General features: G+C 67.9%; 3 protein-coding genes across 3 annotated transcripts; all 3 read left to right on the top strand.

Annotated features, from left to right (window-relative positions):
- The first annotated feature begins 11335 nt into the window (after positions 1–11335).
- On the top strand, positions 11336–90364 carry FLNC (filamin C). Its single transcript, XM_039519975.1, is given in 48 exon segments — positions 11336–11775; positions 26195–26443; positions 29434–29531; positions 32923–33073; positions 33353–33471; positions 34190–34267; positions 35727–35889; positions 35973–36173; positions 37803–37940; positions 38287–38413; positions 38706–38842; positions 40726–40919; positions 41695–41808; positions 51599–51742; positions 52047–52170; positions 52931–53091; positions 55273–55363; positions 56129–56298; positions 56968–57085; positions 58479–58741; positions 59243–59840; positions 61032–61205; positions 61882–62044; positions 62674–62834; positions 65244–65411; positions 66434–66557; positions 68276–68432; positions 68912–69101; positions 69564–69587; positions 70391–70638; positions 71523–71621; positions 72094–72193; positions 73931–74071; positions 75196–75322; positions 76484–76659; positions 77708–77869; positions 78341–78544; positions 81178–81330; positions 82112–82234; positions 83015–83257; positions 84138–84407; positions 85312–85449; positions 85921–86036; positions 86500–86632; positions 86944–87120; positions 87603–87821; positions 88214–88423; positions 88672–90364. Coding segments are annotated over 48 exon segments (8172 nt in total). The 5' UTR covers positions 11336–11429; the 3' UTR covers positions 88860–90364.
- Positions 90365–94561: 4197 nt separating this feature from the next.
- Positions 94562–95826, top strand: ATP6V1F (ATPase H+ transporting V1 subunit F). The gene is made up of 2 exons (XM_039496158.1): positions 94562–94777; positions 95314–95826. Exons 1-2 carry the CDS (start codon positions 94620–94622, stop codon positions 95513–95515), a joined length of 360 nt encoding a protein of 119 aa, XP_039352092.1. The 5' UTR covers positions 94562–94619; the 3' UTR covers positions 95516–95826.
- Positions 95827–106198: 10372 nt separating this feature from the next.
- Positions 106199–108017, top strand: ATP6V1FNB (ATP6V1F neighbor). The gene is made up of 2 exons (XM_039497565.1): positions 106199–106811; positions 107789–108017. Exons 1-2 carry the CDS (start codon positions 106391–106393, stop codon positions 107896–107898), a joined length of 531 nt encoding a protein of 176 aa, XP_039353499.1. The 5' UTR covers positions 106199–106390; the 3' UTR covers positions 107899–108017.
- Positions 108018–130488: the final 22471 nt, after the last annotated feature.

Below are 130488 nucleotides of genomic sequence, written 5' to 3'. Positions count from 1 at the left end.
CCCTCTCCAGAGCACATCGGCTCCTCTCCTGGTCGGCCAGAGGGGCGCTGGAGACCAATACCCAGCGCTCCCCACTCCCCACCCCACCCACCAGAACCCGGCGCGCCCGCCTTGGCGCTCGGCGTGATCCGCTGCAATAACTGAAACCCAAGGCGACCACGTGGTGCTTGAAGCAGTGGGAAGCCTGGGCCGGCGGGTTTAGCTGGCAATATTTAACATCCGTGCCTGGGACGCTTTGACTCTCTCGGTGCCGTTCGGCAGGGACGGCCCAGGGGCCGGACAGTCCCTGGAGAGGAAGATTTAGTTGATTTTAAAGGGGGATTCCCCGTGATTTCCCTGGCTCCACCCGGGCGTTGCCTCTCGCTGTCACCCCTTCGCCCGAGGGCCCCAGCTGCAAACCTTCCCCCGTCACGTCAGCTCAGCGTTAGCCCCCCGCTTCCTTCTGCCCTCGGTGTGCAAGCCGTGGGGGCTGGCCCCAGGCCTGGGGGGGTGGCGTCTGCACACTCACTGGTGTCACGACAGCTTGTGACCGGTCAGCGCGGATGGGCAGGGCAGGGCCCTTGAAGAGAAAGGGGCTTTCGTGGGGACCCGGGCCGTGGCACCGTTCCCTGGCCAACGGCCCCGAGGCTCGGGCCGGTGGGACCCGGGCCGTGACACCGTTCCCTGGCCAACGGCCCCGAGGCTCGGGCCGGTGGGACCCGGGCCGTGACACCGTTCCCTGGCCATGTAGTCCTGAAGCGCCTGCCCGGGGGCTGCCCTGGCCCCGTGGCCCCTGGTCTGTCCCCACCCAGCCTGCATCCCTGCTCTCGGACTGGAGCCGCGGCTGCCCCCCGACTCGCGCGCTCGGGGGCTCCCCCTCTTTGTGGTTGTTGAATGTTGTAACTTGGTAAAAGAACTTTCTAAAGCCACGGAGCCTGGGTGTGTCCTAGGCGTCGCCTCGTGCAGGGCGGGGGCTGAGCCAGCCTCAGGCTGCGCCCGGGGTACAGCGAGAACCCGGCCCGGGGACCCCGAAGGGGGCTGGCCCAGCCGGTGCTGGGAGACAAGCCCCCAGGGGAGCTGAAGCCCTGGGCCGGGATCCTGCTCTGGGGAACCGTCCCCCCGCCTGCAAGCGTGGGCCCCGGCTAGACCGGCCCAGACGCCGTGGGGATGGGCACCGCCAAGGCAGTAAAGCCAAGGCCACGAAGGAGCTCCTGGCTGCGGGGGATGCCCAGGGGCACTCTCCTCGGGGGCTAGCCGGTGGCGGTGGCGAGAACGCCAGCCTGGAGTAATGGGGCTCCGGCTCCTCCCCGGAGCCAGGCGCCAGAGCGCCCCCCAGCTGCTCTCCTCAGCGCCAGGTTTCTCGCCCAGCCTGTCCTTGGTCAGGCCCCCCACGCACCGTCAGAGCCTTGAGCACAGCCCCCCTTGCCCCGGGCCCTGCAGGGAGCACCCGGCCGCAGCCCATGGGGGCTCAGGGAGGCGAGCCAGGCAGGGGGCCGGGGATCTGGGTCTGGGCCAGGTCGCTGGGCTGTGAAGTGCTGGCGCGAGTCTAGGGTCTCTACTCCCCCCCGCCCCCACGGCTGGAGGCTGCTCGGTGGGACCCCGCTGGGGCTGCAGACGCAGGGGGTGGCTGGCTGGTGAAATGCCCCTTGCGAGCCCGAACCCCCCTCCCCTGAGCTCTGACCGCGCCGCCCCTCTCTGGCCTGGCACCCGTGCCGAGCACACGGTGTTCTCCGCCGGCTGGCAGGGAGCGGCTCACTCCCCCCGGGCCGCACCAGCCAGGTGCTTCGGGCCAGTGCTCAGCTGCTATATTGAGCAGCGAGGGTCAGGCACAGTGTGTGCCTGTCTGATGGTGCCAGGCTCCTGGGGGCAGGGACCCCCCCGACTCAGCGGCCAGGGGGCTGAGTGTGTTTGAGGGCGGGGCCTCGCGTGGCAGATCGGCCCCAGCGGAGCTGTCTGCTCCAGGGGCCCCCCGGCCGCGCTGCCTTCCCTGGCCAGCCCCAGCGCTCGGCAGGCAGCCCCGGCTGGAGGTGCCCAGTGAGGCTCTGGGGTCTCAGCCGGCCCCTAAATCACATTGGCAGAGCCCCTGCCCCGCTGCTGGAACCCACCCAGTGCCCCCTCTGGCCCAGGGCTCCCCTCCCAGCCTCCTGCCGCCCCGTGCTGTGGGAATCCCATCACGCCAGGGACTCCCGTGTGCCGGCTTGACCAAGCGCGGGTGTGCGGAGGCTGGATCCCATCTGCAGGCCCCTGTGGGGGGATTTTGGAGAGCAGGGGGGCTCTGTGACCCAGCTGATGGAGGCCAAGCGAGAGCCGGTGGCTGGGTGCCAAGGCAAGGTGGATGCTGGCCCCACGGTGCTACCTGTGGCCAGGGTGGTGACCGACGCCAGGACCAGCTCATGTTGAGCAGAAGGTCCCACCTGAGCCTCTCTGGCTAGGACCCAGCAGGGACCCTCCCCACAGGACAGGGGGGAGCAGCCGGGAGCCCGTCCGGGCTGGTGGGACGAAGGGATGGGCCCTGGGAGGGGGCTGCATGGAGGGAGAGGGGTGACGCCAGAGGCCCCCCAGTGAGCCGAGGGCTGGAGCAGGCCAAGTCCGGGAAGCACCTGGGCAACTGGTGGAGCAGTACCCCACGTGCCCCCCGCAGGAGCGAGCCCAGCGGCAGCATGAGCCACGTCCTGAGTGGGGCGGGGGGGGGGTCAGTCCTGGGGGGTGGAGCCGGGGGAAGGCTGAGGGCACATGCACACACACAGCATACACCCAGAGCACGCACACACACACACACGACAGGCACGCACCCAGCACATACCCCCCACCAGTCTCTCTCCACTTTCAAACAACTGCCCCTCCCCCCCACACACACCATCCTATACAACCGCCCTGGCACCTGCAGCCTTCTTCCCACTTCCCACACCTCAGCCTCAGTGCCGTGGGGCCGAGAGCTGCTGGTCAAGGTTGGGCCCCTGGCCCTTGAAGGGCCTGCGTGTCGCCAGCAGTGGGGCTGGCAGGGAGGTGACATGGGGAAGGCTGGAGCTGGAGGCCAAGTATTATCTAGCTCATCCCTGGCAGGTGTTCGTCCAACCTGCTCGTAAAAATCTCCAGTGACGGAGATTCCACAACCTCCCTGGGCAATTTATTCCCGTGCGTAACCACCCTGCCAGTGAGGAAGTTGTTCCTCATGTCCAGCCTAAACCTCCCTTGCTGCAATTTAAGCCCATTGCTTCTTGTCCTGCCCTCGGAGGCTGAGAACAATTTTTCTCCCTCCTCCTCGAACAAACTTTTATGTACTTGAAAAACTGTTCTCATGTCCCCGCTCAGTCTGCTCTTCTCCAAACTAAACAAACCCAGTTTGTTCTCTCTTCCCCCATAGCTCATGTTTCCTCGGCCTTTAATCATTTTTGTTGCTCTTCTCTGGACTCTCTCCAATTTGTCCACATCCTTCCTGAAATGTGGCTCCCAGACCTGGACACAAGCTCCAGCTGAGGCCGTATCAGCGCGGGGCAGAGCGGAAGAATCACTTCTCGTGTCTTGCTCACAACACCGCTGCTGATCCAGCCCCGAAGGAGGTTTGCTTGTTTTGCAAGGGTTCCACTGACTCCTGTTTCACTCTGATCCCCTCTGCCCCCCAGCTCCCTTTCCGCAGGGCTCCCCCCTAGGCTGTCATTGCCCGGGCTGTGTGTGCAGCTGATTGTTCCTTCCCATGGGGAGCACTTGGCATTTGTCCTTATGGAATTTCAGCCTCTTTACTTCAGACCAGTTCTCCAGTTTGCCCAGCTCATTCTGAATTTTAATCTTCTCCTCCAAAGCATCTGCAACCCCTCCCGGCTTGGTATCAGCTGTCAGTGGCTCTGTCTGCTATTATCTAACCATCCATGAAGATCTTAACCCGAACCGGCCCCAGAACAGATCCCTGCGGGACCCCACTCGATACGTCCTTCCTGTGAACCGCTGAGAACCACTCGCTGGGGACGGTTTTCCAACAGCTCTGCCCCCACTTGAGAGAAGCGCCAGCGCGCTAGGGGTTCCCGTTTGTTTGGGAGTCCCAGAGCCAGCAGCAGAAGCCCGTCTGAAGTCAAGCTAGACCCCAGCTCTCTCCCCATACGCCCCCCTCGGTACCCCCCCCCCACTGCAGGCAGTGCATTAACGCTGCCGTTTGCACTGCCTGCGTTGTGACTGTCCCCAGCGCCTGGCGTGAGTGTGCAAAGGGCGCGGAGTATTTCTGGCTGCTGAGGCCGGGTCCGCTCTGACTCGGCCCTTTATTAATAGCGGGCCCGGCTCGGGTTCCCGCCGCTCCGGTCAGTCAGGCATCCCAGGCGGGCGGCTGCAGAGACGCTCACACCTCCCCCCCTCCCCGCGAGCATGGAGCTCCCCTCCCCCGGGGCCCTGCACTGGACTCTCCCTGATGAGCCCAATGCTGGGACTGCAGCCTGGAGATAATGGTTGCCGGGTTTGGGGGGGGGAGTTAGCTGGGGCTTGGATCTGCTGGTCCCATTCCAGCCTCCTGGTACCTCCCTGCCCAGGCCCCTCCCCAACACAGTTCCCCTTTCCCCCCCCGCCCCAATAGCTAGCCCTGGAGGGGGGAGTCAGGCCAAGCCCACCACTGTACAGAGGGGGAAACTGAGGCACAGTGCAGGGGAGGTGATCAGCCAGAGGTCACCCAGCAAACCAGGAATGGGACCCAGGAGTCCTGGCCACTGATCCCCTGCTTAGTCCACTAGCCCGTGCGGCTTCTCTCACTAGCCGCCACACTGCGCCCCGTTCTGGGGGCAGGTGGTGAAAGGAGGTGGGACGATTGCAGAGGGCGCAGAGCAGAGTCACAGAAGTGAGTCAAGGCTGGAGAAAATCGGTGTCAGTAAGCGGCTGAAGGGACCTCGTGGGTCCGGCTCACCCAAAGGAGAGCGGGTGGTGATTGGATTACCGGGCCGGAGGCCATCCATGGGGAGAAACTCCCGGGCACCCCTGGGCTCTCTGAGCTGGTGGGGAAAGGTGGCACGAGAGCCCCAGCCGGATGCTAAAGCTGGACCAATTCAAATCAGAAACCGGGCACTGGGGGATTCACCATCTCAGGGGAGTTCCCTGGGCTTTGGGGCTCTGGGTCCTCACCTGACGCCGCACTCGGGGATACTGCCAGGCAGCCCCCCTCTCTCTGGTCTGGCTCCTATTGGGCCCTGGCTCCTCATCCCCGCCCCATGGAGAGGACATGGCCAGGGCAGCGGGCGCAGAGCAAGCACAAGGCGCCATCTCTTGCGTGGAGCTGATCTGGGGAACTCCTTGCTGCAGGGGATGCTGCTGCTGGAGAGCGTTCAGAGCTGGGCAGCCTATGATAAGGTCAAAGCTCAGGCTGATCGCTGCAAGGGTCTCCTCACTCTGTGCCATGCTGGCCAGGGCTAGGCCCCTCCACAAGCACCCGTCAGTGCCCTGTGCCAGGGCAGGATACAGGCTCCGTGGGCTGATGGCTGCTTCAGTGCCACAGGGTGGGAGCCGTGGGTCTGGTGTGGCCTGGAGACCCAGCCCCGGGCCTACCCGGGAGGCAGCGTGTCTCTCACATGGGGCAGGGGGGTGTTTGCCCCATGGCCGTGGGCAGACGGTGTCCAGGTTCTCCAGCACCTGCTTGGCCACTGGGTCTGATCCTTGCCCGCCCAGGGGGGCTTATCTCCCAGCCCCTGGTGGCCACCCAGCCCGCTCGGACCTGGGGCTGGCTGATGTGACACATGCCCTGCGAGCTGGGGGTGCCCCACTATCTGGGGGAGCTCTGGCCTCATGGCAAGGGGATCGGCTGGGCTGTCAGGCACTCAGCTGGCTGCTCATTTGTTCCGGTTCTTTGCTCGGCTGGGTCGATGGAGCACCAGCCGGGGGGTCACCTTGGCTCTGAAATACCGACAGGCCATCCCTGGCTCCAGCATCTGCCACCGAGGCGCTCAGTGCCCTTGGCAAGCGATCCATTCCCCCAGCAAGGGTGGCCAGCGGGATGGGACCCTGTATCGCGGCTGGGAAAACCAAGGCAGAGTGTGCGGGGGACTCACCCAGAGGTGAGGGGCAGAGCGGGGAATAGAACCCAGGTGTCCTGACCCCCACCACCCCCCTGCTCTAACCACCAGACCCCACTCCCCTCCACAAGCCAGGGATAGAACCCAGGCGTCCTGATCCCCACCACCCCCCACTCTAACCACCAGACCCCACTCCCCTCCAAAAGCCAGGGATAGAACCCAGATGTCCTGACCCCCACCACCACCCCTTCTCTAACCACCAGACCCCACTCCCCTCCACAAGCCAGGGATAGAACCCAGGCGTCCTGATCCCCACCACCCCCCTGCTCTAACCACCAGACCCCCGCCCTCCCCTCCAAAAGCCAGGGATAGAATCCAGGCGTCCTGACCCCCACCCCCCCCTGCTCTAACCTCCAGACCCCACTCCCCTCCACAAGCCAGGGATAGAACCCAGATGTCCTGACCCCCACCCCCCCCTGCTCTAACCACCAGACCCCACTCCTCCACAAGCCAGGATAGAACCCAGGCGTCCTGATCCCCACCCCCCTGCTCTAACCACCAGACCCCTGCACTCCCCTCCACAAGCCGGGATAGAACCCCAGAGTCCTGACCCCCACCACCAGACCCCCGCCCTCCCCTCCACAAGCCAGGGATAGAACCCAGGAGTCCTGACTCCCAGCAAACCGCTGCTCTAACCACTACACTTCACTGCTTCCTGCCCCCAAGCACTGTACAGCACCTGGATAGTTTCCTAATTCTATCCTACCCCATTCCTCCTAGCCACCCCCTGGGGGTGCCTGTAACCAGCCCCCGGCCAGCTCTGGGGCAGGGGTGGCAGAGCAGCCCCAGGCCCCTGCCATCATGGCACTGGGGGGCCCGCTGCCCTTTGCTGTAGCTGGGCGCCCGCTGGCTCTCCATGGGCTGGAAGGTTCCAGGGGCTGGCGGGGAGCTGGGAGATCGGAGGGGCTGGGTAATGAGACAGGGCCAGGGGATGATTCACAGCCTGGTCACAGGAGCCGCTTTAAACCCGAGCCGCTGTCTGAGTGAGAAACCGGAACCAACGGGGACACCTGACCCCCGCTGGCTGTCCTGCCCACAAGGCAGCGCAGGAGCCGATGCCCCACGCCTGGGCCCCCCACCCTTGCCCAGGGGATGTTTGTTATCCCTGCTAATGGCCAGGCCTGTCCAGACCCCTGCTCAGCTCTTGGCCTGCGCTCCATCTTGTGGCAATGAGTTCCACAGGCCAACTCTGTCATTTGCCCCCTCCACTTCACTTCCTCTCCAAACTACGGCCTGGGTGTTTCCCTCTCCGGACCCCTGTCCCTGGACCCCCGTCTCTTTGCAGCCCAGGGCGTGGGTGGGGTGACGTGCTCATGGGCACGCACTGGCGGCCGGGAGCTGGGCCGGGGAAGGAAGGGAACACAGGACCCTGGGTCACGGGAGACTCCTGGGTCACTCCAGCCCCGTTGCGTGATCCCCTTCCCACATCTCCCCCCCTCCAGCTGCAGGCCAGTTCGTTCGTTGGGTTGGCCCCACGGGAGGCTGATCCACGGGGGTGAGAACCCACCCTCCTGTTGCCAGTTTCAGCTCCCTCCTGGCCCGGTATTTGGTCCTGTGCCGCCTCTGTCCTTTAGCTTCACCGGCTCTCCCCATCCCTGGTGTTTCCCCCTGGCCCCGGCAGGTCCCCTCCCACTCTCCTGTCATGAGCCAGGCCCCCTCAGAGCCCCCGTGCGCCCCCACGCAGCCGGCGCTCCCGAACGCGGCTGAGCGGCACTGCACGCAGGATCCCCGGCGACGGCTGGCGGGTGCCTTGTGCGACGGCATGAACCCGGCCCCAGCTCGGCTGGAAATGCCTCCCCGGCGCCCCCGAGGGGCTGCCCCTCAGCCTGTGACCCACCCGCACCAGGTCTCTCTCCTCCTCGGCCACTTTCACCTAAGGAGCCCCCAGCCCAGAGCAGAAACCCTTGTAATTCCTGGGTGTCCCGTGCATGCCCTGCCCGTGAGTTTCATCCTCCAGGGGTTAGGCCAGTCGGCAGCCACCAACGCTGGCCACGTGCCGGCACTGGCCACCCCACGGGAGGAGCCGCTCCGGCCCCCCACCGGCAGGGCCCCGGGGATGCGCAGTGGGGAGGCTCTGGGTCTGTGCGGCAGAGCTGTGGGGTCTCTCTCACACACCCCCACTGCCAGCCCATCACCGCAGTGTCCAGCTTTACGCAGTCTCTAGGGCGCAGCCGTGGTAAGGAAGCAGCCAGAGCAGGAACGAACGGTCCCCAGGGCACCCCTGCCCCTAGGAGCTCGGCCCTAGGGAGGGGCTGGGATGACATGGGGGGGGGGGGATTCAGACACTCCGTGTCCTTTGTCCCTTGAGGAAACACGGCCTGATATTCTATCCGCTCTGACTCAGGCCTGGCTGACCAGCGGGTTATTTCTAGCCCGGAGAACTGGGTCGAATGCAATCTGCTGCCTCGGGAGCTGTGCTGCCAGCCAAGCCGGGGCGGGCCGAGCCGAGCGCCCGCCACACACACACCCGTGTCCCGTGCGCCAGGGACGGACCCCACCGCGGCACGTGGGGGGTGGGTCCCACTGGGCTCAAACCGGGGCACGGGAAGAGAGGGGGAAGGGCAGGGCTGAAACGGGAGAAACCTGGCCCCAGCTCAGCGGTGGAGCTGGGGGAACCGGGCAGCGCGGTGCTATCACCACCCGGCGGCACTTCGGGGGAGTTCGCGGCCCCTGAGCACCCGAGCGGCTGGGATCCAACCCTCAGCGGCTGGCGGGGAGCAGACACGGGGGCACCCGGGGGCGTGGGGAGCGGGTTTAGAGGACGCGCTGGAATGCCGGGTGGGGGTGGGGAGTGGATGTGCCAGTGACATCCCGCCAGCATTCACCTGGGAACCTGAGTTCAGGGCTACGCCCATTGGGGGTGGGGGGAGCCCCACCATGTGACATTGGAACCCCATGGCCAGCCCCAGAGCAAAGGGACCAGGCAGACACATTGGGGTGAGGCCTGGCGGGTGGGCCGCGGCCATTCCCCCCTGGCAAAGTGGCTGGTTAACGACTCTTGCTTTTCCCGGGCAGCCGGACTTCCGGCCCCATGACCCCGCAAGGCCCGTTAGCAGGCGGGAGTGACCCTGACACCCCACGCGGGGCCCTGAGAGAGGGGCCGGGCACCTGTGCCCATCAAGAACCCCAAAGCCTCGGGTTCCCCATGTCCCTGGTGTTATTGCCAGGGGTCTAGGAGATGCTCAGATGCCCCCTGCAACCCTAGGGGTTGGCCACCACTCCCGTGCCTCCCCCCTCCCCAGGAAACAGAGTAGCCGCACGGCGTCCGGTCCCCTGTGCTGGGCTGCCCACCCTGTGCCAGTGGCGTGAGAGCTCTTTACCAGGCGTGGGAGCCGCTCACCAGGGGCGGGAGCTGTTTACCAGGAGGGAGTGTGGAAGCTGTTTACCCGGCGCGGGAGCTGTTTACCCCCAGGCGGGAGCCGTTTACCAGGCCCCATAGCTGTTTACCAGGTGTGGGAGCTGTTTACCTCCACATGGAATCCATTTACAAGGGGCAGGAGTGGAAGCTGTTTACCCCACTCGGGAGCCGTTTACCGGGCATGGGAGCCATTTACCCCACTCGGGAGCCGTTTACCAGGGGCAGGCGTGGGAGCTGTTTACCGGGTGTGGGAGCTGTTTACCCCACTCGGGAGCCGTTTACCAGGGGCAGGCGTGGGAGCTGTTTACCGGGTGTGGGAGCTGTTTACCCCACTCGGGAGCTGTTTACCAGGGGCAGGAGCCGTTTACCAGGGGCAGGAGTGGGAGCTGTTTAACAGGCATGGGAGCTGTTTACCGGGTGTGGGAGCCGTTTACTGGGCATGGGAGCTGTTTACCCCACTCGGGAGCTGTTTACCGGGCGTGGGAGCTGTTTACCCCGCTCGGGAGTTTTTACCAGGCATGGTAGCTGTTTACCTGCTCAGGAGCTGTTTACCAGGGGCAGGAGTGGGAGCTGTTTACCGGGCATGGGAGCTGTTTACCCCGCTCGGGAACTGTTTACCCCACTCGGGAACTGTTTACCAGGCGTGGTAGCTGTTTACCTGCTCAGGAGCCATTTACCAGGGGCAGGAGTGGGAGCTGTTTAACAGGGGTGGGAGCTGTTTACCGGGTGTGGGAGCCATTTACCCCGCTCAGGAACTGTTTACCAGGCGTGGGAGCTGTTTACCGGGTGTGGGAGCTGTTTAACAGGTGTGGGAGCTGTTTACCCCGCTCGGGAGCTGTTTACCGGGCGTGGGAGCTGTTTACCGGGCGTGGGAGCCGTTTACCAGGGGCAGGAGAGGGAGCTGTTTAACAGGTGTGGGAGCTGTTTACCCTGCTCGGGAGCTGTTTACCGGGCTCGGGAGCCGTTTACCGGGCTCGGGAGCCGTTTACCAGGGGCAGGAGAGGGAGCTGTTTAACAGGTGTGGGAGCTGTTTACCCCACTCGGGAGCCGTTTACCGGGCGTGGGAGCCGTTTACCGGGTGAGGGCCCGGCCACGCTGTCGGGCCTGAGCCGTCCCATAGCTCAGCCAGCCGGCCAGGACTCCGTGTCACGTCACGCACCGAGCTGCGGGCTCACTGCGACCACACAGCTCATGGGCTATTCTGAGCGGCGCATCATGAGAGAAATATGAAGCTCCGGGCTCCCAGCCCCCTCCCGCGCTCCGGGCCCGTCCCCTCCCCCGCGGCTCGCCAGGGCTTTCCATGAGAGGGCTTTTTCTGAGCGCTGATCACACACGGCCGTGCTCTAGCACCTTCCACCGGGACCCCCAAGCGCCGGGCGCTCCCCCGAATGAATGAAGTCCGGCCGCCCACCCACGTGGGGCTGGGATACCCCCTCCGAGTGACAGATGGGGAAACTGAGGCACAGCGCCACACAGAGCAAAGCCTTGGGGTGTGCAGCCAGCCGGGGGCCAGAACTCCAGGTGCTCATCTTCGGCCCCCCCTCCAGCCCCCCCATGCCCGGCCCCCCAGCGACCGGGGTCCTGCGGCGGTGGGGGGGGGGGGCTGCAGGGACCCTCCCCCTTGCTCCCCCCTCCCATTGTCTACAAGCAGAGAGGATCCTCCCCTCCCCTCCCCCTGGTTTGGGGCAGGTTAAAAATAGCAGCCAGATGTCCCCGGCGTCAGTCCGGGGGGGCGGGGGCCGAGCCAATCCCAGCCCCCCGCTATCCTTAGCGCCCAATCGCCGGCCCGGGCGTTATCTCCGCGGCCAGGAAGAGAAAGTTCCTGCTCGGCTCTTACTTGTATATGGTCAGAGCCCGGCATTCCTGGGAGTCCTGCGTCCTGACGCGGGGCCCGGGGGGCGGGAGGCGGCCCCTTAAAACCCCCCGGCGCGGGGCCGCCGCTTCACTGGGGCGCACCCGGGAGCCGCCGGCACAGCCCCCCCCCACCCGCCACCCGCGATCGCAGCGCACGGGGCGAGCCCACGCGCGGGGCAGGGCAGGGCGCGGCGGAGATGAACAGCCACAGCGGCCCCGAGGCGCCGGCGGCCGGCGGGGAGGCGGAGGAGATGCCGGCCACGGAGAAGGACCTGGCGGAGGACGCGCCCTGGAAGAAGATCCAGCAGAACACGTTCACCCGCTGGTGCAACGAGCACCTCAAGTGCGTGCACAAGCGCCTGGGCGACCTGCAGCGCGACCTGGGCGACGGGCTGCGGCTCATCGCGCTGCTGGAGGTGCTGAGCCAGAAGCGCATGTACCGCAAGTTCCACGCGCGCCCCAACTTCCGCCAGATGAAGCTGGAGAACGTGTCCGTGGCGCTGGAGTTCCTGGAGCGGGAGCACATCAAGCTGGTGTCCATCGGTGAGCGGGGCGGGGGGGGGAGACAGGCCCGCTGCCGAGTGTGCCCCTGACACGCCCGCTGCCGAGTGTGCCCCTGACACGCCCGCTCGCGGCCACTGTGCCGAGTGTGCCCCCGACACGCCCACTCGTGCTCACTGTGCCGAGTGTCCCCCCGACATGCCCACTCGTGCTCACTGTGCCGAGTGTGCCCCTGACACGCCCGCTCACCCTGACACGCCCGCTCACACCGACTGTGCCGAGTGTGTCCCTGACACGTCCGCTGCCGAGTGTGCCCCTGACACGCCCGCTCGTGCCCACTGTGCCGAGTGTGCCCCTGACACGCCCACTCACCCTGACACGCCCGCTCACACCGACTGTGCCGAGTGTGTCCCTGACACGCCGGCTCACGCCCACAGCACGGAGTGTGCCCCTGACACGCCCACTCACCCTGACACGCCCGCTCACACCGAGTGTGCCCCTGACACGCCCGCTCACACCAACTGTGCCGAGTGTGCCCCTGACACACCCACTCACCCTGACATGCCTGCTCACACCCACTGTGTGGAGTGTGCCCCTGACACGCCCATAGCGTGGAGTGTGCCCCTGACACGCCTGCTCACACCCACAGCACAGAATGTGCCCCGACATGCCCACTGTGCCGAGTGTGCCCCTGACACACCCACTCACCCTGACACACCCACTGATCTGTGTGTGCCACTGACACATTCACAGCATGTGCCACTGACACACCCCTCACACACACTGATCTGCATGTGCCACTGACCCCTCCCCCACACGCTCTGATCTGTGTGTCAGACACACTCAACCCACTCACCCACACACTGATTTCTTACACACTGTTCTGTCTCTAACACACACCCTCACACCCACTGATCTGAATGTGACACTGACACACCTGCTCATGCACAGTGATCTGTGTGCCCCTGACACATTCACTTACACCAGGGGGTCTCAAACTGGGGGTCAGGACCCCTCAGGGGGTCGTAAGGTTATTATATGGGGGGTCGTGAGCCGTCAGCCTCCACCCCAAACCCCGCTTTGCCGCCAGCATTTAGAATGGTGTTAAATATATAAACAAGTGTTTTTAATTTATGGCGGGGGGGGGGGGGTCGCACTCAGAGGCCTGCTGTGTGAAAGGGGTCACCAGTGCAAAAGTGTGAGAACCACTGACTTACACTGATATGTGTGTGTGTGTCTTGCATCCGACCAAGTGGGGATTCGCCCACGGAAGCTCATGCTGCAAAACGTCTGTTAGTCTATAAGGTGCCACAGGACTCTCTGCTGCTTTTACTGATATGTATGTGACACTGCCACACCTACTCACACTCACTAATTTCTCTCACAATGTGTTGTCCCTCACATCCACTGATGTGTGTGCCCCTGACACACCTGCTCACGCACAGTGATCTGTGTGCCCCTGACACACTCACTCATACTGATCTGTGTGTGCCCCGACACACCTGCTCACGCACAGTGATCTGTGTGCCCCTGACACACTCACTCATACTGATCTGCGTGTGCCCCGACACACCTGCTCACACACAGTGATCTGTGCGCCCCTGACACACTCACTCATACTGATCTGTGTGTGCCCCGACACACCTGCTCACGCACAGTGATCTGTGTGCCCCTGACACACTCACTCATACTGATCTGCGTGTGCCCCGACACACCTGCTCACGCACAGTGATCTGTGTGCCCCCGACACACTCACTCATACTGATCTGTGTGTGACACTGATACATTCATACCCCACACCCTCTGGTCTCTGCATGTCACTAACACACACACTGATCTCTGTGTGTCACGAATGCCCTTGTTCCCCTTACACACACACACAGAGATCTCTCTCGCACGCTGAGCTCTGTCACTGACGCACCCACCGATCTCTGTGGCCCTGACACATACCGATCTCCCCCACATCCCTTCACATGGCGCTGAGCTGATTGGACGCAGACACACTGAAGCCAATGGCCCCCTTAGACACTCGCTTTCTCTCCCCATGACACACACTGCTCCCTGACCCCCAGCTCTCGCCCCCCACGCCGATATCGCACGTGCACCCCGCACTCTCACACTCACACACACAGAGCTGCTGCCTCTCCCTGTTGTGCAGTTCACTCCCAGGCCAGCCAAGTGCCCTGGCTTGGAGAGGTCAGTACCCCCCCAGGCGGCTGATTCTCCTGGGCTGATTTTGCTTGTGTGTGTTTTGGTGGGACAGTGAAACTCTTGGGGCCCCTCCCCATACCCGCCTGGCCCTGCCCCCGAGTTTGCCCCAGCAGGCCGGGTAGCGAGGCAGGTGCAGGCAGCCGGAGGCCAGTGTGGGGGCCCTGGCGCTTGCTGCCAGTTGCTGGGTGGGAGCTGGCCCAGGGAATGAAGGGGATTAGCCGGCGGGGGGGGGGGGGACAGCTGGAGCCACACGGGTAGCGATTCCGAGGCCCCCGGCTCTCGGCCCCCGCTGGGAACCAGGAGGGACTGGGCTGAAACCCACCGGGCCCCTGGGGGAAAGCTGCCCGGGGCGAGATCAGCAGCAGCCCCCCAACTCTGTGCAGGGGGCTCCTGTCCCCCCGGCTACCCCACCCGGCCTGTGAGGAGGACAGGGGCACCCGGCACCTGTGCCTGCCCCATGCATTGGGAGCTGCTGCTGTTGGGCAGGGGACATGGGGGCAGCAAAGGGAGCTTTCTGGGCGATCTGGGGCATTGATTTGTTCAGCCTTCACAGGAGGGGAGGGAGGGAGGGTTTGGAGCAGCCTGTTTCTCTCTCCCTCCCCCCACCCCCGCACTTGTTCCCTGGCGTCTCTGGCTCACAGAGCGAGGGGAAGGGCAGGGCTCACAGATCTGACCCCCGGGGCTGTTCCGAGCTGCGCGTGGGGCTAGCCCCGGCCTCCCGAGCGGAGAGGGGACCTCTCAAAGCGTGGGGCGGATCCAGCCCCAGCTCTGGCCCTTGTCTGCCCCGTAGGGGGCTCAGCCCTCAAACATGTGGCGTTGCCCTGCGGCGGTTAAACAGCTGCCGCGTCCCACCCCAGAGGCAGCTGCATTCCGGTGCGGGGCGAGCGATTCCCCTGGCGATTCCCCAGAGCCGCTTGGGGCGGGGGGGGCAGCAGGCCACTGAGGGTCGGAGAGGCCGTTTGCGAAGCGCCACGGAGCCTCCCCAGACTCCCCCCCCCCGACTGTCCATTTGTGATTTCATCCCTGCCTGAGCCAGGACAGAGCTTTGGCCCCTCGCCCAGGCCGGACCCAGGCCGCCCCGCCCGGCTTCCCTCTCGCGCTGGAAAGTGGGAGGGGGTGGCTGCAGCCTGGCCCGGGCCCCCGCTCAGGTCCCAGCTGGGGCCTGGCCCATGGATTGTTCTCCCTCCAGAGTTAACCCTTTGGCGTCCAAAGCGGGTTCCCTCCCCCGTCCCCCCGCCGAGTGGGAGGCGAGCTCCTGGGCAGCTGGGATGGGAGCGAGTGAGAGCGGCCAGGACAGGGCCTGGGCCTGGGGGGCTGCCCGCAGGGTGGGGCCAAGAGCACCTGGGGCTGGGGCAGGGAGCAGCCGTGAGGGGGAGGTTGGGGCAGTGGGACACGGCAAAGGGGCGGTGGGGCCAGAGGAGAGGTGGGGGGTTCACAGCCAGCGGGGGGCAGGGGCTGACCCCGGCTTCCCACGCAGCCCCCGTGGGGCAGGGCAGGCGGAGAGGCCAATGGAAGCGGGGGCCTGGCTCCCCCGTTCCCTCCCCCGCTGCTCGGCTGGTGCCTTCTGAGCCCGGATCTGCCCCTGGCCAGGGTTGAGCTGGGGGCTCCCGGGGGCTCTTCTCCCCTCCCAGGCTAACTCCGTGCCCTGGGGCTGGCTCTGCTGGGTCTCTAGCCCCAGATCCCCTCGGCTCCCCAGGCCCTGGCCGGGTTTTCAGCGGCTCTGCTGGGGAGGGCCTGTCCTATTGCAAGGCAAGGGGGCTGGGGCAGCCCTTTGGCAGGGCTGAGCCCCCAGTCTCTGTCCACCTCCACCCCCCCCAGAAATCCAGCCTGCTGGGTCTGGTGCGTTCCCAGCGCAGGGCTGGGCTAGCAGGGGGCTGCGGGTCGGGAGTGAGGGGTGTCACGGGGTCCCCGGGCGCTGCTCTGGAGCTGCTCCCCCCCAAGCCAGGCAGGACTCTGGGAGCCTCCTCTCCCTCGGAGCAGACTGTCTTCAGGGCAAGAAGCTCACACGGCTTCACCTCCTGGGTCTCTCCTTGGAGCATTCAGCATCCTCTGCCCCTCCGTGCGCTTCCCCCAGCGAGTCCGGCCCGGCGGGGTCCTGGGGGGGCCACAGGGTCCTGCCCCCCCACTGCGCAGCCAGCCGGGACTCTCAGCCAGCCAGTAACACAGAGGTTTATTTGATGACAGGGACACGGGCTAACAGAGCTTGTAGGTACAGAGAACCGGACCCCTCGGCCGGGTCCATTCTGGGGGCAGCGAGCCAGACCCCCACGTCTGCACTTCACTCCCCGTCCGCAGGCAGCTCCAGACTGAAACCCGCCCAGCCCCTCCTCTGCTCAGCCCCTTTCCCGGGCCAGGAGGTCACCTGACCCCTTTGTCTCCAACACCTTCAGCCGGCACCTTTGCAGAGGAGGGGCCCAGGCCATCAGTTGCTAGGAGACAGAGTGTCAGGCATTTAGGTGCACTGGCCCCTTGCTCTGCAGCAACCACACCCCCCCATCCCACCCCCTAGGGTCTGGCTACACTTGCAGCCGTACAGCGCTCCCGCGGCACTGGGAGAGAGCTCTCCCAGCGCTGCACGTACTCCCCCGCCCCGAGGGGATTCGCTCCCAGCGCTGGGGCACTGTTTACACTGGTGCTTTGCAGCGCTGTAACGTGCTGCGCTCAGGGGGGTGTTTTTTCACACCCCTGAGCGAGAAAGTTGCAGCGCTGTAAAGCGCCAGTGTAGCCAAGGCCCTAGATATTAAGAACTGCAGAGGGGACACTGAGGCACCAACACAGTATTCAGGGGAAACATTAAGAACATTCCCAGTTTGTCACAAGGGGCACTGGCAGAGCAGTGTGTGGGGAGCCCGGGCCTGGGCTAGCAGGGGGCTGTGGGTCAGGAGTGAGGGGCACTGGCAGAGCGGGGGGAGGGGGAGCCCGGGGCTGCGGGTCGGGAGTGAGGGGCACTGGCAGAGCTGGGGAGGGGAGCCCGGGGCTGCGGGTCGGGAGTGAGGGGCACTGGCAGAGCTGGGGGAGGGGGAGCCCGGGGCTGCGGGTCGGGAGTGAGGGGCACTGGCAGAGCTGGGGGAGGGGGAGCCCGGGGCTGCGGGTCGGGAGTGAGGGGCACTGGCAGAGCTGGGGGAGGGGGAGCCCGGGGCTGCGGGTCGGGAGTGAGGGGCACTGGTAGAAGTTTGCTGTTGGTCTCGAGGCGGGAGCTGATCCCCGTGGGGCCCGATCCTGCTCCCAGTGGCCCCTGGCAGTGCCCCGTCTCCATGTGGCCGTGGGCCTGCAGGGAGCCCTCGGGGGCTGCTCCGTGGGGCCTGGCGGCACAGGCAGCCCCAGGCTGGAATTCCAGGAATCTCCCCAGCACCTGTCCCGGCTCCGCTCTCTGCCCCATGGCTGGCGAGGCCCCTTGGGCCCAGAGTGCTGCCCGAGGCGGCCCCCAGGCCAGGTGCTTTGAGTCAGACCCACGGGCCCCTCCCGGCTGGAGTCCCCTCCCCTCCCTGCCCCACAGCCCCATCTACCCTGCCCCCAGCCCTGAATCCTCCCCATCCCACGGCCCCATCTACCCCAGTGTCCCCCTGCCCCATCTACCTCCCTGCCCCACGGCCCCATCTACCCCAGTGTCCCCTGCCCCACGGCCCCATCTACCCCAGTGTCCCCTCCCTGCCCCACGGGCCCATCTACCCCGTGTCCTCCCCGCCCCACGGGCCCATCTACCCCGTGTCCCCTCCCTGCCCCACGGGCCCATCTACCCAGTGTCCCCTCCCGCCCCACAGGCCCATCTACCCCCGTGTCTGTCCCCCAGCCCCACTGGCCCATCTACCCCGTGTGTCCGTTTCTCCCCCGCTCCATGGGTGCATCCAGCACAGCATCCCCTCCCGGCTGTCCCAGGAGATGGGGCCCTTCTCCCACTCCCAGTCAGGGAGGTGCTGGAAGGGGCTGGGCGGGGGGGTGTCTGCAGGTGGCTGAGACTGGGGGTGACGGGGGGACTGAGAGATGGTGGGCTGGTGAGGGGGGGTGACTGGGTGTGGGGGGTGGGTTGTGCCCAGCGTACAGGCAGGGGTCGGGGGTGACTGGTTGGGGTCTGTACCCGGGTAGGCTGTGCCCGGGGGGGCAGGGGCCGGGGGGTGACTGGTTGGGGTCTGTACCCGGGGTGGGCTGTGCCCGGAGGGGCCGGGGGTGACTGGCTGTGGGGTCTGTACCTGGGGTGGGCTGTGCCCGGGGGCAGGGGCCGGGGTGACTGGTTGGGGTCTGTACCCGGGTGGGCTGTGCCCGGAGGGGCCGGGGGTGACTGGCGGTGGGGTCTGTACCGGGGGGGGGCTGTGCCCGGAGGCCGGGGGTGACTGGTTGGGGTCTGTACCCGGGGTGGGCTGTGCCCGGAGGGGCCGGGGTGACTGGCTGTGGGGTCTGTAGCCGGGTGGGCTGTGCCCTGGGGGCTGGGGGTGACTGGTTGTGGGGTCTGTACCCGGGTGGGCTGTGCCCGGGGGCAGGGGCCGGGGGTGACTGGTTGGGGTCTGTACCGGGGTGGGCTGTGCCTGGGGGCCGGGGGTGACTGGTTGTGGGTCTGTACCCGGGTGGGCTGGGACCGGTGGCTGCTGTGCCGGGGGGGGGGGCGGGGGTGACTGGTGGTGGGCTGTGCCCAGGGGCAGGGAGCTGGAGGGTGACTGGTTGTGGGTCTGCTGTGCCCGGGGACAGGGGGGTCTGTACCGGGGTGGGCTGTGCCCGGGGGTGACTGGCTGTGGGGTCTGTACCAGGGGCCGGGGTGACTGGTTGGGGTCTGTACCCGGGTGGGCTGTGCCCTGGGGCTGGGGGGTGACTGGTTGTGGGGTCTGTACCCGGGTGGGCTGTGCCTGGGGGCCGGGGGCCGGGGGTGACTGGTTGTGGGGTCTGTACCCGGGTGGGCTGTGCCCGGGGGCCGGGGGTGACAGGTTGTGGGGTCTGTACCCGGGTGGGCTGTGCCCGGGGGCCGGGGCCGGGGTGACTGGTTGGGGTCTGTACCTGGGGTGGGCTGTGCCCAGGGGGGCAGGGAGCTGGAGGGTGACTGGTTGTGGGGTCTGTACCCGGGGTGGGCTGTGCCCGGGGGGACAGGGGACCAGGGGGGGTGACTGGTTGGGGTCTGTACCCGGGTGGGCTGTGCCCAGGGGCAGGGAGCTGGGGGTGACTGGTTGTGGGGTCTGTACCTGGGTGGGCTGTGCCCGGGGGCAGGGAGCTGGGGGTGACTGGCTGTGGGGTCTGTGCCCGGGTGGGCTGTGCCCAGGGGCAGGGGCTGGGGTGACTGGTTGTGGGGTTTGTACCGGGGTGGGCTGTGCCCGGGGGCAGGGGCCGGGGGTGTGACTGGTTGGGGTCTGTACCCGGGGTGGGCTGTGCCCGGGGGGGCAGGGGCCGGGGGTGACTGGGTGTGGGGTCTGTACCCGGGGTGGGCTGTGCCTGGGGGGGCAGGGGGCAGGGGGGGGTGACTGGTTGGGGTCTGTACCCCCGGTGGGCTGTGCCCGGGGGCAGGGGCCGGAGGAGGTGACTGTTTGTGGGGTCTGTACCCGGGTGGGCTGTGCCCGGGGGCAGGGGCCGGGGGTGACTGGCTGTGGGGTCTGTGCCCGGGGTGGGCTGTGCGGGGGCAGGGAGCACGGCTGACTGGCTGCCCAGCCTGTGCCCGGCCTGGAGGGGGCTGCCCAGCCTGGCTGCCCAGCCTGGGCCCCGGGCGTGTCCCGGGAGGCTGGGCAGGAGCGGGGAGGTGGGGCGCTCAGGGCCTGGCCTCAGCACCGTGGCCCCTGGGGGTGGCTGGGGGTGGAGCCAACACCCTCCCCAGGGCAGCCGGTGCCTGGCCGGGGTGGGGGTCCAGGATGGGGCCGGGCGGCAGCTGGTGGGGGCGGGGGCTGGGGGGGCCGGGGGACATTCTCTGGTTAATCCCGCTGCTGCTCCCATGGCCGGGCCCAGCCCCGGCTCACTCGGGGCAGCTGCTGGGAGCAGCTGAGCTTGGTCCAGCCCCACGCCCAGTGCCCCCCCGCCCCCTTCCCCCGCCCCGATCCCTCCAGGCCAGGCAGCTCCCCCACCGCACAGCCCAGGAGGCTGGGAGCTGCGGGGGGGCTGTTTGGGGGGAAGCTGGGGTGTGGGGGGGGATGGGGCAATGGGCAGAGAGTGGGGGGCAATGGGGCTGGGGGGAACAACTGTGGAGGTGGGGTCCCTAGGTCAGGCAGGAACAGCAGGGGCGGGGTCACTGGGGAGGGGCGGGTCACTGGGGTGGGGCAGGGACAGACAGGAGGCGGGGTCACTGGGGTGGGGCAGGGACAGACAGCAGGGGCGGGGTCACTGGGGAGGGGCGGGGTCACTGGGGGCAGGGACAGACAGCAGGGGCGGGTTCACCGGGAAGGGGCGGGTCACGGGAAGGGGCGGGGTCACTGGGGTGGGGCAGGGACAGACAGGAGGGGCGGGGTCACTGGGGTGGGGCAGGGACAGACAGGAGGGGCGGGGTCACTGGGGTGGGGCAGGGACAAACAGGAGGGGCGGGGTCACTGGGGGAGGGGCGGGTCACTGGGGCAGGGACAGACAGCAGGGGCGGGGTCACCGGGAAGGGGCGGGTCACCGGGAAGGGGCGGGGTCACTGGGGTGGGGCAGGGACAGACAGGAGGGGCGGGGTCACTGGGAAGGGGGCAGAGTCACTGGGGTGGGGCAGGGACAAACAGGAGGGGCGGGTCACTGGGGAAGGGGCGGGGTCACTGGGGAGGGACAGGGTCACTGGGGTGGGGCAGGGACAGACAGGAGGCGGGTCACTGGGGTGGGGCAGGGGCTGGCTGCTGAGACGGGGTTATGTGTGGGGAGGCAGGTGGGGTTACAGCAGTGGGTCAAACAGAGGGACCATTTTGGGCACAGCCCATTGGTAAGAGCAATGGGGTGGGGCTGTGATGTCAGAGGAAGCGGCCAATCAGCACATTGCTACCTGGTAGCTCATTGACATACTGCACTCGGGTTGGCTCTCAAGCCGTGGGGGTGCGGTTGAGAGTTTGCGGGTTCTGGTGCCTGTGCGGGGCCTGGGGAAGGGGATGAATCATGCTGGGGGGTCAGAGGCCCCTCTCCTGGGTAAGGGGCCCGTCCCACACGCCAGGGCTGACGCCTCCCGACGTGGAAATACCCCCCCCCCGCTCTGTCCAGCCGCCCGCTTCCACCGCGGCGCCGTCCGTCCGTCTGTCCAGCCGCCTGCTCCCACCGTGGTGCTGTCCCTCCGTCTGTCCAGCCGCCTGCTCCCACCGCGGCGCCGTCTGTCTGTCCGTCCAACCACCCGCTCCCACCGCGGCACCGTCCGTCTGTCCATCCAACCGCGTGCTCCCACCGCGGCGCCGTCCATCCGTCTGTCCAGCCGCCCGCTCCGTCCATCCAGCCCCTTGCCCAGTGACCCCAGCCCTGCTGTTCGTGCCCCGGCCGTGCCAGCCAGCCGGCCGTGGTGCAATGCGAGGGCAGGGTGGCTGTGGCAGACCCCCGGGGCATCGCAGGCAGTGACTGCCGGCAGGGCGGTAAGGCCGGGCAGCTGCGTGTCCCCCAGCGAACCCCGTGGTCCGGGCCTGGGGCGGCCGGGGCCTGGTGCCGGGAGGGGAGCCCTGCGGGAGGCCCCCTCCGCCCCCGGCTGCGCTCCCAGCCGCCCGCTGGCTCCCTCCAGCGCCGTGGTGAGCTCATCTCTCCGGAGACGGCAGGCTGGGCTGGGCTGCTCCGCACTGACCTCAGGCCTCAGCAATGAGAGCGGGGGGGTGGCCGGAGCCACGGGGCCGGCAAGCCGAGCTTCCCGCTGGGGCTAGGGCTGTTTTCCCTGCCCGGAGCCCTGGGAAACCTCGCAGCCCCTCGAGCCGGGGACCCAGCGCCTCCTGCTGGCCCAGCGGTGCCGCAAAGCCCTCGGGGGAAGGATGGGGGGTCCGGCCGCGCCTTCCCCCCCAGCCACCTGCCTACTCCCCTGTCTGATCCCCCCCCGCCTCGTGTAACTGAGCCTTGTAAACTCGTTACACGCATGGAGCTGGCGTGTTCAGAACCTCGCGGGAGCTGGGGGGGATACGCCCCAGAGGGGGGCCCTGTGCAGCCTCGGGTCCCCCCCTTGCTCTGGGGGGCTGGGCAGGGGGCAGAGCGTGTGGTGCTGGTGTGAGCACCTGCCAAGCGGGTGACGTGCTGGGATGGGATCGAAAGGCAGCAGCAGGCTGGGCGGGGGGAGCCGGGCGGGCAGGGGGACCCCACAGCTGGATGCAGATGTTCGCGGCTCCAGCCACCGCCCTGTCCTGGGGCGCGTTTTGGGCCCCCCCGGACGTGTTGTCCTGCTCACCGGCCCCTCCGCTCCAGCTGCAGAGCTGACGGGCCGCCCCCCCCCCCATCCCCTGCAGGACCAGGGCGCTTCTGGGGGAGGTTGGGGGGATCCTCCCAGTGTGGGGATGGAAAAGGGGGCTCTGAGTGTTGCCTGCCCCTGGTCCCCAGGGCCTAGACATGGGGAGTGGGTGGGTCAGACTAAAGCAGATGTAGCTCAAGGGGGGCTGCCCCCCCCCAGGGATTTAAACCCGATGCCCCTAACGCTGGGCTGAGGCAGGGCACCCCCAGAGCAGCTGGGGGCGTACAGAGCCTCCCATCCCGGGGTGCAGCCACGTCTGGGGAAGGGGGTGGCCGGGTGAGAGCCGGGGGCGGGGCCAAGGTGAGCTCCGTGTAGCCCTGCGAGCCCCAGGGGCATTGTCTGCTGGGGGGGAGCGGGGGGGGCTCTGCAGTGCCAGCAGCGGCCACAAGGACTCCAGGACAGTAACGAGCCCCCCCCACTTCCCCCCAGCCCAGCACCCCCCGCCAAATCCACCCGCTCTCCCCCAGCCCAGCACCTCCGCCGAGCCCCCGCCCCGCTCCCGGCCCAGTGCCCCCGCCAAATCCACCCGCTTCCTGAGCATAGCGCCCCGCCCCGCCTCCCAGCCCAGCGCCCCACCGAGCCCCCTCCCACTCAGCTCAGCCCCCCCCGCCGAGCCCCTGCTTTGCCCATGGAGCATCTCCCTGGGTCACTGACACCCCCCACCCCGCTGGCCCTGCTGTGATCTCTGCAAGGCTCCCAGCAATAGCCCGGGCGGGGGGGTGCACAGGTCATTTCCAACCCCGGGTGCCTGGCGCCCCAGCCGTGGGGCGAATCCCCTGGGGCGGAGGCTCGGCGGGCTGGGGGCAGGATCGGGCCCTTGCCGCTCTGCTCAGACCCCTGGCAACATGGAACAAAGGAGCCAGTTTCTCCCCCCCCCCCCAGCTGCTGCCCGGCTGCTGCCCCTGCTGGAGCCAACAGCTGAGCGGCTCCTTTGGTGGACAAGGGGGGTGGGGGGGGGCTTGGGAACAGCAGCTGTTTCCCGGCTCCCAGCCCCGGTGCCAGGGCTCCAAGCCTGATTCGTTCTGGCTGCAGGGCGGCTGGGCCCTGGGGAGGGGGGGGGGAGGTTTGGGCCGCTCTGGGACGGTCCCTTGTCCCTCCTCCCCCCATCCTGGCCTGACCCCGCTGCCCCTCCCTGGCAGGGGAGCCCCGGGGGGGGGGAGCTCCCCGATCTCCCAGACCGCGGGGAGGGACCAGCCCCCCCAGGTTCCCTCAAGGTCAGAGGCTGGCTGGGCTGGACACCCGGCCTGGGCCAGGGACCCGGCCCCTCTGCGCCCGCTCTGCCCCCCCCCCCCCGGATCGATGGAGCCTGGCTGGGAACATCTGCAGCCCATTTCCTCCCTGGGCCAAATCCAATCGCTTTTTCCATGTCCGCCGCCCCTCCCCCACCCGCCGGGGGCCGCCGCGCAGGCCCCCCCGCCCCCCCCAAGCGGCCCGGCTCCCCGCCCCCACCCACCAGGGGCCGCAGAGCAGACCCCACCTAGCGCCCTGGCTCGCCTGCCCCACTCACCTCCCTCACCTAGCGTCCCGGCTCCTCCCCCCCGCCGGGGCCACAGCACAGACCCCGACCCCACCTAACGTCCTGGCTCCCTCCCCACCCGCCGGGGCCGCAGCGCAGGCCCCGCCCCACCTAGCGTCCTGGCTCCTCAAACCCACTCACCCCCTCACCTAGCGTCCCGGCTCCTCCCCACCCGTCAGGGCCGCAGCGCAGACCCCCTGCCCCCACCTAACGTCCTGGCTCCCTCCCCACTCACCCCTCACCTAGCGTCCTGGCTCCCCCACTCACCTCCCTCACCTAGCGTCCCGGCCCTCCCCACCCCGCCCCCACCTAGCGTCCCGGCTCCTCCCCACCCGCCAGGGGCCGCAGCGCAGACCCCACCTAGCGCCCTGGCTCGCCTGCCCCACTCCCCTCCCTCACCTAGCGTCCCGGCTCCCCTCCCCCACCCGCCGGGGGCCACAGCGCAGACCCCGACCCCACCTAACGTCCTGGCTCCTCCCCACCCGCCGGGGCCGCAGCGCAGGCCCCGCCCCACCCAGCGTCCTGGCTCCTCAAACCCACTCACCCCCCTCACCTAGCGTCCCGGCTCCTCCCCACTCCTCCTCACCTAGCGTCCCGGCTCCTCCCCACCCGCCAGGGGCTGCAGCGTAGAGCCCCCCACCCCGCATCCCGGCTCCCCTCCCCCCCTCACCTAGCATCCCAGCTCCCCTCCCCTACCTGCCGGGGGCCGCAATGCAGAGCTCCCCACCCCCCGCCTAGTGTCCCGGCTCCCCTCCCCCACCTGCCGGGGGCCGCAGCACAGAGCCCCCCGCCCCTGCCTAGCGTCCCGGCTCCCCTCCCGCACTGCCTGGGTTCCATTCCAAGTGGAGTTTAATGGTTGGGGAGGTGGGGAGGAGCCAGGACTCCTGGGTTCTGTTCTTGGCTTTTCCACTGAATCTCTGTTTTCTCTTGGGGGAGTCAGTCGCTCTGCCTCAGTTTCCCCCTCCCTGTGTGGTTGCACAGCACAGGCTGGTGCTGGCGGGGGGCCATTGTTAGTCTGGGCGAGGAGGGTTTGTGCAGTGACGCCCCTGGGAGCCCAGGCTCTGCTCCACTGGGAGGCCACTAATGATTTGCAGAGCCACCGAGCCCGGCAGCCCCCGGCCGGCGTCCCCGGCGTGCGGAGCTAGCGGCTCCATGGGGCCAGGCCTGGGACGCCCGTAGCGGAGCTGGCCCGTGGACGTCTCAGACCCACACGCGGGTTGGGCCTCCGCCTCTGAAATGCAGCCACCTCTGGGGTGAGGTGCAGCCGGTGTGTAACGCTCCCAGTGACGCTGGGTCCGAGACGGTCCCTCCCTGCCCCGTGGGAGGGCAGAACGTGGCTGGCAGAGCTGACAAGTGCCGGGATGGCAGGGATCACACCCCGCCGCATGGCGGCGGCACCGAGCGGGGGCACCCGCGTGGCTATGGCCTGGCCACCAGAGCACCCGCAGCGCAGCCCAGCTGGGGCCCGGGGCTGGCTCAGACCCAGCCTGCGCAGAGCCCAGGAATGGGCCCACCAAGAAATGCCGCTTCCTCCACCGTTGGCATCTCCCCCCGGGCCCAGCTGCCCCCTCAGCCGGGCAGAAGTGCAGGGCCTGCAGGGTGTGTGAAGCAAGCCGGGCCGGCGGTCCCATCCCCGCAGGCAGTGAGGCAATGCTGCCCGGAGGAGCGCTGCCCCCTGCTGGCTGGGAGCGGGGCTGGCCGGCTGTGTGTCAGAAGCTCCGTAGCGCTCTGCGCTGGCGGGGATTCTCCTGCCGTTTGGGCTTAGCAGGATGCCTGGCGTGTGGGGCGGTGGGGGGGCGGTGGAGTGACAGCATGGCGGGGGGAGGGACCCGGGGCGCCGGGGGAGGGGGGAGGAGCTGCAGTGGGGTGAGGGAGGGGATCAGGCTGGATTGGAGGCATTCAGTGCTCGGCCTGCCCCGGGGCACCCCCTGTCCCTGCTGAGTCTGAGGCCTGGGGGGGTCCATTGTTAGCCCCCCCAGCTCTGCTCTCGGCCTGGCCCCTGCGGCTCCGCCTGGCCAGTGTTTATGGAAAGAGTGAGGAGCAGGAAGGGGCGGGCGGGCGCATTGTTCCCTGGGCCCAGGCCTGGCGGGCTGCCGGAGCGCGGGGGAGGGGCACACAGCACCCCGTGCACCCCCTCTGGAGAGTCAGGGGTGGGGGTGGGGGGAGTACTGGCTATGGGGGTCTTTGCCCCCACCCCCACCCAGAGCAAGTTGCCTCTGGCTCTCCCCCAGGAGGGGGGCAGGATGGGACAGCAGGGGGCTGCGGGTCGGGACTGAGGGGCACCTGCCAGCCATGCTCCTGGCGATCCCAGCCCGGTGCCCACGGGGGGCTGCTGATGGCCGTGAGACCCCCCCAGGGGCAGCCGGTGCCCCCTGCCTGACCCCCCTGCCCCACAGACAGTAAAGCCATCGTGGACGGGAACCTGAAGCTGATCCTGGGGCTGATCTGGACGCTGATCCTGCACTACTCCATCTCCATGCCCATGTGGGAGGACGAGGACGAGGAGGACGCCAAGAAGCAGACGCCGAAGCAGCGGCTGCTGGGCTGGATCCAGAACAAGGTGCCCCAGCTGCCCATCACCAACTTCCACCGGGACTGGCAGGACGGCAAAGCCCTGGGCGCCCTGGTGGACAACTGCGCCCCGGGTGAGTGGGACCCTGGGCCTGCCCCGGACCCCCCCGGACCCCCAGACCCCCCTTATCCACCCATACCCCCCCCGGACCCCCCCGGACCTGCCCCGGACCCCCAGACCTGCCCCAGACCCCCTTATCCACCCATACCCCCAGATCCCCGGACCTGCCCCAGACCCCCTTATCCACCCATACACCCCTGGACCTGCCCCGACCCCTGACCTGCCCCGGACCCCAGACCCCTTATCCACCCATACCCCCAGATCCCCAGACCTGCCCCAGACCCCTTATCCACCCATACCCCCAGATCCCCCGGACCTGCCCGGACCCTTATCCACCCATACCCCCAGATCCCCAGACCCCTTATCCACCCATACACCCCAGACCTGCCCCGGACCCCAGACCTGCCCTGGACCCCACGTACCACCAATACCCACCTGGACCTGCCCTGGACCCCAGACCTGCCCCAGACCCCCAGACCCCCTTATCCACCCATACCCCTGCACCTGCCCCAGACCCCCAGATCTGCCCCGGACCCCCTTATCCACGCATACAGCCCCGGACCTGCCCCAGACCCCCAACCTGCCCTGGACCCCAGACCCCCTTATCCACCCATATACCCCGGACCTGCACCAGACCCCCCTTATCCACCCATACACCCCTGGACCTGCCCTGACCCCTGTGACCTGCCCCGGACCCCCTTATCCACCCATACACCCCTGGACCTGTCCCGGACCCCCACCTGCTCCAGACCCCCTTATCCACCCATACCCCCGGACCTGCCCCAGACCCCCTTATCCACCCATACCCCCAGATCCCCAGACCTGCCCCAGACCCCCTTATCCACCCATACCCCCAGACCTGCCCCAGACCCCCTTATCCACCCAGACCCCAGACCTGCCCCGGACCCCTTATTCACCCATACCCCCAGACCTGCCCCGACCCCTTATCCACCCATACCCCCAGATCCCCGGACCGGCCCCGGACCCCACGTATCCACCCATACACCCGCGGACCTGCCCCAGACCCCCCTTATCCACCCATACACCCCTGGACCTGCCCCAGACCCCCCCAGACCTGCCCCGGACCCCACGTACCACCAATACCCACCTGGACCTGCCCTGGACCTCCAGACCTGCCCCAGACCCCCTTATCCACCCATACACCCCCGGACCTGCCCCAGACCCCTTATCCACCCATACCCCGGACCTGCCCTGGACCCCCGACCTGCTCCAGACCCCCCTTATCCACCCATACCCCCCCCCCGGACCTGCCCCGGACCCCACGTATCCACCCATACACCCCGGACCTGCCCCATACCCCGGACCTGCCCGACCCCCTTATCCACCCATACCCCCGGACCTGCCCCAGACCCCCAGACCTGCCCCGACCCCTTATTCACCCATACCCCCAGACCTGCTCCAGACCCCCTTATCCACCCATACACCCCTGGACCTGCCCTTGACCCCTATATCACCCATATCCCCCAGACCTGCCCCTGACCCTCTGTATCCATCCATACACCCCTGGAACCCCTGGACATGTGCTGTACCCCCCATACCTGCCCTGTACCCTCGTACGCCCCCCATATGTCCCCTGGACCTTCCCTGTACCCCCCCTCTACATCCCGTATCCATCCATACCCCCCTGGACCCCGCTGGAACTGCCCTGTACCCCATACACCCCCCATACACCCCCTGTACCTGCCTCATACCTGCCCTGTACCCCCTGTACCTGCCCAGTACCCCCATACCCCTCTTCTACTCCCCACACACCCTCTGCACGCCTCCCGTACAGCCCTGTATCTGCCTTGTGTCACGGGGTCCCCGGGCGCTGCTCTGGCGCTGCTCCCCCCAAAGCCAGGCAGGACCCTGGGGAGCCTCCTCTCCCTCGGAGCAGCCTGGCTGCAGGGCAGGAGCTCACACGGAGCATTCAGCATGTGCCCCCCGTGCGCCTCCCCCCGCGAGTCCGCCCAGGCGGGGTCCTGGGGCAGCCACAGGGTCCTGCCCCCCCACCTCGCAGCCAGCCGGGACTCAGCCAGCCAGTGACACAGAGGTTTATTAGATGACAGGAACACGGGCTAACACAGGTCTTGCCAGTACAGACAGCAGGACCCCCTTAGTTAGGTCCATCTGGGGCCCCAGGGAGGCCACAGCCCCATCGGGCTCCCCTCCATTTCCCAGCCAGCTCCCAAAAACTCCCAACCCCCCTCCAGCCCCTCCGCTCCGGACTGTGTCTCCTTCCCGGGCCAGGAGGTCACCTTGTATGGCCCGTACCCCCCTGTACTCCGCACACCCCTTGTATGGCCCGTACCCCCCTGTACCCCCAAACACCCCCTGTACTCATCCTGTAGCCCTATACTCCTGCCTAGTACACCCCCATACACCCCGAGACACCCCCGTACACCCTCCCTCTGTACCCACACGCTGTGCTCTCCCCTACACACACCCCCCCTATGCAAAGCCCCCTACAGCCAGCCCCTGTTCATCCCCCGCCCCCGACAGACACCCAGCTCCAATATCCCACACCGCAAACACCTGCCCCCCACTCCCCATGCAGCCCCCGGCCCCCCAGCGCCTGGGCACCACATGGAGGGCGGCTCTGAGCCAGTTCTCTGCCCTTTGCTAGCCCTCGCTGCCCAGGAGCTCTGAGTGCCAATTACACCCACCCCCACCACTGCTGCATGGCTCAGATGGGGAAACTGAGGCACCCGGGGCCAGGCCTGGCTCTACCCACTAGGTGCTAGGCTGGACAGGAGGGAGGAAGGAGCTGTCCTGAGTCCAGTTGGGGGTGGGGGGGGCAAAGGAATCTGGCTCTGGTTTGTCTCCCACCCCAAGGGGGGGCACTCCCATGCCCATAGGGACCCCAGCCAGGATCCCCCAGACTGGAGCTGGCACCGTGCCAGGGTAGCCCACAATGCCCCATTGTCAGACGTCTCTCTCTGCCAAGGCCGTGCCCGCCCCGCCCGCCGGTCTGACTCGGTCTCCCCCGCTCCTTCCCCACAGGCCTGTGCCCAGACTGGGAGACCTGGGACCCCAAGCAGCCCGTGGAGAACGCCCGGGAAGCCATGCAGCAGGCGGACGACTGGCTGGGCGTACCCCAGGTACGGGACCCCCCTGCCGTGCGGGGGCCAGACGGGGCACCCCTGGGCGCTCCGGGGTCATTCTCTGGGCTGGGGCACGACCCCGTGCGGGGGCCAGACGGGGCACCCCTGGGCGCTCCGGGGTCATTCTCTGGGCTGGGGCACGACCCCGTGCGGGGGCCAGACAGGGGGGCACCCCTGGGCGCTCCGGGGTCATTCTCTGGGCTGGGGCACGACCCCGTGCGGGGCCATACGGGCACCCTGGGTGCTCCGGGGTCATGCTCGGGGCTGGGGCACACCGTGCGGGGGCCAGATGGGGGGCACCCCTGGGCGCTCCGGGGTCATTCTCTGGGCTGGGGCACGACCCGTGGGGCCAGACGGGCACCCTGGGTGCTCCGGGGTCATTCTCTGGGCTGGGGCACGACCCCGTGCGGGGGCCAGACGGGGCACCCCTGGGTGCTCCGGGGTCATTCTCTGGGCTGGGGCACGACCCTGTGCGGGGGCCAGACGGGGTCATTCTCTGGGCTGGGGTACGCCCCCCGTGCGGGGGCCAGACAGGGGGGCACCCCTGGGCGCTCCGGGGTCATTCTCTGGGCTGGGGCATGACCCCGTGTGGGGGCCAGACGGGGCACCCCTGGGTGCTCCGGGGTCATTCTCTGGGCTGGGGCATGACCCCGTGTGGGGGCCAGACGGGGCACCCCTGGGTGCTCCGGGGTCATTCTCTGGGCTGGGGCATGACCCCGTGCGGGGGCCAGACGGGGCACCCCTGGGTGCTCTGGGGTCATTCTCTGGGCTGGGGCACACCCCCTGTGCGGGGGCCAGAAGGGGCACCCCTGGGCGCTCCGGGGTCATTCTCTGGGCTGGGGCATGACCCCGTGTGGGGGCCAGATGGGGGCACCCCATGGCTGTTCTCTGGGCTGGGGGCAGGTGGGGAAGCCAGGCATGGGCACAGCCCCCCCCCAGCCAGCACCCCGGGAATCATTCTCAGGGTACACATGGCAGTGGCGTAGGCAGGTTTTCAGGGGAGGGGGAGCGAAATACATAAAAAAGGTGCCCCCCTTGGCTCCCCCCGGCCACGCCCCCAGACTGGACCCCCCCCCCCCCCGCGGCGGTGCAGCGGCTTCCCACCAGCTACGCTACTGACCCATGGGAGAGCTGCCCCTGGGGCTGGGCGGTTCTGGGTCACCCCAGCCTTGTTCGGGGCACAGACAGGCCCTGGCCCTGGCCCTGGCACTGGGCAATGCAGCTGGGGGGTGGGGGTTGCACTGGCACCTCGGGGTGAAGGGCTTGGCAGCTCCCAGCTCCCACTCAGCCCCTGCCCGCCGGTCAGCTGCTCGCCCAGTTCTGCCCTCGCCCCAGCCCCAGTCAGGCTGCTGGGGTCAGGGGCCCTGGGGCAGCATATTGGGGCTGGGGGCCCTGGGGTTGGATGTCAGGGGCTGGCACTCTCATGGGCTGGGGCCTTGGCTCGGGGCAGGAGTGCATTGGGGCAGGGGCTCTCAGTGGGGCTGGGGGCTCTGGGGTCAGCTGGGCAGGGTGCTGTCGGTGGGGCTGGGGGCTCTGGGGTTCAGATCTCAGGGCGGGGGCTCAGTGGGGCTGGGGGCTCTGGGGGCAGGGGCGTGTTGGGCAGGGGGCTCTCAGTGGGGCTGGGGCTCTGGGGGTTGGATCTCAGGGACTGGGGGCTCAGTGGGGCTGGGGCTCTGGGGTCGGCTCAGGGTGGGGCGCTCGGTGGGGCTGGGGGCTCTGGGGGTCGGCTCAGGGGCTGGGGCTCTCGTGGAGCTGGGGGCTCTTGGGGTCGGCTCAGGCGGGGGCTCTCAGTGGGGCTGGGGGCTCTGGGGTCGGATCTCAGGAGCGGGGCTCTCGGTGGGGCTGGGGCTCTGGGGGTCAGCTCTCAGGGGCTGGGGGCTCTCGGTGGGGCTGGGGGCTCTGGGGGTCGGATCTCAGGGGCGGGGCTCTCGGTGGGGCTGGGGGCTCTGGGGTCGGCTCAGGGTGGGGCGCTCGGTCGGTGGGGCTGGGGCTCTGGGGGTCGGCTCAGGGGCTGGGGCTCTGGAGCTGGGGGCTGGGGTCGGCTCTCAGGGCGGGGCTCTCAGTGGGGCTGGGGGCTCTGGGGTCGGATCTCAGGGGCGGGGCTCGGTGGGGCTGGGGGCTCTGGGGGTTGGCTCTCAGGGGCTGGGGGGCTCTCGGTGGGGCGGGGGGGCTCGGGGGGGTCGGATCTCAGGGGCGGGGGGCTCTCGGTGGGGCTGGGGGCTCTGGGGTCGGATCTCAGGGGCTGGGGCTCTGGGGTTGGATCTCAGGGCGGGGGCTCTGTGGGGCTGGGGGCTCTGGGGTTGGATCTCAGGGGCTGGGGCTCTCGGTGGGGCTGGGGCTCTGGGGGTCGGATCTCAGGGGCGGGCGCTCTCGGTGGGGCTGGGGGCTCTGGGGTCGGGGCTCAGGGTGGGGCTCTCGGTGGGGCTGGGGGCTCTGGGGTCGGATCTCAGGGGCGGGCGCTCGGTGGGGCTGGGGGCTCTGGGGGCACGGGGATCTCAGGGGCGGGGCGCTCGGTGGGGCTGGGGGCTCTGGGGGCAGGGTCTCATTGGGCGGGGTCTCGGTGGGGCTGGGGGCTCTGGGGGTCGGGCTCTCGGAGCAGGGGGCTCTCGGTGGGGCTGGGGGCTCTGGGGTTGGATCTCAGGGGCGGGCGCATTGGGGCGGGGTCTCGGTGGGGCTGGGGGCTCTGGGGCAGGGGTGCATTGGGGCGGGGTCTCGGTGGGGCTGGGGGCTCTGGGGGCGGGGCTCTCGGAGCAGGGGCTGTCGGTGGGGCTGGGGGCTCTGGGGTTGGATCTCAGGGGCGGGCGCTCTCGGTGGGGCTGGGGGCTCTGGGGGCAGGATCTCAGGGGCGGGGTCTCTTGGTGGGGCTGGGGTTGGCTCTTGGGGGCAGGATCTCAGGGGCGGGGGCTCTGGGTGGGGCTGGGGGCTCTGGGGCTCTGGGGCTCTCAGGGCAGGGCGCTCTCGGTGGGGCTGGGGCTCTTGGGGTCGGATCTCAGGGGCGGGGGCTCTCGGTGGGGCTGGGGGCTCTGGGGTCGGCTCTCAGGGGCGGGGCTCGGTGGGGCTGGGGGCTCTGGGGTCGGATCTCAGGGGCGGGGGCTCGGTGGGGCTGGGGCTCTGGGGTCGGATCTCAGGGTGGGGGGCTCGGTGGGGCTGGGGCTCTGGGGGTCGGATCTCAGGGGCGGGGGCTCGGTGGGGCTGGGGGCTCTGGGGTCGGATCTCAGGGTGGGGCTCTCGGTGGGGCTGGGGGCTCTGGGGGTCGGCTCTCAGGGTGGGGCGCTCTCGGTGGGGCTGGGGGCTCTGGGGGGTCGGATCTCAGGGGCGGGGGGCTCTCGGTGGGGCAGGGGGGCTCTCGGGGGATGCCCTTAGCACAGGCCCCGCTCCCTCCCCCCAGGTGATCGCCCCGGAGGAGATCGTGGACCCCGACGTGGACGAACACTCCGTCATGACCTACCTGTCCCAGTTCCCCAAGGCCAAGCTGAAGCCCGGGGCCCCCCTGCGCTCCAAGCAGCTGAACCCCAAGAAGGCCGTTGCCTACGGCCCCGGTAGGGCCCCCCCCCCAGCTGCAGGGACCAGCCTGGGGGGGCACCTGGGGCAGGGCTCTCTGCCTTAACACCTGCCCCATGTGGGAGGGGCTCCTGGGAGCCAGGGCTGCAGGGAGGGGGAGCAGGCACAGCGGGAGGGGAGGGGGCAGGAACGGGGGGGAGGGAGGGGGAGGGGCAGGAACGGGGGGAGGGGGAGGGGGTAGACGCGCTCAGGGCAGGGCTATGGGGGAGCAGCCCCGGCTGGTGCCCCCCCCTGAGCCCCGTGTCCCGGTGCCACAGGGATCGAGCCCCACGGGAACACGGTGCTGAAGCCGGCCCAGTTCACGGTGGAGACCCTGGAGGCGGGGCTGGGCGAGGTGCTGGTCTACATCGAGGACCCCGAGGGACACACCGAGGAGGTAGGGGCTCCTGGAGGTCAGCCTGCCGCTCTCGCCCCCCCCGCCCCCTCACGGGGCCAGGGCACAGAGAGCAGGAGCTCTGAGCAGCAGGGAGCCAGGACTCCTGGGTTCTATCCCCAGCTCTGGGGTGGGAGTGGGGTCTAGTGGGTAGAGCAGGGGGCCAGGACTCCTGGGTTCTATCCCCAGCTCTGGGGTGGGAGTGGGGCCTAGTGGGTAGAGCAGGGGGCTGGGAGCCAGCTCTCCTGGGTTCTATCCCCGGCTCTGGGAGCCAGGACTCCTGGGTTCTATCCCCGGCTCTGGGGTGGGAGTGGGTCCTAGTGGTTGGAGCCGGGGGCTGGGAGCCAGGACTCCTGGGTTCTATCTCCGGCTCTGGGAGGGGAGTGGGGTCTAGTGGGTAGAGCAGGGAGCCAGCTCTCCTGGGTTCTATCCCCAGCTCTGGGGTGGGAGTGGGTCCTAGTGGTTGGAGCAGGGGGCTGGGAGCCAGGACTCCTGGGTTCTATCCCTGGCTCTGACCCTGATTCCCCGTGTGACTCTCAACGACGCCCTGCACCTCGCTGCTTCATCTCCTCGTCTCTCTGGTGGGCACCATGTGAGTGAGTCGCCCTGGGGCGGAGCTGGGCACGGCCAGGGCCCCCCAGTGGTTGGGGTGCCGGGGAACAGTCCCCAGCTGCCCTTGCGGCCCCCGCCCCAGCCTCACCTCTGGGCCCTTCCTCCGCAGGCCAAGGTGGTTGCCAACAACGACAAGAAGCGGACGTACTCGGTGACCTACGTGCCCAAGGTGGCCGGGCTGCACAAGGTGAGCTGCCCGCCCGGCCGGAGCCCCAGCCCGCCCTGCGGGGGGGGCTGCGCCCAGTGGGCCCCTCCGCCCAGGGCCACACAGCTGCTGTGTGAGGGTTGGGGGCTCCCCATGTCCTGGCGGGGTAACGATGCTGCCTCTGGCAGGACACTACTGAGAGTGTCAGTTCAGGACAAATCGCTGAGAGCAGGGGAGTCACAGCCCCGGGCTGGGGTCCTTTGCAAACCAGCCCAGCCGGCCAGAGGGGACTTCGGTCTCACCCCACTGGCTGACCACAAGTCCCACCAGCAATTCCCTCAGACACTCCGGTTCCCCAGGATCACCACCAGGGCCGCTCGTGATGGGGGCGAATGGTTATGGAAACCAACACCCCAGTAAAAGAAAACGGTTCCCTCGATCCCCAAGGACCAAGCCCCAGACCCAGGTCAATATACACATCAGATCTTACCCACAAATCACGCTGGTGCCAAACCTTTAGAATCTAAAATCTAAAGCTTTATTCATAAAAGAAAGAAATAGAGACGAGAGCTAGAATTGGTTAAATGGAATCAATTCCATCCAGTAACGGCAAAGTTCTTGGCTCAGGCTTGTAGCAGTGATGGAATAAACTGCAGGTTCAGATCAAGTCTCTGGAACATCCCCCGCTGGGCTGGGTCAGTCAGTCCTTTGCTCAGAGCTTCAGCTTGTAGCAAAGTCCCTCCAGAGGCAAGAAGCAGGACTGAAGCCCAAGTGGAGATGAGGCATCAGCCTTATATAGGCTCTTCCTTACTGTGGAATTCACAGCAGCAAGATGGAGCTTGGAGTCACATGGGCAAGTCACGTGTCCATGCTTGACTCAGTTCTTCACAGGCTTGAATCTCAGGGCTGGAAGGGCCTCAGGGGGTCTCTAGTCCCACCCCCTGCTCCAAGCAGGACCAATTCCAACTCAATCATCCCAGCCAGGCTCTGTCAGGCCTGACCTTAGTTTGAACGTTCCCAGGAAAGCTCCGATGTGGATTGGAGTCTCCCAAGGTGCATTGTCAGTTAAGTGTTTCTTGACTGGGCGCTTAACTTGCAAATTCCTTTCTCAAGAAGCCGGCCAGATGCTTCACTAGGCTCCTTAGAATCAAATCGCATTGAGATCCAAGTCCCGGGCCAATATTCACCACTTCAGCCACAACAACGACACACACACACAGCGTAATCCCAGCCAGCAAATCAGAACCTTTCCCGAGACACCTCACACGACAACCTTTGCACAGTGTTTGCTGCAGACGTATAACTGTGGTTGCAGCAATGATCTGCCCGGTCACAGGGTATGTCAGTGCCGCCCCAGGGGGCTGTTCGGTTGCTCGATGGGGGGTTCTCCTGCCCTCGCTGCCGTCTGTGCCCCCACCCCAGTGCCGCCCTGGCCACGGCGGGCCCCTCGCCCGCTCCCCAGGGCCCAGGCGGGGATTGACCCAGCGCTCTCTCGGCCCAGGTCACGGTGCTGTTTGCCGGGCAGAACATCGACAAGAGCCCCTTTGACGTCCACGTGGGCATGGCGCTGGGTGATGCCAACAAGGTGACGGCGCGGGGGCCCGGCCTGGAGCCCGTGGGCAACGTGGCCAACAAGCCCACCTACTTCGACATCTACACCGCAGGTAGGGGCGCGGGGCGCAGGCCAGGGCCTGGGGGCTGGGGGAGCCCTGCCGGGGGCTGGTGCTCACGCTGCCGTCTGTGCCAGGCGCGGGCACGGGCGACGTGGGCGTGGTCATCGTGGACCCGCAGGGCCGGCGCGACACCGTGGAGGTGGTGCTGGAGGACAAAGGCGACAGCACCTTCCGCTGCACCTACCGGCCCGTGCTGGAGGGACCCCACACCATCTGCGTCACCTTCGCCGGCACCCAGATCCCCCGGAGCCCCTTCGCCGTCAACGTCTCCGAAGGTGAGAGCCCGCCCAGCCCTGTGCCCCCCAGCCGGTGCCCACCCACGGTGCCAGCCCTGTGCCCCGGCGGTGCCCGCCTCGGTGCCAGCCCCGCGCCCCCCGGCCGGTGCCCACCCACGGTGCCAGCCCCGCCCCCCCCGGCCGGTGCCCACCCACGGTGCCAGCCCCGCGCCCCCCGGCCGGTGCCCACCCTCGGTGCCAGCCCCACGCCCCCCTAGCCAGCCCCCACCCTCTGTGCCAGCCCCATGCCCCCGGCTGGTGCCCACCCTCTGTGCCAGCCCCATGCCCCCCAGCTGGTGCCCACCCACGGTGCCAGCCCCCCCCCCCCTGCGCCACAGCGTGCACCACGCCACCCCACCAGGCGCCCACCACCCTCTGTGCCAGCCCTGCAGCCCCCCACCCATGACTCCTGGCCAGTGCCTCCCCTCCATGCCAGCCTCCAGCCCGTCCCACACACCCCCGGCTGGTGCCCACCCTCTGTGCCAACTCCACAGCCTGCTGGGGGGCACTGGCTGACCCCCTCGACCAGCCGGTGGGGCTGGGGGCAGGGCACGGAGGGGACCCTGCTCAGAGAGCGGGGTGGCAGGGCAGCCTCTGCCCCCTCTGCTGCAGCCTGGGGGGAGGGGTTCTCCCCCGCCCCCCCGGCCGGCCAGGAGACACCTGTCCCTGGTACGCGGTGACCCGGAAACCCGGGCGACCTCCCCATCCCGCCAGCCCCGGCCTCACCACGCAAACAGGAATCCCTGACTCACCGCGGCTTCCCGCTGCCCGGCCGCCCTGAGACGGGGGCCTGGCTCCCCCCCCCGCCCCTTTCACACTCAGCCCCGCCCGGGGGGGAGCCAGGCCCCCTGATGGTGCCCCCACGTCCTGGGCAGCCCAGCTCCAGCCCCATGGGCCAGGAGGGTCCAGCAGCTCCTGGCTGGCCGGATGCCCGCGCAGCGGGGGTTGTGGGGCCCAGCAGCTCCCCAGGAGGAGGGCAGCGAGCCGTGGGGGGGGGGTGTCTCTGGGACACTGGCAGGGGCAGGGGAACGGAGCTCCCAGCCTGGGGTAAGTGGGGCGGGCCCCAGGCCCTGCACTGCGCCCCTCTGCCCCCAGTGCTCTACATATAGCAGCCCCAGATATTCCCTAGCCTGCCGGGGGTCGGGTGGGGGGCTTCATTCTTCAGATGGGTAAACTGAGGCACAGGGCAAGCTGGGGTTAGGACGCCCTTGCTGCCTGCTGAGAGCAGCCACCCCTCCCATTGCTCAGTGCCCCTCATTGCAGCTAGCCCTGCCCCCCATTCCTTCTCCCAGCTTGGTGCCCCCATCCCCCCCAGGCTGGGCCGGTCTGGGTCTGGCTGCCCCCCCCCTCGTGAGACAGCCCCTGCCCCTTTGCAGGCCGGAGGGAGGGTCCATTTAATCCTCCTCCAGCCCCTGCTCTGGGCCCACGGGCTGCCCGGCCTGGGCACAGACCCCCTGGTGCCCCGGCTGCGTGGGTCTAGGGTGTGAGATCTCCCAGGTGGCGCGGCCGGGGGCTGCCCACGGTGCAGTCCCAGGCCCAGGCCAGCCAGCCGGGTGGCCTGGGTGAGGGGCAGGAGGGTGGCAGCCAGGGGCACCTCCCCACTAAGCTCTCTCTCCTCTGTCCCCGCAGCCTGCAGCCCCAACGCCTGCCGGGCCACGGGCCGGGGCCTCCAGCCCAAGGGCGTGCGGGTCAAGGAGGTGGCCGAGTTCAAGGTCTACACCAAGGGCGCAGGCAGCGGGAAGCTGAAGGTCGTGGTCAAGGGGCCGAGTGAGTGCCGGGCAGGAGGGGGAGCGGTGTGGGGCCCAGGCGGGAGGCGGGAGGAGAGGGCCAGTGCCCGGGAAAGACCCATGTCTCTCTGTCAGCCTGTCCTCAGGCCAGAGCGCTGGGGAAACCGAGTCACGGGCCGAGTCGGGAGAGCGAGGTGGGTGTCACTGCTGCCCCCTGCTGGACAGAGCATGTCACACTGGCCGGCTCTCTCTAGCTCGGCGTCTCTAGAGCAGAAAGCGCCGGGTTCTGCCACGCAGGCGGCTGGCGACGGGCAGGAGTCTGGGGCTGGGGGCTGGGAGCTCTCTGGCCTGGCTCGGCTCTCACCACCTTGCCCCTCTCTCGGCAGAAGGCACGGAGGAGCCGGTGAAGGTGCGGGAGGCTGGCGAGGGGGTGTACGAATGTGACTACTACCCCGTGGTGCCTGGCAAATACGTGGTGGCCATCTCCTGGGGTGGCTACAGCATCCCCCGCAGGTAAGGGACCGGCCCGCGCCCCTCGCCAGCCTGTGGTGCTTGGGGCTGGGGCCAAGACCGGAGCCGTGTCTGGACTAGTGCCGGAGCCTCGCACGCGCGTGTGAAGCGGGAGGAGGCGCTCGGAGCGCCCTGGTGGCACCACCTGCAGATTCTTGCCAGGGCCGTTCTGTGCTCTCGAGCCGGGGAGCGGCCTGAGCCCTGGCACACTCGTTACACTAGTGGTGTCTCGGTCACAGAGCAGCAGCCTGGCTGCCCGGGGTCCCCTGGCCCTGACCCTCTGTCTCCTTCGCAGCCCCTTCGAGGTGCAGGTGGCGCCAGAGCCGGGCACCCAGAAAGTCAGGGCCTGGGGCCCAGGCCTGGAGACTGGCATGGTGGGCAAATCAGCCGACTTCGTGGTGGAGGCGATTGGCACTGAAGTGGGGACGCTGGGTAAGAGAGCGGGCAGTGTGGCCTGAGGGGGGCGAGGGGTCTGGGGGAGCAGGTGGCAGGACTAGGGAGGCAAGGGGTCCGGGGAGTGGGCAGTGGAGTCCAGGGGGTCGACGGGTCTGGGGAGCGGGTGGCAGGACCGGGGGCAAGGAGTCTGGGGAGCGGGTGGCAGGACTGAGGGGGCGAGGGTCTGGGGGAGCGGGTGGCAGGACCGAGGGGTCTGGGCGGGCGAGGGGGCGAGGTCTGGGGAGCGGGTGGCGGGGCCGAGGGGGCGAGGGGTCTGGGGAGCGGGTGGCAGGACCGAGGGGGCGAGGGGTCTGGGAGCGGGTGGCGGGGCCGAGGGGCGAGGTCTGGGGAGCGGGTGGCGGGACCGAGGCGAGGGGTCTGGGGAGCGGGTGGCGGGGCCGAGGGGCGAGGGGTCTGGGGAGCGGGTGGCAGGACCGAGGGGGCGAGGGGTCTGGGGAGCGGGTGGCGGGACCGAGGGGCGAGGGTCTGGGAGCGGGTGGCGGGCCGAGGGGCGAGGTCTGGGGAGCGGGTGGCGGGACCGAGGGGCGAGGGGTCTGGGGGAGCGGGGGGCGGGGCCGAGGGGGGGGCGAGGGGTCTGGGGGAGCGGGTGGCAGGGCCGAGGGGCGAGGTCTGGGGAGCGGGTGGCGGGGCCGAGGGGGCGAGGGGTCTGGGGAGCGGGTGGCGGGGCCGAGGGGGCGAGGGGTCTGGGGAGCGGGTGGCGGGGCCGAGGGGGCGAGGTCTGGGGAGCGGGTGGCCGAGGGGGCGAGGGGTCTGGGGAGCGGGTGGCGGGGCCGAGGGGGCGAGGGGTCTGGGGAGCGGGTGGCGGGGCCGAGGCGAGGGGTCTGGGGAAGCGGGTGGCGGGGCCGAGGTGGGGCGAGGGGTCTGGGGAGCGGGTGGCGGGGCCGAGGGAGGCGAGGGGTCTGGGGGAGCGGGTGGCGGGGCCGAGGGGGCGAGGCGAGGTCTGGGAAGCGGGTGGCGGGGCCGAGGGGCGAGGTCTGGGGAAGCGGGTGGCGGGGGTCTGGGGAAGCGGTGGCGGGGCCGAGGCGAGGTCTGGGGAAGCGGGTGGCGGGGCCGAGGGGCGAGGGGTCTGGGGAAGCGGGTGGCGGGGCCGAGGGGGCGAGGGGTCTGGGGAAGCGGGTGGCGGGGCCGAGGGGCGAGGGGTCTGGGGGAGCGGGTGGCAGGGCCGAGGGGGCGAGGGGTCTGGGGAGCGGGTGGCGGGGCCGAGGGGGCGAGGGTCTGGGGAGCGGGTGGCAGGACCGAGGGGGCGAGGGGTCTGGGGAGCGGGTGGCAGGGCCGGGGGTGAGGGGTCTGGGGCGGGTGGCAGGGCCGAGGGGGCGAGGGGTCTGGGAAGCGGGTGGCGGGGCCGAGGGGGCGAGGGGTCTGGGGAAGCGGGTGGCGGGGCCGAGGCGAGGGTCTGGGGAAGCGGGTGGCGGGGCCGAGGGGGCGAGGGGTCTGGGGAGCGGGTGGCGGGGCCGAGGGGCGAGGTCTGGGGGAGCGGGTGGCGGGGCCGAGGGGCGAGGGGTCTGGGGAGCGGTGGCGGGAGGGCCGAGGCGAGGTCTGGGGAAGCGGGTGGCGGGGGCCGAGGCGAGGTCTGGGGAGCGGGTGGCGGGGCCGAGGGGGCGAGGGGTCTGGGGAGCGGGTGGCGGGGCCGAGGGGCGAGGGGTCTGGGGAGCGGGTGGCGGGGCCGAGGGGGCGAGGTCTGGGGAGCGGGCGGGGCCGAGGGGGTGAGGGTCTGGGAGCGGGGCGCGTGGAAGGAATTTGCGAGCTTTCCCCCTCTGGTGGGCTGGGGCAGCGTTTGCCATTGTCCCGGTGCCTCCTTGGCCGCGGGCAGGGGGGAGCCCTGGCCCAGCCTCTGACGCTGGCCGGCGGCTCCCTCGCAGGCTTCTCCATCGAGGGCCCGTCGCAGGCGAAGATCGAGTGCGACGACAAGGGGGACGGGTCGTGCGACGTGCGCTACTGGCCCACGGAGCCCGGGGAATACGCCGTGCACGTCATCTGTGACGACGAGGACATCAAGGACAGCCCCTTCATCGCACACATCAAGCCGGCCACCAACGAGTACTTCCCAGAGAAGGTCCGGCCTCCCCGGCCCTGCCCGGCCTCCCCTGCCCTGCCCCCTACCCCTGCCCCTGCCCCTGCCACTTGAGCTGGAGGAGACTCTCCATGAGCTCTGTGCAGTACGGGGCCTATGACACGTCATCTGCAGCCAGACCTTTCTGCCGCCTGTCTGCTCCCCTACTCCAGCTCGTCCCCTCTCCCACTGCCTCCCCAGGCGTTGGGGTCCCCGTTCCCCAGGAGCCCGGCTCAGGGGCGGGTCTCAGGAGACAGGTACAGAAGGAATTTTAAAAAGCTTTGGCCAGATGAATGAGTCTGAAATTGACTAGGGAAACTGAGGACAGATCCTCTCGGGGGGCCCTGGCTGGCTGGCTCCGTGGGGTGGGGAATGGGGCATACGGCCTTTCTCCTCCAGGGGATGCTGGTTCCGATCCGGCTCCAGGGCAGGGGACTGGCTGGCCCATGGGGTACAGGGCTTTTCCCCTCTAGGAGGCGCTGTCTCAGCACAGAGTAAAGATCGTTGCCATCCAATAGCCGCATTAGGGTCTGGGTGAAATGAGTTTGGGGGGTCCCAGCCCAGTTCCCAGGGGTCCCAGCCCCCCATTCACCCCAGCAGGGATGGGCTCTCTCCCTGCAGCACTGGCGCTCAGTGATGGGAGGCTGGGGTTCCTCCCCTGGGGGGTCCCTTCGGGGCAGGGGGCTGCTACCCGGCCCACGCAGGGCATGGTGCACCCCTCCCGGTCGGGCATTCCTGGCGGCCTGCCCGGCTGAGTTCTCCCGCTCTCCCGTGGCAGGTGAAGGCCTTCGGGCCCGGCCTGGAGCCCACCGGCTGCATCGTGGACAAGCCGGCAGAGTTCACCATCGACGCGCGGGGAGCAGGGAAAGCCGAGCTCAAGATCTACGCCCAGGTAGGAGAGGCCCCGGCGGGGGTCTCAGTGCGGGGCACCTGGTTGGGACCAGCCCTGGCAGGGCATCCAGGACAGGTTCCTCCTTGTGGGCTGCGCTGCACCGTGGGGCACGCTGTGGGGATTTCATTGCCGGCATCGGCCGCTGCTGGAGACCAGGAGACTGGGCTAGATGGGCCCAGGGTCAGGTCTGGTGCAGCCAGGGGCCGGGAGACTGGGTTAGCTGAACGTAAGAACGGCCAGACTGGGTCTGACCAATGGTCCATCCAGCCCCGTATCGTGTCTGCCGACAGTGGCCAGTGCCAGGTGCCCCAGAGGGAGTGAACAGAACAGGGAATCATCAACTGATCCATCCCCTGTCGCCCATTCCCAGCTCCTGGCAAACAGAGGCCAGGGACACCATCCCTGCCCATCCTAACAGCCATCGATGGACCTGTCCTCCATGCACTTATCTAGTTCTTTTTTGAACCCTGTTATGGTCTTGGCCTTCACACCATCCTCTGGCAAAGAGTTCCACAGGTTGACTTGCGTTGTGTGAAGAAATTCTTCCTTTTGTTGGTTTTAAACCTGCTGCCCATTAATTTCATTTGGTGGCTCCCTGGTTCTTGTGTTATGAGGAGTAAATAACACTTCCCAGGCCGGCTCTACACACCAGCGTCCCAAGCATGTGCTGGGGGTGGCACTTCTAAAGGGGCAGCACCCCGGCTCTTGGGGGCAGCACTTTTCAAGGGATGGCACTCCGGGTTGGTTGGCTGGTTGGTTGGTTTTGCTTGGGGCAGCAAAAAACCTGGAGCCGGCCCTGACACGTCCTTATTCACCTTCTCCACACCAGTCATGGTTTTATAGACCTCTATCATATCCCCCATTAGGCGCCTCTTTTCCAGTCTTATTAACCTTGCCTCATACGGAAGCCGTTCCAGACCCCTGATCACTTTTGTGGCCATTTTCTGTAACTTTTTCATTTCTAATACATCTGTTTTGAGATGGGGCGACCACATCTGCAGGCAGTATTCAAGGTGTGGACGTACCATGGATTTATATAGGGGCCATATGATATTTTCTGTCTTATTATCTCTCCCTTTCTTGATTATTCCCAACATTCTGTTCGCTGTCTGGCTGCCGCTGCACAGTGAGTGGATGTTTTCAGAGAACTCTCCACAGTGACTCCAAGGTCTCTTTCTTGAGTGGCAACAGCTAATTTAGAGCCCACCATTTTGTCTGTATAGTCGGGATGATGTTTTCCAGTGTGCAGTACTCTGCATCTATCAACACTGAATTTCTTCTGCCATTTTGCTGCCCAAGTGATGGGATCTCTGGGGTGCAGCCTGGGACTGTGGAACCACTGTGCCCCCTTAACTCTCCAGCCTGGGCTGTCTCTCACTACGCCCTGCTAGTGAGCAGCAGCAAACCCCTGCAGGCGCTGAGATCACTCAGCACAACCGCATGTGGAGCCCCACACCCCCAGCTAGATTGCATGAACGCTCCCAGAGCCGCTCCGAATCACACAGGGAAAGGCACCAGCCAAACCCCCAGCTCCCAGCCTTGTACCTCAGGAATATACCGTCTTGCCTGCTCAAGGGGAGCTGTGCAAATCTAGGAATAGGTTCCCCATTTCATCAGTGGAAGGTGGCTATACAGCGGCCTTTGCAAAACCTGAGCAGATTTGCCACACGCTTCAGACAAACTCACTGGTAAAGAGAAACAGTTAATCACAGTTATTGACTATAAACGGTAGATTTTAAGTGATATTAAGTGATAGGCCAGAAGTCAGAGTTAGTTACCAAAAGAAAAGAAAATCTAAGCCCACAGTCTGAGCTCTCAGCCCTGTTAGACTGGGCAGCATCTAGATTAAGCAGCTACTCGCCCCACTGGATGAGTCCTTAATATGCAGGTTTGTCCCTTAAACCTGGGCCAGTCTCCCCTGCTGGACTCTTCAGCCTTGTGAGTGTCTCAGTGGCTTGCAGAGTAGGTGGGGGCAGGAGAAGGGCCCAGTATGTGCCCACTCTGTCTGTCTGATACCCTCAGTCCATGTGCTTGGGGAGCACAAGTCCAGGCCAGTCTGGGGGCATTGCTGAGTCTCCAGGCCAGGCTGAGCAATTCCCCTGGTGTGGCCTCGTACAGGTGAGCCGCTGAATTGTAGCTCCCTTGCTGGACAATGGCTGGTGGTGTCTGTCCAGCACCCGCCCGGGCGCCGGTTACTGTCCTTGTCATTGTCTCTGTGTAGCTAGTATCTGGGCGCCTCCCAAACCCACAGCATATTTTAGTGAAAACCCTAGAGCAGGCACTGATGACATACAGCGGGGGTAGGCAGCTTCAGGAGAAAGCCAGAGGGTTTTCCCAGCTTGGACTAATCTGAACTTCAATCCCAGCGTATCTTCTGGTTTTTCCAAGACATACAGGGGTTTTCTAGACTCTTGTTGAAAAAAGAGTCTAATGAAGACATTACATTTGTGGCTTTTTGAAGATTCTGCAGCTCGTACTAGGGCTAGTTGAGTAGAACCTAGAATCACAGACGTGTAGGACTGGAAGGGACCTCGTCTAGGACTAAGTATTATCTAGCCTGGGGTAGGCAACCTATGGCACAGGTGCCGAAGGCGGCACGCGAGCTGATTTTCAGTGGCACTCACACTGCCCGGGTCCAGGCCACTGGTTCAGGGGGCTCTGCATTTTAATTTAATTTTAAATGAAGCTTCTTAAACATTTTAAAAACCTTATTTACTTTACATACAACAGTAGTTTAGTTCTATATTATAGACTTCTAGAGAGAGACCTTCTAAAAACGTTCAAATGTCTGACTGGCACATGAAACCTTAAATGAGAGTGAATAAATGAAGACTCGGCACAGCACTTCTGAAAGGCTGCCAACCCCTGATCTACATAGTTAGATGGAACAATGGGTTTCAGCAGATCATAACCTTTCCCCTGATACCTCACATGGCATGTTTTATATGCAAGATCACGATTATAGCTAAACAATGACTATGGGGGTTCCAGGGCGCCCCGCGGGGTACAGAGCGTCACAGCCCAGTCACCCAGTTTGGGGAGATCCCGCTGTAACTCTTCACAGTTTCCTTTGGACTTAACTAGCTCGAGTAGTTTTGTATTGTCTGCACATTTTGCCATCTCCCCGTTTACCCCTTTTTCCAGATCGTTTATGAAGATGTTCAATAGCACTAGGCCCAGTACAGAGCCCTGGGGGACACCACTGGTTACCTCTCTCCATTCTGAAAACGGAGCATTTGTTCCTACCCTTTGTCTTCTGTCTTTTAACCACTTACTGAGCCATGAGAGAACCTCCCCTCTTAGCCCATGACAGCTGACTTTGCTCAAGAGCCTTTACTTTGTCAAAGACTTTCTGAAAATCCACGTACACTGTATCCACTGGATCCCCCTTGTCCACCTGCTTGTTGACCCCCTCAGAGAATTCTAGTAGATTGGTGAGGCATGACTTCCCCCTGCAAAAACCATGTTGACTCTTCCCCAACAAATCATGTTCATCTATAGTTCAACCAGTTTGCCCAGTACTGAAGTCAGGCTCACCGGCCTGTAATTGCCAGGGTCACCTCTGGAGCCCTTTGTAAAAATTGGTGTCACATTCGCTGTCCTCCAGTCATTGGGTACAGAGGCTGATTTCAATGACAGGTTACAAACCACAGTTAGTAGTTCTGCAGTTTCATATTTCAGAACTCTTGGGTGATACCATCTGGTGCTGGTGACTTATTACTGTTTAGTTTATCAATTTGTTCCAAAACCTCCTCTAATGACACCTCAGTGTGGGACAGCTCCTCAGATCTGTCACCTACAAAGCCTGGCTCAGGTGTGGGAATCTCCCTCACAGCCTCTGCAGTGAAGACTGATGCAAAGAATTCGTTTCGTTTCTCCGCAATGGCCTCGAGTGCTCTTAGCATCTCGATCGTCCAGGGCCCCACTGGTTCTTTAACAGGCTTCCTGCTTCTGATGTACTTAAAAAAGGTTTTGCTGTTTGTTTATGAGTCTTTGGCTAGTTGCTCCTCCAATCCTTTTTTGGCCTTCGTAATTCTACTCAGCCCCTTGACTTGCTCCTTTCTGTTTTCCTCGGTAGGATTTAACTGCCCATTTCTAAAGGCTGCTTTTTGCCTCTGCCGCGTTTACTCTGCTGGTTAGCCACAGTGGCACTTTTTAGGTTCCCTTCCTGTGTTTCTTTCAATCTGGGGTATCGTCACGGAGTGTGGGGGAGTGTCATGGGATCTCACCCCCACTTTGAGCTTGTGGTCAGGGAGGGGGGGACCATGTATTCCCCCCAAAAAAAATAGGGTAGATCTCCTTCGCTGCCACCAGTCAGGTTAAAGTGTCTGACACACTGCCTGTCCCCAAGCTTCCCTGGGAACCCAGATTCAAACTTGAATCTGAACACACACACACAGGAAGCACCCCCCTTCCCTCTCTCTAGCCACTGGAGAGATATATACACAGTCAAATCCTTGACTCAACACAAGGAGAGGGACACTTCCCCTTCCCCTTCCCTAGTCCTGGAAAGAGATACCTGATTCAAACTCCTTGAATCTCTACACACAGGAAGCAGCCCACTTCCCCCTCTCCTGCTCTCTCTCTGCTTGGAGACAACCCTTGTCTTCACAGAGTGGCGCCTTCCTTCCTGAATCCACACAGGTAAAACTAACCAAGTCCAAAGAAAAGAAAAGAATTTATTAAGAGAACAAAAGAAAATACAGAATCTCTATGAGCCCAAGCTGGACACTCATAGGATAAACTTATCAATCTGGAGAAAATCCCCCTCCCCTTTCTCAGTAAAAAGCAATATCAGCAAACAGGAATAAAGCATTTCCTTTAGCAAACACCCAATTGCAAATATAGAAATCAAATCATAAGACTAATTCGCCTTTCTAATTAATACTCACTATTAATTAGTAGAAACTACTCAGGAGAGCTTGGAGACATGACTGTCTCTCTTAGATTCAAAAAGAGTTCTCACTAAGACAAAGCTTCCCTCCACAGAGATTTGAAAAATCTTATCTCTGATTGGTCCTCTGGTCAGGTGGTCAGCCTACATGTTAACCCCCTTTACAGGTAAAGAACCCTTAACCCTTAACTATCTGTTTATGACACGCCCCAAATGCCAACAGTGGGAACTACTGGTGGTGATTTCCTCCTAGCACTGTAACATAAACAGATAAACAAAACACATGCACTATTACATATACTACTAAGTATGTAAACAACAAGATATTTGACACTGAAGAACACTTTGTATGCATTTGAGGCGATACTTTGGCATCGCCTTGCCCATCCCCTCCCAGTGGAAGGAATGTTTTTAACCTGTTTTGCTTTTGTTGACCCAGAATGCCCCTGGGATGTGGGGGCAAAAGCTAGAGCTTGTCCCAGTACTTAGTTGGAACTACCAACTGTCTTTGAGGATGCTGGCCTTCCTGGTGTCCACCAGAAAGAATGTCCTTATATAAAGTCCTTGTTTTACAACAAACTGGAATTGGGTGAGGCTGAGGAGAGGGAGGTGGGTTGCTGCCGCGCGCCCAGCTCTCTTAAGGCTGTCGGCTTCCTGCTCCGCTTGGAACTGTTCCGGCGGAGACACCAGTTTCTCTGGGAGTGATGTAGGTGATGAGGTTGTTTCCGTTGACTGTGAACCGCTCTCCGCTGGTGCACAAGGTGATATTTAGGCTCTGGCTGAGCCTCTTGGGTAGAGTTGTCTGCTGCTTCTGCCAGTTTAGGCGCTGGCGTCAGTGCTGGCGCTGGTTCTGCGCTGTTGCTTTTCCAGTTCGGTACTGGGACTGGATGTACTATGGCTGCTGTAGTTGTTGGCATGAGATCCGGTTCCACAACCTCTATCTGGGTCTGTGGTAACACAGACAGGGTCCTGGTGGATGGCTCAGGAACAGGGATGGGAGTGCCTGCTTGTTTGGCCTGGCCGGGTGACCACTCCCCCTCTTGGCCAGCTGCACATGGTTGCCAAGTCTTCCCCAGTAGCATGGGGATGGAATAATTGTCATAGACAGCAAAGTCCACTTTCCTGGCCAGTCCTGTACTGGTCTTTTCAGGGATGCTGTACCCATGGCAGGTCCTTTTAAAACTTTTCAAGAAGGCGTGAGTGTTCTCACCTGCCCTGTAGGTGGGAAATTTCTTGGGGGGGAACAGTGCCTTCTGGGTGCTGGCACACCCCTCTGCAGTCAGTGAATTTTATGTGTGGCTTGCTGGTGTTGCTTTTGTGCTGCCACACCCCTGTGGCCACACCCCTCTGCAGTCAGTGAACTGGTTTCCAATTCCCTAACCCTTTCTATTCCCGAAGAGACTGAATAGAAAAGAAACAAAACTTTGTATTTGCATTTGTGTAGCTGCTGTTTGCTGATATACTGAGAAGACCAAAAAAACTGGTTTGTCCTGTTTCTAGCACTTGCTAGTACCTCACAGTGGGGGTCCTTTCTAACAAGCCTCCTAGAAAATAGCTGTTTTAAGCGGACAGAAGAAAAAAAAAAGAAAAGAAAAAAAAAAATCCTAACACAGCCCCGTTAGAAACCTTATTTCCCCCAGCTAAACCAGCTGAAAAATCTGTTCCAAAAAACAATCTTCCTCTCCTTCTGAGCTGGTACTAATAAAGCCCAGCTGACGGCTGGTGCTACTTAGTACCGTCTAGTAAATCCTCTCAGGGATTTGTATTCCTGGCTCCAGAGGATTTCAAAAAAATCTGGCTGGAGGGTTTCTGTCTCCCAAACCTGTTCTTCCGGCTGGATGAAGGAATCCTGATCACACAATCTCCCAGCAAACTGTGAGGCACAACAAAGCCTGCTGGAAATCCTCTCTCCTCAGCCCCTGGCTGAAGATTTCTTCTAACAATGGGTTGAAACTCCGCTGCCCCCATGCATGGGGATCACCCCCCACTTTGAGCTTGTGGGTTCAAAGGGGGGACCTGCACCAGTCAGGTTAAAGTGTCTGACACACTGCCTGTCCCCTTCTTCCTGGGAACCCAGATTCAACCCCCTTGAATCTAGCCACTTTGGAGAAGTCAAATCCTTGACTCAACACAATTCCCTAGTCCTGGAAAGAGATACATTCAAACTCCTTGAATCTCTAGAAAGAAAAGAATTTATTAAGAGAATCAATCTCTGGATTTCTCAGTAAAAGCAATATCAGCAAACAGGAAAAACACCCAATTGCAAATATAGAAATCAAATCATAAGACTAAGAGCTTGGAGACATGACTGTCTCTCTTAGATTCAAATCTGGTCAGGTTAACTATCTGTTTATGACAGGGAGTCAGGGCCCTGCACCCCCACTTCCTGCGATTCCCCGGGACTCTCAGCCAGCCAGTAAAGCAGAAGGGTTGTTAGATGACAGGACACAGTCCCAAGCAGGGCTTGTAGGTGCAACCAGGACCCCTCAGCCGGGTCCCTCTGGGGGGCAAGGAGCTTAGACCCCAGACTTGGGGTTCCCTGCGTCTTCCCAGCCAGCCCAAACTGAAACCAAAAACCCCTCCAGCCGGCTCCCTCCCGCTCCTTCCCTCCCCCTCTCCCTTCGTCCAGCCCTGCCTGGCGCAGGTTCCAGGCCCAGGTCCCGTCCCTCACCTAAAGTCACCCCCTGCTCTCCCCTCCCCCATGCAGCCATCCCAGGTCGCTCCACCCGCTCCCTGCTGCCGCACAGGTAACGTTTCATGGGAGTGAATAGTAGGGTGGTTTTGAAAAGTTCTCATTTCCCTTTGGGGGCTGTTACCTCTTCATTTCCACTGAACTCGCTCCCTCACGTTTGCGTAGTTCCCCGGTCTGAGGTGAAGTGCTGGGTGGGCTGCTTTCGTGTTACCCCCCAGCTCCCCAGGGAGGTGGGATTTAATTACACTGTGGTAGCTACTACCACGAGGTCCAGCTCTAGTCACCTCTTGGGCCAGATCTTGTGCTGCACTCAGGACTAAATCAAGCGTTGCCTCTCCTCTGGGGGGTTCCAGGGCCAGCGGCTCCGTTTAAGGTGGCAAGAAGCTTTCTCCCCGAAGCCCGGCCTGAGGTGTCCTGTACCCAGGCAGTGTGGGGAGAGTTGAAATCCCCCATTATTACTGAGCTTTCTATTTTTATAGCCTCTCTAATCCCCCTGAGCATTTCACAGCCACTGTCGCCGCCCTGCTCCGGTGGTCGGTAGCACGTCCCCGCTGCGATACTCCTGTTATTCCAGCCTGAAATGTCCATCCAGATGGTCCATGGGACAGTTTGATTCCTTTGCAGTTTTTACTATGAAATGATAAAATCTTTACTGGAAAATCAGTTGGGCCTGTGGTGGGAAGCGGCGGGCGGGCGGGATGCCGGGCCGGACGGGCCCGTGGCGGGAAGCGGCGGGCGGGCGGGATGCCGGGCGGACGGGCCCGTGGCGAAGCAGCGGGCGGGCGGGATGCCGGGCGGACGGGCCCGTGGCGAAGCAGCGAAGCGGGCGAAGCGGGATGCGGGCGGGAAGCAGCGGGCGGCGGCAGGATGCTGGGCAGACGGGCCTGTGGTGGAAGCGCGGCGGGCGGGCGGGATGCCGGGCGGACGGGCCCGTGGCGGAAGCAGCGGCGGGCGGGCGGGATGCCGGGCGGACGGGCCCGTGGCGGGAAGCGGCGGCGGGCGGGATGCCGGGCGGACGGGCCCGTGGCGAAGCAGCGGGCGGGCGGGATGCGGGCCGACGGGCCCGTGGCGAAGCGGCGGGCGGGCGAGATGCCGGGCAGACGGGCCCATGGCGGGAAGCGCGGCGGGCGGGGCGGGATGCTGGGCGGATGGGCCCGTGGCGAAGCAGCGGGCGGGCGGCGGGTGGGATGCCGGGCGGACGGGCCCGTGGCGAGAAAGCGGCGGCGGGCGGGCGGGATGCCGGGCGGGGCCGGACGGGCCCGTGGCGGGAAGCGGCGGGCGGCGGGCGGGCGGGATGCCGGGCGGACGGGCCCGTGGCGGAAGCGCGGCGGCGGGCGAGATGCCGGGCGGGATGCCGTGGCGGAAGCAGCGGGGCGGGCGGGATGCCGGGCCGGACGGGCCCGTGGAGGGAAGCGGCGGGCGGGCGGGCGGGCGGACGGCCCGTGGCGGAAGCGGCGGCGGGCGGGATGCCGGGCCGGACGGGCCCATGGCGGGAAGCGCGGCGGGCGGGCGATGCTGGCCGGACGGGCCCGTGGCGGGAAGCGCGGGCGGGCGGGATGCCGGGCCGGACGGGCCCGTGGCGGGAAGCGGCGGCCGGGCGGGATGCCGGGCTGGACGGGCCCGTGGCGGGAAGCGGCGGGCGGGATGCCGGGCGGACGGGCCCGTGGCGGGAAGCGGCGGGCGGGCGGGTGGGATGCCGGGCCGGACGGGCCCGTGGCGGGAAGTGGCGGGCGGGCGGGCGGGATGCCGGGCCGGACGGGCCCGTGGCGAAGTAGCGGCGGGCGGGCGGGATGCGGGCCGGACGGGCCCGTGGCGGAAGCGCGGGCGGGCGGCGGGATGCAGGGCCGGACGGGCCCATGGCGGAAGCGCGGGCGGGCGGGATGCTGGGCCGGACGGGCCCGTGGCGGGAAGCGGCGGGCGGGCGGGCGGGATGCCGGGCCGGATGGGCCCATGATCTGGTCTGAGTTAGACTGGCCATAAATCCAATCCAACGGGAGGAATCCCCCAGAGCATGTGGCACTAGCAGGTTGCCAGCCAGAGCCCCGTCCTGTGCGGAGCAGGTTGCACGGGGGGAAGCAGAGGATCCTCCAGGAGCAGGAGGGGTGGCTGTCTCTGGCCCGCAGGGTGGGCACACAGCCTGGGGCGGGGGTGACCTTTGCCGTCCGGTGCCCCCCGTGCAGCTGAGCTCCCGTTTGTGCCCGCAGGACGCTGAGGGCTTCCCCATCGACATCAAGATCAAGGACAACGGTGACAACACCTTCCACTGCGTCTATGTGCCCACCAAGCCCATCAAACACACCATCATCATCTCCTGGGGCGGGGTGAACGTCCCCAAGAGCCCCTTCCGGGTGAGTGCCCCCGCCTCTCACTGGCCCCGCGGTGGGGACTGAGCCGGCGCCGGTGCCCACTGGCTGGGCGCCCGGCCCTGCTCCTCGAGGAGCGACGCGGCAATGGCAGAGCGCTGAGGGGGCTCCCGATTCAGGGGGATCCCAGCCCCTCACATGGATGGAGACACCCCATTCCCAGTGCTGTCCCAAAGGAGCTGGCCTGGGCGTCCTGCCCAGCCCGCCAAGGATGGAGCGGCCCCCTCTGGGTGTGGGGTGGGGCCCCCGGCTAGCCAGAGCCCATGGACACGCGCGTTGCTCCCGGCAGGTGACTGTGGGCGAGGGGAGCCACCCGGACAAGGTGAAGGTGTACGGCCCCGGCGTGGAGAAGACGGGGCTCAAGGCCAACGAACCCACCTACTTCACCGTGGACTGCAGCGAGGCCGGGCAAGGTAGGGCCGGCGAGGGGCCGCGGGGCGTCCCTGCCCCTCCCTGGGGGCACCACAGCCAGGGCTGCCGGCCGACAGCTTTCGGGGGCCCACGCGTGCAGCGAGCGGGACGGGCAAACCAGGAGCACAAACGCCACCGTGTCTGTGGGGCCTGGGCTGGGCACTTGGCTGAGGGGCCGCGGGCTCCATGGGGCACAGACAGAGCTGCCCCGTGCCCACTTAGCGTCTCTCGGGGCAGGGCTAGGGGGCGATGGGGGCTGCTTGTGTCCTCCAGCCAGGGCTAGAGAGCAAGGTCCCCACTGCGGGCCGGCCCCCCTGCCCCTGGGGTCAGCCGGCCCAGCCCCCCCTGCCCAGCGCCTCGCGGCCGGCCCCTGCGGCCCCTGCCCCGGGCTCAGCCAGCCCAGCCCCGACCAGCCCCCTGCTCCTGGGATCAGCCGGCCCAGCCCCTGCCCAGCGCCTCGTGGGCCGGCCCCTGCCCGGGCTCAGCCAGCCCAGCCCCTGACCGGCCCCCCTGCCCCTGGGGTCAGCCGGCCCAGCCCCCGACCAGCCCCTGCCCCTGGGGTCAGCCGGCCCAGCCCCCGACCGGCCCCTGCCCCTGGGGTCAGCCAGCCCAGCCCCCACCCCGACCAGCACCTTGTGTGCCAGCCCCCCTGCCCCTGGGCTCAGCCGGCCCAGCCCCCCGTGACCAGCGCCCTGCGGGCCGGCCCCCCCCCGCGGTGAGTCTGGCTCCCCTGTGACGGGGCCTGCCCCGGCTGTGTTGCAGGGGACGTGAGCATCGGGATCAAGTGCGCCCCAGGCGTGGTGGGGCCGGTGGAGGCCGACATCGAATTCGACATCATCAAGAACGACAATGACACATTCACAGTGAAGTACATGCCGCCAGGCGCCGGGCGGTACACCATCATGGTGCTCTTCGCCAACCAGGTACGGGCTGGCGCCGGGCGGTGCACCATCATGGTGCTCTTTGCCAACCACGTACGGGCTGGCGCCGGGCGGTGCACCATCCTGGTGCTCTTCGCCAACCAGGTACGGGCTGGCGCCGGGCGGTACACCATCATGGTGCTCTTCGCCAACCAGGTACGGGCTGGCACCGGGTGTTACGCCATCATGGTGCTCTTCGCCAACCAGGTACGGGCTGGCACCGGGTGGTACACCATCATGGTGCTCTTTGCCAACCAGGTACGGGCTGGCACCGGGTGGTACGCCATCATGGTGCTCTTCGCCAACCAGGTACGGGCTGGCGCCGGGCGGTGCACCATCATGGTGCTCTTCGCCAACCGGGTATGGACTGGCGCTGGGCCCAGGGCAGCAGAATGGCGCATGGGGCCATCTCAGAGGGGCTCAGACCAGCCTCCTAAAGCCACCGTTGTCCCCAGGTGCCCCCCAGGGGAGCAGCTCGAGGGGCTCTGTAGGGGGCTCCCTGTGACCTCTCACCCCGGCACTGGGGATCCTGGGAGGGACCTGCCATTGGCTGGGTGTGCTGCTCTCCCAGGCTAAGGAGGAGGCGGCCCGGGGGGAGAGGGATGGGAGCCCTGGGGCCAGCACAGAGCCCATGCCCGGTGGCGTCTGTGCGGCTGGAGGGGCCTGGCCAGGGCAGCTCTGGGACCCACAGCTGCGAATTCACGTCCCCACTGGCAGATCCAGCCCAGGTGCCGTGTCCCACCCCAGAGGGGGGCAGCATGGTGGAGCCGGCGGGCGATTGCTGGGCAGGCGGGGGGCTCCAGGAGGAGAGAATCATAGAATCATAGAATCTCAGGGTGGGAAGGGACCTCAGGAGGTATCTAGTCCAACCCCCTGCTCAAAGCAGGACCAATCCCAACTAAATCATCCCAGCCAGGGCTTTGTCAAGCCTGACCTTAAAAACCTCGAAGGAAGGAGATTCCACCACCTCCCTAGGTAACCCATTCCAGTGCTTCACCACCCTCCTAGTGAAATAGTGTTTCCTAATATCCAACCTAGACCTCCCCCACTGCAATTTGAGACCATTACTCCTTGTTCTGTCATCTGCCACCACTGAGAACAGTCTAGATCCATCCTCTTTGGAACCCCCTTTCAGGTAGCTGAAAGCAGCTATCAAATCCCCCTCATTCTTCTCTTCTGCAGACTAAACAATCCCAGTTCCCTCAGCCTTTCCTCACAAGTCATGTGCTCCAGCCCCCTAATCATTTTTGTTGCCCTCTGCTGGACTCTCTCCAATTTATCCACATCCTTCTTGTAGTGTGGGGCCCAAAACTGGACACAGTACTCCAGATGAGGCCTCACCAGTGCTGAGTAGAGGGGAATGATCACGTCCCTCGATCTGCTGGAAATGCCCCTACTTATACAGCCCAAAATGCCATTAGCCTTCTTGGCAACAAGGGCACACTGGCTCATATCCAGCTTCTCATCCACCGTAACCCCTAGGTCCTTTTCTGCAGAACTGCTGCCCAGCCATTCGGTACCTAGTCTGTAGCAGTGCAGGGGATTCTTCTGTCCTAAGTGCAGGACTCTGCACTTGTCCTTGGTGAACCTCATCAGGTTTCTTTTGGCCCAATCCTCTAATTTGTCTAGGTCCCTCTGTATCCTATCCCTACCCTCCAGTGTATCTACCACTCCTCCCAGTTTAGTGTCAGCTGCAAACTTGCTAAGGGTGCAGTCCACGCCATCCTCCAGATTGTTAATGAAGATAGTGAACAAAACCGGCCCCAGCACCGACCCTTGGGGCACTCCACTTGATACCGGCTGCCAGCTAGACATGGAGCCGTTGATCACCACCCGTTGAGCCCGACCATCTAGCCAGCTTTCTATCCACCTCATAGTCCATTCATCCAGCCCAGACTTCTTTAACTCGCTGGCAAGATACTGTGGGAGACCGTGTCAGAAGCTTTGCTAAAGTCCAGGAATAACACCCCCACTGCTTCCCCTCAGCCACAGAGCCGGTTCTCTCCTCATAGAAGGCAGTTAGGTGAGTCAGGCATGACTTGCCCTTGGTGAATCCATGCTGAGAGGCGGGAGGGTCTCCCACTGCCTGGCCCTCTGGGGGATCCTGGCCCCCCAGCTGTGGGTTCCAGCCGGTCCATGCCAGCAGGGCACCCCTCACCCCCCTCTCTCTCCTGTGCCCCCCAGGAAATCCCCACCAGCCCCTTCCGCATCAAAGTGGACCCGTCCCACGACGCCAGCAAGGTGAAGGCTGAGGGGCCCGGGCTAAGCAGGACAGGTGAGGGGGTGTCCGTGTGCTGGGAGGCTGCAGTGTGGCCCCAGCCAGGGGCTGTGTCCCCCTCAGGCTGGCAGCCCCCACTGAGCAGTGTGGGGCCTGCACAGCACCCAGATGGGAGACCTCTGAAGAGAACTCGGGGTGCTGGGAGGGGCAGGGGCTCGGTGGGGGTGCTGTGCTGGGGTGGGGGCTCGGTGGGGCGCCGTGCCAGGGGCAGTGGGTGGGAGCTTGGCGGCGGCGCCGTGCTGGGGCAGTGGGCGGGGCTCGGCGGGGCGCCGTGCTGGGGCAGTGGGCGGGGCTCGGCGGGGCAGGGTGCCGTGCTCGGGGGCGCCGTGCAGGGGGCAGTGGGCGGGAGCTCGGCGGGCGCCGTGCAGGGGCAGTGGGCGGGAGCTCGGCGGGCGCCGTGCAGGGGCAGTGGCGGGGGCTCAGCGGGGCAGGGGCGCCGTGCAGGGGCAGTGGGCGGGAGCTCAGCGGGGCAGGGGCGCCGTGCAGGGGCAGTGGGCGGGAGCTCGGCGGGCGCGTGCAGAAGCGCCGTGCCGGGGGCAGTGGGCGGGGGCTCGGCGGGGCGCCGTGCCGGGGCAGTGGGCGGGGCGCCGTGCTGGGGCTCGGTGGGGCGCCGTGCCGGGGGCAGTGGGCGGGGCTCGGCGGGGGGTGCCGTGCCGGGGGGGCAGTGGGCGGGGGGGGCACCGTGCTGGCGGGCGGGTCCAGGGCGCCGGGGGAAGCTGGGCTGGCAGGACGCTGACCGGCCCCTCGCTCCCTTCCTGCCAGGAGTGGAGGTCGGGAAACCCACCCACTTCACCGTCTTCACCAAGGGCGCCGGCAAGGCCAAGCTGGACGTGCAGTTCGCTGGGGCGGCCAAGGGCCCGGCCGTGCGGGACTTCGAGATCATCGATAACCACGACTACTCCTACACCGTCAAGTACACCGCCCTGCAGCAGGTGAGGGGCCGGGACGCGCGCCAGCCAGGCACCACCCCCTCCTGGGCTGGGCATCGCCCCCCTGCACACACGCCAGCTGAGCAGTGCCCCCTCCTGGGCTGGGCATCGCCCCCCCGCACACGCGCCAGCTGGGCAGTGCCCCCTCCTGGGCTGGGCATCGCCCCCCTGCACATGCACCAGCCGGGCACCACCCCCTGCTGGGCTGGGCATCGCCCCCCTGCACACGCGCCAGCCGGGCAGTGCCCCCTGCTGGGCTGGGCACCGCCCCCCTGCACACACGCCAGCTGGGCACCACCCCCTCCTGGGCTGGGCATCGCCCCCCTGCGCACGCACCAGCCGGGCAGTGCCCCCTGCCAGGGCTGGGCATCACCCCCCTGCTCACATGCCAGCCGGGCACCACCCCCCTCCTGGGCTGGGCATCGCCCCCCTGCACACGTGCCAGCCGGGCACCACCCCCTCCTGGGCTGGGCATCGCCCCCCCTGCTCACGCGCCAGCCGGGCAGTGCCCCCTGCCAGGGCTGGGCATCACCACCACACACATGCGCCAGCTGGGCAGTGCCCCCTCCTGGGCTGGGCATCGCCCCCTGCCCATTCACAGCTGGGGTTTGTGGCTCCCCGCCGGGCACTGCTCCCCACCTGTTCCCTGACTCGGTTGCTCTCTCCGCGCAGGGCAATCTGGCCGTGACGGTGACGTACGGGGGGGACCCCGTGCCCAAGAGCCCCTTTACTGTCAGCGTGGCCCCTCCCCTGGACCTCAGCAAGGTCAAAGTGCAGGGACTCAACAACAGTGAGTGGGGGCAGGGCCGTGGGGCGCGGGGGAGGGGCTGGAGGGGCTGGAAAAGGCCAGGGCGACAGTTGGTCGGGGTGCGGGAGGAGTGGGCCGAGATGGAGGTGGAGCAGCAATGTGCAGCAGGCGAGGGGCTGGCACCGTGGGGCGCAGTGGGCGAGGGGGTGACTCTGTGGGGCATCTTGGGCGAGTGGCGGGCACGGTGGGCGAGGAGGTGGCCCCATGGGGCACGGCAGGTGAGGGGCTGGCACCGCGGGGCGTGGCGGGCGAGGGGCTGCCATGGTGGGGCGAGGGGCTGGCACCGCGGGGCGTGACAGGTGAGGGGCTGCCATGGTGGGGCGAGATAGCAGCACGGTGGGGCGTGGCGGGCGAGGGGCTGCCATGGTGGGGCGAGGGGCTGCCATGGTGGGGCGAGGTAGCACCACGGTGGGGCATGGCGGGCGAGGGGCTGCCATGGTGGGGCGAGGGGCTGCCATGGTGGGGCGAGGGACTGGCACCGCGGGGCGTGACAGGTGAGGGGCTGCCATGGTGGGGTGAGGTAGCAGCAGGGTGGGGCGTGGCGGGCGAGGGGCTGCCATGGTGGGGCGAGGGGCTGGCACCACGGGGCGTGGCAGGCAAGGGGCTGGCACCGCAGGGCGTGGTGGGCGAGGGGCTGGCACCGCGGGGTGTGACAGGTGAGGGGCTGCCATGGTGGGGCGAGGTAGCAGCAGGGTGGGGCATGGTGGGCGAGGGGCTGGCACCGTGGGGTGTGGTGGGCAAGGGGCTGGCACCATGGGGCGTGGCGGGCGAGGGGCTGCCATGGTGGGGCGAGGGGCTGGCACCGCAGGGCGTGGTGGGCGAGGGGCTGGCACCGCGGGGCGTGACAGGTGAGGGGCTGCCATGGTGGGGCGAGGTAGCAGCACGGTGGGGCGTGGCGGGCGAGGGGCTGGCACCACGGGGTGTGGGGGGCACGGGGCGGGCACCCTGGGGCGTGGCGGGCGCGGGGCGGCCATGGTGGGTCGAGGGGCGGGCAGCGCGGGGCATGTCGGGCGAGGGGCTGGCGCCGTGGGGTGTGGCGGGCGAGGGGCTGCCATGGTGGGGCGAGGTAGCAGCACGGTGGGGCGTGGCGGGCGAGGGGCTGGCACCACGGGGCATGTGGGGCGAGGGACTGCCATGGTGGGGCGAGGCTGGCACCGCAGGGCATGTCGGGCGAGGGGCTGGCGCCGTGGGGCGTGGCGGGTGACGGGCTGGCGCCGGGGGGGGTGGCGGGCGAGGGGCTGGCGCCGTGGGGCGTGGCGGGCGAGGGGCTGGCACCGCAGGGCGTGGCGGGTGAGGGGCTGGCACCGTGGGGCGTGGCGGGCGAGGGGCTGGCACCGCGGGGCGGCTCCATTGCCCTGACGCTCTCACCCTGCAGAGGTGGACGTGGGCCGGGACCAGGAGTTCGCGGTGAACACCCGCGGCGCCGGGGGCCAGGGCCAGGTGGACGTGAAGATCACCTCGCCCTCCCGCCGGCCCATCCCCTGCAAGGTGGAGACCGGCACCACCAGCGACATCCACAGCGTCAAGTACATGCCCCCCGAGGAAGGGCCCTACAAGGTGGACGTGGCCTACGACGGGCACCCTGTGCCGGGCAGCCCCTTCTCCGTCGAGGGGGTGATGCCGCCAGACCCGTCCAAGGTGAGCGGTGGGGGCTGGCTGCAGGCCAGGCACCATCTCCTGTCGCCCTGTGACCCCTGGGGGTCACCCCGGCTGCCCCGCCAGCCAGGTCTGCTCTGGGGCTGGGACGTGTTCACGGTGCCCCCCTGCTCCCCGCTCCACTCCAGGGGGCTGCGCTCCCGGCTCTCCCAGACCGGAGCGATGACACGGTCCGGCGCACGGCGGTGAGGAATTGGTGCCAGGCAGAGAGCGGGCATTCAGGACACAGGAGGGCGCTGCCCGGCTATGGAGATGCCAGGCAGTGTCCCGGGCTCAGGGGCCGGGGTGGAGAGCTGGGCCTGGTGGGGTCCTGCTCCCTGGGGCAGGATCTGGGATCACGGTCTGCCCCCCGTGCCATGCAGGGAGGCAGAACCCCGACCGGGAGCGAGTCTCCTCCCGTGGCCAGAGGGGACAGGAGACGTCGCTGGCAGCTGCCCCCGGGGCCGTTCCTGCCCAGCTGACGTGCGGCCGCTCCCGTTTCAGGTGTGCGCCTACGGGCCGGGCCTGGAGGGCGGCTTCGTGGGCAAGCCGGCCCCCTTTGCCATCGACACCAAGGGCGCGGGCACGGGCGGGCTGGGGCTGACCGTGGAGGGCCCGTGTGAGGCCAAGATCGAGTGCCAGGACAACGGGGACGGGTCGTGCTCCGTGTCCTACCTGCCGACGGAGCCGGGCGAGTACTCCATCAACATCCTCTTCGCCGAGGCCCACATCCCTGGCTCGCCCTTCAAGGCCAACATCCAGCCGCTCTTCGACCCCAGCAAGGTGACGGCCAGCGGGCCGGGGCTGGAGCGCGGCACGGCGGGCGAGACCGCCACCTTCCTGGTGGACTGCTCCAAGGCGGGCGAGGCCGCGCTCACCATCGAGATCGTCTCCGAGGCGGGGGTCAAGGCCGAGGTGGTGATCCAGAACAATCGCGACGGCACCTACACCATCACCTACAGCCCTGCCTTCCCCGGCACCTACACCATCACCATCAAGTACGGCGGGCACCCCGTGCCCAAGTTCCCCGCCCGCGTCAACGTCCAGCCCGCCGTCGACACCAGCGGCGTCAAGGTCTTTGGGCCCGGCGTGGAGCCGCGAGGTGAGGGCCCCGGCTGGCTGTCCCCAGTCACCCCCGTCTACCAGTCTAGCTATCCCCAGACACACACCCCCATCCACCAGTCTGTCCCCAGACACCCCCTATCTACCAGTCTGTCTGTCCCCAGACACCCCCTGTCTACGGGTCTGTCTGTCCCCAGACACCCCCTGTCTGTCTGTCTGTCTGTCTGTCCGTCCCCAGACACCCCCTGTCTGTCTGTCTGTCTGTCCCCAGACACCTGCAGTCTATCCACCAGTCTGTCCCCAGACACCCCCTATCTACCAGTCTGTCTGTTCCCAGACACCCCCTGTCTACGGGTCTGTCTGTCCCCAGACACCCCCTGTCTACCGGTCTGTCTGTCCCCAGACACCCCCTATCCACCAGTCTGTCCGTCCCCAGACAGTCCCTGTCTGTCTGTCTGTCCCCAGACACCTGCAGTCTATCTACCAGTCTGTCCCCAGACACCCCCTGTCTACCTGTCTGTCCGTCCCCAGACACCCCCTGTCTGTCTGTCTGTCTGTCCCCAGACACCCAGTCTAGCTATCCCCAGACACACACACCCTATCCACCAGTCTGTCCCCAGACACCTGCAGTCTATCCCCAGACACCCCCTATCTACCAGTCCGTCCCCAGACACCCCCTATCTACCTGTCTGTCTGTCTGTCCCCAGACACCTGCAGTCTATCTACCAGTCCGTCCCCAGACACCCCCTATCTACCTGTCTGTCTGTCTGTCTGTCCCCAGACACCTGCAGTCTATCTACCAGTCTGTCCCCAGACACCCCCTGTCTACCGGTCTGTCTGTCTGTCCATCCCTGCACATCTCTCTCTCTCTGTCCCTCTCTCCAGCCCTGTATGCACCTGTCTCTATCTGCCCCACATGCCCCTCTAGCCGTCCCCACACACGCCCACCTCCCCCCTCTGGCCCCATAGCCCCCTCCCGTATGTCCCCGTACCTGCCCTCTGGGCGTGGCCAGGCCGACCTGCCCCAGTGCTGGTGCAGCTCTGCTGGGCTCCGGGGTGGGGTGGGGGCCCCCGGGGCCCATTGCCAGGGAAGCGGGTTCCACCGAATGCCCTGGCGGGTGACACCTCGGCCAAGGTGCTGGCACAGCCCGGGCTCCAGCGCTCCCCTAGGCCAGTGCCTGGGGGCAGCAGCGGCCCCAGGCTGGCGCTCACCGCCCGCTCGCTCTGCCAGGCGTCCTGCGCGAGGTCACCACCGAGTTCACCGTGGACGCCCGCTCGCTCACCAAGACGGGTGGCAGCCACCTCAAGGCACGCGTCATTAACCCCTCGGGTGCCAAGACAGAAACCTTCCTCACAGACAACGGTGACGGGACCTACCGCGTCCAGTACACGGCCTACGAGGAGGGTAAGGAGCCCCCCCTGCCGGCCCCTCCCAGCCAGGGCCACCCACAGCTCCAGCTCTGGGCTAGGCTGGCTGTCCCCGCCCCCATATAGGCCCAGGGTCAGGGTAATTATCCCCAGCGTAGAGGGGGAAACTGAGGCACACAGAGGGGTGTCACGCTATGAACTGGTCGGAGCTGGGAAGGCTGGGACGCCGTGGCCGAGCCCCGCGGGGGATGATTTATCGCTGGGACATAGGGAGCAGGTGCCCCGGGCTGGGCGGGCGGGCATGGGGGGGGGGGCGTTCTGGTGCCCTGCCCTGCCCTGAGGCTGTGACTGTTGTTAGAGCTGCCAGGCTGGGTCCACGGCCCGACCCTGACGGGGGGAGGCTGTGGTGGATTTGGGGGTTCCTGAAGGAGGATTTCACTGGGGTGGGGCAGGGGGTGTCCCAGGGGCCTTTACACCCCATGGGGATGCCTGGGTTGGAGGGGAAGGACCCCATGTCAAACCTGGCTGGGTTTCTCCAGCTCCAAAATCCCAGGGGGGTCTGGGGGAACCGCACCCGTTGGGAACAGGGGGCTGTCATGCCTCCCTGCCCCCCAGTTGGCATTGCAGGCATGGGGGGGCTTCCTGACCCCTGTGTGGGGCTGGGGGGGGCGGGGGCAGCTCCTGACCCCTCCCCGCCCCGTCTGGCGCCCCAGGCCTGCACCGGGTGGAGGTGACGTATGACGAGGTGCCGGTGCCCAAGAGCCCGTTCCGCGTGGCCGTCGCCGAGGGCTGCGAGCCCAGCCGTGTGCGCGCCTACGGCCCCGGCCTGGAGGGAGGGCTGGTGAACAAGTCCAACCGCTTCACCGTGGAGACCAGGTACCGTCCCGCCGGGATCCGCCGGGGAGAGGGGAGACCAGGGAGCCGCCATGGTCACGGCCCAGGCCAGGGGTGGGGGCCGGATGCTGGGGGGTGGCTCCCCGGGTCCCGTTCCCGTGAGGGGGGCGGCTCCTGTGGGGTGAAAGCCCCGAGGGGGGACGGGCACGGCTCTGCGGGAAGGAAGCCCCCGTCCTGGCACTGCTGGCCGGGACATGGCCAGGCCCCAGAGGGTCTGGCTGGGGACTCTGGGTAACAGCACAGGGCCAGGCCAGACACTTACTAAATGCTTCCGCCCCGATCAGCCTGTGGAACTCCCTGCCACAAGAAGCCAAGAGCTGAGCAGGATGCTAGCAAGGCTGTGCCATGCCTGGGGCTAATGGCCCCCTCCCTGCTCAGAGCAGCCGCACCAGAGCTAACTGAGGGCTGGCAGCAAGGAGGGGGCTCCCCAGGGCAGATCACCCCCTACGCTGCCTTTGGCATCAGCTGCTCCTGGCCAGAGCCCCCCTTCAGCCCCCTGACCTAGGAGCTCTGCACTGGGGGACCAGGCCCCATCCCCCCATGGCTGAGGCAGAGCTGGACTTTCCGGGTGGTTGGCGGGGGCTCTGACCGGCCCTGGGCTCTCCTGGCAGGGGTGCGGGCACTGGCGGGCTGGGCCTGGCCATTGAGGGGCCCTCGGAGGCCAAAATGTCCTGCAAGGACAACAAGGACGGCAGCTGCAGCGTGGAGTACGTCCCCTTCACGGCCGGCGACTACGACGTCAACATCACCTTCGGGGGGCGCCCCATCCCAGGTAGGGGGCACGGCCAGACTGGGCCGGGGGAGGGACGAGGCTCTGGAGCTGCTCCCCACCAAGCCAGGCAGGACTCTGGGGGAGTCTCCTCTCCCTCGGAGCAGCCTGGCTCCAGGGCAGGAAGCTCCCACAGCTTCGCCTCCTGGGTCTGGCCCCGGAGCATTCAGCATCCCCGGCCCCTCCATGCGCTTCCCCCCGCGAGTCCGTCCAGAGTGACTTTCAGCCAAGTCCATCTTGGGGGGAGGGGAGCCAGAGCCAGGGCTCTGCCTTCCCCCTGCGCCCCAAGCCAGCCGAGACTGACTCGCTTCCAGCCGCCTGGCCCCTGCCCTGCCTGCTGCTCCTCCTCCGGCCTTTGTCTCGCTTCCCAGGGCAAGAGTCACCTGGTCGCACCCCCCTCCTGGGTGTCAGCTTACGAAGAGGCAGCCATAGCATCCATGCAGGCAGCTGCAGCAACCCCCACAAAGCTCACCCGCGCTTATTCCCACCACCTAGACGTTGGTGCAATACACAGGGAAACTGAGGCACACACAGCATTCATGCAAAACAGTAAGACTCACATACGACACAACGAGGGAAAATCCCCACTTCATCACAGTCACAGGCAGGTCGGGCCGGGCGATGGGGATAGGGTCACTGGGTGGGGGAGCTGGGGTTGCAGCTGGGCTGAGGGGCTGGGGTCACATCCTCGTCCTGCCATGTGCACCTTGGGACGGAGTGCAGCAGGGTGGCTGGGCAGGAGCTGGCCAGGGGTGTGTCTGGGTGGGCTGGGTGCAGCGCGGGAGCTGGTGAGGGGCACTGGGCTGGCTGGGCCCGTGGCTCTGGTCCAGAGCGGGGGGCACCGGGCTGGCTGGGCCCGTGGCTCTGGTCCGGGGAAGAGGGGGTGACGGGTTCGATCACAGACACCCCCTTGGGAACTGCCACCTGATGTGCTGAGACCACCTCTGAGCCCATTTTCCCTGGCAGCTTGGGGCTGCAGGACCCTGCCTGGTTGAGCCAGACACGCCGGCCTGCTGCAGCCCAGACCCAGGTCTGAACCATGTCCCCACAAGCTGCAGACTTAACTGAAAACCGCTCAGCAAGTGCCCCTGTCTCCAGCACCCAGACACCCAGCTCCCAATGGGATCCCAACCCCAAATAAATCTGTTTTACTCTGTATAAAGCTCATAAACGGCCCGCCCTCTATAACACTGCATGGGAGACACACGGCTGTTTGCTCCCCCAGGAATTAATTACTCGCTGTGGGTTAATTAATAAGTAAAAAGTGATTTTATTAAGTATAAAAAGTAGGAATTAAGTGGTTCCAAGTAATAACAGACAGAGCAAAGTAAGTTACCAAGCAAAATAAAACAAAAACACGCAAGTCTAAGCCTAATACATGAAGAAACTGGTTCCAGGTAAATCCCACCCCAGAGATGTTCCAATGAGCTTCTTTCCCAGACTAGCCTCCTCCCTAGTCTGGGCCCAACCCTTCCCCGTCCAGCCCTTGTTCCAGCTCAGGTGGTAGCTCGGGGATTTCTCATGACCCTTTGCTCTGGTCCACCCCCTTATATACCTTTGGCGCAAGGCAGGAATCCTTTGTCTTTGGGTCCCCACCCCTCCTTCTGAATGGAAAAGCACCAGGTTTAAGCTGGATTCCAGCACCGGGTGACATGGTCACATGTCCTGCGAGACCCCAAGCCTCCAGTCTCCCTGCCTGACCCACAGGAAGGCTGCCTGCAAACAGAGCCATCCGCAGTCACTTGTCCTGGTTAATGGGAGCCATCAAGATTCCAAACCACCATTAATGGCCCCCACTTTGCATAGTCACAATAGGCCCTCAGAGTGATATTTCATATTCCTGGTCCCAGATACAAGCGTGGTGCATTTATACAAATAGGAGGAGCACACTCAGTAGATTATAAGCTTTGCAATGATACCTTACAAGAGACCTTTTGCATGAAGCATATTCCAGTGACATTATATTCACACTCATTAGCACATTTTCATAACGTCATATGGAGTGCAACGTCCCAGGGGGGCTGGCTGGGCCCCCGGCTCTGCTCCGGGGCGGGGGGCACCGGGCTGGCTGGGCCCCCGGCTCTGCTCCGGGGCGGGGGGCACCGGGCTGGCTGGGCCCCCGGCTCTGCTCCGGGGCGGGGGGCACCGGGCTGGCTGGGCCCCCGGCTCTGCTCCGGGGCGGGGGGCACCGGGCTGGCTGGGCCCCCGGCTCTGCTCCGGGGCGGGGGGCACCGGGCTGGCTGCTGTGGTGGTTCGTGGCCGGGCTGGCAGCCCCTGGGGTGTGGGGTTCGTTCCCGATCCGGGGGTGACATCCTCTGAAGTTAGTGCAGGCCAGGCTCCCTGCCCCACCCTGGGGGCTGGGGTCCGGCTGCCCCTGGTTGGTAACCGCCCCCCCCCCACACACACACACAGGGAGCCCCTTCCAGGTGCCCGTGAAGGACGTGGTGGATCCCAGCAAGGTGAAGTGCTCGGGCCCCGGGCTGGGGGCTGGCGTCCGTGCCCGCGTCCCCCAGACCTTCACCGTCGACTGCAGCAAGGCCGGGCTGGCGCCCCTGGAAGTGACGGTCCTCGGGCCCTCAGGTACCTGGAGCAGAGCCCTGGGCTGTGCCCCCCACGGCCGGGCAGTGCCAGGGTGGGAATGGGGCATCAAACCCTCTGGGGATGGCTCATAGGGGGATGGGATTCTCATGGGGTGGGGGATGGGAGGGCTCGTTTGGGGTGGGGGATGGGTCAGTTTGGGGGATGGGATGGCTAGTAGCGAGTTGGGATTCTCATGGGGTGGGGATGGGGTGGCTCAGGGGGATGGGATTCTCATGGGGTGGGGATGGGGTAGCTCGTAGGGGTGGGGATGGGGTGGCTCGTAGGGGGATGGGATTCTCATGGGGTGGGGGATGGGGTTACTCATAGGGGTGGGGGATGGGGTGGCTCGTAGGGAGTTGGGATTCTCATGGGGTGGGGGATGAGGTGGCTCGTAGGGGGTGGGGGATGGGATGGCTCGTAGGGGGATTGGATTCTCGTGGGGTGGGGGATGGGATGGCTCAGGGGTTGGGATTCTCATGGGGTGGGGATGGGATGGCTCGTAGGGGTTGGGATTCTCAAGGGGGCTCGTAGGGGTGGGGATGGGGTGGCTCGTAGGGGTTGGGATTCTCATGGGGTGGGGATGGGGTGGCTCGTAGGGGGTGGGGGATGGGTGGCTCGTAGAGGGGTGGGGTTCTCATGGGGTGGCTTGTAGGGGTGGGGGATGGGGTGGCTCGTAGGGGTTGGGATTCTCATGGGGTGGGGGATGGGGTGGCTCGTAGGGGTGGGGATGGGGTGGCTCGTAGGGGTGGGGATGGGATGGCAGGGGATTGGATTCTCGTGGGGTGGGGGATGGGATGGCTCGTAGGGGTTGGGATTCTCATGGGGTGGGGGATGGGGTGGCTCGTAGGGCTGGTGTCAGGGGATGGGATGGCTCATGGGGAGAGGGGGCTTGGGGCAGCCCCTCCTACCTAGAGGTCCCCTCCCCATGCCCCCGCAGCGGGGCTCTAAGAGGGTGGTACCTGGGGGGGGTGCACCCCTGTGGCCCACACTGAGCCCGCCGGGCTGTGCCCCCTCTGCCGCAGGCCTGGCCGAGCCGGTGGACGTGCGGGACAATGGGGATGGCACCCACAAGGTGAACTACACCCCAGGCAGCGACGGGCCCTACACCGTGGCCGTCAAGTACGCCGAGCAGGAGGTGCCGCGCAGGTGAGCCGGGCGGGGGGCTAGTGGGGGGGTTACTGGGGGGGGCCCAAGGCCCAAGTGCAATGGCCGCTGGAGCCTGGGGCCTGGCTGGCCGGTGCAGGGGGCTGGGGCAGGCTCTGGAGAAGGTCAGATTGAGTCCTAGCCCGCCCGGAGTCCCAGACTCGGGGCTCTGGCCCTGCTGGGAACGGAGCCAGCCAGCGTGGGGCACAGGAGTTTATATCTGTTGCCAGGACACAGAGTATCGGCCATTCTCTGTGCCCAGGCAGCCAGTTGGCATCACACCTGCCCTGTCTCTGCACCGATCACACACGCTTGTCCTACCACCTAGACACTTCAGTAACACATGGGGAAACTGAGGCACAGTCTTCAGCGAAAACATAAGAACAGTCTCGCTTTGTCACACAAACAGCCCTGCCATGCAGACCCCCAGCCCGGTTGCGCCAGGGCCACCCGGGGGAGGCAAAGGGGGGCAATTTGCCCCGGGCCCCGCAGGGGCCCCCACAAGAGTTTTTCAGGGGCCCTGGGGGTCTTTCACTCGCTCCGGGGGCCCCAGAAAACTCTCACGGGGCCCAGGCCCCCAGAGCTCCTTCTGCTCCGGGTCTTTGGCGGCAATTCGGCGGTGGGGGGGTCCTTCCACCCCGGGACCTGCCGCCGCAGTGCCCCGAAGACCCGCGGCAGGGGGTCCTTCCGCCCCGGGACCTGCCGCCGCAGTGCCCCAAAGACCCGCAGCAGGGGGTCCTTCCGCCCCGGGACCTGCCGCCGAGGTGCCCCAAAGACCCGCAGCAGGGGGTCCTTCCGCCCCGGGACCCGCCGCCGCAGTGCCCTGAAGACCCGCGGCAGGGGGTCCTTCCGCCCCGGGACCCGCCGCCGCAGTGCCCCGAAGACCCGCGGCAGGGGGTCCTTCCGCCCAGGACCTGCCGCGAGTGCCCCAAAGACCCGCCGCAGGGGGTCCTTCCGCCCCGGGACCTGCCGCCGAAGTGCCCCAAAGACCCGCGGCAGGGGGTCCTTCCGCCCCGGGACCTGCCGCCGAAGTGCCCCAAAGACCCGCGGCAGGGGGTCCTTCCACCCCGGGACCCGCCGCCGAAGTGCCCCAAAGACCCGCGGCAGAGGGTCCTTCCGCCCCGGGACCTGCTGACGCAGTGCCCCAAAGACCCGCGGCAGGGGGTCCTTCCGCCCCGGGACCTGCCGACGCAGTGCCCCGAAGACCCGCGGCAGGGGGTCCTTCCGCCCCGGGACCCGCCGCCGAAGACCCCAGGCCCCTGAATCCTCTGGGCAGCCCTGAGTTGCGCCCGTCCCTCAACCCGCCCCTCCTGCTGGGTGCTCCCTGGGGCAGACATAGGAGACAGCCGTGCCCCGGCCACCCGCTGAGGGCTCCGTGTCGACATGGCCGTCCCCTGCCCCGGTAGCAGCAGCCTCCGGCTCGGGCTGGGACGTTGCCCCGGCTCCGGGCTGCCAGCTGGGCTGCTAGGGCCTGGGGCCCTGGCACCTCCCTGGGCAGGCCAGCGTAGGGGGGTGAGGGGCCCCTCCAGACCCAGAGGCCCAGCCCGGTGGGCTCCTTGTACCAGCGCGGCAGCAGGGCCCGGATCCTGCCCGTGCCCCTGGGGCTCGGGACAGGGCCCCCAAGTGCCAGTGCATGGAGCGGGTCCGGGCTTGTGGGGCGGGTGCCCCCTCGGATCGGTGCTGGCCTGGCCCAGCTCTGACTCCGGCCTGTCCACTTCCAGCCCGTTTAAGATCAAGGCGCTGCCGGCTCACGATGCCAGCAAGGTGCGGGCCAGCGGGCCGGGCCTCAGTGCCGCGGGCATCCCTGCCAGCCTGCCCGTGGAGTTCACCATTGACGCGCGGGACGCCGGCGAGGGGCTGCTCACCGTGCAGATCCTGGTGAGCGCTGGCACGGCTCTGGGGTGATCTGCGAGTGGGGGCTGGGGGGCCCAGGGCTCTGATGAGGGGGATGCTGGGCTGGGGGGCCCAGGGCTCTGATGGGGGTACCGGGCTGGGTGATGGGGTACCGGGGGAGCCCATGGCTCTGATGGGGGTACCGGGCTGGGTGATGGGGGTACGGCTTGGGGAGCCCATGGCTCTGATGGGGGTACCGGGCTGGGTGATGGGGTACGCTTGGGGAGCCCATGGCTCTGATGGGGTACCAGGCTGGGTGATGGGGTACCGGGCTGGGGCCCAGGGCTCTGATGGGGGTACCGGGCTGGGTGATGGGGGTAGCGGGCTGGGAGCCCATGGCAGTGATGGGGGAACGTCCCTGGGCACTAGCCCCCTTGGGGGTGGCAGGGGGTGCCCAGGCCAGGCTCTGCCCGCTGCCCTGGGCTGGGGAGCTGAGTGGCTGTGACCCGTCTGTGCCCGGGCAGGATCCCGAGGGCAAGCCCAAGAAAGCCAACATCCGGGACAACGGGGACGGCACCTACACGGTGTCCTACGTGCCCGACCTGACGGGGCGCTACACCATCACCATCAAGTACGGGGGCGACGAGATCCCCTTCTCGCCCTTCCGCACCCTGGCGCAGCCCAGCGGCGACGCCAGCAAGTGCCTGGTCACAGGTGAGTCCTGCCCCCGCGCCCTCTGGCCTCTGCCCCCGCAGCCCCCGGACTCTGCCCCACGCGCCCTCTGGCCTCCGCCCCCGCAGCCCCCGGACTCTGCCCCACGCGCCCTCTGGCCTCCCGGGCCTCTCTGGCCTGCCCCCGCGCCCTCTGGCCTCCGCCCCCGCAGCCCACGGACTCCGCCTCAAGCAGCCTCCTGTCCACCCCCAGGCTCCCATGTGCCCTCTGACCCCTGCCCTACGTGGCCTCCAGCCCCCGCCCCACATGGCCTCCGCCCCATGCGGCCTCCCCGGCCTCTGGTGCCCCATGTGGCGTCCGGCCCCCCACTTGCCGCACACGACCTCCAGTCCCATCCCCCCGCCCCCGGCCTCTGCCCCTTACTCCCGCCCCTCAGCCCCCGCCCCTGCCCCCAGGCCTGTGGCCGGCCACATTCTCACAGGTTTTCCCTCCCTCTTTTTGCAGTGTCCATTGGGGGCCATGGATTGGGTGAGTCCTGCTCTGTGCTGCTGTGGGCGGCTCTGGCCATTGGGAGCTGTGGGGGGGACCCGGGACCGACCCCCCCCCCATTCCTGCACAGCCAGGTGTCACGGAGTGTGGGGGAGTCAGGGCCCTGCACCCCCTTCCTGCGATTCCCCGTCACTCTCAGCCCGCCAGTAATGCAGGGGGTTTCTTAGCCGGCAGGGCTTGTAGGTGCAACCAGGACCCCTCAGCCGGGTCCCTCTGGGGGGCGGGGAGCTTAGACCCCAGACTTGGGGTTCCCTGCGTCTTCCCAGCCAGCCCCAAACTGAACCCCCTCCCGCCCCTCCTCTCTGGCCTTTGTCTCTTTCCTGGGCCAGGAAGTCACCTGACCTCTTTGTTCACCTTTAGCCATCCCCTTGCGGGGGGCAGGGCCCCGGCCATTTGTTGCCAGGAGACAGAGTGTCGGCCGTTTATGCAGGCTGGAGACTTAAGAAAGGCATAGGGGAAACTGAGGCACCCACCCAGTATTCAGAGGAAACATTAAGAACAGTCCCACTTGGGCACAGCAGGCTAAGCAGGGCAATGCGGCCGGACGGCTGGGCCTCTGCGGGCTGGTCTGAGCCGACTCCTAGGGCGTTGGCTGCCTGGTCTGGGACTTGAATCCCTGGCTGAGGGCAGGGATCACGGCTCCCTCAACACCCCCAGCCAGGCTCAGCTCCCTCAGGCTGGGCGGGTGGGGCTGGTTCTGGCAGGGCTGGATGCCATCCCTGCCTGTGGGCACAGCCCTGGCACCTGCCCCCCCTCGCTGACCATACCCCTCCGCCCCACAGGTGCCTGCCTGGGCCCCACCATCCAGATCGGGGAGGAGACGGTGATCACGGTGGACGCCAAGGCAGCGGGCAAAGGGAAGGTGACGTGCAAGGTGTCCACGCCGGACGGGGCCGAGCTGGATGTGGACGTGGTGGAGAACCACGACGGCACCTTCGATATCTACTACACGGCGCCCGAGCCGGGCAAATACGTCATCACCATCCGCTTCGGGGGCGAGCTCATCCCCAACAGCCCCTTCCACGTGCTGGTGGGTCTGGCGGCGAGCAAGCTTGGTGGGGCCGGGCTGGGCTGGCTGCGGGCGGGGAGACCTACAGGGAAACCCGGGGGCTGGAGGTCCTGCTGGGACCGTCGGGGTCAGCGCTGGCCCCAGTGCGGCACTAGGGGGCGCTGTGCTGCAGGGAGAGAGGGCTCAGCAGGGGGTGTACGCCCCTTGTCAGTGCCGTTGGGTGGCACTAGGGGGCGCTGTGCTGCAGGGCGAGGGGGCTCAGCAGGGGGTGTACACCCCTTTCAGTGCCATAGGGTGGCACTAGGGGGCGCTGTGCTGCAGGGCGAGGGGGCTCAGCAGGGGGTGTACACCCCTTTCAGTGCCATAGGGTGGCACTAGGGGGCGCTGTGCTGCAGGAAGAGGAGATTGGGGGGGTGTACACCCCTTTCAGTGCCATAGGGTGGCACTAGGGGGCGCTGTGCTGCAGGAAGAGGAGATTGGGGGGGTGTACACCCCTTGTCAGTGCCGCAGGGTGGCACTAGGGGGCGCTGTGCTGCAGGGAGAGGGGGTTTGGGAGGGGCTGTTACGCCCCTTGTCAGTGCCGCAGGGTGGCACTAGGGGGCACTGTGCTGCCCGAGCTGCCATCGTTCAGCGTGGGGGGACCCTGGGTGTTCCAGGCCCCCCGGCCGGGGTGCTGCAGGAGAGCCCTGCCTTAGCTGCGGGGACCCTTCCTCACTGGACGCTGTTGCTGCAGGGCTGTTAGCCAGCTGCCGCGTCCCACCCCAGAGGTGGCTGCATTTCGGCGCCGGGCGAGCAACCCCTGCACCTGGGCTGTGGGATCCTGTGGGGCACCCCCCAGCAGCGTGGCTACGAGCTGTGGAGCCGACATGGCCACCCACATTAACCTGTTCCTTGCCTCCTGCCAGGCGTGCGAGACCATCCCCCACGTCGAGGAGCCGTGCGACTCGCTCCAGTTGCACCAGCCCTTCTCTCCGCACCCGGCTGGCGGCTCCCCGGCACGCTGGGTACCAGGAGCTCCTCTCGGCCCCGCTGCCTCTCTCTGCCCTATCCTGCTGCCTCTCCCCCATCTCTGCCCGGGACATTGCTCGGCCCCTCGCCCTCAGCAGGGCACACACCAGCCTCCGCCGGCCCCTCCCTCGTAGGTGCCCGTGCTTCTGCCCATGGGCGAATCCCCCGGGTGCCCAGTGCACCATGGCCATGCAGAGCCGGCGCCAATGCTTGTCTCACACATGGGGTTTAGGGGCCGCGGGATGAGGGCCCCCCCAAGCTCTGGGTGCAGTGATTCCCCCCCACAATGAGCTCCACCCAGCTGGGGTACCTGCGCCCTCACGCCCCCCTTCTCTTGCAGCTCTGTCTCCCATGGGCCCGTGCGGGGCCCTGGGCCTGTCGCTCTCTGCTCCTCTCCTGCTCCGCCTCGGGCACCCTGCCTCCCATGCCAATGCTCTCTCTCTCTGCCCCCTCCCTCCCCCCCGCCAGGCCACGGACCAGCCCGTCGCGCCCGCCGAGAGCCTGGACTCCATGCTGCGGCCCTTCAACCTCGTCATCCCCCTCACCGTGCAGAAAGGGGAGATCACCGGTACGGGCGGGGGGAGCCTGGCACCAGCCAGGGCTGGGCAGCGTGGGGCCTCCATCCCAGTTCCGCACTGTGCAGGGAGAGATCAGGGGGGTGGAGTGGGTGGGTGGGAGAAGAGTTTGGGGTTGGGGTGAGAGAGCTCAGGAGGGTTGAAGGGAGGGTGGGGGGGGTGTAGAAAGCTGGCGGGGGTTGGGGGGTGACGGTAGGAGTGGGAGAGTTCAGGGGGTAGGAGCAGGGGTGAAGCAGGTAGGGGTGGGAGAGCTTGGGGCGGAGCAGGTGTTGAGGTGGGAGAGCTGAGGGGGCTGGAGGGAGGGGTTGGGGTGGGAGGGTCTGCGGAGATAGTAGCAGGGGGAGAGCTCGGGGATGGAGTGGGCAGGGATGGAGCGGGCAGGGATGGGAGAGCTCAGTGGCGGAGCAGGTAGGGGTGGGAGAGCTCGGGGATGGAGCAGGTAGGGGTGGGAGAGCTCGGGGTGGAGTGGGCGGGGTGGGAGAGCTTGGGGGTGGAGCGGGTAGGGGCAGAGTGGATAGGGGTGGGAGAGCTCAGGGGCAGAGTGGGGAGGTGGGAGAGCTCGGGGTGGAGCGGGCGGGGTGGGAGAGCTCGGGTGGAGTGGGTAGAGGCGGAGCAGGTAGGGGTGGGAGAGCTCGGGGCGGAGCGGGCGGGGTAGGAGAGCTCGGGGTGGAGTGGATAGGGGCGGAGCGGGCGGGGTGGAGAGCTCGGGCGGGGCGGAGCGGGCCGGGTGGGAGAGCTCGGGGCGGAGCGGGCCGGGTGGAGAGCTCGGGGCGGAGCGGGTAGGGGCAGAGCGGGTAGGGGTGGAGAGCTCGGGGTGGAGTGGGTAGGGGCAGAGCGGGCGGGGTGGGAGAGCTCGGGGGGGGAGCGGGCGGGGGTAGGAGAGCTCGAGGGCAGAGCGGGTAGGGGCAGAGCGGGTAGGGGTGGGAGAGCTCGGGGGCGGAGCGGGTAGGGGCAGAGCGGGCGGGGTGGAGAGCTCGGGGCGGAGCGGTAGGGGCAGAGCGGGCCGGGTGGGGGAGCTCGGGGCGGAGCGGGGCGGGGTGGGAGAGCTCGGGGGCGGAGCGGGCCGGGGTGGGAGAGCTCGGGGGCGGAGCAGGGGGTGGGAGGGCTCGGGGACGGAGCGGGTAGGGGTGGGAGAGCTTGGGGTCGGAGCAGGGGCTGGGAGAGCTCGGGCGGAGCGGGCGGTGGAGAGCTCGGGGCGGAGCGGGTAGGCGGAGCGGGCCGTGGTGGGAGCTTCGGGCGAGCGGGTAGGGGTGGGGAGCTCGGAGCGGGCGGGGTAAGAGAGCTCGAGGCGGAGCGGGTAGGGGCAGAGCGGGTCGGGGTGGGAGAGCTCGGGGGGCGGAGTGGGTAGGGGGGGAGGGGGCGGGGTGGGAGAGCTCGGGGCGGAGCGGGTGGGGCAGAGCGGGCAGGTGGGAGAGCTCGGGGCGGAGCGGGCGGGGTGGGAGAGCTCGGGGCGGAGCAGGGGTGGGAGAGCTCGGGGCGGAGCGGGTAGGGGTGGGAGAGCTTGGGGTCGGAGCAGGGGCTGGGAGAGCTCGGGGCGGGCGGGTAGGGGTGGGAGAGCTTGGGGTCGGAGCAGGGGCTGGGAGAGCTCGGGGGCGGAGCGGGCGGGGGTGGGAGAGCTCGGGGCGGAGCGGGCAGGGGTGGGGGAGCTCGGGGGCGGAGCAGGGGGTGGGCGGCCTGGCAGTGCCCGGGCAGGCGGGAGGTGCCCGCTGACGGTGCGCCCCCCCCCCCAGGCGAGGTGCGCATGCCCTCGGGGAAGACGGCCCGGCCCAGCATCACGGATAACAAGGACGGGACGGTGACCGTGCGGTTCGCACCGGTGGAGAAGGGGCTGCACGAGATGGACATCAAATACGACGGCAACCACATCCCTGGTGAGTGCCGGCCCCCCCCCAGCTGGGGGCCCCGGGACCCGCCCGGCCACGGCTCCTGGGGGTGGGGGAACAGCTCCCAATGGGGGTGATGGGAGCGCCCTGCCCCCCAGCTGGGGGCCCCGGGACCCGCCCGGCCACGGCTCCTGGGGGTGGGGGCCCCGCTCCCAGTGGGGGTGATGGGAGCGCCCTGCCCCCCAGCGGGGGGCCCCGGGCCCCGCCCGGCCACGGCTCCTGGGGTGGGGTCCCGCTCCCAGTGGGGTGATGGGAGCGCCCTGCCCCCAGCTGGGGCCCGGGACCCGCCGGCCACGGCTCCTGGGGTGGGGACCAGCTCCCAGTGGTGGTGATGGGAGCACACTGCCCCCCAGCTGGGGGCCCTGGGACCCGCCCGGCCACGGCTCCTGGGGGTGGGGGTCCCGCTCCCAGTGGGGGTGATGGGAGCGCCCTGCCCCCACGGCTCCTGGGGGTGGGGGACCAGCTCCCAGTGGGGGTGATGGGAGCACCCTGCCCCCCAGCTGGGGGCCCCGGGACCCGCCCGGCCACGGCTCCTGGGGGTGGGGGACCAGCTCCCAGTGGGGGTGATGGAAGCGCCCTGGCCCTGCCCCTTGTGGCCGGGACGGGCTGCTCCCGCCAGGGCCTTGCCCTGTGTGCCAGGCCTCAGGGGCAGGGGGTCCCATGGGGAGAAGGGCCCAGAGAGCCCTGGGGCCCCCCTCAGCCCCCAGCTGATCCCCGCCCCCCCCCAGCCCCACGATGCTCCCCCCCGGTGCCATGGCCCCCTCCTCCCCTGCCTGATGTGGCCAGAGGGGGGCCCAGGCCCCACTCCCAGGCTCTGCTCCCCCCCCCGGAGCCAGCCCCCCCAGCACCAGCCCGGTTCAGAGGAGACGGCCCCCTATGGGGCTGGGAGCCCAGGCCTGGTGTGAGGCCAAGCGACCCCCGCACTCCTGGAGCCGCCAGCCTGGGGTCCCCAGGGCTCAGTGCCGGCCCCTCCTGCCGGGCCTGGCCCAGCCCCTGGGGCCACATCCCCAGGCCCCCCCTGCAAGCCCCCACCCCCAGTCCCCCTGCCTCCTCCCTGCCCCCCAGGACCTCCCCAGCCCCCAGCCCCAGTGCCCCTGCCTCCCCCGCCCCAGGGAGCCCCCTGCAGTTCTACGTGGACGCCATTCACACCCGCCACGTCAGCGCCTAGGGGCCCGGCCTGAGCCACGGCATGGTCAACCGGCCGGCCACCTTCACCATCGTCACCCAGGGCGCCGGCGAAGCTACGGGGGGGATCGGGGAGGGGGCAGGCAGGGGAAGGTTGGGGGCTGGGGAGATGGGCAGGGACGGGATGGGGGCAGGCAGGTGAAGGTTGGGGGCTGGGGAGACGGGCGGGGATGGGGGCAGGCAGGGGAAGGTTGGGGGCTGGGGAGACGGCGGGAAGGGGGCAGGCAGGGAAGGTTGATGGGGGCTGGGGGAGGCAGGCGGGGGGACGGGATGGGGCAGGCAGGGAAGGTTGGGGGCTGGGGAGACGGGTGGGGACGGGATGGGGGCAGGCAGGGGAAGGTTGGGGGCTGGGGAGACAGGCGGGGACAGGATGGGGCAGGCAGGGGAAGGTTGGGGCGGGGACGGGATGGGGGCAGGCAGGGAAGGTTGGGGGCTGGTGGAGACGGGCGGGGACGGGATGGGGGCAGGCAGGGGAAGGTTGGGGGCTGGGGGAGACGGCGGGACGGGATGGGGGCAGGCAGGGGAAGGTTGGGGCTGGTGGAGACGGCGGGGGACGGGATGGGGGCAGGCAGGGGAAGGTTGGGGGCTGGGGAGACGGCGGGACGGATGGGGGCAGGCAGGGGAAGGTTGGGGGCTGGGGGAGACGGGCGGGACGGGATGGGGCAGGCAGGGGAAGGTTGGGGGCGAGGGACGGGATGGGGCAGGCAAGGAAGGTTGGGGCTGGGGAGATGGGCGGGGACCGGAGGGGGGCAGGCAGGGAAGGTTGGGGGCTGGGGGAGACGGGCGGGGACCGGATGGGGGCCGGCAGGGGAAGGTTGGGGGCTGGGGAGACGGACGGACGGGATGGGGGCAGGCAGGGGAAGGTTGGGGGCTGGGGAGACGGGCGGGACGGGATGGGGGCAGGCAGGGGAAGGTTGGGGGCTGGGGAGACGGACGGGGACGGGATGGGGGCAGGCAGGGAAGGTTGGGGGCTGGGGAGGCAGGCGGGACGGGATGGGGGCAGGCAGGGGAAGGTTGGGGGGGCGGGGACGGGATGGGGGCAGGCAGGGGAAGGTTGGGGGGCGGGGACGGGATGGGGGCAGGCAGGGGAAGGTTGGGGCGGCTGGGGGAGATGGGCGGGGACAGGGGGGCCGGCAGGGGAAGGTTGGTGGCAGGGCAGGCTGGGGGGGAAGGCCGGGGGGCCGTGCTCACGTCGCCCCTGACGGCCGGCTCCCCAGGGGGGCTGTCGCTGGCCGTCGAGGGCCCGTCCAAGGCCGAGATCACCTGCAAAGACAACAAGGACGGGACCTGCACCGTGTCCTACCTGCCCACCGCGCCCGGCGACTACAGCGTCATCGTCCGCTTCGACGAGCAGCACGTCCCGGGGAGCCCCTTCACCGCCAAGATCACCGGTGAGCCCCCGCCGGGCCCCCAGGCAGCTCCCCAAACCCCCGCCACCCCGCCGGGCCCCCCGCCAGCTCCCCGGCCGCCCCCGCCGGACCCCCACCTTCCCTCAGGGCCCCCGCCACTCTGCCGGACCTCCCAGCTCGCCCCCCCCCGCCCCCAGGCAGCTCCCCAAACCCCCGCCACCCCGCCGGACCCCCACCTGCCCTCAGGCAGCCCCCGCCACCCTGCCGGACCTCCCAGCTCTCCCCGCTGGCCCCGGCCGCCCCAGGCAGCTCCCGGCCGCCCCTGCCACCCCGACGGACCCCCACCTGCCCTCAGGGCTCCCACCACCCTGCCGGACCTCCCAGCTCTCCCCCACCCCCAGGCAGCTCCCGCCACCCCGCCGGACCTCCCAGGTCTCCCCTGCCTGCCCCCAGGCAGCCCCCCGGACCCTCACCTGCCCCCAGCGAGCCCCCGGGGCCCCGGGCTGTCCCAGGGCCCCCGCCACCCTGCCAGACCTCCCAGCTCTCCCCCACCCCCAGGCAGCTCCCGCCACCCCGCTGGACCCCCGCCTGCCCCCAGCCAGCTCCCACCACCTTGCCGGACCTCCCAGCTCTCCCCCGCCTGCCCCCAGGGCCCCCGCCACCCCACTGGATCCCCATCTGCCCCCAGGCAGCCCCCGGGGCTCCTGCCTGTCCTTGGAGCCCCCGCCACCCCTACGGACCCTCAGCTGCCCCGAGCCAGCCCCCGGGGCCCCTGCCTGTCCCTGGAGCCCCCACCAGCCCCACGGACCCCACCTGCCCCTGGCCAGCCCCCAGAGCCCCTGCCAGCCCTACAGACTCCCACCTTCCCCTAACCAGCCTCAGGGCCCCTGCCACCCTGATGGACCCCCACCTGCCCCCAGCCAGCCCCCCGGGCCCCCACCACCCCGAGACCCCACACAGCCCCCAGGACCACCACCTGCCCCTGCCCGGCCTCTGCCCCTGCAATCGGCCCCTCCCCATGGCCAAGCTGCGCCCCCCCATCCCTTCCCCCGGCCGTGCCCCCCAGTAACAGCCCCCACCCCACCCACAGGGGACGACTCCATGCGGACGTCCCAGCTCAACGTGGGCACCTCCACCGACGTGTCGCTGAAGATCAGCGAGAGCGACCTGAGCCTGCTGACAGCCTCCATCCGGGCACCCTCCGGCCACGAGGAGCCCTGCCTGCTCAAGAGACTGCCTAACCGGCACATCGGTACCGCGCCTGGGCCCGCGCCTCTGGGGGGAGGGGGGGCACCGGGCCGGCCTGGGTGGGGGGAGGGGGCACTGGGCCGGCTGGGCCCGCGGCTCTGGGGAGGGGGGGCACCGGGCCGGCCTGGGTGGGGAGGGAGGGGCACCGGGCGGCCGGGCCTGCGGCTCTGGGTGGGGAGGGGGCACCAGGCCGGCTGGGCCCGCGGCTCTGGGGGCGAGGGAGGGGCACGGGCCGGCTGGGCCCGGCCTGGGGGCGAGGAGGGGCACTGGCCAGCTGGGCCTGCGGCTCTGGGGGGGGAGGGGGCACCGGGCCAGCTGGGCCCGCGCCTCGGGGGGGGGAGCACCGGGCCGGCCGGGCCCGCGGCTCTGGGTGGCGGGGAGGGAGCACCGGCCCGGCCCGCGGCTCTGGGTGGAGGGGGCACCGGGGCTGGCGGCTCCCACGCGCCAGCGGCACTGACCTACGCGTCTCCCCCAGGCATCTCGTTCACCCCCAAGGAGGTGGGGGAGCACGTGGTGAGCGTGCGGAAGAGCGGGAAGCACGTCTCCAACAGCCCCTTCAAGATCCTGGTGGGGCAGTCGGAGATCGGCGACGCCAGCAAGGTGAAGGTGTGGGGCCAGGGGCTGGTGGAGGGCCGCACCTTCGAGGTGTCCGAGTTCATCGTGGACACCCGCACCGCAGGTGAGGCTCATGCACGGGGCCGGGGGTGGCCGGGGGGCTCCTGGGCTCGGGGGGACGTCCTAACCCAGGGGGTCTCAAACTGGGGGTCGGGACCCCTCAGCGGGTCGCGAGGTTTTTATATGGGGGTCGTGAGCCGTCAGCCTCCACCCCAAACCCCGCTCTGCCTCCAGCATTTAGAATGGTGGTAAATCTATTGCAGAGTGTTTGTAATGGATAAGGGGGGTCACACTCAGAGGTTTGCTACGTGAAAGGGTCCCCAGTACAAACGTTTGAGGACCACTGTCCTAACCAGAGAGGGGTGTGGATCTGCCGCCGCGGGGTCCCAGGCGCTGTGCTGGGGGGCAGCGTGCCCACTGGGGGTCCGGCAGGCACTGGAGGGGTCCCAGGAGCCGTGCTGGGGGGCAGTGTGCCCACTGGGGGGGGCACCGGCGGGCACTGGGGGGGATTCCGGCCCCCTGCTGGGGGGCAGCGTGCCCAGTGGGGGGCTCCGGCTGGCGCTGGGGGTGTGTCCAGGCGCCGTGCTGGGGGGCAGCATGTCCTGTGGGGGGCTCCGGCTGGCGCTGGGGGTGTTTCCAGGCACCCTGCTGGTGGGCAGCATGTCCTGTGGGGGGCTCCGGCTGGCGCTGGGGGGGTCCCAGGCGCCGTGCTGGCGACCAGCGTGCCCGGTGGGAGGATCTGGCTGTCGCTGGGGGGGTTTCCAGGCACCCTGCTGGTGGGCAGCGTGCCCGGTGGGGGGCTCCGGCTGGTGCTGGGTCGGTCCCAAGCGCCGTGCTGGGGGGCAGCGTGCCCGGTGGGGGGCTCCGGCTGGTGCTGGGGTCCCACGCGCCGTGCTGGGGGGCAGCGTGCCCGATGGGGGGCTCCGGCTGGTGCTGGGTCGGTCCCAAGCGCCGTGCTGTTGGGCAGCGTGCCCGGTGGGGGGCTCCGGCTGGTGCTGGGTCGGTCCCAAGCGCCGTGCTGGGGGGCTGCGTGCCCGAGGGGGGGCTCCGGCTGGTGCTGCAGGGGGTCCCAGGCGCCGTGCTGGGGGGCAGCGTGCCCGGTGGGGGGGCCCGCATGGCGCTGGGGGGGACCCAGGAGCCGTGCTGGCGGGCAGCGTGCCCGGTGGGGGGGCCCGGCTGGCGCTGGGGGGGTCCCAGGTGCCATGCTGGGGCAGCGTGCTGGGGGCTCTGGCTGGCGCTGGGGTCCCAGGCGCGGTGCTGGGGGGCAGCGGGCCCGGGGGGGGGCTCCGGCTGGTGCTGGGGCGGTCCCAGGCGCCGTGCTGGGGCAGCGTGCCCGTGGGGCCCGGCTGGCGCTGGGGTCCCAGGTGCCATGCTGGGGGCAGCGTGCCGTGGGGCGGCTGGCGCTGGGGTGGTCCCAGGCGCCCGTGCTGGGGCAGTGTGCCGTGGGGCTGCGCTGGGGTCCCAGGTGCCATGCTGGGGCAGTGTGCCGCTGGGGGCTCCGGCTGCGCCGTGCTGGGGCAGTGTGCCCGGTGGGGCTCGGCTGCGCTGGGGTCCCAGGCGCCGTGCTGGTGGGCAGTGTGCCCGTGGGGGGCGGCTGGCGCTGGGGGTCCGAGGCGCTGTGCTGGCGGCAGTGTGCCCGGTGGGGGCTCGCTGGTGCTGGGGTCCCAGGCGCGTGCTGCTGGGGGCCCGGTGGGGCCCGGCTGGCGCTGGGGTCCCAGGTGCCATGCTGGGGCAGCGTGCCCGGTGGGGCCGGCTGCGCTGGGGGTCCCAGGCGCCATGCTGGGGGCAGTGTGCCCGTGGGGGAGCTCCGGCTGCTGGGGTCCCAGGCGCCGTGCTGGTGGGCAGTGTGCCCGTGGGGGCTCGGCTGGCGCTGGGGGTCCGGCTGTGCTGGCGGCAGCGTGCCCGGTGGGGCTCGCTGGTGCTGGGGTCCCAGGCGCCGTGCTGGGGCTCCGGCTGGTGCTGGGGTCCCAGGCGCCATGCTGGGGGCTCGGCTGGTGCTGGGGTCCCAGGCGCGTGCTGGGGGCATGCCCGGTGGGGCTCTGGCTGGCGCTGGGGTCCCAGGCGCGTGCTGGGGGCAGCGTGCCGGTGGCGGGGCTCTGGCTGGCGCTGGGGCTCCGGCTGGCGCTGGGGTCCGAGCTGTGCTGGCGGGCGCCCGGCTGGTGCTGGGGTCCCAGGCGCTGCTGGGGGCAGCATGCCCGGTGGGGGCTCTGGCTGGCGCTGGGGCTGCTGGCGCTGGGGCAGCGTGCCCGGCTCTGGCTGGCGCTGGGAGCTGGCTGGCGCTGGGGGCAGCGTGCCCGGCGGGGCTCGCTGGCGCTGGGGCAGCGTGCCCGGCGGGGCTCGGCTGGCGCTGGGGCAGCGTGCCCGGCGGGGGCTCTGGCTGGCGCTGGGGCTCTGGCTGGCGCTGGGGGCTCCGGCTGGGGCAGCGTGCCCGGCGGGGCCGGCTGGCGCTGGGGGCAGCCGGCTGGCGCTGGGGGCAGCGTGGCGGGGGCCGGCTGGCGCTGGGGGCTCTGGCTGGCGCTGGGGCTCGGCTGGCGCTGGGGGCAGCGTGCCCGGTGGGGGCTCTGGCTGGCGCTGGGGGCTCCGGCTGGTGCTGGGGCAGCGTGCCCGGGCGGGGGGGCTGGCGCTGGGGGGCAGCGTGCCCGGCGGGGGGGGCTCCGGCTGGCGCGGTGCCCACGATGCTCCCGCTCTCGCCCCCAGGCTACGGCGGGCTGGGCCTGTCCATCGAGGGGCCCAGCAAGGTGGACATTAACTGCGAGGACGTGGAGGACGGCACCTGCAAGGTGACCTACTGCCCCACCGAGCCCGGGAACTACGGCATCAGCATCAAGTTCGCCGACAAGCACGTGCCAGGTGCGGGGGCCTGGCCAGGGCCCAGCCGGGCCGGCAGAGACTGGCCCCTGGGGACGGCAGCGGAGCAGCTAGAGCGGGGGGCAGGGCTGGGAGCCAGGACTCCTGGGTTCTCTCCCCAGCTCTGGGAGGGCAGTGGGGCCTAGTGAGTAGAGTAAGGGGGCTGGGAGCCAGGACTCCTGGGTTCTCTCCCCAGCTCTGGGAGGGGAGTGGGGCCTAGTGGTTAGATCTGGGGGCTGGGAGCCAGGACTCCTGGGTTCTCTCCCCAGCTCTGGGAGGGCAGTGGGGCCTAGTGGTTAGATCTGGGGGCTGGGAGCCAGGACTCCTGGGTTCTCTCCCCAGCTCTGGGAGGGCAGTGGGGCCTAGTGGGTAGAGTAGGGGGGCTGGGAGCCAGGACTCCTGGGTTCTGTCCCCAGCTCTGGGAGGGGAGTGGGGCCTAGTGGTTAGATCTGGGGGCTGGGAGCCAGGACTCCTGGGTTCTGTCCCCAGCTCTGGGAGGGGAGTGGGGCCTAGTGGTTAGATCTGGGGGCTGGGAGCCAGGACTCCTGGGTCCTATCCCCAGCTCTGCTGCTGAAGGCAGAGAAGCAGCCCAGCTGGCTCCTGGGCATTAGGGGAGAAGCTTTGCTGCCTCGGTTTCCCCTTAGCCCAGGGGGTGCTGGCACCAAGCCCCAAGGTGAAGTTGTTTGGAAGTGCAGGGAGCTGTGCTGTCTGCGGGCGGGGCAGGGGGCGGGGCGGGAGGCGCGGGTGGGGCAGGGGCGCAGCTGACTGGCGTGTCCATGTGCAGGGAGCCCCTTCACGGTGAAGGTGACGGGCGAGGGGCGCATGAAGGAGAGCATCACGCGCCGGCGCCAGGCGCCCTCCATCGCCAGCATCGGCAGCACCTGCGACCTCAACCTCAAGATCCCAGGTACAGCCGGGGGGCTCCGCCCCCAGCCTGGCGGACACGCCCAGCCCCATGCCGCTGGGCAGGACTGAACTCATGGGGGGGAGGAAGGCTGAGCCCTGTGGATGGGGGGCCAGGACTGGGAGCCATTTGCAGCCCTCGGAGGGCTCAGGGCTGGGGGGTGGAAAGGACGGGGAGGGCCCTTCCCCGGCAGTGGGACGCTGCCGGCTCTGGGGAGGAGCAGGCACCGCGGGGGCGGGGAGGGCCCTTCCTTGGCAGTGGGACGCTGCCGGCTCTGGGGAGGAGCAGGCACCGCGGGGGCGGGGAGGGCCCTTCCTTGGCAGTGGGACGCTGCCGGCTCTGGGGAGGAGCAGGCACCGCGGGGGCGGGGAGGGCCCTTCCTTGGCAGTGGGACGCTGCTGGCTCTGGGGAGGAGCAGGCACCGCGGGGGCAGGGAGGGCCCTTCCTTGGCAGTGGGACGCTGCTGGCTCTGGGGAGGAGCAGGCACCGCGGGGGCGGGGAGGGCCCTTCCCCGGCAGTGGGACGCTGCCGGCTCTGGGGAGGAGCAGGCACCGCGGGGGCGGGGAGGGCCCTTCCTTGGCAGTGGGACGCTGCTGGCTCTGGGGAGGAGCAGGCACCGCGGGGGCGGGGAGGGCCCTTCCCCGGCAGTGGGACGCTGCCGGCTCTGGGGAGGAGCAGGCACTGGGGGGCAGGTGGTGGGTCCGGGCCCATGGGGAGCTGAGGGGCTGGGGGCAGGGGCCCAGCGCCCCCTCCCTGATTTCCCCCCCTCCCTGTGCTGTGCAGGAAACTGGTTCCAGATGGTGTCGGCGCAGGAGCGGCTCACGCGCACCTTCACGCGCAGCAGCCACACGTACACACGCACCGAGCGCACCGAGATCAGCAAGACGCGGGGCGGCGAGACCACGCGGGAGGTGCGGGTGGAGGAGTCCACGCAGGTCGGCGGGGCCCCCTTCCACAACGTCTTCGGCGACTTCCTGGGCCGCGAGAGCCTCGGCTCCTTCGGCAGCATCGCCCGCGCCCCGGAGGGTGTGTGCCTGGCACGGGGGGGACGTGTCAAACTGTGGAGCACAGTGGGGAGGGGGGACGGACACGTGTGTGCTTTGTCCATGGCTGGGGGGGGGGCCTGCCCTTGGGGGCACCGGGGGAGGAGCCTGCGCCCCGCCATGCACAGGGCAGCCGTCCCTCGCTCTGGCGTGGCAGGTGGCGCGAATGGGGCAGCGTGCGGGGTCTCACGGGCACATTGGGTTTGCACACGTGTCTCACACAAACGTGCCCGGGTGTGCGACCCTCGAGGGGAAGCCCTCCCCTCACAATCAGTGCTGGCCCCGATGCCCCAGGGTGGCACCAGGGGATGCTGTGCTGCAGGGGATGCCCTCCCCTCACAATCAGTGCTGGCCCCAGTGCCCCAGGGTGGCACCAGGGGATGCTGTGCTGCAGGGGATGCCCTCCCCTCACAATCAGTGCTGGCCCCAGTGCCCCAGGGTGGCACCAGGGGGCGCTGTGCTGCAGGGGATGCCCTCCCCTCACAATCAGTGCTGGCCCCGATGCCCCAGGGTGGCACCAGGGGACGCTGTGCTGCTGGCCCCATCTCTGGCCATTGGCACCCACGGCTCTTTGACTCATGGGGGCGTTAGCCCCGTACGCTGCCTAGATCCCAGGGCAGGTGACTCCATGCCCACTCCATGCCCGTTAAGCACAGGACCCTCCTTCCCTTCCTGTCTCAAACTGCCTGGGGGTGGGGGGCACCCCCCCAAGCGTGGCGGGGAGAGTGGTCGGGGCTGCGGCTCCATCCCGTGGCGTAGTGTGGGGGTGTCACCCCAGAGGTGGCTGCATGGCAGTGCTGGCGGCAGGGGGAGCGCCGCAGGGCTGTGACTGGCTGACGGCCCCCCTGTCTCTCGTTGCCCAGGCGAGGCGGGCGCCCCGACCATGACGGCCCAGGTGACCAGCCCGTCGGGGCAGACGGCCGACGCGGAGATCATCGAGGGCGAGGACAGCGCCTACAGCGTGCGCTTCGTGCCCCAGGAGATGGGCGCCCACACCGTCCACGTGAAGTACCGCGGGCAGCACGTGCCGGGCAGCCCCTTCCAGTTCACCGTGGGGCCCATGGGCGAGGGGGGCGCCCACAAGGTGCGGGCTGGGGGCACCGGCCTGGAGAGGGGCGTCGCTGGAGTGCCAGGTAGGGGGGCCTGCGCCGGGTGGGCACCAGAGCCCACATGGCTGGAGGGGAGCATGGGGCACTGGGGGGCAGGGGGAGAGATTGGGGGGCTTGGGCATTTGGATGGGGGGCTCAGGGATGGGGGGCTCGGGCATTTGGGGGTGACTGGGGCGTTGTGGGGTGGCTCAGGGATGAGGGGTGGCTGGGGCATTTGGGGTGACTGGGGCATTGTGGGGGCTCAGGATGGGGGTGGGCATTTGGGGTGACTGGGGCGTTGTGGGGGCTCAGGGATGGGGGCAGCTGGGGCATTTGGGAGTCACTGGGGCATTGTGGGGTGGCTCAGGGATGAGAGGCAGCTGGGGCATTTGGGGGTGACTGGGGCATTGTGGGGTGGCTCAGGGATGGGGCGGCTGGGGCATTTGGGGTGACTGGGGCGTTGTGGGGTGGCTCAGGGATGGGGCGGCTGGGGCATTTGGGGTGACTGGGGCATTGTGGGGGGGGTGGCTCAGGGATGGGGGCCTCGGGCATTTGGGAGTCACTGGGGCGTTGTGGGGGTGGCTCAGGGATGGGGGGCGGCTGGGGCATTTGGGGGTGACGGGCGTTGTGGGGGTGGCTCAGGGATGGGGGGCGGCTGGGGCATTTGGGGGTGACTGGGGCATTGTGGGGGTGGCTCAGGGAGGGGGGGCGGCTGGGGCAGTTGGGGTGACTGGGGCGTTGTGGGGGTGGCTCAGGGATGGGGCGGCTGGGGCATTTGGGGTGACTGGGGCATTGTGGGGTGGCTCCGGGCTGGGGGGCGGCTGGGGCATTTGGGGGTGGCTCGGGTGGGGCATTGGGGACGGCTGGGGCACCGGGGGGTGGCTGGGGTGCCGGAGTGTGGGGCGCTCTGGGCCCAGGGCCCGCCCCTGACAGCACGTTCTGCCCCCAGCCGAGTTCAGCATCTGGACGCGGGAGGCAGGCGCCGGGGGCCTCTCCATCGCCATCGAGGGGCCCAGCAAGGCCGAGATCGCCTTCGAGGACCGCAAGGACGGCTCCTGCGGCGTCTCCTACATCGTGCAGGAGCCAGGTGGGTGCGCGAGGCCGGGCCCTGGCTCCTCGCTGTGCTCCGCAGCCTGGGCCGGTGCCGCCCGGGGTCGGGCCCCTCGTGTCCCGTTGTGGGGCGGCTGGGGGGGCAGGTGCGAAGGCAGCCAGTCGCTGGGCTCCGTCCCCCCCCACGGCCAGGGAGGGCCCCGCACGTCCCCACAGCCTGCCCACGCCCCCAGCCTGCTGCTCCCAATCTCCTGGCAGCTTTGCGGGGCAAAGGAGCCTCCCTCCGACAGATCCGGCTGCCCCTTTCTACCCCCAGCCCCCCTCTGCCTGCGGGGCCCCTTGAACCTGGCCTGGCCAGCTCTGCGGAGCTGCAGGGACTCGGGGCCCCTGGTGCCAGCCCTGGGCCCATGGCACCCAGCACCGCTCGGCAGCCTGGCCTGTGGAGCTGCGCCGGTGCCCCGGGCTGCCGGGCCGGAGCCTGACCTGTGCCGCTGGCTCTGCTCCCCAGGGGACTACGAGGTGTCCATCAAGTTCAACGAGGAGCACGTCCCCGACAGCCCCTTCGTGGTGCCGGTGGCCTCGCTCTCCGACGACGCCCGCAGGCTGACGGTCACCAGCCTCCAGGTACCACGCGGCCGGCCTGGCGGGAGGAGGGTGTTCGGTGCCGGGGCCAGCGCACGCGGTGCTGGCACCAGAGGGACGCAAACCACAATCCCACCAGCGTCCCGCAACCCTGAGCCGCAGACCCCTGCTAGCCCAGCCCTGGAGTCCCCCTCCCAGCTCTGCCGGTGCCCCTCAATCCTGACCCACAGCTGGGGCGATTGCAGTGGGGCTGCGGTCCCTGCAGCCTGGGAAGACCCCAGAAGCGCGACCATGTGCCCGTCTGGTCTGGGGGGGGGCGGATCTAGCAGGGTGCAGGGCTTTGATGTGCCTACTGCTGCGGGTCTCCCCCTGCCCCCCTCCATGCTGGGGGGTGATGGTCCCAACCTGGGTTAACCCAAGGCTCCACCGACCTCCCCCCGGGAACCGGCCCCTGCTGCTCCCAGCGCCGCCCGGGCCTCGGCTTCACCCCCCTTTGCCATCGCAGGAGACGGGGTTAAAGGTCAACCAGCCGGCGTCCTTCGCGGTGCAGCTCAACGGGGCGCGGGGCGTGATCGACGGCAAGGTGCACACGCCCTCGGGCATGGTGGAGGAGTGCTACATCTCGGAGCTGGACAGCGGTGAGGGCGCCCGAGCTCAGAGCAGGCGCGCGGGTCAGGCCATGGGCAGGAGGAGGTGCCCGGGGCTGCCCACGTGGGTGATTGCACCCAGGCTCCGGGCGGGGAGTGATTTTGCCACACGGGAGCCTGGAGACTCAGAAGACGCAGAGCCGGTAACTGGCCTGAGGGTGGCGCCGTCAGGGTCAGAGCGAGCAGCCTTGGCAGCCTGTGCCAGGCCGGGCGGGTTCCTCAGGGCCCCTGAGCCTCGCGTGGGCTGGGCGGGCGCCGGGGAGGGGCCAGGCCGAGCTCTCTAAGCCCTGCTCTCCCCACAGATAAATCCACCATCCGGTTCATCCCACGCGAGAACGGCGTGCACTCCATCGACGTCAAGTTCAACGGGCGCCATATCCCGGGCAGCCCCTTCAAGATCCGCGTGGGGGAGCAGAGCCAGGCCGGGGACCCAGGCCTCGTCTCGGCGTATGGCCCGGGCCTGGAGGGCGGCATCACAGGTAGGGGCGCCCGGCCCCCTCCCAAGCCCACGCCCGGCTGCTGCCCTTGTGCCCAGCCTGGCGCCGCTCGAGAGGAGCTGCCATGCCATGTCCTGGGACGTGGGAGGGGATCCAGGCGCCGGAGCTGGTGCCCGAGCCGGGCAGCGCCAGCACTTGGATGGGAGCCCACCAAGGAAATCCAGTGGGCTGTGGGTTGGGTCGGGGAAGGGGACGCTCTGCTCTGGGCTGCCCACCCAATGCGGGGGCACTTGGCAGGCTGTGCCCGTCTCTCTCCCGACACCCAGAGGTGTAACCCTCAGAGGTTGGCACCTCCCTCTTGTGGGCACCCATGGTCCCATGGCCCTCGCTGTCCCCAGCTCTGCTTAGCCTCTGGCGCTGCAGCCCCCTGCCCCCCCGGTGCGGAGGGTCCCTGCTCCTGGCGCCCGGGGGCTGGGTCCGGCAGGCCCTGCCCCCGCTGCCCCCTAACCCCCGTCCCGTCCCAGGCGTGTCCTCGGAGTTCTTCGTCAACACGGTGAACGCCGGCTCGGGCGCTCTGGCTGTCACCATCGACGGCCCCTCCAAGGTGAAGCTGGACTGCCAGGAGTGCCCCGAGGGCCACAGGGTCACCTACACCCCCATGGCACCTGGCAGCTACCTGATCTCCATCAAGTACGGCGGCCCCCAGCACATCGTGGGCAGCCCCTTCAAAGCCAAGGTCACAGGTACGGCCACGTGGGGGGGCGGAGCCTGGCCAGGCACGGGGGGGTGGAGCCTGGCTGTGCATGGGGGAGGGGGCGGAGCCTGGCCATGAACAGGGCGGCCACGTGGGGGGAGCAGAGCCTGGCCAGGCACGGGGAGGGGGCGGAGCCTGGCTATGCACGGGGAGGGGGGCGGAGCCTGGCCAAGCATGGGTGGGGGGAAGGGTCCCAGCCATGCCAGTGGCTGGGGGGCAGAGGAGGATCCTGGTCAGGCTGGAGGCAGCCCCCCCAGGCCTCTCCTGAGAGGCGGGTGTGGGGCTCAGGCAGCAGGGGCTGGCTGGCTGGAGGCTGTGGGCCAGAAGGGGGTCACCGTGTGTGTGGGGGGGGTTGGTTACGTGTCCCCCGCCCCTCTCCAGGGCCACGGCTCTCCGGCGGCCACAGCCTCCACGAGACCTCCACCGTCCTGGTGGAGACCGTCACCAAGTCCTCGTCCTCCGTGGGCAGCAGCTTCAGCTCCATGCCCAAGTTCTCCTCCGACGCCAGCAAGGTGGTGGCCCGGGGGCCCGGGCTCACCAAGGCCTTCGTGGGCCAGAAGAACACCTTCACCGTGGACTGCAGCAAGGCGGGTACGGGAGGGGCGGGACCTGGGGGAGGGGAGGGGCTTAATGGGGAGGGGGCGGGATTGGTGGGTCACGTGGCTGGGGGAGGGGCGCTAAGAGGGGGCGCAGGAGGTCACTTTGGCACTGCTGGGGGTCAGCGTGAGCCCCCAAGAGCTGGGGGGTGGGCGTGTGGGGGGAGCACCGGCTGCCCAGTTTCCATGGGGGGTCGGGTGCTGTCTCCTCCTCACCCCCGCCGCGCTGTCCGCCCCCCGCAGGCACCAACATGCTGATGGTGGGCGTGCACGGCCCCAAGACGCCCTGCGAGGAGGTGTACGTCAAGCACGTGGGGAACCGCGTCTACAACGTCACCTACACCGTCAAGGAGAAGGGGGACTACGTCCTCATCCTCAAATGGGGCGACGAGGGCGTGCCGGGCAGCCCCTACCAGGTCACCGTGCCCTAGCCAGGAGCCAGCGCCCAGAGCCGCGGCGAGGCGCCCGCCCCCTCCCCCTCCTCACACACACGCGCTTCCGCCCCCCAGGCTGGTGCCCCCCCAACTCCGTCCCGCCCGCAGGTGAAGAGCCATCAGCCACGGACTCCGCTGTCCTGCCCTGCACCAAGGACTGTTCTCGCCAAATGGCGCCCGCCTGCTACCCACAATGCTCCTCGGCGGGGGCGCCCGCCTGCTACCCACAATGCTCCTCGGCGGGGGCGCCCGCCTGCTACCCACAATGCTCTTCTGTGGGACCGTGATGGGGGCACAGGGCTGGGCGAAAGGAAGAGAGGAACTTTTTATAGTAGTTTTTCATCACTTCCTCTCTTGCTTTCCTCCAGTACTAGCCTAGCTGGAGGGGCAGAGGGCACGGCCAGGGTGCAGACTGGGCACCTATGGGGCAGAGGGCACGGCCAGGGTGCAGACTGGGCACCTATGGGGCAGAGGGCACAGCCAGGGTGCAGACTGGGTACAGGTGGGCAGGAGGGCTTGGCTAGGGTGCAAAAGGGGTGGAGGTCATGGCAGGGGTGCAGACCGGGCCCATATGGGGCAGAGGGCATGGCTGGGGATGTAGATGGGTGGAGGGGTGGCTGGGCACAGACTGGCAGAGGGCATGGCTGGGGATGTAGATGGGTGGAGGGGTGGCTGGGCACAGACTGGCAGAGGGCATGGCTGGGGATGTAGATGGGTGGAGGGGTGGCTGGGCACAGACTGGCAGAGGGCATGGCCCAGGGCGAAGGGATGACAGAGGGCAAATGAGGTTGGAGACGGGCTAGGTTTGAGCAGGAAAGGAGCCCCTGGGTGTCGCCCCCCAGGGGACGTGGCAGGGGCAGGAAGCCAATTTCCCGGGTTGGGGCCCCGGTTATATGCTGGCGAGGGGCGAGCTGCTGCCGTTGGGGGTGGAGGGGCTGGACGGGGGGGTGCTCCCCCAGGACAGACCAGCCCAGGCCCGGGGCCCCGGGGGGAGATTGAGGGGCCCCCACCCCACAGGTGCTGAGATGAGCTAGGCCGCAGGACGGGGCTGGGGGCCGCTTGGTGAGCCCAGGGCAGCAGGCTGTGGAGCCGGCGCCAGGGAGGGGAAAACCAAGTGGGCGGTGATGCCCGCCACCCCCCGGGCCGGAGCCCACTGGCCCCACACACCCAGCCCAGAGCGCCAAGCCCTGGGGAAGGGGGGAGCTCCCCAGGGTGCTGGGGGCCTGGTAGGTGTCTGCTCATCCCCTGCCCTTGGCCAATGCCCGCTGTGCCCTTTGCCCCTCCTTGGCCTCCGGCGCTGCCCGCTGCCTCCCTGAGCTGCTCAGTGCCCGACTCCTGATGCTTTTTGGAACCCCCCCCCCAGGTGCCCGGCCCAGATGTGCGGTCTGAGGGTGCCTCCGGGTCTGGACGTGCGAGGGGAGCCCCTGGCACTCCCGGCTCGTTCTCTGCCGAGCACCAGGGCCGCCCACCCTGCCAGGGAAATAAAGTGACTTGCTACGGTGCCCCGTGCTGCTGTGTGTGTCCTGCGCCGCGGGCGACGGGAAAGGCCCCCACCCCACCCGCTCTCCAGCACCAGGGCTGCCGCTGTGGGCTGGGGCCGTTGCTCCCCAGTGCCAGGTATTCCCGACCCTGTGCCAAGTCTTACCCACCCAGCAGGGCCCCCCAGTGCTCTGGCACCTACTGAGCTCCGGGAGCTGAGGGGCAGGCCCCCTCCTGTGTAACATTAGCCTCTGGCTGGTGCATCCCCTCCCCTCCCCTCCCTGCCGTCCCCGTCCCCCCTCGATTCTCCATGAGTGGGGCTGGCCTGGCCGCCCACTGCCCCCGCTGCCAGCTGCACTGCGCCCCCCAAGGGTGGGGCAGCCAGCCGGGCCTTGCCAGGGGATCCCGGGTGGAGCTGGAAGGCCGAGAGCCTCTGGCACAAACAGTGGGTGCAGCGGGCGCAGGCCAGGGCCAAAAAGTGGTGCCCTGCTTGTGGGGCTGGATCCCCCTAGAGGGGCCAGCAGCCAACCCCCATGGTGCCCCCTAATGTGGGGCCTGGCTGTGGGCCCTAGACACAGGACCAGGCTACCCAGAGCCCAGATAACGGGCTGGGCTACACTGCCCTATGGAGCCAGAGCTGGGGAGCCGCCAGGCTGGTGGCCCCGTGGCTGGCACCGTTCGGTACAGTGTGGCCCAGCTGGTGAGGGGAGGGAGGTGGCTCTGTAGCGTGATGGCAACACTGCGTCTCTCCTCGTCTGCCAGGGTTGGGCCCAGCGTTTCCGCCTCCCGCTCCACGTGCTGCCAGGTGTCGCTGCCACCCTGGGCAGAGCGGGTGCGCCAGGCTCCCGGGCAGCGCTCTCCCCGGGGGTTTGCCAGCCAGGGCGCCCAGAACAGAATGACGCCGCGGGGCCCAGAACCAGGCCCTGGCTCGGCACTGAACAAAGGAGGCTCTGCAAACGTCCCCCCGGGTGGCTGAGCCTCACGCACCATGGCACACGTGGGCCTGGCCCCATCTGAGCTCTGGGAGGGGAGGGGTTAGTGCGGGGGGCTGGGAGCCAGGACTCCTGGGTTCTAGCCCCAGCTCTGGGAGGGGAGTGGGGTCTAGTGGTTAGAGCAGGGGGGTTGGGAGCCAGGACTCCCAGGACGTTTGCCAGGATTGGCAGATATAGTGCCCATCTTTAAAACAGAGGAGGAGAACCCCGGGAAGTACAGGCCAGTCAGCCTCACCTCAGTCCCTGGCAAAATCATGGAGAAGGTCCTCAAGGAATCAATTCTGAAGCACTTGGAGGAGAGGAAGGTGATCAGGAACAGTCAGCATGGATTCACCAAGGGCAAGTCATGCCTGACCAACCTGATTGCCTTCTGTGATGGGTGACTGGCTCTGTGGAGGTGATAGATCTTAACTTTAGCAAAGCTTCTGACACGGTCTCCCACAGTATCTTGCCAGCAAGTTAAAGAAGTATGAGCTGGATGACTGGACTATAAGGTGGATGGAAACCTGGCTAGATTGTCAGGCTCAACGGGTGGTGATCAACGGCTCCATGTCTAGTTGGCAGCTGGTATCAGAGTGTCCCAAGGGTCGGTCCTGGGGCTGGTTTTATTCAACATCTTTATCAATGATCTGGCTGATGGGATGAATTGCACCCTCAGCAAGTTTGCAGATGACACTAAGCTGGGGGGAGAGGTAGATACGCTGGAGGGAAGGGACAGGGTCCAGAGTGACCTAGACAAATTAGAGGACTGGGCCAAAAGAAATCTGATGAGGTTCACCAAGGACAAGTGCAGAGTCCTGCAGTTAGGATGGAAGAATCCCCTGCACTGCTACAGACTAGGGACCGAATGGCTGGGCAGCAGTTCTGCAGAAAAGGACCTGGGGGTTACAGTGGACGAGAAGCTGGATATGAGTCAGCAATGGGCCCTTGTTGCCAAGAAGGCTAATGGCATTTTGGGCTACATTAATAGGAGCATTGCCAGCAGATCGAGGGACGTGATCATTCCCCTCTATTTGGCACTGGTGAGGCCTCATCTGGAGTACTGTGTCCAGTTTTGGTTGCCCCACTACAGGAGGGATGTGGACAAATTGGAAAGAGTCCAGCGGAGGGCAACAAAAATGATTAGGGGGCTGGAGCACATGACTTCTGAGGAGAGGCTGAGGGAACTGGGATTGTTTAGTCTGCAGAAGAAGAATGAGGGGGGATTTGATAGCTGCTTTCAACTACCTGAAAGGGGGTTCCAAAGAGGATGGATCTAGACTGTTCTCAGTGGTAGCTGGTGACAGAACAAGGAGCAATGGTCAAGTTGCAGTGGGGGAGGTGTAGGTTGGATATTAGGAAACACTATTTCACTAGTAGGGTGGTGAAGCACTGGAATGGGTTCCCTAGGGAGGTGGTGGAATCTCCTTCCTTAGAGGTTTTTAAGGCCCGGCTTGACAAAGCCCTGGCTGGGATGATTTAGTTGGGGTTGGTCCTTCTATGAGCAGGGGGTTGGACTAGATACCTCCTGAGGTCCCTTCCAACCCTGAGATTCTATGACTCCTGGGTTCTATCCCTGGCTCTGGAAGGAGAGTGGGGTCTGTCAGAGACCCACATGGTCAGTGCTCTGTCCCCAGCTTTGGCTCAGTCTCTGGGAGGAGCCCTTCAGTGGGGCAGACCCCCAAGGAGGCTCGTTCAGCATCCAGGCTAATCCCCGCGGTCTCATTGCACCCTGAGGCTGGGTCTGCTCAGTGAGTCCCACCACGCGGGAGCCGGGCGCCTCCGGGGACCACGCACCGTGCCCAGCAGCTGCAGTGCCACTACCCGGCTGGCAGCAGAGGCGGGTTTAGTTGGTAGCCCAGGAGCCCTCAGGGCAGCCCGGAGCCCAGCCAGGCCGCAGGGAGCCCCGGGCTCAGGCTCTGTCCGTCTGTCTGACCTCCATGGTCCAAATCCACCCACCCCTCCCTGCGGCCAGGCGGGGGGTTGAGCTCCGGGGGGCACTGGGGCCACGTCCAGGGCACAGCACCCAGCCAGCTGGGGCACCCTGGGGTGTCCTCCCGGCCCTTCCCCCGCCGGGAACAACGCAGCACCCAGCCAGCTGGGCCACCCCGGGGTGTCCTCCCGGCCCTTCCCCCGCCGGGAACAACGCAGCACCCAGCCAGCTGGGGCACCCCGGGGTGTCCTCCCGGCCCTTCCCCCGCCGGGAACAACGCAGCACCCAGCCAGCTGGGGCACCGCGGGGTGTCCTCCCGGCCCTTCCCCCGCCGGGAACAACGCAGCACCCAGCCAGCTGGGCCACCCCGGGGTGTCCTCACGGCCCTTCCCCCGCCGGGAACAACGCAGCACCCAGCCAGCTGGGGCCACCCCGGGGTGTCCGCCCGGCCCTTCCCCCGCCGGGAACAACGCAGCACCCAGCCAGCTGGGGCACCCCGGGGTGTCCTCCCGGCCCTTCCCCCGCCGGGAACAACGCCGCACCCCGCCCGCTGGGGCACCCTGGGTGTCCGCCCGCCCTTCCCCGGGAACAACGCAGCACCCAGCCGGCTGGGGCACCCCGGGGTGTCCTCCCGGCCCTTCCCCCGCCGGGAACAACGCAGCACCCAGCCGGCTGGGGCACCCGGGGGTGTCCTCCCGGCCCTTCCCCCGCCGGGAACAACGCAGCACCCAGCCGGCTGGGGCACCCCGGGGTGTCCTCCCGGCCCTTCCCCCGCCGGGAACAACGCAGCACCCAGCCGGCTGGGGCACCCCGGGGTGTCCTCCCGGCCCTTCCCCCGCCGGGAACAACGCAGCACCCAGCCAGCTGGGGCACCCCGGGGTGTCCTCCCGGCCCTTCCCCCGCCGGGAACAACGCAGCACCCAGCCAGCTGGGGCACCCCGGGGTGTCCTCCCGGCCCTTCCCCCGCCGGGAACAACGCAGCACCCAGCCAGCTGGGGCACCCCGGGGTGTCCTCCCGGCCCTTCCCCCGCCGGGAACAACGCAGCACCCAGGGAAACTGAGGCACGGGCAGGCTTCACGAGCAATACAAGCAAGCCCCACTTCGTCACGTGGTCTGGGGGTGGAAGGGGGGCCGGACTCCTGGGTTCTCTCGGGGCGGGGGAGGGGACACAGCGCACAGAGAGCCAGCAGCACCCCGACGCATGCGTAGAAGCGCTCCGCCGGGCTCCGAGCGGTCGGCGCGAGATGCGCATGCTCGGAATGACGGGGGGCGCGGGGAGCCCGCAGCGCACGCGCAGACGGGTGCTGCAGGGGCAGGCCGCGCATGCGCCGGGGGTATAAGCGGCGCCCGGCAGCCGTCGGCAGAGCAGCGCCATGGCCGGGCGGGGGAAGCTGATCGCGGTGCTGGGGGACGAGGACACGGTGACGGGCTTCCTGCTGGGCGGGGTGGGCGAGCTCAACAAGCACCGCAAGCCCAACTTCCTGGTGGTGGAGAAGGACACGAGCCTGACCGAGATCGAGGAGACCTTCCGGTGCGCGGGCGCGACCACCGGGCCGCGGGTGCGGGGGGGCAGCCGGGCGCGACCACCGGGCCGCGGGTGCGGGGGGGCAGGCGGGCGCGACCACCGGGGCGCGGGAGGGGCGCAGCCGGGCGCGACCACCGGGCCGCGGGTGCGGGGGCAGCCGGGCGCGACCACCGGGCCGCGAGGGGAGGGGGCAGCTGGGCGCGACCACCGGGGAGGGGGAAGAGCTGAGCCTGGAGGTGCGCGGGACCCAGGTGTCCGGCTCTGCCTGCCCAATGGAGGGGCAGTCGATGGCTCCGGGAGGATGAGGTGCAGGTGCTGTCTCGCGGGGAGGGAGCAGGTGCCGGCTGGGGCGGGGGCAGGTGCTGGCTCGCGGGGAGGGAGCAGGTGCCGGCTGGGGCGGGGGCAGGTGCTGGCTCGCGGGGAGGGAGCAGGTGCCGGCTGGGGCGGGGGCAGGTGCTGGCTCCAGGAGGCTTGGGGAAGGTGCTGGCTCGCGGGTGTCTGTTCCCCCAAGTGAACGCCCCGCCCATCGCTGCCTCCCGCAGGAGCTTCCTGGCCCGCGAGGACATCGGCATCATCCTGATCAACCAGTTCATCGCGGAGCTGATCCGGCACGTGCTGGACGGGCACACGCGCTCGCTGCCCGCCGTGCTGGAGATCCCCTCCAAGGAGCACCCCTACGACGCCGCCAAGGACTCCATCCTGCGCCGCGCCCGGGGCATGTTCACCGCCGAGGACCTGCGCTAGGGGCCGCCCCGCCCGGCCGCCTCCCTCCTCGGCCCGCCCACCCCAGGGGAGCGGCTGCTCCTGCAGTAGGTCTGGGCGATGAAAAGCATCTGCCTCTTCCCCCTCCCCGGGGTGAACTGCGGCCAGGCCCAGACTGGCTCCCCGGCGGGGCGTCAAGGAGGGTGCCAGAGCTGGCCCATGCCCCTTGCTCGGCCGCACCCCTCTTGTTTCCCAGGGCCTCGGCTCCCCGTGCCCTCTGTGTGCTGCCGGATCCGTCTCGTCTATGTTCCTGTGGCGGTTGAGCTGTTACATTAAAGCAGAGAAGCCCCCCCGGTTCCTGTGCTCTGTGCAGACGCCCCCCCCCCCCCCGAGGTGCTGCACCCTAAAGCCCCCATGGGGGCAGAGAGCCAGCAGGGAGGGGGCGTGGCTGGAGGACGAGGGGTTAAAACCGAGCCAGGCAGAGGAGCTGCCCTGTGCTGGGCTCCCTGCCTGTCCGGGACTGTTCCAGCCACCCCCAGCCAGCCAGGGCCGGTCCCAGCCCCGCTCCCTGGCTCTGCACTGGCGCTTTCCTGCTTCTGGGAGCTCACCGGTCCCTTGGAGATGGGTGTGTGTGCAGTACTAACCCCCCCCCCCACACACACACACAGACCTGCCCCCTCCTCTGTGGGCACCTGCCCTTGGCGGGGGCTGGGAGGAGGCTGCCAGCAAAGCTCCTCTCCAGGCAGGCGCTGGCTTGTCCCTGGCTGTGGGGGAGGGGGCTGCTTATGAGCCCGTCCCATGACGCCGAAAGGGGAAGTGCCTGCGACTCACCCGCATGTGGCTCTGAGGAGCCGGCAGCTGCCTCGTCCTCGGGACCAGCCCCAGGCCTGGTAGCCCTGCCCTAGGCCGGCAGAGGGACGTGCAGCATCCTGCCCCCCTGCTGACAGCAGCCGCACTCGGTGCCTGCTGTGCCTGGGGCTCCCCCACTGAGGCTGCCATGGCCCCAGAGCCCCAGGCTGGGGCGTGGCGGCTGGGCCGGTGGCTGACCGGCGTGTGGTGCCCTCTGCCCATCCAGGCTGCCAGCCCCGAGTCCATGGGGCAGGCGCTGGCTGGGGAGCTCAATGGCTGGTGAATCTGCTGCTCCTGAACTGGGGGAGGGGGACTGAAGATGGGTGCTACTGTCTCCTTCCTCGGATCTCTGTCCCTCCCCCTCCCCCTCCCCCTCGGGCCCAGGGAAGCTGCAGGCTGCTCCTCTCCCTGCGCTGGCTGCTTCCTGCCTCCCACGTTCAGTTTGGCAGTGTCCCGGCTGGCTGCATTGCTGGGCAGAGCCCCGAGTGGAGGAGTCGCCCTGTGCCAGCTCCCTGCACGCCTGGGACAGCTCCAGCCAGCCGGGGCCGGTCCCAGCCTGGGTGTGAACCTGCCCTCCTGCCTGCTGGCAGCTCTGTCTCTGCCCCTGCACAGAGCGTGACAGACCCTGTGGGACCCTGCTGCTGCCGGCAGGGCTGGGGGGGGGGGTGTGCTGAGCTGTGTGGGGCGGAGGGAGAGTCCTGGAGGTCCTGGGGCTTGTTAGGAATGAGCCCTAGGAATGAGCATGGGGCTGGGCTGGGCTCTGGCCTGGGAGCTGGGGGCAGGCGAGCTGATCACAACGGGTCTCTGGGGCTGCCCTCAGATGGGTGCTGCTAGGGGAGCCTGGCAGCCTCCCCCCTCCAGGGCCCCCTTGCTCCCTGGGCAGGCTGGCAGGAGCCCAGGTGCTCTCTAGGGGGCATTGGCCACCAGCCAGGCCTGGGCCGTTGGGCCCTTGCCGGTCCCACAGCCTCGGCCCAGAGTGTCGGCACAGAGCCTCCCCCAGCCCTAGGTGCCAGCCGGGGGCATCCGGCAGGTGCTGCTCTGCGGGACTTGATGTGAGCCAGAGACGGCCCCTCTGCTCCCTTCCCATGAGCCCTGGGGGGGCCTGTCTGCTCTGGCCCCCAGCTGCCCCCCGGTTCACTGCCCCGTGTGTGGGGCATGCAGGCTTGGGGCTTTGCCCAGTCTAGGAGCCTGGAGGGCAGCCCAGGTGGGTGACTGTGGGTTAGTTGCTCCCCTCCCTGGGGCTGTGGGGCCCCCCTCCCTGTGGGGCAAAAGCCCCTCCGGCCAGCTGCTGTCACCCTGATTTCTGGCTGCAGCCCCCTCCCCCCATGCTGCTCCCTCTGAGCCCTGGCCTAAGCTTCCTACATGTCACTAATCTGCCCCTGCCCGGCTGGAAGAGCCTTCGGGCGCCCCCCTGCCCTCCGCACAGCTTGCTTCCTGCCAGCCTCAGCCTGCCCCTAGGAGAGCCATGGGTCCTGCCCCAAATACCCGCAGCCAGGCACTGACCCACCCACTCTCCAGCCAGGCACTGACCCGCCCAAGGTAAGTCTGTGGCAGAGCTGGGAACCCAGGAGTCCTGGCTGCTAGTCTCCACCCCAGGCACAGAACCTGCCCCCTGGGGCTGGCATCTGCTGGCCGGTGCCATTTGCCCTGGGTCCCTCTGCAAGTCCTGGGGGTGGGGGAGGGGTTTGGCAGTATCTAGTGGCCACAAGTACAAGCCCAGGTTTACCATTGGGGCATGTAGCCCCCCCCCCCCCGCCGCCTTAGGAAGGGGCTGGGCTTTGCACCAGGCCATGCAGGTGGGGGAGGGGTGTAACGATGCTGTCTTTGGTGGGACACAACAGAGTGTGTCAATTCAGGTCAAATTGCTCAGAGCAGGGCAGTCACAGCCCCCGGCTGGGGTCCTTTGCACACCAGACCAGCCAGGCTGAGAGGACTTCGGTCTCACCCCACTGGCTAACCACAAGTCCCACCAGCAATTCCCTCAGACACTCCGGTTCCCCAGGATCACCACCAGGGCCGCTCGTTATGGGGGTGAACGGTTATGAAAACCAACACCCCAGTAAAAGAAAGAAGGTTCCCCCGATCCCCAAGGACCAAGCCCCAGACCCAGGTCAAATGGTAACTTAGATCTTACCCAAAATACACACGTTAGAGCCAATTCTTATTAATGAAACTAACATTTATTAACAAAGAGAGAGAGTTGGCTGAAGGATCAATACACAGACAGACCTGAGTTCAACTTCCTGAGGCCCAGTTACCTAGCAGAGATGGTGAGTTTGTAGTTGCCAAAAGTCCTTTTAGAAACAGTCCAGAGATTCCAATGTCCATATTCAGGGCGGCTCCAGTCAGTGACTGGGGATCTCAGTCCTTGTGGCTTAAGGTTTCCCCCTCTTCAAACCCAAAGCAGATCTGATGAAGCAGGGTTGTGTCCCAGGGTTTTTATATTTCCCAGCAGCCTTTTGGCCTGAGAAAACAATAGGCTTAACTCTCCTTCCAAACATCCTGGCAATTAGCACAGGGTAATTTATCCATTGAACAGTTCAGATGCAGGTCACCACAACCTTCAAAGAGACACAGAGACAATAATACTAGTTCCCTCAAGTGTCTTCCTAAATGTTAATGCTCCTTTTTTCGATCTTTGAATCAAAGCCATAGCAATAGACAAGACTTGTTTGTTACACCCCAAGCCCTGAGCACACCCCCACCCTTCTACCTCTAACACTGCAGGCTGCATTTCAAAGCTCTGCTCATTTACAGATCTGCCTAACCAGGCTCTAGAGCTGGGCCCTGGCTCAGGCCAGTCTGGGAGGTAATTAAGGTTTCAGAGCAGCAGCCGTGTTAGTCTGTATCCCAAAAAGACCAGGAGTCCTTGTGGCACCTTAGAGACTAACACATTTATTTAAGCATGAGCTTTCGTGGGCTCCAGCTCACTTCAGCGGATGCATAGACTGGAACACAGAGAGAGAACGTGGAAAGGTGGGAGTTCTTCTTCGAGTGATTGCTCCAATGCATTCCAGTTAGGTGTGCGCGCCGCGCGTGCACGGCATCTCGGAACTTTTTTCCCTAGCAACCCCGGCGGGCCGGCTGTCGCCCCCTGGAGTGGCGCCGCCATGGCGCTAAATATATACCCCAGCCGGCCCGTCCGCTCCTCAGTTCCTTCTTACCGCCGGTGACGGCCAGTTGGAACTGTGGAGTGCTCTCTGTCCTCCACAACCCTAGCTCTCGCTACTTTTCCTTGTACATAGTTCGTTTAGTGTTAGTATAGTTAGTTCAATAGTTAGTTAGTTAGTGATTTAGGTAAGGATAAGGGGGGTAGTTCCTCCTTTCCTTCCCGGTGCGCGGCTCATGCCCAAGGCACCGGGCTTTAAGCCCTGCGCAGCGTGCCAGAGGCCTATGCCGGTTGGTGATCCCCACGGCTCTTGCCTCCGTTGCCTGGGCGAAGGACACCGCACGGACAGGTGCGCTATCTGCTCGGCTTTCAAGCCGCGGACCCGTAAGGAGCGAGACATTCGCCTCAAACAGGTCCTTATGGAGGCGCCCTCCAACCCCGGCACCGCCCGCGCCGCACCGAGGGCTTCGCCGGTGCAGAGTGCACCTGCGGCACCGAGCCGCCCGCACCGCTGCCCCGGTGCCTAAGCCGGCGACCAAGAAGACCCGCGCCGCCGCCGCTTCAGACAGTCAGCAGCTCGCGAAAGCAGTGGCAAAGCCCGCACGGAGGATGCCGCGAGTGGCTGCGGCCGCGGCGAAAGGCGTGCCCTGGGCCTCGACCGCACCGCAAGCGCCGCCGAGTCCGCATCGCCGCGCCCCGCACCGACCGTGGTGGAGCCAAGGCTGCCGCCAACGCCGGAGACGTTCTCCTCGCGCGCGTGAGCTAATCCGCTCATAGAGGCACCGAGCCTCCAGCCTCGGCACCGCCGGTGCGGACTGTCACATCAGTGGGGAAACCGCCAGGATGACACGCCGCCTCCCTGGACGAACGGCACGGAAGGCGCCCCGTCCCGATCCCGGTCCCGCCGCAGGTCGCCGCCCTGCCGCCGATCTCGACGCCGCCTCATCTCGCACCGAGCACCATCCCGACGCCGTTCTCATCCCGCCACCGGCACCATCCTGCCGCCGTCTGAGTCCCGGTACCGTTTCAATCTCGGTACCGTCGTATTCCCGCACCGGTCCAGATCCAGGTCACCGACGCAGGTACCGCCGAGATCTCCATCCCGCACCGCCGCGCACCGCGACCGCTGAAGTCCTTCCCGCACCGCAGATCCCGGTCCCGCCGAGCTCCCGGCGCCGGTCGAGCTCCCGGCACCGTGGTGGCCGACGGTCGCGATCGCTGGCCCAGCCGCCGCCATTTTATCGACCTTCGCCCGCCGGGCGGAGGGTCTCCCGCCCTCTGCGGGTCATTCCTCGGCGCCGGCACCGCTGGCCATCCCGCCCAGCGCCGGTGGCCTCCGTGCAGACGATGCCGCCAGCAGTTGCCGACCCCGCAAGGACTCCATCACGAGCAGTGGGGCTACTGGGTCCCTGGGCGCACCATGAGGCACAGGGCACCCCTTTCCTTTGCGGGATGGGACCGCTGACCAGACTCCCGAGGCGACAGTTAGCCGACCGCCTCCTCTCCTCCGCACGAGGTCCCCGCCTCCTACGGACCGCCAACCCGCCACTCCGCACGAAAGCGGAGGTCCAGCCACCAGCCCCAGTGCCAGAACCTATCGGACAGGGCGTCTTCATCGCCCCGCCGGACGAGGCGGTGGCAGGGGCTGTGGCCAACGAGCCCCCGCCCATTGACCTTCGGGCCTTTCAGGAACTGCTTCGCCGCGTGGCGGCGGCCATGGGCCTTCCCGTGGCGGAGGTCCAGGAGGATGAGGACCCGATCACCAATGTGGTCGGCGCGGACACTCCCGTCCGAGTGGCATTGCCCTTTGTGCGGACAATTCAAAAAAATGCAACTACGCCTGGCAAACCCCGCTTCTTCAGCCTACAGCACGCGGGTCGAGCGTAAGTACTTAGCCCCGACTGGCTATGAGTACCTCTATTCCCACCCTACTCCGACTCCTGGTCGCTCAATCCGCCAACGACCGAGAGACACGCCAACCTGCCCCAGCGCCCAAATCCAAGGACGCCACGCATGGACCTGCTCGGCCGTAAGGTCTACTCCGCAGGGGGCTTACAAATGCGGATTGCCAACATTATGGTCCTTCTCGCCAGGTACGCCTTTGACATCCTGACGTCCCTGGCGAAATTCACGGAGCTCCTGCCATCAACATCTCGTCAGGAGTTCTCGGCCTTGTTGGAGGAGGGAAAGAGGTCCTCCAGATCCTCTATCACGGCTGCCCTCGACGCCGCGGACTCAGGGGCTCGGACCTTGGCATCGGGCGTGACGATGAGGCGCATCTCCTGGCTGCAATCTTCTACCCTGCCGCCGAGGTGCAGTATACTCCAGGATCTCCGTTGACACCCAGGGTCTGTTTTCCGAGAAGACGGATTCTCGGATCCAGACCCTGAAGGACGGTCGACGCCATCCGCACGCCGAATGCACACGCCGCGACACAGCGCAGACCCTTCCGCCGCAACCAGCCCGCTACCAACAGCGCTATCGCCGATTCTAGCCGGGCGATCGCCCAGAACCGCCGCCGCCCGCCGGGCAATCGGGCGGAACCAGGGGCAGGCCTCGCCCAAGGCTCCCAGGGGCCAAGTCCGCTTTGATGGGACGCCGAGGACGGCCCATCTCTCTCCTACCGGATCCTTCCCCGTTATTTTACAACCGCTTTCCCATTTCTTTTTCGGGCGTGGTCCCATTTGACATCGGACAGCTGGGTGTTGCAAACAGTCCAGTCAGGATACCGCCTTCAATTTGTTTCGCCCGCCTTCCCACCCACCCTCCCTGTCCTCTTCAGGGACCCCTCTCACGAGCAAGTCCTCTTGCAAGAGGTCCAGACTCTGTTGAGCGTGGGTGCCATAGAAGCAGTGCCTCAAGACAGGCGGGCAGGGATTCTACTCCCGCTATTTCCTTATCCCCAAGGCGAAAGGCGGGCTACGCCCTATCCTGGACCTTCGCGAGCTGAACAAGTTCCTGCTCAAGCCCAAGTTTCGCATGGTCACCTTGGGGACCATCATTCCTCCTGGATCCGGGAGATTGGTTTGCCGCCTCGACATGAACGACGCTTACTTCCATGTCGCCATCTATCCTCCTCATCGACGTTACTCCGATTTGTGCTCGCAACGCCCACTACCAGTTTGCGGTGTTGCCATTCGGTCTCTCCACCGCACCGAGGGTCTTTACCAAATGCATGGCGGTGGTCGCCGCAGCCTCCGCCGCCGCCAGATCCACGTGTATCCGCACCTGGACGACTGGCTGGTTCGCGGACAATCTCGACAACTAGTGCTGGGCCAGGTGGCAGAGATCCGTCCCTCTTCCGCGGCTCGCCTCCTCATCAACGCCGAAGTCCACTTTCATCCCTTCTCAGCGCGTGGAGTTCATCGGAGCGGTCCTCGACTCCACCATAGCCCGGCCTGTCTCCTCGCGCCGCCATCAAACGATGGTCACCTCATCACGGACCTAGTCACCTTCCCGACCACGACGGTGCGCTCCTGCCTCCGCCTCCTGGGCCACATGGCGGCTTGCACGTATGTGATCACAGACGCGCGCTCCACCTCCGCCTGCTCCAGTCCTGGCTGGCGCCGGTGTACCGCCACATCGGGACCCGCCGAGATGGTGGTGACGGTCTCCAGAGTGGCCTCGAGTCCCTCCGATGGTGGCTCGACCCGAGACCGTGTGTGCCGGGATCCTGCTCCACCTCCGCGCCCGTCCGCCACGCCACCACGGACGCCGGCACTCGGTTGGGGCCCACCTGGGCGATCTCCACACCCAAGGCCTCTGGTCGACCCAGGAGCTCGCCTGCATATCAATGTCCGCGAGCTGCGTGCGATCCGCCTAGCCTGCCAAACTTTCTGCCCCATCTGCAAGGCCGATGTGTGACAGTATGCACGGACAATACGACAGCAATGTTCTACGTGAACAAGCAGGGCGGAGCGCTCTTCCCCTCTGCAGGGAGGCGATGCTTCTGTGGGACTTCTGTGTGACCCACTCCATTCACCTTCAAGCCGCCCTTTCTTCCGGGAGTGCAGAACACGCTGGCCGACCGCTCAGCAGGTCGCTCCTCTCGCACGAGTGGTCCCTCCGTCCCAGACGTCGCCCACACAATCTTCCGGAGGTGGGGTTTCCAGATAGACCTATTCGCCTCCAGGAGAACAGGAAGTGCCACCGGTTTTGTTCATTCCAGGGTCGCCGCCAGGCTCCCTGTCCGACGCCTTTCTACCCTGGACGGATCGCCTCTATGCCTTCCTCCAGTTCCGCTCGTGCACCGAGTGCTCCTGAAGCTCGAGAGACAGAGCCCACGCCATTCTCATAGCGCCGCCTGGCCGAGGCAGCACTGGTACACCCTGCTGCTCGAGCTCCGCTCGGGAACCCATCCCCCTCCCGCTGTGGCCGGACCTCATCACCCAGGACTTCGGCAGACTCCGCCATCCGAACCTGCAGTCCCTCCATCTTACAGCTTGGTACCTGAGTGGCTGACCCACGCAGAGAGGGGCTGCTCCGCGGCAGTTCAGCAGGTCCTCCTGGAAAGCCGCAAGCCTTCCACGCGCTCCACTTACCTCGCGAAGTGGAAGAGGTTCGCGCTTTGGTGCGATCAGCGTTCTCTGAATCCATTCGCTGCCCGGTACCTACCATCCTCGACTACCTGTGGTACCTTAAGGAGCAAGGTCTTGCAGTCTCCTCATTGAAGGTTCACCTCGCGGCAGTGTCCGCCTTCGCCCATCGCTGGAAGGTCGGTCCATCTTCTCCAACCAGATGGTTTCCCGCTTCCTTAAAGGCTTGGACCGCTTATACCCGCCGGTGCGGCGTCCGACCCCGACCTGGGATTTGAACCTCGTCCTGGCCAAACTGATGGGTCCCCCCTTCGAGCCCTTGGCCACGTGTTCACTACTCTACCTCTCCTGGAAGACAGCTTTCCTCGCCGCCATCACATCCGCGACGAGTTTCGAGCTTCGAGCGCTAACGGTGGGCCCACCTTACACCGCCTTCCATGCAGACAAGGTACAGCCGCCACATCCGCCTTCCTCCCTAAGGTGGTATCGGCCTTCCACCTCAACCAGGAGATCTTCCTCCCGGTCTTCTTCCCGGCCGCATGCCTCGCCTCGGGAACAACAGCTTCACACCCTGGACGCCCGCAGGGCGCCGCTTTACATCGAGCGAACGGCCTTTCCGGCGCTCGACCCAGTTGTTTGTCGCCGCCCGACCGCATGAAGGGTGAGCCGGTCTCCTCCCAGACAATTTCGTCCTGGGTGACTGCATGCATTCGAACCTGTTACGAGCTTGCTCGCGTGCCGCCATGCCGCCACCGCCCACTCGACAAGGGCGCACGCCTCATCGGTTGCCTTCCTGGCCAACGTCCCGATCCAGGACATCTGTCGAGCGGCCACCTGGTCTTCAGTCCACACCTTCGCCTCTCACTACGCGTTGGTGCAGCAGTCTAGAGACGATGCAGCCTTCGGCTCTGCGGTATTACACTCCGCCACGTCTCACTCCGACCCCACCGCCTAAGGTAAGGCTTGGGAATCACCTAACTGGAATGCATTGGAGCAATCACTCGAAGAAGAAAAGACGGTTACACACCTGTAGTAACTGGTGTTCTTCGAGATGTGTTGCTCCAATCCATTCCAGACCCGCCCTCCTTCCCCACTGTCGGAGTAGCCGGCAAGAAGGAACTGAGGAGCGGACGGGCCGGCTGGGGTATATATTTAGCGCCATGGCGGCGCCACTCCAGGGGGCGACAGCCGGCCCGCCGGGGTTGCTAGGGAAAAAAGTTCCGAGATGCCGTGCACGCGCGGCGCGCACACCTAACTGGAATGGATAGGAGCAACACATCTCGAAGAACAACAGTTACTACAGGTGAGTAACCGTCTTTTGCCCTACCAACTGTAAGAGACTAATTAAGATGAGCTGTTATCTGCAGGAGAAAAAAAACCTTTTGTAGTGCTAATCAAGTTAATTAACTCTTCCTGGCCCTGGGTCACCTTTCAATGAGATATTATATTACTGTGATGAAGTAGCAGGGGGGCTCATGGCTGGCGAGGGGAAGCCGGCAGAGCCCACCTTGCTGCAGGGGGACTGGGATGTGCTGGGCTGAGGGAGGCCAGGCCCGAGGCCCTGAGAGTTTCCTGTGCTGGGTTCACCTCTCAATAACCCTCCTGTTACGCTGGCTGAGAGTCGCTCCCGGCTAGAGAACAGGGCGGCATCATTCCCTCTGGGAGTGGAGGCCCCGGGGATCCAGAACGAGGGGGCTCCCTGGGGGGGTCCACGGCAGAGACAGGGGTGCTAAGGCTCCGAGAGGTGTTTGAGGAAGTGGAGGGGCCTGATCCCGGGATAGAGCGGACCCCCGAGAAGGGCTGTTGCCCCCATGGACCGCACAGGGCTAAGAGTGGGCATGATCTGTGAGTCTGTGACAACTACATTCATAATGTTGGGGGGGGGAGTCCCAGAGCAGCCCCCCCTTTCCCATCAGCACCAGGTCAGCCCTCGCCCATCTGATCCTGGGGCAGCTGCCCCCCCCTCCCCCCGTCACCGAGGGGCAGAGGTGCCACAGGGACAGGCAGCATGGGAGCAGCGATGCCCAGCCTCAGTGCTCCCTGGGCTGGCCAGCAGGGGCCGCAGGCAGCCGTGGGGATGGAGGGCACCCTGGGGAGCTGCTCCGGGTGAGATTCCCTGGAGCCATGGCTGGCGCCCCGGACCAGGGCAGCCGGGTCAGCGCCAGGCAGCCCCTTGCCCCCTGGCCTCTGTGAGCTCAGGGGTGTGATGCAGCTGCCATGGCAACACAGCTGACAATGGTACCAGCTGCCCATGGGCTGGGGGGGGCAGCAGGGACGGGACCCGAGCCCCGGACTTGTGCCCACTGGGTGCCCTTGGGGCGCAGCTCGGCCTTGCCACAGGGAGGCCCCCGCAGCACTCCAGCCCGGGGCAGGAGCCGGGGTAGCTGAGCGCAGGGAGCCTGGGGGCGGCCGGCAGGTGCCACCATGGCGCGCCAGCTGAACATGGACACGCTGCAGCAGGACTTCTGGAAGGAGGAGTATCTCAAGGAGCTGATGCTCCGCTTCCGCTGGCACCAGCGCTACGGGGCAGCCGTCAAGGCCAGGCAGGAGCAGCTGCGCCAGCGCCGGCAGGCCACCAAGGAGCCGCTCAAGCTGCCCGCCCTCCCGTCTCCGGCGCCCGTGCCCCCGGCCGAGCAGCCGCCCGAGGAGCCGGCCGGGGCCACCGGGGGCATCCAGGAGGGGGAGATGAAGCCCGTGGCGCCGGAGGTGCGGCAGCTGCTGTACCAGGGCATCTCCCAGGACGGCGAGGGCCGGCGGCGCTACCTGACCCGCCGCACGGCCTGCGCGCCCGAGGAGAAGTACTACACCCCCGTCACCACCAACTTCCTCTACGGCTGGCAGATGGGTGAGCCGGGGCGGCGGGCGCTGGGGCCAGAGCCCTGCCCGTGGCTCAAGTCTGTGCCCACGGGGCCATCTCGCCCCATAGCCCGGGGCCGCACTGGCGGAGGGGGCGCAGCGGAGACAGCTGGGGGGTTCCACTAGGTGGCGCTCTCCCCGGGGGCAGTACCTCCGGAACGGCTCCATGACGCCGGCTGTGACCTCGCAGCAGGCTGGGCCAATCAGCACAGCCGGCCTGTGCTCATTTGCATACTGCAAATCTCTAGTGGCAGCAGCTGGCTGTTTGCCAGGGGGTCCCCCCCCCTCCCCGTGGGGACACCTGGCTGGCACAGGGTGGGTTTGTACTAATAGTGCAATCATGTGTGTGGGGAGGAAGCGCTGCCCTCTGCTGGATGGGATGAGATCTCTTCTGCTGTGTGCCATAGGCCCTACAGTGCTGGGCTGTGATGGAGATTCCCCACTGGCTCAAGAGGCAGGGCCGTAGTTCTTGGCCAGGAGGCTCTAGTGCTGAGGGGGCCTGGCATGCAGCCCAGCGCCAGCTGTGACAACCCCCGAGTGAACCCCTTCCCACCAGGCTCTCAGCGTTGGCTCTGGAAGGGCCGTGACCATCACCGTGTCCCCTCGGCCTTCACATTCGCTGCACCCCCCTCCCCCAGCTGGACTGGCCCAACAGCTTCCCCCAGCTGCCCCCCAGCCAGCTCCTCTGCCCATGGCGGCCTCATGCCACAGCCCTGCACCAGGGCGCCAGGACTCGGGTTTAAAGGCGGGGTCCCCTCCTGGCTCACTGGGCACGCAGTGGGGCGCTGAGCCCTGGGCAGGGCAGTGTCACCGCTCTGGGGTGTCAGGGGACCCCCTCCCCAGAGCGAGATATTGGGACCCCGGTGCTGCCGGGGAGGGAGGATGGCAATGAGTCAGCTCTGGGCCGGGGATCTGGGGTTCTAATAGGCCCCCCCACAGCTCACCCCCCCTTGTGTCTCTGCCCAGGGAAAGTCACCAAAGTCTACGTGCCCCCGTCACCCAAGTGCCGCATCGAGAGCTTCTTCCGCAAGAACGGGGCCTTCTCGCTGCTGGACCCGCGCGACGTGGCCATGTGAGAGCCGGGCCCCCCCACCACGGGGCTCTGGGCCTGAGGCCAGGCCAGGCCGCCCCAGCCCTGGACCACGCTGGCTGCTTGGGGCACTGGGCTCTCCTAACACGACTGCCTGGTGCTGCCCCCGCTGGCTCTGCGCATCCTTCAGCCACCCGGCCGGGCACTAACCAAACGTAGGGCCCAGGGCCTGCCCTTTAACCACCGCCAAGGCAGCTGGGCCCGGCCCCCGGCTCTGGCAGGGCCCAAGCCTGCCTGGCCATTGCCCAGCCTGCCTGGCCTCCTCGGAGCAGGGTCGGGGCTCTGGGAGTGGCACCTGGCGAGGGGCGGGCTGGCACCAGGGGGGGCAGAGGCGGCCAGCAGGGCCCGGCGCGTCCTTCATGGTGACAGCCCGGGGCCGGGGGCCGGGGGCCGGTGGGTGAGTTTATTGTAGGCTGTGCCAGGCTGGGCTGCATGTGGGCAGAGCCATTGCATCGCCCTGTGGGCTCCTCTCCAGTGCCAAGGGGCTCCCCTGCCCAGCCAGTGTCGCCATCCACTGGGGCTCGCCGGTGGCTGCCCACCGTCCTCACCTGCAGCCCCTCGCGCTCTTGGTGGGGACCCTCCCGAGAGCCAACATGGCGGGAAGGGGACCGTAGCCCCCCAGCACTCCTGAGCCTGCTCTCCAGCCCCTGGGAATGGCCCCTGCCCTGTGCCCTAGCGCCACCGTGCCGAGCCGGGGGGCGACTAGGGACGGACGGGGCCAGCCCTGCACACTCCCGGCTGTGCTGTCTGCCCCACCCCAGCCAACGCCCAGAGTGGCTGGGCAGCAGCTGTGGGGCTTGGCCCTGGGGCCTGCAGCGGGTGCTGGGGGGTGGCTCTGGCTCCCTGGACTCCCCAGGCGCTCGGGGCTCTGGCACTGCTCTCGGGGGGGACCTACAGGACCCTGGGGCAGTGTGGCGTCCCTCAGGGCGCGCTCTCACCGGGGCAAGCCCCCTTGGCTGCAGTGCCTGCTGGGTCTGACCTTGGAGCATTCAGCCAGCCTGGGGCAGCCTCACCCACCCCCAATGGGGCCACACACCCCCACTCCGCAGCCAGGCCTGACTCCCAGCCAGGGTGGGACACAGGAGGGTTATTAGTGGTCGGGAACAGCGTAGAACAGAGCTTTGTTTGCACAGAAAGCAGGAACCTGCAGCAAAGTCCATCTTGGGGGCGGGGGGGGGGGCAGCGCCCTGGGCTCTCCCCACGTCCCAAACCCGGAGAGTGTCCTGCGGCCAAGAGTCTGCCCCCAGCCCAGTCATGCCCAGTCGCCCCTCCTCCGTCCTTTGTTGTCTGTCCGGCAAAACCGGTCACCTGGACCCCTCGGGGCCAGCTGGCTTCTTGCCCCAGCTGCCAAGTCACAATGTCTGGCCAGTCACACCTGAGTCCCAGCACCGCACACCGGGGAAACTGAGGCACACCAATCCCCCACTTCATCCCAGGCTGTGCGCTGGCGGCCCCCTGCCAATGCCCGGCTGGGCGCGAGGGGAGGGGGCTGCCTGTCTCCGCGTGCCCACCCATGCTCACGTCTGCCCAGCCCGGCTCAGGGCGCTGCCCTCCTCACCCGGCGCCACCAGCGGCTCCAAGAGCTCCTGGAAACTCAGCGTGTTCCTGGGGAGAGACCAGCGTGGGTCAGCGTGGGGCCGGCCTGGGGGAGGGGCGGCCAGCCCTGGGGCAGCCTGGGGGAGGGGCGGCCAGCCCTGGGGCAGCATGGGGGAGGGGCGGCCAGCCCTGGGGCAGCCTGGGGGAGGGGCGGCCAGCCCTGAGGGGGGGGGCAGGGGTTGGACAGTCTGGGCCAGAGTTGGGGCAAGCAATGAGCCTGGGGCCAGAATGAGCCTGGGGGGAGGCGGGCAGGACAGCCAGCCCAGGGGTGGGATGGCCCAGGCCAGAGCTGGGGGGTCTCGACCCCCTGCCCCAAGCCGCACTCCCCTCCTGCCCATTGCCCCCAGGCCGAGGTGCCGGGACCCCAGCCTGCCTTGGAGCAGCCAGTGGGTGGAGCGAGAGCCAAGACGCCAGGGCACCCCCCGGCAGCCGGTTCCCCGGCCCCGCACTGCAGGCCTGCTCCTCGGCCTGCCCCCCGGCCTGCTCCTCGGCCTGCCCCCCAGCCCCCCCGCTCCCCACGGACACCTGCCTGTGGCGCCTGGCCTGCAGGCCCTGCGTCCGCTCCCGCTTCACCTGCTCCAGGTGCTGCTTCAGCGCCTCCCTCTGCTGTGCCCGGGCCTCCTGCCAGGGGAACGGGCCAGGCTGAGCCAACACTGCCCGGGCCCTGCCCCCCAGGCACTGCCAGCCGCCTGCGGGGGCTGCCGGGGCCACTCCCCCCCCCCCCCGGCCAAGGGCCTCGAGCGTGGGGGAGCAGAGCCCCAGAGAACGTGGGGCAGGGGGGCAGGCCACCTCCATGAGCCCCAGGCCGGCCCCTGCCCCGTCCCAGCAGCCCCCCTGCCCCGCCTAGGGAGGTGCCAGCATCTGCCTCTGCTGGTGCATCTATGCCCTGACCCCCGGGGCAACAACCGCCTTCCCCTGCCCCCCATGCCGGGCTGGATCCCACCCCCCCGGGGTGATCGCCTCCCCCTGACCCCACGCCGGGCTGGATCCCACCCCCCCAGGGTGATCGCCTCCCCCTGACCCCACGCCGGGCTAGATCCTCCCCCACCCTGGGGTGATCGCCTCCCCCCGACCCCATGCGGGGCTGGATCCCACCACCCCGGGTGATCACCTCCCAACCCCACGCCGGCTAGATCCCCGGGTGATCGCCTCCCCGACCCCACGCCCGGCCAGATCCCCTCCCAGGGTGATCACCTCCCTGCCCCCATGCCAGGCTGGATCCACCCCCGGGTGATCACCTCCTGCCCCCATGCCAGGCTGGATCCCACCCCCAGGGCAACTGCCTCCTATTGCTCCCACGCTGGGCTGGATTTCCCACCCCGGGTGATCACCTCCCAACCCCACGCCGGGCTAGATACCCCCCCCAGGGTGATCGCCTCCCCCCGACCCCACGCCCGGCTAGATCCCCCCTCCCGGGGTGATCACCTCCCCTGCCCCCCATGCCAGGCTGGATCCCACCCCCCAGGGCAATTGTCTCCTATTGCTCCCACGCTGGGCCGGATTCCACCTCCCACCCCGGGTGATCGCCTCCCGACCCCACGCCCGGCTAGATCCCCCCTCCGGGGGTGATCGCCTCCTCTGCCCCGCATGCCAGGCTGGATCCCACCCCCCAGGGCAATTGCCTCCTATTGCTCCCACGCTGGGCCGGATTCCACCCCACCCCGGGTGATCGCCTCCCAACCCCACGCCGGGCGAGATCCCCAGGGTGATCACCTCCCCGGCCCTGTGCCGGCTGCACCCCCCCTTGGGCAGCAGACGGGCCCTTACCTGCAGCTGAGGCTCCGCAGGGGGCTGGAGTCTCCCCGGAAGAGTCTCCACTGACCTGTGCCTGGCGACGGACAGTCGCTCCTGGAACTGGGGGGAGAAGGGGGGAGGCTTGAACCCGAGTCCGAGCGAGCCCGGGGAGGGGGCAGCGCTGGGGCACTCGCTGAGGGCCCACCCTGCCGGGTGAGGAGTGGCCCCTTCTCCAGGCGCACAGCGCGGCCGTGCCAGCCCTGCCTGGGGAGCTCCTGGGGCCTGGCACTGCCAGCAGCAGCAGGACCGGAGCCACCACGGGGCTGGAGAAAGCGCCCAGAGGCCAGGGTGGGACCCAGCCGTGCCCCAGCGCCGGACAGGCCAGGGCAGCGGGTGCAGCGCCGCGTGAGGTGCCAGCCTGCCCCGGAGTCGCACCCCCCGCCTGGCCCAGTCTGTGCCTTGAGGATCCCGTCCCCCTCCAGGGCAGTGCCAGGGGCAGCCGAGCCCTGGGGCGCCCCGGTGGGCACTGACCCCCACGCTGCAGGGGCCGGGCCCAGAACGGAGTGACACGCCCCAGCCTCCCCCCCAGGGGGGCAGGCCCCACCCCCGAGCAGGGTGAGCCCTGGCAGCCCAGCCCCCCGCCTCACCCCCTGCCCCCCAGCAGGGCCCACGCGCGGGGTGAGCCCTGGCAGCCCTGCCCCCCAGCAGGGCCCACATGCGGGTTGAGCCCTGGCAGCTCCCCCCCCCGCCTCACCCGCAGCAGCTGCCGCTCCTTATCGCGCTGGTGCCTGCGCCCCCCCTCCAGCTGCAGCTCCGCCAGCCTGCGCACGGCCTCCTGCTGCTCCCTCCTGGAGGGGCGGATAAAGGCCTTCTCCCGGCGCAGGGGGCTGCCCCATGGGGCGGCCAGGCCAGGCTGCAATGGCACCAGAGGCGTTAGGGATTGGGGGGGCCTGGCCAGCTGAGCGAGACACCCCGCCCCCCATGTGCCCCTTCCCCAACGGGTGACCCCTGAGTGCAGCCCAACCCCCCTGGGCTTCCCAGGCCGCACCCCCCCCCAGGGCCCCATCCTGGCCCATGGGCCTGTGCAGGCGGCACCGTGATGGGCACCGTGCTGAGCCCGCAGTGCCCGGGCCAGGGAAGATGGGCTTTTGGGCTGGCACCAAACCATGACTCTATGGGGCTGGGACGCGGCTAGCGGGCACAGGCTGGGCCCATGCCAGGCTCAGCCGTGGGGGGGTGAGCAGCAGCACCGTTCGCTCCCCGGTGGCTGGGCCGAGCCCCTCCCAGCTGGCAGTGCCCGCTCTGGTGGGGGGGGCTGCGTACCCCTCCTGTCTCCAGGGCAGCTCCGGTGGCAGCTCCCCGCACTCGGCGCCCCAGTCTGCTCCCCTCCAGGCGGGGGGCTCCAGGCAGGGGGGGGTGCAGGGCTGTGGCACTGTGGGGAACACCAGATCCCTGAGCAGCTTTCCTGCCCCAGCCACCAACCCCTGCCCCCCGGGCATGGGGCACCCCTAACCTATGGCACAGGCCACGCCCCCTTCCCACCATGACCACACCCCCTCTCCTGCCTGGCATGGGGGCTCCTAGCCCATGGCACAGGCCACGCCCCCTTCCCACCATGGCCACACCCCCTCTCCTGCCTGGTGTGGGGCCCCCCAGCCCATGGCACAGGCCACGCCCCCTTCCCACCATGACCACACCCCCTCTCCTGCCTGGCATGGGGGCTCCTAGCCCATGGCACAGGCCACGCCTCCTTCCCACCATGGCCACACCCCCTCTCCTGCCTGGCGTGGGGACTCCCAGCCCATGGCACAGGCCACGCCCCCTTCCCACCATGGCCACACCCCCTCTCCTGCCTGGCGTGGGGCCCCCCAGCCCATGGCACAGGCCACGCCTCCGCCCCACCATGGCCACACCCCCTCTCCTGCCTGGTGTGGGGACTCCCAGCCCATGGCACAGGCCACGCCCCCTTCCCACCATGGCCACACCCCCTCTCCTGCCTGGTGTGGGGGCTCCCAGCCCATGGCACAGGCCACGCCCCCTTCCCACCATGGCCACACCCCCTCTCCTGCCTGGTGTGGGGGCTCCCAGCCCATGGCACAGGCCACGCCCCCACCCCACCATGGGCCCTGAGTCCATCCCCTGCCCCCAGGCTGCCCTCCGCACTGCCCCTCCTTACCCAGCATGGCCCCATGGCTTCCCCTCCACGCTCGCCGTGCTGGGCCGCCCAGCCGGGGCTCGCCCCACAGCCTCCAGCGCCGAGGGCTGCCTGATCCCACGCCGGGGCACCCCAGGGGCTCTGGCCAGGACGCCCGGGGCTGGGTGGGACAGGCCCAGTGGCTTCCGCTGGCTCCAGAAGCTGATGGGCCGGCAGCACCTCCCCACCCCACTGCACGGGTTCCTGGGGCTGAAACACCCCCTGGTTCCCGTGCTGGGCTCGCTGGGCCTGCAGCTCCCGGGGCCCACAAGCCACAGGCTCCCTCTGCAACATCCCCTGGCCCTGCCACGGCTCCAGCGCCATCGGGGCAGGGCCCTGGGTCTCCACCGCCTCCCGTTCCTCCAGCGGCTCAGCAGCCTCTGGCTCCTTCATCTCCACGGGCTCAGCGGCTCCCGGCTCCCTCGGCAGCACCCGACAGGGCGGCAGGGCTGCTGGATCCCTCCATGGGGTGTCCTGGAGCTGGAGGGTCACTGGGGCTGCCAGCTCCCTTCGTTCCAGGGGCTCCAGGGCCTCCGGCTCCGGCTGCGGGGACGCCCGGGGCCCCTCAGTCTCCGGCTCCCGCTGCGGGGACACCCGGGGCCCCTCAGTCTCCGGCTCCGGCTGCGGGGACGCCCGGGGCCCCTCAGTCTCCGGCTCCGGCTGCGGGGACGCCCGGGGCCCCTCAGTCTCTAACTCCAGCTGCGGGGACACCCGGGGCCCCTCGGTCTCCAGCTCCGGCTGCGGGGATGCCCGGGGCCCCTCAGTCTCCAACTCCGGCTGTGGGGACGCCCGGGGCCCCTCAGTCTCCGGCTCCGGCTGCGGGGACGCCCGGGGCCCCTCAGTCTCTGGCTCCGGCTGCGGGGACGCCCGGGGCTCCTCAGTCTCCAACTCCAGCTGCGGGGACGCCCGGGGCCCCTCAGGCTCCGGCTCCGGCTGCGGGGACGCCCGGGGCCCCTCAGTCTCCGGCTCCCCCTGCAGGGACGCCCGGGGCCCCTCAGTCTCCGGCTCCCGCTGTGGGGACGCCCGGGGCCCCTCAGTCTCTGGCTCCTGGGGCTCCAGCACCTGGCACTGAGCAGGCTCCACCTCCAGCAGCGGAGCTCCCCAAGGCTGGGCCACCTCTGGTCCCACCTGGGGTCCCCCAAGTTCCCGGGGCCCAAGAGCCTCCCTCAGCCGCGCTCCCTGGGGCTGACAGGCCCCTGGTCCCCAGCCCTTGAACGGCGAGACCTGGGGAGCCCCTTGTCCCTTCAGCTCCTGGGGCTCTACGCTGTTCCGGGGCTGGAGCGGCCCCAGCGGAGTTTCATGGAGCTGTGGGACCTGCGGCCTGCCCAGCTCCCGGGGCCGGATCACTTCGGGGTCCCCCTGCAGGCGCCCCTGGGCCTGGAGCGGCCCCAGCTCGCGCACTGGCTGGAGTCGAGGGGCCGGGAGCTCCTCCCCGTGCAGCGTCCCCGGGGCCTGGACGCTGCCTGGCCCCAGCAGCAGGGCTGGTCTCCGCGCCCGCGGACCCTGGGGATGAACCCCGGGGGGGTCCCTCAGCACAGCTCCCTGGGGCTGACGGGCTCCTGCGGGCTCCATCGGCTGAGCCCCCCGGGCCCCCCACGGCTCCGGCTCGCTCTGGGGAGTGTCCCAGGGCAGAAGCGGCTCTGCCACCCTCGGGCCCTGGTGCACGGGGCCCGCTGGCTCCCTCCCTTCCTGGGGCCTTCCTTGCTCCCTCTGCAGAGATCCCTGAGGCTGAAGGGGTCCTGGGGGGCCCCTCACTTCTTGGGGTGCAGGGGCCTCGGGCTCCGGCTGGAGCGGACTGGCCTGCGCCTCCCTCCATCCCTCGGGCTCCAGGCCCTGTGGGGCGCTAAGGTCTGACTGCGGAGCCCCCCGGAGCCAACGGGCCCTCGGCACCTGCTGTCCTTGGGGCTCCCTCAGCAGAACCTCCTGGGGCCAAGGGACCCCCGGGGACCCAGGAGCCCCCGGCTCCCTTTGCAGCCTCCCTGGGGCCTGCCGGGTCTCCAGCTGCCTCTGTGGGGGCACAGGGGGGGCCAGCCCCACCAGCTGCCTGGCCTGAAGGACCAGTGGCTCCCTGTGTTCGGGGGGCTCCAGAGCTGCTGGGTCCCCTTGTGGGGTCCCCTGGGCCTGAAGGGGCCCCTGCTCCCCGGGTGGGCGCCCCTGGGGTTCCTGGGCCCCGTGTGGGTGCCCCTGGGGCCCCTGCTCCCCGTGTGGGCGCCCCTGGGGTTCCTGGGCCCCATGTGGGCGCCCCTGGGGCCCCTGCTCCCCGTGTGGGTGCCCCTGGGTCTCCTGCTCCCCGTGTGGGCGCCCCTGGGGCTCCTGCTCCCCGTGTGGGTGCCCCTGGGGCCCCTGCTCCCCGTGTGGGCACCCCTGGGGCTCCTGCTCCCCGTGTGGGCACCCCTGGGGTTCCTGGGCCCTGGGCTCCCCCTGGTCCTGGGCCTCGAGGGCCTGTGGATCTTGAGGCTCATGAGCTGCCAGTTCTGCCTGTGGAGCCCCCTGGAGCTGACGGGCCCCTGGCACCCTCTGTCCCGGGTGCTCGAGGGCCTCGGGCTCCCGCTGTAGCCCCCGCAGGGCCATCGGTGGAGACCCCCACGGCTGCCGGGTCTCCAGCTCCCCCCATTCCTGGGCCTCTGGCACCGTCTGTGGAGCTCCCTGTGGCTGAAGCGTCTGCAGCTCGTTCTGGGCCGGGAAGAGCCGCTGTCCCATCTGGGGGGGTCCCGAGGCCTCCGGCCGACTCCACTCATAGGGCGGCAGGGCCCCCGTTTCCCTCTGCGGCAGCTCCCAGGCGGGAAGGGCCCCCGGCTCGGTGCACGGCATCTCCTGGGGTTAGATGAGACACAGCCGGGCATTATAGACCCTGTATGGACCCCGAACCCCAGGAGACCCCCCCAAGGCCCAGTGATAAACCCACTGCCCTGCCTGGGGCTGCTGGAGCCCTCGCCCCCCTCCCCCCCGGGGAGCCCTGCCCTGGAGCAGCATGGGGTGGGGGGCTCGGGACCGTGGGGAGCCCGCGGGTGGGGGTAGGCTGGACACAGCGCCCCCTGGTGGCTGCCCTGATGGTGCCTAGCCCAGGACATGGGGCGCCCGTGGGAGCGGGGTGGGGCCGACAGGAGCCTGGGTTCTGCAGCCCGGGCTGGCGTGTCACCCGTGCAGCCACTGGCCCTGGTCACACGGGCGCTGTCCCGCGCCGCCTGCCCGAAACCAGCGGGGTCACCCTGCGTGGGCATCGTGCCAGGCCGGGCCAGGGCTGCGGGCTCTGCTGCAGGAGACCCCCCCACGCCCCACGGCACCCTGGGAACGAGGCTGCAACGCGCCCCATTCACCTGCACACGGCTGGCTCCGGCGCCCCCCCGCGCTGCCACCCCTTTGCCCGCTGAGTGCCAGGGGGGCCCCCCGTGGCTCACGCCCTGAGTCCAGCGGGAGCTGGGCCGCGCCGCCACTGGCTCTGGGCCCGTCGGGATGGAGGATGCAGCCTGTGACGAAAGGAAACGGGGCGCGAGGGGGCCGGTCACGGGGGCCGTATCGCTGCTGTATGGCCTGGCAGGAGGGGCGGGGTCGGTCATTAAACATCGGGCTGCTCGGGTGGGGCAAGGGCTCCATCGCCCCCTCCAGCCCCGAGGGACCTGCTGCGCGGAGACAGGGGCTGGGGGGGGGTCCCAGCTGAGAGCCGATGGCTGGGGCCCACTAACGGAGCTGGACGGTGTGTGGGGGGGCAGGTGAGCCCCTCTAGCCCCAGCTTCAGCCGTGCTGTAAAGCCCAACCCCCCCCTCGTCTCCCCTGGCAGCAAGCCCCCCCCCCATTGCCCCCGGGGTGATGGACCCTCAGTCCCGAGGCTCCTGGGACCCAACAGTCAGGTTATGGGGGGAGGGGAGCAGGGCTTGTCCCCCTGAGCCGATGGGGGGGGGCTCTGCTCTCTGGGGGCTCGCCCCCCTCCCGGAAACAAGGCAAGGTCCACACCTGAGCTGCCCATTGCCAGCGCGGCCAGGCTGCCGACCCCAGAGGGCACAGTGCCCACAGCGGGTGTTAACTGCGTGGGGTCTTCTGGGCAACCCCCCCCCCGGCCTCGCTGCCCCCACTAGCTGCTGAGGGGCTCTACCCATGGGGGCAGGGGACAGCCAAGCCAGGGCGGGGGGGGGACCGTGATCCAGCCCGTGCCGCAGCCCCGGCTCCGGGGAAGGAAGTCCCAGAGCGCGCCGGCCCCATGGGGATCCCTCTGTCACAACCAGCCAGTGCCTGGCGCCACCAGATCTGCCCCCCTTCTCTGGGCACGCAGGGCCATGGCACAGGGACAGCGGGATCCGCCAGGGCCCAACGTGCACGGCCACTGGATCTTCCCCCCAGCCGGTACCCACCCTGCATCCCCTGGCTCCGCGACCACCATCCCCCACCCTCCATGCTGTGCCCACCCCCCCGCCTGGCCCCGCACTGTGCCTGGCACCCTGCGCCCCCTCCCCGTGCCAGCGGGGCTGTCCGGGCCAGGGCACGGTGCCAGGCAGAGCGGCAAGGGGGGACCCAGGACCCCGGGCAGCCGGGACGGGGGAGGGAATCATCGGGCTGTGGCTGGCCCCCCGCCCGGCTCCTACCTGTGCGGCTCCGCCCCACAGATCCTCTTCTCCGCCCGCCCGGCTGGGCACCGCTCGCCGCCCCGTCACCAGCCTGGGCCCGGCCAGCACCTCCCGCCACGACGCCACCTGGCCGGGCTCCGCGGCCCGGATCCTTCCCAAGGAGGGGCCAGGTTAGGGGCTCCACCCTGCCCAGCCTGGGCCCCCCAGATGCGCTCACACTCGCCCCCCGGGGGGGGCAGGGGGGCAGTGAGAGCGGGGCCAGGCGTCCCCCCCGGTGAAAGGCATGAGTGCTTCCCCCTCCCTGTGGGGCTGCCCCCAGCACCGGGACTGGCCCCGCCCCGCCCGGCCATGGGGCTGGAGGAGACACGGGGAGCCCTCTAGGTTGCTACTGAAAGAACAGACACCAACAGGCGACCAGGGTGCCGGGGCACCCCCCAGAGCAGAGCAGAGCGTGGCCTCCTGTGGGGCCAGTGCCCCACAGACGCCCTTCCTGGGCTCAGGAGCACGGGTCCGTCTGGCCCCGCTGCCCTCCCCCGGCCCGGATCGGGCCCCTCCGTCCCTGCATCCCACCCCCCGGCCCGGATCGGGCCCCTCCGTCCTCGCGTCCCGCCCGCTCTGCCTCAGGTGGGGGCCCGTCCGTCCCCGCATCCCACCCCCTGCCCTGGGTTGGGCCCGTCCTGCCCCCTGCCCCGGCTCCCGCCCCCATTGTGGGTTCCCCTGGGCCCTGGCTCGGTGCCAGGGGCTTTGGGGCCGAGAAGGTGCCAGTGTCCGGGGGCCCGGTTCCCGCAGGCAGCGCGGGGCCGTCCCGTGTGCTGGGGGAGGGGGAAGGGGAGGAGGAGCGGGTTGGGGGGGGGCTTCACCCTGGCCCCCCCGACTGCGTCCCACCATGGCACTGCCCGGGTTACCATGGGGCAGGGGCCGGTCGGCGCTGCCCCGTGGCTGTACCTGGCTCAGGGCCTGGGGGCGCCGGGGGGCAGACGTGGGGGAGGGGAGGGCGGCAGTGCCAGGCCGGGGGGTCAGACGTACCCGTCCAGGAGCTGCCAGGGCTGGCACATCGCCCAAGGCCGCGGGAGGCGGCTGCTGTGGGTGCCTGCGCCCTGCAGGGAGGGAGGGCGACCGGTGAGTGTCTGGCAGGGGCACAGAGGGGGCAGAGCCGGGGGGGGGTCTCCAGGGATGAGCCTCCCCACGGCACAGAGCGTCCCATCAGCTGGCCTGGGGCCTGGCTCAGGCATGCGGTGAGTTCGGGGGGGCTCAGCCTGGAGGCCAGGCAGCCCCGGTGCCCCCGGGCATCACGCTCAGGGTGAATGGGTCCCGGAGCCAAAGCTCCCCTGTCTCAGAGCAGCTGCCAGCCCATGCGGGGTTTGAGGGGGCTGGCAGCCGTGGGACGAGGCCCCATGACCCAGTGGCCCAGCCAGTTCGGGGGGTGGTCGTGACTCCCCCGGGGAAGCCCCGGGCACACGCTGGCAATGCTCCCTCCCTCGGCCCCCTGGCAGTGCCCGCCCGCTCCTTACCGTCCCGCCCGGGCCGCCTGTCTCCGGCTCCGCTCGGCGTCCGTGCCCGGGGGCCCAGGCCGGCTCTAGCTGGGGCTGGGGGGCTGCAGAGATCCAGGCCTTGGGGAGAGGAGACAGACGGGTGGGTCGGTGCCAGGGCAGCCCTGGCCCCAGGTGCTCCCATGCAGGCAGTGCCAGGCCCCCCCCAGCCCTGTGTCCTCTCCCCCCTCGGCCTGCTCCTGCACTTAGTGCAGCCCCTCCGCCCGCTGCTCCATCGCTGCCCTCGGCTGCCCCTCCCCAGATCGCCCGGCCAGGCGGGGGCACTGGCAGACTCAGGAGTCCTGGCTCCCAACCCCCCCACCTCCGTGCTCTGCCCACTAGTCCCCCCTTCCCCACAGCCCCGGTTCTGTGGGCGGGTGCTTGGGTACCTCGATGTCTCGCCAGGCCAGGCCGTGCCTGTGTTCCCGCAGGAAGCTGTGCCAGGCCTGCCCGCTGGCGCGCGCTCCCGGCACCTCCCGGAGCAGCAGCTCCGCATCGCGGGCGGGCAGGCGCCCGTCGCCGTCCGAGTCCAGCAGCTGGAAGTCCCAGTAAAGCTGTGGGGGGGACACAAGGGACAAGGCTGAAGTCAAAGGCCCCCCCTTCCCCGGCTCGCTGGCCCAGGGCCAGCCCCTGCCAGCGGGCAGCAGTAGTGGGCTGTTATCCCAGCCTGGGGGGAATAGGCTCTGCCCTGGGTCACATCAACGCTAGCTCCCCTCAGCCCTGTGCCGAGCTGGGCTGTCGTGTGGCGGGGGAGCTGTGGGGCCCCGGGGGAGAGGAGGCCAAGGGGTCGTGTCAGCCTGGATCCAAGGCCCCCATCAGCCACAGATGGGCCTGTGGAGTGTCTGCAGAGGGCAGGATGCAGGCAGGTGGGGAGCCGCTGGGGAGCCAAGCGGGCGGGGGAGCACCACGGAGCCGGGGAGCCGAGTGGGGGAGGGGCGCAGGGGGCAGAGGGGTGGGGAGACGCTGGGGAGCCAGGGTGCCGAGCGGGGGCGGGGTGCGGGGGGCAGACGGGAGGGGAGACGCCGGGGAGCCGCGGGGCGGAGGGGCGCAGGGGGGAGACGGGTGGGGAGACGCCGGGGAGCCGAGCAGGGGAGGGTCACAGGGGGCAGACGGGTGGGGAGACGCCGGGGAGCCGAGCGGGGGAGGGGCGCAGGGGGCAGACGGGTGGGGAGACGCTCCGGAGCCGGGGGGAGCCCAGCAGGGCAGGATGCAGACGGGGAGAAGGCCCCAGCCCAGGGTGCACCCCAGGGGTACTGGGGTGGGGAAAGGGCGCGGGCGGCATAAGGGTGTAGGTGGGTCCAAACTTCCCCGGGTCACTGGCTGGAGTGACCCCGCTCAGTTCAGTCTCGGAGGGGGGAGAGGTGTGATGGAGTAGGAAGCACAGACTGTCTGTGTGGGGGAGGGGAGAGCCAGAGGTTTAGGTGAGAGGCAGGAATTCAAACTGTGAGCTGAGCTTGGCCTGGGGGAGGGGAGGTGACACCTCTGGCCAGGGGAGACAAAGGAAGGAGGCGGAGGAGAGAGGAGGGGCCGGAGAGGACTGGGAGTCGAAAGTGGGCTGAAGAAGGGAGGGGAGCAGGTAGACCGAGCTCTGATCCCCGGGGGGGGGGCTGTGAGGCCCCCCAAGATGGACCTAACCGGGGGGATCTGGTTATCTGTGCCTGCAAGACCGGTGTTGGACTGTGTTCCTGTCGTCTAAATAAACCTTCTGCTTTACTGGCTGGCTGAGAGTCCTGGTGAATGGCAGGGAGCCCGGGGGTGCAGGGCCTGACTCCCCCACACTCCGTGACAACTGGTGGCAGTGGTGGGATCGGCGGCACCCCGTGGACGGCGCTTCCTGCAGTGAGTGACTGGGGAGCAGTAAAACGAAGGGGTGATTCACCCTTGGGGCAGTGTGGCCAAAGAGCAGGGCTTTGCAGTAACAGGGTCCCCCGGGGGATCACAGCGAGCGGTCCCCGGGGCGGAGGAGTCTGCAGCTCGACCCTGGCAGAGAGGTGGTGACCTCAGGGACTGGCACACTAGGGGTCCCCCTGGAACCTGTGGGGAGCGGCGAGCACCCCGGCCTGCGAGCAACCAGCAGGAAGATGTATTCCCAGAAGCGCAAGTGTGAGCTGGTGGAGCTGTGCAAGCAGGGGGGGCTGCACCATGGGAAGCTCACCAAGGCCCAGCTGATTGCCCGGCTGGAGGAGAGAGATCGCAGGAATGAACCGGTCCCTGTCTCTGAGGGAAGCAGCCGGGCAGATGCAGCGCAGGCACCAGTGTCTGTACCCGCTGGGAGTGGCCAGTCGGCCGCTGAGGGCTCCCCGAGACCCCCCACCCCTAGGCCTAGGCGTAGGGGGAGCCCAGCGACTACCGAGGGCTCAGTGGCCAGCAGGGGATCGTCCCGGCGGAGCTCCCTGTCCCTGGAGCGGAGGCGGCTGGAATATGACAGGGAGGCGCTCGAGTTAAGGAGGCAAGAACTGAGACAGGAGCAAGAAGAGAAGGAGAAGCAACGTGAATACGAGGCGAGAGAGAAGGAGAAGCAGCGTGCACATGAGCTGGCCATGGCCCAGCTGAAAAGCAGGGAGGCCCCGGCTACGGTGAGCGAGGGGGGGGTCAAGCCTACAAAGAGCTTCGATAAGAACTTCCTGGCCCGGCGTAAGGAGGGGGAGGACATAGACACCTTCCTGACGGCCTTTGAGAACGCCTGCGAGCTGCACAAGGTTGACCCTGCAGACAGGATCCGGTGCCTCACCCCCTTACTGGACTCCACCGCCGTGGAGGTGTACAGCCGAATGAGAGGGGAGGAGGCGCGGGACTACAACCTGTTCAAAGAGGCCCTGCTCCGCGAGTTTGGGCTGACCCCGGAGATGTACCGGAAGAGGTTCCGGGGTCAACGTAAGACCCGGGAGGTCACCTACCTACAACTGGTCAACCGGGCGCAGGGGTACGCCCGCAAGTGGACGGCTGGGGCCCAAACCAGAGAGGACCTGCTTGACCTATTCATACTGGAGCACCTGTATGAGCAGTGCCCATCCGACCTGAGGTTGTGGTTAATGGACCAGAAGCCGGAGAATCTGCAGCATGCAGGCCGGCTGGCCGACGAGTTTGTGGACAGTCGGGCAGGGGATGGCAGGGAGGCGTCTCGAAGGAGCAGGTCCGCCTCAACGCAGAGAGAGAGTCACCATGGGACCTCCCAGAAGGGGCCGAGGGAGGGCCCCCACCAAAGGGAAACATCTGGTGTCAGGTCCAGCCGTCCCCCTCGAGGGGAACCACGAGACATGGGCTGCTATCAGTGTGGCCAACCGGGCCACGTACGGGCCCAGTGCCCCAAGCTCCGGGACAAACTGAGCAGACCAACCCCACACCGGGTCAACTTGGTAAAGACCCAGCCGGATGAGGGGCAGCGTTCGCAGGAAAGGGGGGCTGGCCGCGTACCACCTGCGAAGGAGGGAGGGGGGGCCCCGGGTCGGCCCCTCCGAGGGGCTGGATGCTCCCAGCCCTGAGTTTGGGGTTTACAGGGTGGGCACGGGACTACCCCTCCGGAGCGAGTGCCTTGTTCCCCTGGAGGTAGACGGGGAGGAGGTCACTGGGTACTGGGATACGGGCGCAGAGGTGACGCTGGCCCGGCCGCAGGTGGTGGGCTCAGATCGGATGGTGCCCAACACCTACCTGACCCTGAGGGGTGTGATCGGGACCCCATTCAAGGTGCCTGTGGCGAGGGTGCACCTAAAGTGGGGGGACAAGGAGGGCCTCAAGGACGTGGGGGTGCACCCACATTTGCCCACGGAGGTGTTAATGGGGGGGGACCTCGAGGACTGGCCAAGTAACACCCAGGGTACCCTGTCCGTGAACCGTAGTCAGGGTCGACGCAGGGCTCTGCACCCTGACACCGGGGAAGGTACTCTGCTCGAGGTGCAGGACCCTGACCCGGTGGGGAGGGAACGCCCAGGGACAGGGCTCAGAGAGGCTGTGGCCCCAGACCCAGCTGGTGAGAGAGAGCAGATCCCCGTCCCTGCCCTAGCGGCTGAGTATCAGGCCGCGGTGCGGGAAGACCCCTCCTTGCGAAGGATAAGGGACCTGGCCAACCTCGGGGGGGGACAGACCATGGGACGAGGTGGCCGGAAAAGGTTCCTGTGGGAGAAGGGGCTCCTGTACCGAGGATGGGCTCCCCCAGGGAAGATGGAGTCAGGGGGGATCAGGAGGCAGCTGGTGGTACCCCAGGAGTATCGCCACCAGCTGCTGTGCCAGGCCCATGACATTCCCCCCTCTGGGCACCAGGGAGCCTGGCGTACCCAGCAGCGGCTGCTACAGAACTATTACTGGCCTGGGGTCTTTGCCCATGTCCGGCAGCACTGCCGCTCCTGTGACCCCTGCCAGAGGGGGAGGAAGGCCCGGGACAGGGGGGAGATGGCTGTAAGGCCCCCGCCCCGCCCTGAGGAGCCTGTCCGGAGGGGGGCCAGTGTCAGAAGGGGGGCTCTGAACCGAGAGAGCCCAAATCACAGCCCCCCAGCCTGGAACGTGGGGAGAAGGCCCCAGCCCAGGGTGCACCCCAGGGGTACTGGGGTGGGGAAAGGGCGCGGGCGGCATAAGGTTGTAGGTGGGTCCGAACTTCCCCGGGTCACTGGCTGGAGTGACCCCGCTCAGTTCAGTCTCGGAGGGGGGAGAGGTGTGGAGAAGTAGGAAGCACAGACTGTCTGTGTGGGGGAGGGGAGAGCCAGAGGTTTAGGTGAGTGTCAGGAATTCAAACTGTGAGCTGAGCTTGGCCTGGGGGAGGGGAGGTGACACCTCTGGCCAGGGGAGACAAAGGAAGGAGGCGGAGGAGAGAGGAGGGGCCGGAGAGGACTGGGAGACGAAAGTGGGCTGAAGAAGGGAGGGGAGCAGGTAGACCGAGCTCTGATCCCCGGGGGGGGGGGCTGTGAGGCCCCCCAAGATGGACCTAACCGGGGGGATCTGGTTATCTGGGCCTGCAAGACCTGTGTTGGACTGTGTTCCTGTCACCTAAATAAACCTTCTGCTTTACTGGCTGGCTGAGAGTCCTGGTGAATCGTAGGGAGCACGGGGGTGAAGGCCCTGGGTCCCCCACACTCCGTGACAGGGTGGGAGGAAGAGACGCTACAGCTCAGCTCTGGGAGCCACCGAGCGAGCGCAGGGCCGCAGCCAGGGGGCGATCACAGCTGGGCCCTGGCATAGACCCCCAGGGCCCCGGGAGTCCAGGGCTCGGCCCCCTGCCGCACAGGACAGGGCCTGTGACGGGGGCACTTTCCCCCAGCCACTGGTGGGGCGGCCGCTGGCTGGGACCTGGACAGGCCATGTGGTGACGGGCGCTGCCACAGGGGGGCACTAGAGAGCCAGGGGCTGCCCCCTTCCCCGGGGTCTGGCTGCCCCACGGGTCACAGCCCTGCCTAGCTCCCTGCCCCACTCCACAGGGTCTGCCCCAGCCCGGCCCCGGCCCAGCTCACCTGTGCCCGTCGGTGACGCCGCCATCCTGCCACCAGCAGCGGCTCCAGCAGCATCTCGGCGCAGACGCTGCCCTGGGGCCCAGCCCCACAGCCCTGGGGGGAGAACAGCTCAGAGGGGTGGGGCCTGCGTCAGCAGCTGCTGCAGGAGGGCACAGCGGGGGCCCCAGGAGGGGGCATCACAGCAACACGCAAACTGGGCACTGGCAGGCAGGGTCAGCCCCAGGGGGACCGAGGGGGAGCCCAGGGCTGGGGTAGCAGGGGGCTGTGGGTCAGGAGTGAGGGGCATCGGCCCAGCTGGAGGGTAGGGGGCTGTGGGTCGGGAGTGAGGGGCATCGGCCCAGCTGGAGGGCAGTGGGCTGCGGGTCGGGAGTGAGGGGCATCGGCCCAGCTGGAGGGCAGGGGGCTGCGGGTCGGGAGTGAGGGGCATCGGCCCAGCTGGAGGGCAGGGGGCTGCGGGTCGGGAGTGAGGGGCATCGGCCCAGCTGGTGGGCAGGGATACAGATTGCAGGGTGCTGCCTGGCTCACACCATCTCTCTGGCATTCCTAGCTCATGTACCCAGCTCATGCCAGCTGCCCCCACTGGACCCTCCTGACTCAGCTGGGCCCTGCACCCGCCTGGCTCCCTGGCAGCGCAGCACCCCAGGGTGGCCCCAGGCTGCAGCACACAGCACTGCCCGGCAGGCTGGCAATGGAGCTGCGGGGCCCAGCTCTGGGGGGCAGGCCGGCCCATGGGGGCGAGGGGGCAGCTGCCCAGATGCGGCAGTGATGGGCGCTGAGGGCCGGAGCGGCTGTGTGGGGCTGGTCTCACCTGGCGTGTGGCCCCCGGCCGCTGGGCCCCCCGCGGGTGGAGGCCGCGCAGATCCTGCAGGTTCGGGGCCCCCTGGGGCACTGGGTCCATCTCGGGCGGCTGGTGGTCGGCCGGCCTGGGGGGGAGGTGGTGATCAGCTCCCCGGGGCTCGGAGCCAGGACCCTGCCCCCGCTGGCACTTACCATGGGGCACCCCCCACAGCTCCCCGGCACCGGGCCCCAGGGCTCCCCCGATCCCGGTGATGGGGCCCCCGGCACCGGGCCCCAGGGCTCCCCCTGATCCCGGGGATGGGTCCCCCGGCACCGGGCCCCAGGGCTCCTCCGATCCCGGTGATGGGTCCCCCTGCACCGGGCCCCAGGGCTCCCCCAATCCCGGTGATGGGGCCCCCCTGCACCGGGCCCCAGGGCTCCCCCGATCCCGGGGATGGGGTCCCCCCAGCACCGTGGCCCCCAGGGGCTCAAAGCCCGGAGGGTGGCTGGGTGCCCACACTGGGTAGTTGGGGGGAGGCCGGACCAACACGGGGGGAGGGGGGGAACTCGTACCTGGTGGCGGCTGTGTGACGCACCCGGCTCCCCGGCTGCTGGCAGCTCCTGAATTATCCATGGGCAGCAGGTGTCGGGTTCGGGACATCTGAGCTGCTGGGGGGGGGCAGCTCCCTCCACTGCCCGGGGCTCTGCCAGGCGCCCGGCTCCTTGGGGCAGGTGCCCTCCTGCCCCCACCCTGGCACAGGGGGCCCCCCCAGTGGGCAGCCTGTGGTGCTGGGGGGTGCCAGGCCCCAGCTGCCTGGTGTCTCTGGGGCTGGGCGCTGCCATGGCCTGTCTGACCCAGCTTGGCACGGCTCTGCCGCTCTCCCCGGCACACGGCCTGCTGCCCCCTGGCTCCAGGCCTTTCGCTGAGGGTCCTTGGCCGAGCTCCTGGCATCAGGGCAAGGGCCAGAATGGCCCACGGGGTGGGGGGAGGATGAAGGGAACCCCTCCCCCACAACACCACCCCTCCCCCACCCATCAGGGTATTTTGTCAAGGACCCCTCAGGGAGGGGCCGGGAGGAATAACACTGCCAGCCCCAGTGACCTCCAGAGCCAGGCAGAGAACCCAGGAGTCCTGGCACCCAGCCCCACCCCCCTCTAACAGCTGTTCTCCTCTCCCAGAGCCGGGCAGAGAACCCAGGAGTCCTGGCACCCAGCCCCACCCCCCTCTAACAGCCGTTCTCCCCTCCCAGAGCTGGGCAGAGAACCCAGGAGTCCTGGCTCTGGCAGCCCACACTGGGAGGTCAATTCCCCCTCTCTGCAGATCTGCCCCTGGGCTGGACTCTCCTTTGCCGGCGCTGGCTTATGGCAGCGTCGCTCCGAGGGGCTGGCGCTGGGCTCTGTACCCGCTGCAGGCAGCCTCCGCCGGAGCATCAATGGAGCCCCGGGGGCAAGGAGAGAAATGGGGGGAGGTCACAGAGCCGGTGACAAGCCGCCATCCCGGGGAGAGGGAGCTCCGCAGGGTGCCAGGCCGGCACCACTAGTGATCTCACAGCAGCAGTGCCCGGGGCGTGGGCGGGGCTGGGCGCGGAGCCCGGGGCGTGGGCGGGGCTGGGCGCAGAGCCCGGGGCGTGGGCGGGCTGGGCGCGGTGCCCGGGCGTGGGCGGGGCTGGGCGCGGTGCCCGGGCGTGGGCGGGGCTGGGCGCGGTGCCCGGGCGTGGCGGGCTGGGCGCGGAGCCCGGGCGTGGCGGGGCTGGGCGCGAGCCCGGGCGTGGCGGGCTGGGCGCGTGCCCGGGCGTGGGCGGGGCTGGGCGCGAGCCCGGGCGTGGGCGGGGCTGGGCGCGGAGCCCGGGGCGTGGGCGGGGCTGGGCGCGGTGCCCGGGGCGTGGGCGGGGCTGGGCGCGGAGCCCGGGGCGTGGGCAGGGCAGGGCGCAGAGCCCGGGGCGTGGGCAGGGCTGGGCGCAGTGCCCGGGGCGATGACCCGCTGGCACCTGGTGAGGATCTGGAGGGCACCTGGGAAGGGGCATGACCAGAACGTGGCCCAAGGTGCCCAGACCCCTGCGGGGGGGCGATTTCTGCCCACACCAGAGCACCCGCTGCGATACGGACGGGCGTGGCTGGCACCTGGCCGGGGAGCTGCACTGCTACCCTTGGGGGCCAGGAAGGCAGCAGGGAGTAACAGCTGCCAATGCACCCCTGGCAGGCAGAAAGGCTGCTGGAAATGTATAAAAACCCTGGGACACGATCCTGCTTCATCTCAGATCTGCTTTGGGTTTCAAGAGGGGGAAACCTTAAGCCACAAGGATTGAGATCCCCAGTCACTGACTGGAGCCACCTGAACATGGACATTGGACTGTAACCTCTGGACTGTTTCTAAAAGGACTTTTGGCAACTACAAGCTCATCTCTGCTGTGTATCTGCACCTCAGGAATTGAACTCAAGTCTGTCTGTATATTGATCTTTTAACCAACACTCTCTCTCTCTTTTCCTTTTTAATAAATTTTAGCTGAGTTAATAAGAATTGGCTGTGGTGTGTATTTTGGGTAAGATCTAAGTTATAATCGGACCTGGGTGTGTGGCTGATCCTTTGGGGTTAGAAGAACCTTTTCTTTTATATGATGAGAGAAGATGCTCAGGAATCATCGTCATATCTGACAGGTGTGTCTGGACGGAGGCCTGAGGCTGGGCACTTGAAGGGAACTGAGGTGTTTGGACTTCTGAATAACCAGTGAGGTGCTAGAGAAGCTGTTTTGTGCTGGTTGGTAAATCTAAGGATTGGAATATCCACCAGCTGCTGGGGTTTGTCTGCCCCGGTCTGTTTGCAGCTCACCCTGATTGAGTGACCTCAGCTGGCTCCCCCGGGCAGCACCGTCACAGGGGCGTAGTCGGCAGGATCCACAGAACCAGGTCAATCAAGCTTTGGGTCAGAACCCCGCGCTCTCCACATTGGAATTGTGGGATTGAGAGTTTGGTTGGCTAAAGAGCAGTTGCAATGGGTGAGCAAAGAGCATGTGAGGCCTTGACAAAAAAGCCCTGGGAGATCTGTGCTCAGAAAGGGGAAAAGCTTTAGAAAGACCTGGGAGCGCTGTTACTGGCCAGTGATCAGGGGGCAGGAGCACGGCCCCTACCTGAGGCTACAGAAGATGCAGAAGCGATTCGAATGCAAAAGGCAGCAAATTGCAACTGGAGCACGACCAGAAACTAGCAGATCTTCGATTGCTGGAAAAACAGAAAGCAGCTGAGTTAGAAAGAGAAGCTGCTGAGAGAGAGAAAGAAGCTGATAAAAGAGAGAAAGAAGCGGCTGAGAGAAGAAACTCGTCAGGGGCGTCTGGAGCTGCTGGCTGCTGAGGAGGGAGCTCGACAGAGGCAACAGGAGGCTCACAGGATGGAACAGGCAGGGCCGGCTCCAGGCACCAGCCGACCAAGCACGTGCTTGGGGCGGCTCCTTGGGACAGGGCGGCGCTTGGGGTTTGTTCTGGGGTTTTGGGTTCGGCGACGCAGCCCTGTGGGGGGGACTTGGGCGGTGCTCACGGGGGCGGGGACTTGGGCGACACGACGCTCATGGAGGGGGTCGGCGGCGCAGCACTCGGGAGGCAGGGACTTGGGTGGCGCGGCGCTCGGGGCGGGAACTTGGGTGGTGCGACGCTGGGCGGGAACTTGGGTGGTGTGACGCTCGGGGTGGGAACTTGGGTGGTGTGACGCTCGGGGTGGGAACTTGGGTGGTGTGACGCTCGGGGGTGGGAACTTGGGTGGTGTGGCGCTCAGGGGCGGAACTTGGGTGGTGTGACGCTCGGGGGTGGGAACTTGGGTGGTGCGGCGCTCAGGGGCGGGAACTTGGGTGGCGCGCGCTCAGGGGCGGGAACTTGGGTGGCGCGGCGCTCAGGGGCGGAACAGGTGGCGCGGCGCTCAGGGGCGGAACTTGCAGGTGGCGCGGCGCTCGGGGTGGGAACTTGGGTGGCGCGCGCTCGGGGCGGGAACTTGGGTGGCGCGGCGCTCGGGGCGGAACTTGGGTGGCGCGCGCTCGGGGCGGAACTTGGTGGCGCGCGCTGGGGCGGGCATTGGGTGGCGCGCGCTGGCGGAACTTGGCGCGCGCTGGGGCTGGAACTTGGGTGGCGCGCGCCCGGGCGGAACTTGGGTGGTGCGGCGCTCAGGGGTGGGAATTTGGGTGGCGCGTGCTCGGGGCTGGAACTTGGGTGGCGCGGTGCTCGGGGCTGGAACTTGGGTGGCGCGCGCTCGGGGCGGAACTTGGGTGGCGCGCGCTCGGGGCTGGAACTTGGGTGGCGCGCGCTCGGGGCGGAACTTGGGTGGCGCAGCGCCGGGGCGGGAACGGTGGTGCGGCGCTCGGGTGGGAATTTGGTGGCGCGTGCTCGGGGCTGGAACTTGGGTGGCGCGGCGCTCGGGGGGCTGGAACTTGGGTGGCGCGGCGCTCGGGGGGGTGGGAACTTGGGTGGCGCGGCGCTCGGGGGGTGGGAACTTGGGTGGCGCGGCGCTTGGGGGGCAGGAACTTGGGTGGTGCGGCGCTCGAGGGGGTGGGACCTTGGGTGGTGCAGCGCTCGGGGGGGTGGGAACTTGGGTGGTGCGGCACTCACTGGGGCGGGGCGGCGCTCTTTTTTTTGCTTGGGGTGGCAAAAATGTTAGAGCCGGTCCTGGGAACAGGAGACAGCCAAACTTCAGCTCCAAGTAAAGCCCCCTGGTACTCCACATACCCCCCACCGTGAGAAAACCTGGGAGAGGATGTGTCCCAGCTACAAC

This window comes from Mauremys reevesii, linkage group 1 (assembly GCF_016161935.1).
Source record: "Mauremys reevesii isolate NIE-2019 linkage group 1, ASM1616193v1, whole genome shotgun sequence".
Lineage (NCBI taxonomy): Eukaryota > Metazoa > Chordata > Testudines > Geoemydidae > Mauremys > Mauremys reevesii.
The sequence above is the reverse complement of the archived record's forward strand: the minus strand, read 5'-3'. Positions and strand labels throughout refer to the sequence as shown.

What these genes read in the sequence shown, in the direction of transcription:
- ATP6V1F (XM_039496158.1), top strand. Translation starts at nt 94,620, where the DNA reads ATGGCCGGGCGGGGGAAGCTGATCGCGGTGCTGGGGGACGAGGACACG. An exon ending in GAGATCGAGGAGACCTTCCG is followed by an intron (nt 94,778 to 95,313) that starts GTGCGCGGGCGC and finishes TGCCTCCCGCAG; the next exon opens with GAGCTTCCTGGCCCGCGAGG.
- ATP6V1FNB (XM_039497565.1), top strand. Translation starts at nt 106,391, where the DNA reads ATGGCGCGCCAGCTGAACATGGACACGCTGCAGCAGGACTTCTGGAAG. An exon ending in CCTCTACGGCTGGCAGATGG is followed by an intron (nt 106,812 to 107,788) that starts GTGAGCCGGGGC and finishes GTCTCTGCCCAG; the next exon opens with GGAAAGTCACCAAAGTCTAC.